Raw genomic sequence first — 144,179 nt, 5'->3', positions numbered from 1 at the left:
TCGCCTTTGGTAAGTGGCGGATCAGAGGACCTTTGAATGAGGCGCGTGCACGATTTGCTCCTGAGGAGAAATTTAATTCGGCTGTTTAGGCTCAATGCATATTCCCGGTCGGAATATTATCGCTTTTCTACGAGATAAATGGCATAAAAATTGGTTTTAAACAGCGGTTGACATGCTTCGAAGTACGGTAATGGAATATTTAGAAATTTTTTGTCACGCCAATGCGCCATGCGCAAGACCGTGATGTAGCATTCTGATAGTGTCTAGCCTGTTGAGGCCAGGGGGCAGGATCTTATCCCGGTATTGGGATTCATTGTCATGTGACCATGGCGGGGAATTCAAAACTGCAAGAGTAATCATTTCAAATAATCAAATAATCAACTATTTTCCTCCATTTGAAAGATATATCTCCTAAATCTAACCACGCTGTCCGATTTTCAGAGGCTTTACGGAGAATGCATAAAGTTAGGTTATGTGAGGAGAGTACATTGACAATAGCTGCGTGTAATGTTTAGCCAATTCAAAGAAGGGCATCAACAGACAGAAAACTAGCTAGAATTATGCACTTACCTTTGACAATCTGCATCAGATGACACTCATAGGACATTATGTTAGACAATACATGCATTTTTAGTTCCATCAAGTTCATATTTATATCCAAAAACAGCATTTACAGTCACGGTGAAATTCAGAATTTTTTTCGGCTCGAATGCTCCCAGTGAATCCAGCATTACAAATCACGGAATTACTATTCGAAAACATTGGTAAATTATAATATTGTCATTCAAAGAATAATATATTATCATCTCGTAATTGCTACCGAATGGCCAGATCTCAAAATAACTTTACTGGGAAATCACATTTTGCTATAAACTGGGTACTATGCTAACAACATAAGCTAAGCTATAAGCTAAGCTAAGCTATACCGTTAGCATTAGCATCATCTAATATCGATAATAACATTCTAAATATCCCCTTACCTTTGATTATCTCCATCAGAAGGCGCTGCCAGCGATCCCAGGTCCAGAACAAATGTGGTTTCTTTTGATAAAGTTCATAATTTATGTCCAAATAGTTAGCGTTCAGTAGGCTCCCACAAAATGAGGTGGGCAGTGTAAAGTCACGCCGAAAAGCTAAAAAAAACCTAGTAAATAATCTATTTATGTTTGTTCAAACATGTCAAACGTTGTTTAGCATTAATCTTTTGGTCCATTTTTAACGTGAAACATCAGTAAACATCAGTAATATTTTCACACAACCTATCAAGTGTCTAGAATAAACGATTATGACAAAGACACTCTTCTCAGATTCATGCGCAGGCGCAAAAAATGAAGTGATGACGTGTCAACTTGTAAGCATTCTAATTCGGTCTGTATTCATGACAGATGCTTCCAACAACTTTCTAAAGATCGTTGACATCTAGTGGAAGCAGTAGGAGTTGCGAACTGAATCCTTTCTCACTGTGGTATCTTTAAAACAATGACACTAAATAGTACAGTCACAAAATTCTCATTTTTTTTAAATCTATTTTTCACAGGTTTTTGCCTGCAATATGAGTTTTGTTATACTTACAGACACCATTCAAACTGTTTTAGAAAATTCAGAGTGTTTTCTATCCGAATGTGTTAATAATATGCATATCCTAGCTTCTGAGTTGGTGTAGGAGGCAGTTAAAAATGGGCACATATTTTTTTCAAAATTCTCAATACTGCCCCCGTGGCCCGTAGAGGCTAGAACTCACGAACAAAACGTCGCTGTTTGGATATAACGATGGATTATTTGGGACCAAACCAACATTTGTTATTGAAGTAGAAGTAGAAGTGTATTCTGACGAAGAACAAGCAAGGTAAGAACATTTTTCTTATAGGAAATGTGATTTTGGTGGAGGCTGACCTGGGTGGGTGTCTAAATAGCTAGCCCTGTGATGCCGGGCTATGTACTTAGATTATTGCAAAATGTGCTTCATCCGAAAAGCTATTTTAAAATCGGACATATCGAGTGCATAGAGGAGTAATGTATCTATAATTCTTAAAATAATTGTTATGCTTTTTGTGAACGTTTATCGTGAGTAATTTAGCAAACTGTTAGTAAATTCCCCGGAAGTTTGCGGTGGTTATGCTTTTTCTGAACGTCACATGCTAATGTAAAAAGCTGGTTTTTGAAATAAATATGAACTTGATTGAACAGACATGCATGTATTGTATAACACAATGTCCTAGGTGTGTCATCTGATGAAGATCATAAAAGGTTAGTGCTGCATTTAGCTGTGGTTTGGGTTTATGTGACATTATATGCTAGCTTGAAAAATGGGTGTCTGATTATTTCTGGCTGGGCACTCTGCTGACATAATCTAATGTTTTGCTTTCGTTGTAAAGCCTTTTTGAAATCGGACAGTGGGGTTAGATTAACGAGATTTTTGTCTTTAAATAGCTGTAAAATAGTCATATGTTTGAGAAATTGAAGTAATAGTATTTCTAACGATTCAAAAATCGCGCCACTGGATTTCAGTGGCTGTTACGTAGGTGGGACGAGTTCGTCCGACATGCGCCAGAGAGGTTAACAAACCTCCAAACAAGCTTCAATGCCATACAACACTTCTTCCAAGGCCTCCAACTGCTCTTAAATGCTAGTATGAAGAAATGCATGCTCTTCAACCGATTGCTGCCCACACCCGCCTTCCCGAATAGCATCAATACTCTGGACGGTTGTGACTTAGAATATGTCGACAACTGTTAATACCTAGGTGTCTGGTTAGACTGTAAACTCTCCTTCCAGACTCACATTAAGCATCTCCAATCCAAAAAGAAATCTAGAATCGGCTTCCTATTTCGCAACAAAGCCTCCTTTACTCATGCTGCCAAACATACCCTCATAAAACTGACTATCCTACCGATCCTTGACTTCGGTGAAGTCATTTAAAAAATAGCCTCCAACACTCTACTCAGCAAATTAGATGCAGTCTATCACAGTGCCATCCGTTTTGTCACCAAAGCCCCATATACAACCCACCACTGCGACCTGTACGCTCTCATTGACTGGTCCTTGCTACATATTCGTCGCCAAACCCACTGGCTCCAAGTCATTTATAAGTCTCTGCTAGGTAAAGCTCTGCCTTTTCTCAGCTCACTGGTCGCCAAAACAACACCCACCCAGAGTACGCGCTCCAGCAGGTATATTTCATTGGTCATCTCCAAAGCCAACACCTCTTTGGCCGCCTGTCCTTCAGTTCTATGCTGACTGTAATGAATTGCAAAAATCACTGAAGTTGGAGACTTCTCCCTCACTAACTTTAAGCGTCAGCTATCTGAGCATTTTTGTTTTTCTGCTCTTTTGCTCACCAGTATTTCTACTTGCACATCCTTATCTGCAAATATATCACTTCAGTGTTTTTTAATTTAATAATTTTGTAATCAGTAATTTGCTAAATTGTAATTACTTCACCACTATGGTCTATTTATTGGCTTACCTCCTTAATTTGCACACACTGTATATATACTTTTTTTCTATTGTGTTATTGACTGTATGTTTGTTTATTCCATGTGTAACTCTGTGTTGTTGTTTGTGTCGCACTGCTTTGCTGTATCTTGGCCAGGTCACAGTTGTAAATGAGAACTTGTTCTCAACTGGCCTACCTGGTTAAATAAAGGTGAAATAAATGCCTTGTATCTCAGCAGTACCTCGCGGTCATATCTGGATGGCTTGCAAGGTGCATAAATCAGTTAAAAAAGTGGGTCTACTGGGCCAAACCATGGTCAATATTCGCCAAAATAAAATAAAACTGAAAGTGTGTGCTCTCCTCCACACCTGGTCACCTCCACACCTGTCCACCTCCACACCTGCTCATCTCCACACCTCCACACCTGCTCATCTCCACACCTCCGCACCTGCTCACCTCCGCACCTGCTCTCCTCCGCACCTGCTCACCTCCGCACCTGCTCACCTCCGCATCTGCTCACCTCTGCACCTGCTCACCTCCCCTCACCTCCACTTCCAGGGATGGAAGGAAAGAAGGACAGAGAGGGAGAGAGAGAAGGAAGGAAGGAAGGAAGGAAGGAAGGAAGGAAGGAAGGAAGGAAGGAAGGAAGGAAGGAAGGAAGGAAGGAATGAAGGAAGGAGAGGGAGAGAAGGAAAGAGGGAGAGAAGGAAAGAGGGAGAGAGAGGGAGAGAAGGAAAGAGAGAGGGAGTGAGGGAGGGAAGGCAGGAAAGAGGGAGAGAGAGGGAGTGAGAGGGAGAGAGAGAGAGGGAGGGAAAGAGGGAGAGAAGGAAAGAGGGAGAGAGAGGGGGAAGGAAGGAAGGAAGGAAGGAAGGAAGGAAGGAAAGAGGGAGAGGGGAGAGAGAGGGAGAGAGAGGGAGAGAGAGAGAGAGAGATAGAGAGAGAGAGAGAGAGAGAGAGAGAGAGGGAACTATGAATAGTACAAGATCTCTCTCTCTGTGTGTGTGTGTGTGTGTGTGTGTGTGTGTGTGTGTGTGTGTGTGTGTGTGTGTGTGTGTGTGTGTGTGTGTGTGTGTGTGTGTGTGTGTGTGTGTGTGTGTGTGTGTGTGTCTGTCAGAGGACGTTAGGTCATATCCGTTTATGAAAATATATTGTTGTTATCTCATTGTTGACTGTAAATACACAGCGTTGTTTTCACTGATGCATCAGAAATAACCTCCCTGGATGCAAATAGACTGCAATGTGCCTCTGGGAGTGTATTCAGGTTTGTGTAAGACTCGCAGCCAAGCAGGCATGCACACACACACACATATTCACGCACACAAGCATGCAAACACAGTGGCAAAGTTAGACAATTATTCGTTATTATGGATATTAAAAAAAACATAGTTTCATCTTTCAACCACTTAACTGAAGCTGCTAGGAAATGTAGTCTCAGTGATAATTTCCTCTCTCTGTGTGTGTGTGTGTGTGTGTGTGTGTGTGTGTGTGTGTGTGTGTGTGTGTGTGTGTGTGTGTGTGTGTGTGTGTGTGTGTGTGTGCGTGCGTGCGTTAATCTCCCTCCCATGGTCACTTAAACAACGTCCCTGTGAGGACAGAACAGGACACTCCATCCATACTGATGAAGCTGCTTCCATGATGGTACACTCTCCTATCAAACCTGTCTTCTCTCTGTGATCCATCTAACCTGGTCTTCTCTCTGTGATCCATCTAACCTGGTCTTCTCTCTGTGATCCATCTAACCTAGTCTTCTCTGAGATCCATCATACCTGTCTTCTCTGTGTGATCCATTCCAAACTGAAATGGTCCACCCACACACACAGCGTGGTGAAGAAGGCGCAGCAGCGCCTCTTCAACCTCAGGAGGCTGAAGAAATTCAGCTTGTCACCAAAAACACTCACAAACTTTTACAGATGCACAATCGAGAGCATCCTGTCGGGCTGTATCACCGCCTGGTATGGCAACTGCTCCGCCCACAACCGTAAGGCTCTCCAGAGGGTAGTGTGGTCTGCCCAACACATCACCGGGGGCAAACTACCTGCCCTTCAGGACACCTACACCACCCGATGTCACAGAAAGGCCAAAAAGATCATCAAGGACAAAAAACAGCTTCTATCAAAAAACAGCTTCTATCTCAAGGCCATCAGACTGTTAAACAGCCATCACTAACATTGAGTGGCTGCTGCCAACATACTGACTTAAATCTCTAGCCACTTTACTAAATGGAAAAATTGATGTAATAAATGTATCACTCGTCACTTTAAACAATGCCACTTTATATAATGTTTACATACCCTACATTACTCATCTCATATGTATATACTGTACTATATAGCATCTACTGCATCTTGCCTATGCCGTTCGGCCATCACTCATCCTGTAACGGCTGTCGTCAGATTGAGACCAAGGTGCAGCGGAGGATGTGTTCATATTAAGGATTTTAATAAACGAATGAACACTATACAAAAGGAAAACACGACAAGGAATGAAACAAACAAACAGTCCTGTCAGGATTAACAAACCTAGACAGAAAACATTCACCCACAAACCCCACAGGAAAAACAGGCTGCCTATGTATGACTCTCAATCAGCAACAACGATATACACCTGTTCCTGATTGAGAGCCATACACGGCTGAAACAAAGAAAACCACCAACATAGAAAAAGAAACCTAGAACGCCCACCCATGTCACACCCTGGCCAAACCAAAAATAGAGAACAAAAAACCCTCTCTATGGCCAGGGCGTTACACATTCATATATTTTTATGTACATATTCTTATTCATTCCTTTACACGTGTGTCTGTAAGGTAGTTGTTGTGAAATTGTTAGGTTAGATTAATTGTTAGATATTACTGCGTTGTCGGAACTAGAAGCACAAGCATTTCGCTACACTCGCATTAACACCTGCTAACCATGTGCATGTCACCAATAAAATTTGATTTGATTTCTAACCTGTCTTCTCTGTGATCCATATATAAACTGTAATCTCTCTATGATCCTTCTAACCTGGTTCTTCACTTGATTGAAAACAATTATTTTGTTACTTTGTTGCAGTTGTACAGTTTTTTTGAGTCATAGGACATCATTTTCTACATACATTTTGTTTTAATTATATTCTTGTTTCCAATGAGCAGCCCATTGATATCATGTATGTATTAACAGAAGTGAAGCAGCCCATTGATATCAAGTATTAATAACAGAAGTGAAGCAGCCCATTGATATCATGTATGTATTAATAGAAGTGAAGCAGCCCATTGATATCATGTATTAATAACAGAAGTGAAGCAGCCCAGTGATATCATGTATGTATTAACAGAAGTGAAGCAGCCCAGTGATATCATGTATTAATAACAGAAGTGAAGCAGCCCAGTGATATCATGTATGTATTAACAGAAGTGAAGCAGCCCATTGACATCATGTATGTATTAATAGAAGTGAAGCAGCCCATTGATATCATGTATGTATTAACAGAAGTGAAGCAGCCCATTGATATCATGTATGTATTAATAGAAGTGAAGCAGCCCATTGATATCATGTATGTATTAACAGAAGTGAAGCAGCCCATTGATATCATGTATGTATTAACAGAAGTGAAGCAGCCCATTGATATCATGTATGTATTAACAGAAGTGAAGCAGCCCATTGATATCATGTATGTATTAACAGAAGTGAAGCAGCCTTCCCTATATTCTCTTTTCTTCTAAATTGTCCAACCTGATCTACAATCTGTATTTTATATTAGCAGACAAAGCCATAGCAGAGACTAGTTATTAAAAACCTTATCTTACTCTGGGCCCTTTCACCAGAGATACACAGAGACAGAGACACCCTAGTCATAGACCGAGACAGAGTTTAGGGAATACAACATGGCACAGACACCATCTGTCTAATCCAACCAAAATCTGATTAAAATTATTAAAATATGAAAACCATGGGATAGTGTATGAGCGAGAGCGAGAGAGCGAGAGAGAGCGAGAGAGAGAGCGAGAGAGAGAGAGCGAGAGAGAGAGCGAGAGAGAGAGAGAGAGAGAGAGCGAGAGAGAGAGCGAGAGAGAGAGGGGAGAGAGAGAGAGAGAGAGCGAGAGAGAGAGTGAGAGAGAGAGGGGAGAGAGAGAGAGAGAGAGAGACACTTTTACAGATGCACAATCGAGAGCATCCTGTCGGGTTGTATCACCACCTGGTACGGCAACTGCTCCGCCCAAAACCGGAAGGCTCTCCAGAGGGTAGTGAGGTCTGCACAACGCATCACCGGGGGCAAACTACCTGCCCTCCAGGACACCTACACCACCTGATGTCACAGGAAGGCCAAAAAGATCATCAAGGACAACAACCTCTCGAGCTACTGCCTGTTCACCCCGCTAACATCCAGAAGGCGAGGTCAGTACAGGTGCATCAAAGCTGTGACCAAGAGACTGAAAAACAGCTCCTATCTCAAGGCCATCAGACTGTTAAACAGCTTCTATCTCAAGGCCATCAGACTGTTAAACAGCCATCACTAACATTGAGTGGCTGCTGCCAACATACTGACTCAAATCTCTAGCCACTTTAATAATGGGAAAATTGATGTAATAAATGTATCACTCGTCACTTTAAACAATGCCACTTTATTTAATGTTTACATACCCTACATTACTCATCCCATATGTATATACTGTACTCTATACCATCTACTGCATCTTGCCTATGCCGTTCGACCATCACTCATTCATATATTTGTATGTACATATTCTTATTCATTCCTTTACACGTGTGTCTGTAAGGTAGTTGTTGTGAAATTGTTAGGTTACTCGTTAGATATTACTGCCAGGTCAGAACTAGAAGCTTTTGTTTTATTATATTCTCTCTTGTTCCAATGAGCAGCCCAGTGATATCATGTATTAATAACAGAAGTGAAGCATCCCATTGATATCATGTATTAATAACAGAAGTGAAGCATCCCATTGATATCATGTATTAATAACAGAAGTGAAGCAGCCCAGTGATATCATGTAGTAATAACAGAAGTGAAGCAGCCCAGTGATATCATGTATTAATAACAGAAGTGAAGCAGACCAGTGATATCATGTAGTAATAACAGAAGTGAAGCAGCCCATTGATATCATGTAGTAATAACAGAAGTGAAGCAGCCCAGTGATATCATGTAGTAATAACAGAAGTGAAGCAGCCCATTGGTATCATGTAGTAATAACAGAAGTGAAGCAGCCCATTGATATCATGTATTAATAACAGAAGTGAAGCAGCCCATTGATATCATGTATTAATAACAGAAGTGAAGCAGCCCATTGATATCATGTATGTATTAATAAAAGTGAAGCAGCCCAGTGATATCATGTATTAATAACAGAAGTGAAGCAGCCCAGTGATATCATGTATTAATAACAGAAGTGAAGCAGCCCATTGATATCATGTATGTATTAATAAAAGTGGAGCAGGCCAGTGATATCATGTATTAATAACAGAAGTGAAGCAGCCCAGTGATATCATGTATTAATAACAGAAGTGAAGCAGCCCAGTGATATCATGTATGTATTAACAGAAGTGAAGCAGCCCATTGATATCATGTATTAATAACAGAAGTGAAGCAGCCCATTGATATCATGTATTTATTAATAGAAGTGAAGCAGCCCAGTGATATCATGTATTAATAACAGAAGTGAAGCAGCCCAGTGATATCATGTATATATTAACAGAAGTGAAGCAGCCCAGTGATATCATGTATGTATTAACAGAAGTGAAGCAGCCCAGTGATATCATGTATTAATAACAGAAGTGAAGCAGCCCATTGATATCATGTATTAATAACAGAAGTGAAGCAGCCCATTGATATCATGTATTAATAACAGAAGTGAAGCAGCCCAGTGATATCATGTATGTATTAGCAGAAGTGAAGCAGCCCATTGATATCATGTATGTATTAATAGAAGTGAAGCAGCCCATTGATATCATGTATGTATTAACAGAAGTGAAGCAGCCTTCCCTATATTCTCTTTTCTTCTAAATTGTCCAACCTGATCTATAATCTGTCTTTTATATTAGCAGACAAAGCCATAGCAGAGACTAGTTATTACAGTTTTTCTCAATTGCTAAAACACTAAAACCCATTGGCTGAACAAAGTTTTCAGTTGCCTGGACTCATTTAGCTAATTATGCAGTCTGTTGTCAATACCTTAAACCATTTCACATGGTAAAACACAATTTGCGGATCTCACTTAGACTTCTCAGCAAAACTCCTAACACATTCTCATTCTTAAAACACATTCTGCACTCTAATGCACATGTCATCCATACTGGTAAACACAAGTGTCAACAATCAAATACAGATAGAGAACACATGTCATTGATTCAACACAACCACTCAAAATTGATTTAACCTGTTTTCAAATGATGCGACACAACCAATATAAGCCAGTTCAGAGAGCAAACAGGTTGTTGAAGGTGGGAAGGAGAAAGTCTGAGAATGGATAGAAGAAACAATGTGAGAGGACGAGGACGAGTGCGTATGCGAGGTGGGCGACGAGGAGGAGGAGGAGGAGGAGGGCAAGAAAGAGGAAGAGGAGGACGAAGAGGAAGAGGAAGACAAAGAGTGGAAATATCTGATGAAATTCGAGCAACAGTAATAGACCATGTTCTTGTCCATGGACGGACAATGAGGGAAGCAGGACTTAGAGTGCAACCCAATTTGAGCCGATTTTCTGTGTCCACCATAGTAAGGACATTCAGAGAAGAGAACAGGTACAGTATACTACTGTATTTTTGTAATTGCAAATTTACTGTACTACACTATATGCAGCTGTTTCAATAGACATTTGTAAAGTTAATCACTGTATGTATTGTACTGCATGAATATGTTTTGTAACTGCACAACTACTTTTTGTAGAATTGCAAGGCTGCCACATGCAGGTGGAAGGACAGCTATATTCACTCGGGAGCAAGAGGCCGTTATCGTTGACATGGTCCTTCAAGATAATGCAATACGACTCAGAGAAATCCAGGAACGAGTGATACAAGACAACACACACTTCCAGGGAATCGACAGTGTGAGCATTTCCACAATTGACCGTGTCCTCCATCGTAACAGGATGCGAATGAAACAAGTATTCAGAATACCTTTTGAGCGCAACTCACCAAGGGTGAAAGAACTGCGAGCTCAGTATGTGCAAGTAAGTGTACATTCAGAAACATTTACTGTAATCCAGATTGTCTACAGTACTAACACATACTATGTGAATGACATTACTCTTCAGTAAATACAATGTATGTGAATCAGAAGTGCATACAGTAGGCCTAATTGTACTCTACAGTATAGCACTGTCTCTGTACGACTTACAAAATCCTACATACAGTATATTGTATTTCTACACACAGACAATATTTGACTTGGAATCCTTGGACAGACCCCATGAGTTCATCTTTATCAATGAAGCAGGCTTCAATCTAACAAAGAGGAGAAGGAGAGGCCCGAAACATGATTGGACAGCGGGGCCATTGTTGAAGTCCCTGGTCAACGAGGTGGCAATGTCACAATCTGTGCTGCTATCAGCAACCATGGTGTTCTACATCACCATGTTACACTCGGGCCATATAACACCCAGCACCTTCTAACATTTATGGCCAATCTAAGAGATATTTTATTTGAGCAGCAGGTTCAAGAGCAGCAGGGTCAAGAGCTAAATGAGAATCCCATTCCCACCTATGTGATAGTGTGGGGCAATGTCAGTTTCCACCGAGCTGCTCAGGTAAGGGAATGGTTTAACATCAATGGGCAGTTTATGAACTTGTACCTCCCTCCATACTCGCCTTTCCTGAATCCGATTGAATCCGTTTTTTTCCTCTTGGAGATGGAAAGTGTGTGATAGACAACATTACACCAGAGTAAATAAATCTGCTGCAAGCCATGGATTTAGCCTGTGGTGATATAGGTGAGGAAATATGTCAGGGCTGGATAGGGCACACAAGAGGCTTCTTCCCCCGTTGCCTCAGGAGGGACAATATTGCTTGTGATGTCGATGAAGTGCTCTGGGCTGACCCAGCCCGAAGACAAGAAGAAGCACATTGATCACATGTTTACTCCTTTGATTTTTGTCCCTTTTAGTATTGTATACTGTAGTACAGTGCATTGTAGGCTGTATACTGTACAATGGACACATTGTATGGCCCTGAACATTGTGCTTTCCATTTATTAACAGTACTGACTGCTCAATATATTTTGACTGGTTGCAGGTTCATATCAACAAAGAACAAGAATTACAGTATCACAGAGACAAAGGACAAGTTTGTGAGATTGTAACGGGCGTCGTCGTAATGAGACCAAGGTGCAGCGGAGGATGTGTGTTCATCTTAGATATTTAATGAAAAAAGGAGAACACTATACAAAAATAAACCAAAGACGACAGCAAAACAGTCCTGTCAGGAAAAACTCTCAACAGAAAACACTAGACAGAACCAGTTCTGTCAGGAAAACACACTAACAGAATACAATCACCCACAAAAACCCAAAGGAAAACCAGGCTACTTATGTGTGACTCCCAATCAGCAACAACGAACTACAGCAAAACAGTCCTGTCAGGAAAAACTCTCAACAGAAAACAATCACCCACAAAAACCCAAAGGAAAAACAGGCTCCTTATGTGTGACTCCCAATCAGCAACAACGAACTACAGCAAAACAGTCCTGTCAGGAAAAACTCTCAACAGAAAGCACTAGACAGAAACAGTTCTGTCAGGAAAACACACTAACAGAATACAATCACCCACAAAAACCCAAAGGAAAAATAGGCTCCTTATGTGTGACTCCCAATCAGCAACAACGAAGTACTGTAAAAATAGGGGTACAAGGAGGAGGAAGAACAAAAAACAAAATTGCAAAGAGCAAAGCAGAGTAGTAATTTCTGATCAATTTTGAGCTACTATGATAGAACATGTTTTCGTTCATCAAAAGACAATGACGGAAAAATATGAATACTTTTTGTGTTTTCTATTTTTCGGTGTATTGTTTACTGACTGCTTGAGAGTGTATATCATTTTGAGCACTTTGTTTATGATTTGAGAGCAGTGTTTGATTTTGAACACAGGTAAAACTGTTTTGAGGCGAATGTTTCATTTTGCGAGAGGAGTCAGAGGTTATGTAAATAGTGCCTGAAGATAAGGAGAGGAGAGGAGAGGAGAGGAGAGGAGAGGAGAGGAGAGGAGAGGAGAGGAGAGGAGAGGAGAGGAGAGGAGAGGGGAGGAGTCAGAGGTTATGTAAATAGTGCTTGAAGATGAGGTTTTGTGTTTAATGTTTTCAGGAAATGGAGCAAAGTTTCAGAAATTGTGTTTTAGCAATTGAGAAAAACTGTAAAAACCTTATCTTAATCTGGGCCCTTTCACCAGAGATACACAGAGACAGAGACACCCTAGTCATAGACCGAGACAGAGTTTAGGGAATACAACATGGCACAGACACCATCTGTCTAATTCAACCAATATCTGATTAAAATTATAAAAAATATGAAAACCATGGGATAGTGTATGAGCGAGAGAGAGAGAGAGAGAGCGAGAGAGAGAGAGAGAGAGAGAGCAAGAGAGAGAGAGAGAGAGAGAGAGAGAGAAGGGTGGAGAGCAGTAGAGAAAGCATGGGGTGGTTTGAAAGAGAGACTGTGGGGTTACAGTCTCTCTTTCAGGGGAGAGAGAAGAAGGAGTGGGAGCTGTGAGCCCATCACTGATCTGATCATATCCGTCTCCTTCTCTCCTCATTCTCATGTGAAATGACACACTGCTACTGCCGCATCCACCTTCCTCTCTCTCTCTCCCTCTCTCCCCGTTAACTCTCCTCTGTCCTGATCTCTTTCTCCCCTTCTCCCTGTCCTTCAGTCCCTCCTCTAATTCTCTCTCTCCCCCTTTCCTTGTCTCCTACTCCCTCTGTCTTCTCCCTATATCCTTGTCTCCTATCCCCTCTGTCCTCTCCCCCTTAACTTGTCTCCTGTCCCCTCTGTCCTCTCCCCCTCCTCTCCTATCCTCTCTGTCCTCTCCTATCCCCTCCGTCCTCTCCCCCTCCTCTCCTATCCCCTCTGTCCTCTCCCCCTCGTCTCCTTCTTCACTCCCACTTCGCCTATGCACTCCTCTCTCTTTCAATCTCTCGCTCTCATCTCTTCTGACCTTTTTCTACCCACCGCCATCACTTTATCACCTCTCTCTTTTCCTGGGAGGGATGTCATGGGAGCAGAGCTGAGGCTAGGTAGGGTTAGATGACAAACAAAGAGAAAGGGTGATAGACAAAGAGACAAAGAGAAAGGGTGATAGTCTGACAGACAGACAGACAGACAGACAGACAGACAGACAGACAGACAGACAGACAGACAGACAGACAGACAGACAGACAGACAGACAGACAGACAGACAGATGGACATGCAGACGGGCAGACAGGTAGAGACTGACAGACAGACAGAGACAGACAGAGACAGACAGAGACAGACAGACAGACAGACAGACAGACAGACAGACAGACAGACAGACAGACAGACAGACAGACAGACAGACAGACAGACAGAGACAGACAGAGACTGATGGACAGGCAGACCAACAGACAGGCAGATGGGCAGACAGGTAGAGACTGACAGACAGGCAGACGGACAGACGGACAGACGGACAGACGGACAGACGGACAGGCAGCTGGGCAGACAGGCAGACAGGCAGAGACTGACAGACAGACAGGCAAACAGGCAAACAGACAGACAGGCAGACAGGCAGAGACTGACAGACAGACAGACAGGCAGACAGACAGACAGACAGACAGACAGACAGACAGACAGACAGACAGACAGACAGACAGACAGACAGACAGACAGACAGACAGACAGAGACTGATGGACAGGCAGACCAACAAACAGGCAGACAGGCAGACAGGTAGAGACTGACAGACAGACAGGCAGACAGGCAGACAGGCAGACAGGCAGACAGGCAGAGACTGACAGACAGACAGGCAGACAGACAGACAGACAGAGACTGATGGACAGGCAGACCAACAGACAGGCAGACAGGCAGAGACTGACAGACAGACAGGCAGACAGACAGGCAGACCAACAGACAGGCAGACAGGCAGACAGGCAGAGACTGACAGACAGACAGGCAGACAGAGACAGAGACTGATGGACAGGCAGACCAACAGACAGGCAGACGGGCAGACAGGCAGACAGGCAGACAGACAGACAGACAGACAGACAGAGACTGACGGACAGGCAGATTTTCCCAAAATATCACCAACATGTCTCCTGCCCCCTGGAGGATCCAGCGTGCTTGATCATATATACACAAAGATCCATGACACGTACAATGCCATCCCCCGCCCTCATTTTGGCCAATCAGATCACGTCTCTCTTTTCCTACTTCCTGCCTAAAAGCAATTCAAGAGGGAGACACCAACACAAGAGAATTGTGAGGCACTGGACAGAGGAGGCAGACTCAGTGCTGCAGGACTGTTTTGAAAATACTGATTGGAATATTTACAAAGATTCATCCACCCAGGACTCATCCATCCACATTGAAGACTATACATCGTCAGTCACAGGCTTCATCAGGAAATGTGTTGATGATATTTGTACCCACAATAACAATCCGGACATACCACAACCAAAAACATTGGATGAAAGGAGAAATCCGTACCATGCTGAGATCCCGTACTGCAGCATTCAATGTCAGCAGAACGAACCCTGATGACTCGGTGGCACGCAATACCTACAAGGCAAGCAGGTACGAGCTCCGCAAATCCATTAGCAAAAAGACAATACAGACTTAATTAAATCAAATCAAATTTTAATTTGTCACATGAGCCAAATACAACAGGTATTTGGCTCATGTGACCTTACAGTGAAATGACCTTACAGTGAAATGCTTACTTACAAGCCCTTAACCAACGATGCAGTTTTAAAAAAAATACCTAAAAAAATTATAATTTAAAGAGTAAGAGAAGATTAACAAATAATTAAAGAGCTAAAAGTAAATAACAATAGCAGGGCTACATAAAGGGGGTACCAGTACAGAGCCAATGTGTCAATGTGCGGGGGCACCGGTGTCGAGGTAATTGAGATAACTATGTACATGCAGGTACGGTTGTTAAAGTGGCTATGCACAGATAATAAGAGAGAGTAGCAGCAGCATAGAAGGTGGGGGGGGGGGGGGTGCAAATAGTCTGGGTAGCCATTTGATTAGCTGTTCAGGAGTCTTATGGCTTGGGGGTAGAAGCTGTTTAGAAACCTCTTGGACCTAGACTTGGCTTGCCTTGCAGTAGCAGGGAGAACAGTCTATGATTAGGGTGGCTGGAGTCTTGGACAATTTTTAGGGCCTTCCTCTGACACCACCTGGTATAGAGGTCCTGGATGGCAGGAAGCTTGGCCCCGGAGATGTACTGGGCCGTACGCACTACCCTCTGTAGTGCCTTGCGGTCGGAGGCCGAGCAGTTGCCATACCAGGTAGTGATGAAACCCGTCAGGATGCTCTCGATGGTGCAGCTGTAAAATCTTTTGAGGATATGAGGACCCATGCCAAACCTTTTCAGTCTCCTGAGGGGGAATATATTTTGTCGTGCCCTCTTCACGACTGCCTTGGTGTGCTTGGACCATGTTAGTTTGTTGTTGATGTGGATGCCAAGGAACTTGAAGCTCTCAACCTGCTCCACTACAGCCCCGTCAATGAGAATGGGGGCGTGCTCGGTCCTCTTTTTCCTGTAGTCTACAATCACCTCTCTTGAATTGATGTTCTACCACTCAGACTCCTGACGCATGTGGCAAGGACTAATGACTATAAAGGAAAATCCAGCTATGAGGTGCCCACTGAAGCGTCCCTCCCAGACGAGCTTAACACATTCTACGCTTCGAGGCAAACAATACCGAGCCATCCAGGAAGACTCTCTCTGCTCCGGATGACCACGTGGGTCGTTCCCCGAGGCTGACGTGAGGAAAACTCTCAAAAGAGATAAGACTCTCAAAGACGGCCACGTCCTCAGGGTATGTGCTGATAAGCAGGCTTCTTCTCAACCTGTCCGGGCTGTAGTCCCCACCTGCTTTAACCTGTTAGGGCTAGGGGCAGTATATACACGGCCGGATAAAAAACTTACCCGATTTAATCTGGTTACTACTCCTGCCCAGTAACTAGAATATGCATATAATTATTGGCTTTGGATAGAAAACACCCTAAAGTTTCTAAAACTGTTTGAATGGTGTCTGTGAGTATAACAGAACTCATATGGCAGGCAAAAACCTGAGAAGATTTCATGCAGGAAGTGGCCTGTCTGACAAGGTGTTGTTGTTCTTGCCTCTGTTTATTGAATATTTAGGATCTTAGCTGTAACGTGACACTTCCTACGGCTCCCATAGGCTCTCAGAGCCCGGGAAAAAGCTGAACGATGACAAGGCAGCCTCTGGCTGAAACACATTATCGCCGTTGCCAAGTGGCCGATCAGAGGACAAAGGAATTAGGCGCGTGCCCGAGTCGACCCCATGCTGTATTTTCTTTCGGCTGTTTACCTAATTGCAGATTCCCGGTCGGAATATTATCGCTTTTTTATGAGAAAAATGGCATAAAAATTGATTTTAAACAGCGGTTGACATGCTTCGAAGTACGGTAATGAAATATTTAGAAATCTTTTGTCACGAAATGCACCATGCGCATGACCCTTATTTACCATTCGGATAGTGTCTTGAACGCACGAACAAAACGCGCTGTTGGAACATAGCTATGGATTATTTGGGACCAAAGCAACATTTGTTATTGAAGTAGAAGTCCTGGGAGTGCATTCTGACGAAGAACAGGAAAGGTAATCAAACTTTTCTAATAGTAAATCGGAGTTTGGTGAAGGCTAAACTTGCTGGGTGTCTAAATAGCTAGCCCTGTGATGCCGGGCTATCTACTTAGAATATTGCAAAATGTGCTTTCACCGAAAAGCTATTTTAAAATCGGACATAGAGTGCATAGAGGAGTTCTGTATCTATAATTCTTAAAATAATTGTTATGCTTTTTGTGAACGTTTATCGTGAGTAATTTAGTAAATTGTTAGTAAATTCCCCGGAAGTTTGCGGGGGGTATGCTAGTTCTGAACGTCACATGCTAATGTAAAAAGCTGGTTTTTGATATAAATATGAACTTGATTGAACAAAACATGCATGTATTGTATAACATAATGTCCTAGGTGTGTCATCTGATGAAGATCATCAAAGGTTAGTGCTGCATTTAGCTGTCTTCTGGGTTTTTGTGACATTATATGCTAGCTTGAAAAATGGGTGTCTGATTATTTCTGGCTGGGTACTCTGCTGACATAATCTAATGTTTTGCTTTCGTTGTAAAGCCTTTTTGAAATCGGACAGTGTGGTTAGATTAACGAGAGTCTTGTCTTTAAATAGCTGTAAAATAGTAATATGTTTGAGAAATTGAAGTAATAGCATTTCTAAGGTATTTGAAAATCGCGCCACAGGATTCAACTGGCTGTTACGTAGGTGGGACGATTTGGTGCCACCTGCCCTAGAGAGGTTAAGGAGACCACCATCGTCCCAGTGCCAAAGAAAAACAATGTGACATGCCCAAATGACTACCGCCCCGTTGATCTCACCTCTTTCATCATGAAGTGCTTTGAGAGGCTGGTCAATGCCCACATCAAGGCCAGCATGCCAGGCACACTTGAATCACTCCAATTTGCCTACAACTTCAACAGATCCAAGGAAGAATACATTTCCATCGCTATTCACACAGCCGTAACACATCTGGACAAGAGGAACACCTATGTCAGAATGCTGTTCATTGACTACAGCTCAGCATTCAACACTATTGTTCCCACCACGCTCGACACCAAGCTCAGAGCCCTGGGTCTGGACACAACCCTCTGCAACTGGATCTTGGACTTCCTGACTGGCAGACCACAGGCTGTGAGGATTGGCAACAACACCTCTTCCACAGTGAATCTTAACACAGGAGCCCCCCAAGGGTGTGTCCTTTGTACGACACCAATTCTAGCATCAAGTTAGCTGACGATACTACGATTGTAGGCCTGAAATCAAATTAAATTACTATAAATATTTAACTTTCATGAAATCACAAGTGCAACACATCAAAATAAAGCTTAACTTGTTGTTAATCCAGCCGCCATGTCAGATTTCAAAAAGGCTTGACGGCGAAAGCAAACCATGCGATTATCTGAGGACAGCACAGAGCACACAAATGCATAACAAATCATTTTCAACCAGGGAGTTGCGACACGAAAGTCAGAAATAGCAATGTAATATATGCCTTACCTTTGAAGATCTTCTTCTGTTGGCACTCCAAAAGGTCCCAGTTACATTACAAATGGTCCTTTTGTTCCATAAAGTCCTTCTTTATATCCATAAAAACTCAGTTTAGCTGGCGCGCTTCAGTCAATAATCCACTCGGTTTCCCTCCTTCAAAATGCATACAAAATGAATCCCAAACGTTACCAATAAACTTATCCAAACAAGTCAATCAACGTTTTTAATCAAACCTTAGGTACCCTAATATGCAAATAAACGATTACCGGAGATAAACAAAAAGAACGCGCTCTCTTGGCCATGCGCTTGGAAACACTACAGCCAAAAAGGAAGCCACATAGAAAAACTACCACTTCTCCCTCATTTTTCCAAAAACCAGCCTGAAACTCTTTCTAAAGACTGTTGACATCTAGTGGAAGCCCTAGGAACTGCAATCAGGGACAATTTCGCCCTATTATAAAAGTGCCAGCCATTGAAATCAGTGGTATGCTGAATTTTTTTGTTGTTGTTGATGGTTTGTCCTAGGGGTTTCGCCTGCCATTTACATTCTGTTATACTCACAGACATTATTTTTACAGTTTTCGAAACTTTAGAATGTTTTCTATCCAAATCTACCAATTATATGCATGTCCTAGCTTCTGGGCCTGAGTAGCAGGCAGTTCACTTTGGTTGTGCTTTTCATCCGGACGTCAAAATACCGCCCCCTATCCCAAAGAAGTTAAGGAACACCCTCTGTGTTCTGTTAGACAGGTAACTCTTTATCTACAATATAGCAGGGGGTGTAAAGCCATAACACATGTTTTTCCAGCAGCAGACTATGATTGATAATGTCAAAAGCTGCACTGAAGTCTAACAAGACAGCCCCCACAATAATTGTATCATCAATTTCTCTCTGCCAATTATCAGTCATTTGTGTAAATTATGTGTTTGTTGAGTGTCCTTCCCTATAAGCATGCGGATATTCTGTTGTCAATTTGTTTACTGTGAAATAGCACTATATCTGGTCAAACACCATTTCTTTCTAGAAGTTTGCTAAGTGTTGGTAACAGGCTGATTAGTTGGCTATTTCAGCCAGTAAAGGGGGCTTTACTATTCTTGGGTAGCGGAATGACTTTAGCTTCCCTCCAGGCCTGAGGGCACATGCTCTCTAGTAGATTTAAATTGAAGATGTGGCAAATAGGAGTGGCAAAATCGTCTGCTATTATCCTCAGTAATTTTCCATCCAGATTGTCAGACCCCGGTGACTTTAGCAGAGGAGAAGACATAAAAGGGTGGATGTCAGGTGCAACCCCGGACAAATGAGAGGAGAGGAGAGGAGAGGAAAGGAGAGGAGAGGGCTTGAACATCAAAGCGACCTGTTCAGGTTCGTAAACATAAAAATATGCAGTTGAAGTCGCAAGTTTACATACACTTAGGTTGGAGTTCTTCAACCACTCCACAAAATACTTGTTAATTAACAAACTATAGTTTCGGCAAGTCGGTTAGGACATCTACTTTGTGCATGACACAAGTAATTTTTCCAACAATTGTTTACAGACAATTGTTTATAATTCACTGTATCACAATTCCAGTGGGTCAGAAGTTTACATACACTGAGTTGACTGTGCCTTTAAACAGATTGGAAAATTCAAGAGAATTATGTCATGGCTTTAGAAGCTTCTGATAGGCTAATTGACATTATTTGAGTCATTTGGAGGTGTACCTGTGGATATGTTTCAAGGCCTACCTTCAAACTCAGTGCCTCTTTGCTTGACATCATGGGAAAATCAAAAGAAATCAGCCAAGACTTCAGATAAAAAAATTGTAGACCTCCACAAGTCTGGTTCATCCTTGGGAGCAATTTCCAATCGCATGAAGGTACCACGTTCATCTGTACAAACAATAGTACGCAAGTATCAACACCATGGGACCATGCAGCCATCATACCGCTCAGGAATGAGATGTGTTCTGTCTCCTAGAGATGAACGTACTTTGGTGCGACAAGTGAAAATCAATCCCAGAACAACAGCAAAGGACCTTGTGAAGATGCTGGAGGAAACAGGTACAAAAGGATCTATACCCACTGTAAAACGAGTCCTATATCGACATAACCTGAAAGGCCGCTCAGCAAGGAAGAAGCCACTGCTCCAAATCCACCATAAAAAAGCCAGTCTACGGTTTGCAACTACACATGGGGACAAAGGTCGTACTTTTTGGAGAAATGTCCTCTGGTCTGATGAAACATAAATAGAACTGCTTGGCCATAATGACCATCGTTATGTTTGGAGGAAAATGGAGGAGGCTTGCAAGCCGAAGAACACCATCCCAACCGTGAAGCATGGGAGTGGCAGCATCATGTTGTGGGGATGCTTTGCTGCAGGAGGGACTGATGCACTTCACAAAATAGATGGCATCATGAGGTAGGAAAATGACATTGATATTTTGAAGCAACATCTCAAGACATCAGTCAGGAAGTTGCAAATGGGTCTTCCAAATGGACAATGACCCCAAGCATACTTCCAAAGTTGTGGCAAAATGGCTTAAGGACAACAAAGTCAAGGTATTGGAGTGGCCATCACAATGCCCTGACCTCAAATCCATAGAAAATTGGTGGGCAGAACTGAAAAAGCGTGTGCGAGCAAGGAGGCCTACAAATCTGACTCAGTTACACCAGCTCTGTCAGGAGGAATGGGCCAAAATTCACCCAACTTATTGTGGGAAGCTTGTGGAAGGCTACCCAAAATGTTTTACCCAAGTTAAACAATTTAAAGGCAATGCTACCAAATACTAATGTAGTGTATGTAAACTTCTGACCCACTGGGAATGTGATGAAAGAAATAAAAACGGAAATAAATAATTCTCTCTACTATTATTCTGACATTTCACATTCAGAAAATAAAGTGGTGATCCTAATTGACCTAAGAAAATGAATTTTACTGGGATTAAATGTCAGAAATTGTGAACAACTGAGTTTAAATGTATTTGGCTAAGGTGTATGTAAACTTCCGACTTCAACTATTATCTACTGGTTATACAGTACCTTATGAAAATGTCATAGTTTCTCTTCATAGTCGCTGATTTAGCTGAGACTATTCAGCTGCAATCAATGTAGGGGAGAGTGGGGTAAGTGGAGCCCCCCCAAAAAATAATAATTTACCAAATATTTTGGAAGAGGTCATCATTTCTTGGAGAGTTCGGTTCCGAAAAATTACTTTCACAAATTAATTTATTGTGTTAGAGGTTTCATGATGCTTTTATCTAAACCAAAGTATATAATATTCATCAGTTTGGGGGGTCTCTATTAATTTCAGTATGAGGTCCTAAACCTTGCATGAAAGTACATCGTTGTAGCTGTGTGGGATAATATAGTCCAAATGTTTGCCTTTGCCTGTAAGTTGAGCCAATGGTTGAGCCAATGGCAAGTGGAGCAAATTGAAGAGTTTTCTTCCCAGTCGTAATGCAAAGCATTATGGGATATGAGGTAACAACAGGAACTATGTTAAAAGTGTTAAAAGAAAGTACAACGTGTTTGTTAGGTGTTAAAGCCTGTTTTAAAAGTTGCTTCATATTTATTATAAGACATAAAAGCAATTGTGATTGTGTTGAATCATGTTTGAGAAATAGAGATAGACATGGTTTTAAAAAGGTAGTGGTAATATTTCATTCAGTACAGACATTTTGTAGGAGGCTTAACACACCTTGTCCTGCAGCTCAACTCACCCCATACCCGGGGTAAACTGTGCCATGAGACCACTAGTTCATGACAAGCTTTGTTTTCAAAACTGTAATGTTTACATGAATTCTGATTATTTCCAGGGATACACATACTATTTTTCCCTTGATGGGGTGATACTGAATGTTTAAAAAAAACAAATCTTACCCCACTCTTCCCTATGTTTTCAATCTTCAGTAAACAAAAGCTTGTATATATATATTCCACATGAAAATACTTTGATATCTTTCAGGAAGAGAGAATAGCCTACAGTAATGTATTTGTGCTGATAATGCTGCTGGCTGTGCTTTCAGATTTAAGTCCCTGACTCCCAATAAAAATCAGAAACAACTTCCTGCATTTACTCCACACTTAGACCAGAGCCTGAACAAGAGCATTTACCACAGCATGCTCCAATATGCACTCTCTTTTCCTTTGAACAGAATGTGTGTGTGTGTGTGTGTCTGTGTGTGTGTGTGTGTGTGTCTGTGTGTGTGTGTGTGTGTGTTTGTTTGTGTGTGTTTGCCTGCCCACTGGTTCAGCTGAAATCAATCATTTAGCAGCTCAACACAGAAGACAGATAGCTCTAATAAAAAGGAATTGAACATCACATATAATAACAGAGAGACCAAAACACAATACCTTAAGCTTCAGTGACAGACCAGTCATCATGATGTACTGGTGTTACTCATGAAACATATCTATTCTGTTAGACCAGAGGTGAGTTCAAGAAGTCTTCCATTTGCAGCAAATATTAAACCTTTATTTTTGACAGGAAAGTCATACTGAGACTAGGTTGTCTTTTTCAGATGAGCCCTACATAAATACATCAAACATACATACAACATTGCAAAACGTATTATGAATACCAGACACATTTATCAACACGGGGGTCTCCGATCCTCACTCTGAACTGACCAAGGGGGATCAGAAAATCTAATTTCAGAGAGCTGTGTACGTTGTTTCACATAAAGGACACACAAAAAAAAACGAAATGCAGTTTCACCCAACTCTGTGGAGACTGAATGAGCCTCCAGTGTTATCCAAGTCTGAAGCTGGGTTCGGTCATTTGTAAGTCTAAATTGAATTAATGATGATAGATACATAGGAAGTTTCTGCATGAGTCTTTTGTAGATAAACACAATAAAATGCTGCTCCTTACATCTCCTTACATATAAAAAGAGACCCAATCCACTTCTTCATACACAATACAATGGTGAGTTATATAACCATCCCCAGTAATAAACCTAAGGGCCCAATGGTGAGTTATATAACCATCACCAGTAATAAACCTAAGGGCCCAATGGTGAGTTATATAACCATCCCCAGTAATAAACCTAAGGGCCCAATGGTGAGTTCTAGAACTATCACCAGTGATAAACCTAAGGGAACAATGGTGAGTTCTAGAACCATCACCAGTGATAAACCTAAGGGAACAATGGTGAGTTCTAGAATCATCACCAGTAATAAACCTAAGGGAACAATGGTGAGTTCTAGAACCATCACCAGTAATAAACCTAAGGGAACAATAATGAGTTCTAGAACCATCACCAGTAATAAACCTAAGGGAACAATGGTGAGTTCTCGAACCATCACCAGTAATAAACCTAAGGGAACAATGGTAAGTTCTGGAACCATCACCAGTAATAAACCTAAGGGAACAATGGTGAGTTATATAACCATCACCAGTAATAAACCTAAGGGCCCAATGTTGAGTTCTAGAACCATCACCAGTAATAAACCTAAGGGAACAATGGTGAGTTCTAGAACCATCACCAGTAATAAACCTAAGGGCCCAATGGTGAGTTCTAGAACCACCACCAGTAATAAACCTAAGGGAACAACATTGAGTTCTAGAACCATCACCAGTAATAAACCTAAGGGAACAATGGTGAGTTCTGGAACCATCACCAGTAATAAACCTAAGGGAACAATGGTGAGTTCTAGAACCACCACCAGTAATAAACCTAAGGGAACAATGTTGAGTTCTAGAACCATCCCCAGTAATAAACCTAAGGGAACAATGTTGAGTTATATAACCATCACCAGTAATAAACCTAAGGGAACAATGGTGAGTTATATAACCATCACCAGTAATAAACCTAAGGGAACAATGTTGAGTTATATAACCATCACCAGTAATAAACCTAAGGGAACAATGGTGAGTTCTGGAACCATCACCAGTAATAAACCTATGGGAACAATGGTGAGTTCTAGAACCATCCCCAGTAACAAACCTAAGAACACATTGGTGTCATGATGTTGCCCTGTTGGGTGATGTTTATGACCCCCATAAATACCTTTCCCCCTTTTCTCTCCATTCTACAGAATGGACTCCTGGAAAGCCCTTTGTCAGCATAGAGAGAGTCTGGTAACATCAAAAGGTTGAGGAAAATAACAATATATCTTTAATGCAACCAGTTCAAAGTGTCCGTTGATACTTAACTGACCCTGTATATAGTATGGTATTAACCTGACCCTGTATATAGTATGGTATTAACTGTATATAGTATGGTATTAACTGACCCTGTATATAGTATGGTATTAACTGACCCTGTATATAGTATGGTATTAACTGACCCTGTATATAGTATGGTATTAACTGTATATAGTATGGTATTAACTGACCCTGTATATAGTATGGTATTAACTGACCCTGTATATAGTATGGTATTAACTGTATATAGTATGGTATTAACTGTATATAGTATGGTATTAACTGACCCTGTATATAGTATGTTATTAACTGATCCTGTATATAGTATGGTATTAACTGACCCTGTATATAGTATGGTATTAACTGACCCTATATATAGTATGGTATTAACTGACCCTGTATATAGTATGGTATTAACTGTATATAGTATGGTATTAACTGACCCTGTATATAGTATGGTATTAACTGACCCTGTATATAGTATGGTATTAACTGATCCTGTATATAGTATGGTATTAACTGATCCTGTATATAGTATGGTATTAAACTGACCCTGTATATAGTATGGTATTAACTGTATATAGTATGGTATTAACTGACCCTGTATATAGTATGGTATTAACTGACCCTGTATATAGTATGGTAATAACTGACCCTGTATATAGTATGGTATTAACTGGCCCTGTATATAGTATGGTATTAACTGACCCTGTATACAGTATGGTATTAACTGATCCTGTGTATAGTATGGTATTAACTGATCCTGTATATAGTATGGTATTAACTGATCCTGTATATAGTATGGTATTACCTGACCCTGTATATAGTATGGTATTAACTGTATATAGTATGGTATTAACTGTATATAGTATGGTATTAACTGACCCTGTATATAGTATGGTATTAACTGACCCTGTATATAGTATGGTATTAACTGACCCTGTATATAGTATGGTATTAACTGACATTTAACATTTAACATTTAAGTCATTTAGCAGACGCTCTTATCCAGAGCGACTTACTGACCCTGTATATAGTATGGTATTAACTGACCCTGTATATAGTATGGTATTAACTGACCCTGTATATAGTATGGTATTAACTGACCCTGTATATAGTATGGTATTAACTGACCCTGTATATAGTATGGTATTAACTGACCCTGTATATAGTATGGTATTAACTGACCCTGTATATAGTATGGTATTAACTGACCCTGTATATAGTATGGTATTAACCTGACCCTGTATATAGTATGGTATTAACTGTATATAGTATGGTATTAACTGTATATAGTATGGTATTAACTGTATATAGTATGGTATTAACTGACCCTGTATATAGTATGGTATTAACTGTATATAGTATGGTATTAACTGACCCTGTATATAGTATGGTATTAACTGTATATAGTATGGTATTAACTGACCCTGTATATAGTATGGTATTAACTGTATATAGTATGGTATTAACTGACCCTGTCTATAGTATGGTATTAACTGACCCTGTATATAGTATGGTATTAACTGACCCTGTATATAGTATGGTATTAACTGACCCTGTATATAGTATGGTATTAACTGTATATAGTATGGTATTAACTGACCCTGTATACAGTATGGTATTAACTGTATATAGTATGGTATTAACTGACCCTGCATATAGTATGGTATTAACTGGCCCTGTATATAGTATGGTATTAACTGGCCCTGTATATAGTATGGTATTAACTGACCCAGTATATAGTATGGTATTACCTGACCCTGTATATAGTATGGTATTAACTGACCCTGTATATAGTATGGTATTAACTGTATATAGTATGGTATTAACTGTATATAGTATGGTATTAACTGACCCTGTATATAGTATGGTATTAACTGACCCTGTATATAGTATGGTATTAACTGTATATAGTATGGTATTAACTGTATATAGTATGGTATTATCTGACCCTGTATATAGTATGGTATTAACTGTATATAGTATGGTATTAACTGTATATAGTATGGTATTAACTGATCCTGTATATAGTATGGTATTAACTGACCCTGTATATAGTATGGTATTAACTGACCCTGTATATAGTATGGTATTAACTGTATATAGTATGGTATTAACTGTATATAGTATGGTATTAACTGTATATAGTATGGTATTACCTGACCCTGTATATAGTATGGTATTAACTGACCCTGTATATAGTATGGTATTAACTGTATATAGTATGGTATTAACTGTATATAGTATGGTATTAACTGTATATAGTATGGTATTAACTGATCCTGTATATAGTATGGTATTAACTGACCCTGTATATAGTATGGTATTAACTGACCCTGTATATAGTATGGTATTAACTGACCCTGTATATAGTATGGTATTAACTGACCCTGTATATAGTATGGTATTAACTGTATATAGTATGGTATTATCTGACCCTGTATATAGTATGGTATTAACTGACCCTGTATATAGTATGGTAATAACTGACCCTGTATATAGTATGGTATTAACTGACCCTGTATATAGTATGGTATTAACTGACCCTGTATATAATATGGTATTAACTGACCCTGTATATAGTATGGTATTAACTGACCCTGTATATAGTATGGTATTAACTGATCCTGTATATAGTATGGTATTACCAGACCCTGTATATAGTATGGTATTAACTGACCCTGTATATAATATGGTATTAACTGACCCTGTATATAGTATGGTATTAACCTGACCCTGTATATAGTATGGTATTAACTGACCCTGTATATAGTATGGTATTAACTGACCCTGTCTATAGTATGGTATTAACTGACCCTGTATATAGTATGGTATTAACTGTATATAGTTTGGTATTAACTGACCCTGTATATAGTATGGTATTAACTGACCCTGTATATAGTATGGTATTAACTGACCCTGTATATAGTATGGTATTAACTGATCCTGTATATAGTATGGTATTAACTGACCCTGTATATAGTTTGGTATTAACTGGTCCTGTATATAGTATGGTATTAACTGACTCTGTATATAGTATGGTATTAACTGACCCTGTATATAATATGGTATTAACTGACCCTGTATATAGTATGGTATTAACTGTATATAGTATGGTATTAACTGACCCTGTGTATAGTATGGTATAAACTGACCCTGTATATAGTATGGTATTAACTGACCCTGTATATAGTATGGTATTAACTGACCCTGTATATAGTATGGTATTAACTGATCCTGTATATAGTATGGTATTAACTGACCCTGTATACAGTATGGTATTAACTGACCCTGTATATAGTATGGTATTAACTGTATATAGTATGGTATTAACTGACCCTGTATATAGTATGGTATTAACTGACCCTGTATACAGTATGGTATTAAACTGACCCTGTATATAGTATGGTATTAACTGACCCTGTATATAGTATGGTATTAACTGACCCTGTATATAGTATGGTATTAACTGATCCTGTATATAGTATGGTATTAACTGACCCTGTATATAGTATGGTATTAACTGATCCTGTATATAGTATGGTATTAACTGTATATAGTATGGTATTAACTGACCCTGTATATAGTATGGTATTAACTGACCCTGTGTATAGTATGGTATTAACTGACCCTGTATATAGTATGGTATTAACTGACCCTGTATATAGTATGGTATTAACTGTATATAGTATGGTATTAACTGATCCTGTATATAGTATGGTATTAACTGACCCTGTATATAGTATGGTATTAAACTGACCCTGTATATAGTATGGTATTAACTGTATATAGTATGGTATTAACTGTATATAGTATGGTATTAACTGACCCTGTATATAGTATGGTATTAACTGACCCTGTATATAGTATGGTATTAACTGTATATAGTGTGGTATTAACTGACCCTGTATATAGTATGGTATTAACTGACCCTGTATATAGTATGGTATTAACTGTATATAGTGTGGTATTAACTGACCCTGTATATAGTATGGTATTAACTGACCCTGTCTATAGTATGGTATTAACTGACCCTGTATATAGTATGGTATTAACTGTATATAGTATGGTATTATCTGTATATAGTATGGTATTAACTGACCCTGTATATAGTATGGTATTAACTGTATATAGTGTGGTATTAACTGACCCTGTATACAGTATGGTATTAACTGGCCCTGTATATAGTATGGTATTAACTGACCCTGTATATAGTATGGTATTAACTGACCCTGTCTATAGTATGGTATTAACTGACCCTGTATATAGTATGGTATTAACTGTATATAGTATGGTATTATCTGTATATAGTATGGTATTAACTGACCCTGTATATAGTATGGTATTAACTGACCCTGTATATAGTATGGTATTAACTGTATATAGTATGGTATTATCTGTATATAGTATGGTATTAACTGACCCTGTATATAGTATGGTATTAACTGACCCTGTATATAGTATGGTATTAACTGTATATAGTATGGTATTAACTGGCCCTGTATATAGTATGGTATTAACTGTATATAGTATGGTATTAACTGTATATAGTATGGTATTAACTGACCCTGTATATAGTATGGTATTAACTGACCCTGTATATAGTATGGTATTAACTGACCCTGTATATAGTATGGTATTAACTGTATATAGTATGGTATTAACTGACCCTGTATATAGTATGGTATTAACTGACCCTGTATATAGTATGGTATTAACTGACCCTGTATATAGTATGGTATTAACCTGACCCTGTATATAGTATGGTATTAACTGACCCTGTCTATAGTATGGTATTAACTGACCCTGTATATAGTATGGTATTAACTGACCCTGTATATAGTATGGTAATAACTGACCCTGTATATAGTATGGTATTAACTGTATATAGTATGGTATTAACTGACCCTGTATATAGTATGGTATTAACTGTATATAGTATGGTATTAACTGACCCTGTATATAGTATGGTATTAACTGTATATAGTATGGTATTAACTGACCCTGTATATAGTATGGTATTAACTGACCCTGTATATAGTATGGTATTAACCTGTATATAGTGTGGTATTAACTGACCCTGTATATAGTATGGTATTAACTGTATATAGTATGGTATTAACTGACCCTGTATATAGTATGGTATTAACCTGTATATAGTATGGTATTAACTGACCCTGTATATAGTATGGTATTAACTGTATATAGTATGGTATTAACTGACCCTGTATATAGTATGGTATTAACTGTATATAGTATGGTATTAACTGACCCTGTATATAGTATGGTATTAACTGTATATAGTATGGTATTAACTGACCCTGTATATAGTATGGTATTAACTGACCCTGTGTATAGTATGGTATTAACTGACCCTGTATATAGTATGGTAATAACTGACCCTGTATATAGTATGGTATTGACTGTATATAGTATGGTATTAACTGACCCTGTATATAGTATGGTATTAACTGTATATAGTATGGTATTAACTGACCCTGTATATAGTATGGTATTAACTGACCCTGTGTATAGTATGGTATTAACTGACCCTGTATATAGTATGGTATTAACTGACCCTGTATATAGTATGGTATTAACTGTATATAGTATGGTATTAACTGACCCTGTATATAGTATGGTATTAACTGTATATAGTATGGTATTAACTGACCCTGTATATAGTATGGTATTAACTGACCCTGTATATAGTATGGTATTAACTGATCCTGTATATAGTATGGTATTAACTGTATATAGTATGGTATTAACTGACCCTGTATATAGTATGGTATTAACTGACCCTGTATATAGTATGGTATTAACTGTCCCTGTATATAGTATGGTATTAACTGACCCTGTATATAGTTTGCTTACTTAGCTATTGTGTTCTTCATATTTCTCGTGTGTTTTTCTTCTAGTATTACATGTTTTTGATAATTTATTATTGCATTGTTGGGTTTTGAGTTTGCAAGAAAGGCATTTCACTGTACTTGTGCATGTGACATTACAACTTGAAACATGAAACTAATGACGCAGGAGTCTAAAACTACTTGCTTAGGGAATGTAGTAGAGGAATTTAACGATTTCCCAGAATTCAGAGGGATCACTAACAGAGTCTGCCATAGCACTAAGGAAGTAGTTTGATTTGGCCTGTTTAACCGAGGCAGTGCACTAATTCATTAATTGCCAACCAGCTAACGAGCCAGTTGTTTTAACCTTGGCCCAGGCTTGATTTCTTAGCAAGAGGAGGTCTGGGTGTAAAGGACAGTACCATGAATAAGTTCGATTTTCGACTCTGAGTTGCTTGTAACGAGCGAGTTTATCAGCCAGAGAGGTAAAAAAAATGGATGAGATAGCATTCAAGTGCCAAAACAGGGACTGGTATGCAGATAGTACAAACAAGATAGAGATAATGAAGGAATGCCTAGGGTGAGAATTTAAAAACATTTCTCTTCGCAATTATACGAGGTTCAGAGATTTTACATTTGTTAGCTTTTGCAACATTATCGCGTTTGACACCACGGTCAGTCAAACATGTTCCCTGGTAACAATTTCAGTTGGACGATGTCACGATCTTTGTAGTGAAGGGACCAGGGCGCAGCGGGTCGAGTGCTCATCTTAACTTTAATGAACACTTAAACAAAACAAGAAACGAACTAACTAACAGTCTTGCAGGCTAAATGCAGCAGTGCTAAGAACAACCTCCCACAATACCCAAAACAAACACACTCCTAAATATAGGACCTTCAATCAGAGGCAACGATAACCAGCTGCCTCCAATTGAAGGCCCCAATCCCAATTACCTTAACATAGATCTAAATACCCTAGAACAGCCATAGAACTATACAACATAGAACTAAACCAAAAACCCCAGAATACATAAATCAAACGCCCCTCTACATAAACACACACTCAAAACCATATAAAACAAATACCCCCTGCCACGTCCTGACCAACCTATAATAACAAATAACCCCTTTTACTGGTCAGGAAGTGACAGACGATTTGAATGAACATTCCAAAACGTTACGGTGAAATATCAAACAGCTAATTTTTTTGTGAGGATTACAGCGGCATTTTAGAGGTAAATGAGTTAGTTATTCTTACTGCATGTAAAGGAAGCCTACATGGTCACAATGTTATTTGTATTAGCAGTCTAGACCTGAAATAGACACTCACTTTAACCACACACTACCTTTCTCAGACTGTTAACTGAAGTTAGCTACGACGTTTGCGACTAACGAAATAATAATATTGGAATGTGTTAGCTAACATAAGCTATTGTTGGAAAACTATTTAACCTTATTGAACGCAGGCCAGTAATAGGGTCGAAAGGATTTATTCTCAATAGTATCAAGACAGGGTATCATAAAGTAGTACAATCAGACTACTGTGTAATGTGTTGGTGTTGCTATCACAGACTGGAAAATGTGTGGTTCATACTGGTCATGGTTCTCACTCACTGGTCATGGATTTCACACACACCCAAGAGTGTGTGAAATCGCTCTTTAACTCCCTGTGAAGGAATTCTTCACACTCTGAATCAATTACAAACACACACGTGCCCCCCCCCCCCTCCACACACACACACACACACACACACACACACACACAAACACACACACACACACACACACACACACACACCTGTCACAGAAAGAAAGGACAATGCCGTATGGACCAGTAGTATTACACCCACAAAGCAGAATGATTATTATTACCACTCTGAACCCACACCGCTCTGAACCCACACCACTCTGAACCCACACCACTCTGAACCCACACCGCTCTGAACCCACACCGCTCTGAACCCACACCACTCTGAACCCACACCACTCTGTACACACTCCACTCTGAACCCACACCGCTCTGAACCCACACCACTCTGTACACACTCCACTCTGAACCCACACCGCTCTGAACCCACACCGCTCTGAACCCACACCGCTCTGTACCCACACCGCTCTGAACCCACACCGCTCTGAACCCACACCGCTCTGTACCCACACCGCTCTGAACCCACACCGCTCTGTACCCACACCGCTCTGAACCCGCACCGCTCTGTACCCGCACCGCTCTGAACCCGCACCGCTCTGAACCCGCACCGCTCTGAACCCGCACCGCTCTGAACCCGCACCGCTCTGTACCCGCACCGCTCTGAACCCGCACCGCTCTGAACCCGCACCGCTCTGAACCCGCACCGCTCTGAACCCGCACCGCTCTGAACCCGCACCGCTCTGAACCCGCACCCCTCTGAACCCGCACAACTCTGTACACGCTCCACTCTGTACACGCTCCACTCTGTACCCGCTCCACTCTGTACCCGCTCCACTCTGTACCCGCTCCACTCTGAACCCAAAAGGAGTGATTAATGGACCTACTATGTGTTTCAAATGCACCCTTTTCCCATAGTAGTGCACTACTTTTGACCAGCGTGCAAAGGGCTCTGGTCAACAGTAGTACACTATATAGGGAATATGGTGGCACTTGGGAACTGCCCACTCTGCTCTGCATGTTTCTCACTGAAATAAAAAATGGAAGAGTTAATAATCGGTTCAGTCTGGTACACATGAAGAGCTGACCTGTGAACCCTGAGCTGCCCGATGGCTGAACAGCAAGCAGAGCATTAGATAATGGAAATGTAATGAATGATAGAACACTACAGGGACATTGGAATGGTAGAACACTAGGGGGTCATTGGAATGGTAGAACACTAGAGGGTCATTGGAATGATAGAACACTAGAGGGTCATTGGAATGACAGAACACTAGAGGGTCATTGGAATGATAGAACACTAGAGGGTCATTGGAATGATAGAACACTAGAGGGTCATTGGAATGATAGAACACTAGAGGGTCATTGGAATGATAGAACACTAGAGGGTCATTGGAATGGTGGAACACTAGAGGGTCATTGGAATGGTAGAACACTAGAGGGTCATTGGAATGGTAGAACACTAGAGGGTCATTGGAATATCAGTAAAATGTCACATTACAGGGCAGTGTACTGGGTCATTGGGTAGTAACAGGGCTGTGTGCTGGGTCATTATGGAGTAACAGGGCTGTTTACTGGGTCATTAGGTAGTAACAGGGCTGTGTGCTGGGCCATTGGGTAGTAACAGGGCTGTGTACTCGGTCATTGGGTAGTAACAGGGCTGTGTGCTGGGTCATTATGGAGTAACAGGGCTGTTTACTGGGTCATTAGGTAGTAACAGGGCTGTGTGCTGGGCCATTGGGTAGTAACAGGGCTGTGTACTCGGTCATTGGGTAGTAACAGGGCTGTGTGCTGGGTCATTATGGAGTAACAGGGCTGTATACTGGGTCATTAGGTAGTAACAGGGCTGTTTGCTGGGTCATTATGGAGTAACAGGGCTGTTTACTGGGTCATTAGGTAGTAACAGGGCTGTGTACTCGGTCATTGGGTAGTAACAGGGCTGTGTGCTGGGTCATTATGGAGTAACAGGGCTGTATACTGGGTCATTAGGTAGTAACAGGGCTGTGTTCCTTGTCATTATGTAGAAACAGGGCTGTGTACTGGGTCATTGGGTAGTAACAGGGCTGTGTGCTGGGTCATCAGGTAGTAACAGGGCTGTGTGCTGGGTCATTAGGTAGTAACAGGGCTGTGTGCTGGGTCATTATGTAGAAACAGGGCTGTGTGCTGGGTCATTAGGTAGTAACAGGGCTGTGTGCTGGGTCAATATTTAGTAACAGGGCTGTGTGCTGGGTCATTATGTAGAAACAGGGCTGTGTGCTGGGTCAATATGTAGTAACAGGGCTGTGTGCTGGGTCAATATTTAGTAACAGGGCTGTGTGCTGGGTCATTATGTAGAAACAGGGCTGTGTGCTGGGTCATTATGTAGTAACAGGGCTGTGTGCTGGGTCAAAATTTAGTAACAGGGCTGTGTGCTGGGTCATTATGTAGTAACAGGGCTGTGTGCTGGGTCATTGGGTAGTAACAGGGCTGTGTGCTGGGTCATTGGGTAGAAACAGGGCTGTGTGCTGGGTCATTGGGTAGTAACAGGGCTGTGTGCTGGGTCATTGGGTAGTAACAGGGCTGTGTACTGGGTCATTATGTAGTAACAGGGCTGTGTGCTGGGTCATTATGTAGTAACAGGGCTGTGTACTGGGTGATTAGGTATTAACAGGGCTGTGTGCTGGGTCATTGGGTAGTAACAGGGCTGTGTGCTGGGTCATTGGGTAGTAACAGGGCTGTGTGCTGGGTCATTATGTAGTAACAGGGCTGTGTGCTGGGTCATTATGGAGTAACAGGGCTGTGTGTTGGGTCAGTGGGTAGTAACAGGGCTGTGTGCTGGGTCATTATGTAGTAACAGGGCTGTGTGCTGGGTCATTATGTAGAAACAGGGCTGTGTGCTGGGTCATTGGGTAGTAACAGGGCTGTGTGCTGGGTCATTGGGTAGTAACAGGGCTGTGTGCTGGGTCATTATGTAGTAACAGGGCTGTGTACTGGGTCATTAGGTAGTAACAGGGCTGTGTGCTGGGTCATTGGGTAGTAACAGGGCTGTGTGCTGGGTCATTGTGTAGTAACAGGGCTGTGTGCTGGGTCATTATGTAGTAACAGGGCTGTGTGCTGGGTCATTATGGAGTAACAGGGCTGTGTGTTGGGTCAGTGGGTAGTAACAGGGCTGTGTGCTGGGTCATCATGTAGTAACAGGGCTGTGTGCTGGGTCATTATGTAGAAACAGGGCTGTGTGCTGGGTCATTGGGTAGTAACAGGGCTGTGTGCTGGGTCATTATGTAGTAACAGGGCTGTGTACTGGGTCATTAGGTAGTAACAGGGCTGTGTGCTGGGTCATTGGGTAGTAACAGGGCTGTGTGCTGGGTCATTGTGTAGTAACAGGGCTGTGTGCTGGGTCATTATGTAGTAACAGGGCTGTGTGCTGGGTCATTATGGAGTAACAGGGCTGTGTGTTGGGTCAGTGGGTAGTAACAGGGCTGTGTGCTGGGTCATCATGTAGTAACAGGGCTGTGTGCTGGGTCATTATGTAGAAACAGGGCTGTGTGCTGGGTCATTGGGTAGTAACAGGGCTGTGTGCCGGGTCATTGGGTAGTAACAGGGCTGTGTGCTGGGTCATTATGCAGAAACAGGGCTGTGTGCTGGGTCATTATGTAGAAACAGGGCTGTGTGCTGGGTCATTAGGTAGAAACAGGGCTGTGTGCTGGGTCAAGGTTCGGGAGAAGACCCAGATGCAGACAGTTTTGAAGTAACAAACGTTTATTACATAAACAGTGGGGCAGTCAAACGACAGGTCAAGGGCAGGCAGGTTTCAACCCACTCAAGTTTCTGGCTCCAGGTTCTGGTGTTGGCGGAGACCAAGCAGCTAAGAGTCGTGTCCAGGTCTTGATTGGCTCGCTCCGACTGGCCGTTGGACTGAGGGTGGAACCCGGAGGACAGGCTGACCGACAACCCAATCACTGTGTAGAACCCCTTCCAGAACCGGGACGAGAAGTGAGGACCCTGGTCGGAGACCATGTCCATCGGGAGTCCATGGATCTGGAATATGTGCTGTACATATGATATTTGTAATGTAGGATATTTTAACATTATTACAGTGGCATTATTTAAAGTGAGTTGTGATACCATTATTAAATCCATTTATTAAAGTGGCCAGTGATTTGTGTTTGTATGTTGGCAGCAGCCTCTCAATGTTAGCGATGGCTATTTAATAGTCTGATGGCCTTGAGATGGAAGCTGTTTTTCAGTCTCTCGGTCACAGGTGCGTCAATACAGGGACCGAGAAATTGAAAAACAGCTTCTATCTCAAGGCCATCAGGCTGTTAAACAGCCATAACTAACATAGATAGGCTGATGCCAACATACAAACACAAATCACTGGCCACTTTAATAAATGGATTTAATAATGGTATCACTAGTCAGTTTAAATAAGGCCACTCAAATAATGTTAACATATCCTACATTACTCATCTCATATGTAGAGTCGAAGTCGGAAGTTTACATACACCTTAGCTAAATACATTTTAACTCAGTTGTTCACAATTCCTGAAATTTAATCCTAGTAAAAACTCCCTGTCTTAGGTCAGTTAGGATCACCACTTTATTTTAATAAGAATGTGAAATGTCAGAATATGAGTAGAGAATGATTTATTTCAGGTTTTATTTCTTTAATCACATTCCCAGTGGGTCAGAAGTTTACATACACTCAATTAGGATTTGGTAGCATTGCCTTTAAATTGTTTAACATGGGTCAAACATTTCGGGTAGCCTTCCACAAGCTTCCCACAATAAGTTGGGTGAATTTTGGCCCATTTCTCCTGACATAGCTGGTGTAACTGAGTCAGGTTTGTAGGTCTCCTTGCTCGCACACACTTTTTTAGTTCCGACCACAAATGTTCTATGGGATTGAGGTCAGGGCTTTGTGATGGCCACTCCAACACCTTGACTTTGTTGTCCTTAAGCCATTTTGCCACAACTTTGATATTATGCTTGGGGTCATTGTCCATTTGGAAGACTTATTTGCGACCAAGCTATAACTTCCTGACTGATGTCTTGTGTGTTGCTTCAATATATCAATATAATTTTCCTCCCTCATGATGCCATCTATTTTGTGAAGTGCACCAGCCCCCCCTGCAGCAAAGCACCCCCACAACATGATGCTGCCACCCCCGTGCTTCACGGTTGGGATGGTGTTCTTGGCTTGCAAGCTTCCCCCTTTTTACTCCAAACATAACGATGGTCATTATGGCCAAACAGTTCTATTTGTGTTTCATCAGACCAGAGGACATTTCTACAAAAAGTACGATCTTTGTCCCCATGTGCAGTTGCAAACCATAGTCTGGCTTTTTTATGGCGGTTTTGGAGCAGTGGCTTCTTCCTTGCTAAGTGGCCTTTCAAGTTATGTCGATATAGGACTCATTTTACCGTGGATATAGATCCTTTTGTACCCGTTTCCTCCAGCATCTTCACACGGTCCTTTGCTGTTGTTCTGGGATTGATTTGCACTTTCACACCAAAGTACGTTCATCTCTAGGAGACAGAACACATCTCCTTTCTGAGCGGTATGACGGCTGCGTGGTCCCATGGTGTTTATACTTGCATACTATTGTTTGTACAGATGAACGTGGTACCTTCAGGCATTTGGAAATTGCTCCCAAGGATGAACCAGACTTGTGGTCTACAATTTTTTTTCTAAAGTCTTGGCTGATTTATTTTGATTTTCCCATGATGTCAAGCAAAGAGGCACTAAGTTTGAAGGTAGGCCTTGAAATACATCCACTTGAATTGTGATACAGTGAATTTTAAGTGAAATAATCTGTGTGTAAACAATTGTTGGAAAAATTACTTGTGTCATGCACAAAGTCTATGTCCTAACCGATTTGCCAAAACTATAGTTTGTCAACAAGAAATTTGTGGAGTGGTTGAAAAACGAGTTTTAATGACTCCAACCTAAGTGTATGTAAACTTCTGACTCCAACCTAAGTGTATGTAAACTTCTGACTCCAACCTAAGTGTATGTAAACTTCTGACTTCAACTGTATATTTCGCTACAGGTGGGCAGGTAAAAACGACAGGTCAAAGGGCACGCAGAGGTCAGTCATTCAGAGAAGAGTCCGAAAGGTACAGAACGGCAGGCAGGCTCAGGGTCAGGGCAGACAGAATGGTCAAAACTGGGTAAACTAGAAAACAGGAATTGGAGAAAGACAGAAGCACAGGAAAAACGCTGGTAGGATTGACAACAAAAAACGAACTGGCAACAGACAAACAGAGAACACAGGTATAAATACACGGGATAATGAGGAAGATGGGCGACACCTGGAAGGGGGTGGAGATAAGCATAAAGACAGGTGAAAGAGATCAGGGTGTGACAAATTGGGTGGTAACATGGCTGTGTGGTGGTGTCCTGGGTCATTATGTAGTAATAGGGCTGTGTGATGGTGTCCTGGGTCATTATGTAGTAACAGGGCTGTGTGCTGAGTCATTATGTGGTAATAGGGCTGTGTGCTGGGTCTTGGGTCGTAACAGGGCTGTGTGCTGAGTCAGTGGGTAGTAACAGGGCTGTGTGCTCAGTCAGTGGGTAGTAACAGGGCTGTGTGCTCAGTCAGTGGGTAGTAACAGGGCTGTGTGCTCAGTCAGTGGGTAGTAACAGGGCTGTGTGCTCAGTCAGTGGGTAGTAACAGGGCTGTGTGCTGGGTCATTGGGTAGTAACATGGCCGTATACTGGGTCATTGGGTAGTAACAGTGCAGTGTGCTGGGTCAGTGGGTAGTAACAGGGCTGTGTGGTAGCGTGCTGGGTCACTTGCGTATATTTTATTTATTTATTTATTTATTTCACCTTTATTTAACCAGGTAGGCAAGTTGAGAACAAGTTCTCATTTACAATTGCGACCTGGCCAAGATAAAGCAAAGCAGTTCGACAACATACAAAAACATAGAGTTACACATGGAGTAAAACAACATACAATCAATGATGCAGTAGAAAAAAATAAGACTATATACAATGTGAGCAAATGATGTGAGATAATGGAGGTAAAGGCAAAAAAATGCCATGGTGGCAGAGTAAATAAAGTATGGCAAGAAAAACACTGGAAAGGTAGATTTGTAGTTTGAAGAAAGTTAAAAGTTAAAATATAAATAATATGGTGCAAAGGAGCAAAAATAAATAAAATAAATAAATACAGTAGGGGAAAAGGTAGTAGTTTGGGATCAATTAAAGATGGGCTATGTACAGGTGCAGAGATCTGTGAGCTGCTCTGACAGCTGGTGCTTAAAGCTAGTGAGGGAGATAAGTGTTTCCAGTTTTAGAGATTTTTGTAGTTCGTTCCAGTCATTGGCAGCTGAGAACTGGAAGGAGAGACGACCAAAGGAGGAGTTGGCTTTAGGGGTGACCAGAGAGATATACCTGCTGGAGCGCGTGCTACAGGTGGGTGCTGCTATGGTGACCAGTGAGCGGAGATAAGGGGGGACTTTACCTAGCAGGGTCTTGTAGATGACCTGGAGCCAATGTGTTTGGCGACGATTATGAAGTGAAGGCCAGCCAACGAGAGCATACAGGTCGCAGTGGTGGGTTGTATATGGGGCTTTGGTGACAAAACGGATGGCACTGTGATAGACTGCATCCAGCTTGTTGAGTAGGGTATTGGAGGCTATTTTGTAAATGACATCGCCGAAGTCGAGGATTGGTAGGATGGTCAGTTTTACGAGGGTATGTTTGGCAGCATGAGTGAAGGATGCTTTGTTGCGAAATAGGAAGCCAATTCTAGATTTCACTTTGGATTGGAGATGATTGATGTGAGTCTGGAAGGAGAGTTTACAGTCTAACCAGACACCTAGGTATTTGTAGTTGTCCACAAATTCTAAGTTAGAACCGTCCAGAGAAGTTATGCTGGATGGGCGGGCAGGTGCAGGCAGCGATCGGTTGAAGAGCATGCATTTAGTTTTACTTGTGTTTAGGAGCAGTTGGAGGCCACGGAAGGAGAGTTGAATGGCATTGAAGCTCGTCTGGAGGGTTGTTAACACAGTGTCCAAAGAAGGGCCAGAAGTATACAGAATGGTGTCGTCTGCGTAGAGGTGGATCAGAGATTCACCAGCAGCAAGAGCGACATCATTTATGTATACAGAGAAAAGAGTTGGCCCAAGAATTGAACCCTGTGGTACCCCCATAGAGACTGCCAGAGGTCCAGACAGTAGGCCCTCCGATTTGACACACTGAACTCTGTCAGAGAAGTAGTTGGTGAACCAGGCGACGCAATCGTTTGAGAAACCAAGGCTACTAAGTCTGCCGATGAGGATGTGGTGATTAACAGAGTCAAAAGCTTTGGCCAGGTCAATGAATACGGCAGCACAGTAATGTTTCTTATCGATGGCGGTTACGATGTCGTTTAGGACCTTGAGCGTGGCTGAGGTGCACCCATGACCAGCTCTGAAACCAGATTGCATAGCGGAGAGGGTGCGGTGGGATTCAAAATAGTCGGTAATCTGTTTGTTGACTTGGCTTTCGAAGACCTTAGAAAGGCAGGGTAGGATGGATATAGGTCTGTAGCAATTTGGGTCAAGAGTGTCACCTCCTTTGAAGAGGGGGATGACAGCAGCTGCTTTCCAATCTGTGGGAATCTCAGACGACACGAAAGAGAGGTTGAACAGGCTAGTAATAGGGGTTGCAATAATTTCGGCAGATAATTTTAGAAAGAAAGGGTCCAGATTGTCAAGCCCAGCTGATTTGTAGGGGTCCAGATTTTGCAGCTCTTTCAGAACATCAGCTGAATGGATTTGGGAAAAGGAGAAATGGGGGAGGCTTGGGCGAGTAGCTGTGGGGGGTGCAGTGCTGTTGAATGCAGTAGGGGTAGTTAGGTGGAAAGCATGGCCAGCCGTAGAAAAATGCTTATTGAAATTCTCAATTATAGTGGGCTTATCGGTGGTGACAGAGTTTCCTATCCTCAGTGCGGTGGGCAGTTGGGAGGAGGTGTTCTTATTCTCCATGGACTTTACAATGTCCCAGAACTTTTTAGAGTTGGAGTTGCACGAAGCAAATTTCTGTTTGAAAAAGCTAGCCTTGGCGTTTCTAACTGCCTGTGTGTATTGGTTTCTAACAAGTTGATGGCTGTTGATTTATATCTGCTGTGGCTCAATTGGTATGCATGGCCCTTGCAGTGCCAGGGTTCTGGGTTAGATGTCCATGGGGGACAAATATGAAAAAGTATGAAAATGAATGCATGCACTACTGTACGGTAAGTCCCTATGGATAAGAGCATTTGATAAATGACTAAAATCTAACATGATGTGATGTTTCAATGGATTCTCTCTCTCTCTCTCTCTCTCTCTCTCTCTCTCTCCTGCATTCCAAATGGCATCCTCTGTAAACATTTCTCTGCCCTCTGGTTGCACTCAAAGTGATGGGAAGAGTCAGAAACATGATTTCTTTCACAGAGCAATTAAAGACTTTCAGTTTATAATTAAAATGCAAATGTATTATTTAATTGAGTACAGGACTTTGGTCATGGTGTGTGTGTGTGTGTGTTTCCAGAGATGGGAACCACTGAGTGACAGTTCACACCTACGTTTGGGTACAGGTGGGTGATGAATCCAAATGGCAATTTCAAAGCTTCAGACCTCAGAGTCCACCCAGCAGAGCTGGCTCTACGTGGTGGAAAAGCTGGGCATGGTGTCACGTCCTGACCATAATAAGATGTTATTTTCTATGGTAGAGTAGGTCAGGGTGTGACAGGGGGTGTTTTTCTGTGTTTTGTATTTCTATGTTCATGTTCTAGTTTTGTATTTCTATGTTGGTTTTGTTTGGGATGATCTCCAATTAGAGGCAGCTGGTCCTCGGTGTCTCTAATTGGAGATCATACTTAACCTGTTTAGGATAGGGGGCAGTATTTTCACGGCCGGTTAAAAAACGTACCCGATTTAATCTGGTTATTACTCCTGCACAGAAACTAGAATATGCATATATTTGTTTGATTTGGATAGAAAACACCCTAAAGTTTCTAAAACTGTTTGAATGGTGTCTGTGAGTATAACAGAACTCATATGGCAGGCCAAAACCTGAGAAGATTCTAAACAGGAAGTGCCCTGTCTGACAATTTCTTGGCCTTCTATAGCCTCTTTATCGAAAACAGAGGATCTCTGCTGTAACGTGACACATTTAGTAAATTCACCGGAATTTCGGTGGGTATGCTAGTTCTGAACGTCACATGCTAATGTAAAAAGCTGTTTTTTTATATAAATATGAACTTGATTGAACAAAAAATGCATGTATTGTATAACATAATGTCCTAGGAGTGTCATCTGATGAAGATCATCAAAGGTTAGTGCTGCATTTAGCTGTGGTTTTGGTTTTTGTGACATTATATGCTAGCTTGAAAAATGGGTGTCTGATTATTTCTGGCTGGGTCCTCTCCTGACATAATCTAATGTTTTGCTTTCGTTGTAAAGCCTTTTTGAAATCGGACAATGTGGTTAGATAAAGGAGAGTCTTGTCTTTAAAATGGTGTAAAATAGTCATATGTTTGAAAAATTGAAGTTTGGGGATTTTTGAGTAGTTTGGAATTCGCTCCACGCCCATCATTGGATATTGGAGCGGTGTTCTGCTAGCGGAACATCTAGATGTAAGAGGTAGGGGTTTTTCTACCTTGGTTTGTGGGAGATTATCTTTGAGTCAGTGTATGTTTCACCTCTGCGTCACGGTTTGTTGTTTTTTGTTATTCAAGTTTATTTATATGTATTGCATATTTTCACAGTGTAAATAAAATGTGGAACGACACACATGCTACACTTTGGTCCGCTCCTCCTTACGACAACCGTGACAGAATCACCCACCATCAATGGACCAACCCCTACAACTCATCCAGAACGCCGCAGCCCGTCTGGTGTTCAACCTTCCCAAGTTCTCTCACGTCACCCCGCTCCTCCGCTCTCTCCACTGGCTTCCAGTTGAAGCTCGCATCCGCTACAAGACCATGGTGCTTGCCTACGGAGCTGTGAGGGGAACGGCACCTCCGTACCTTCAGGCTCTGATCAGGCCCTACACCCAAACAAGGGCACTGCGTTCATCCACCTCTGGCCTGCTCACCTCCCTACCTCTGAGGATGCACAGTTCCCGCTCAGCCCAGTCAAAACTGTTCGCTGCTCTGGCACCCCAATGGTGGAACAAGCCCCCTTACGACCTCAGGACAGCGGAGTCAATCACCACCTTCCAGAGACACCTGAAACCCCACCTCTTTAAGTAATACCTAGGATAGGATAAAGTAATCCTTCTAACCCCCCCCCTAAAATATTTAGATGTACTATTGTAAAGTGGTTGTTCCACTGGATATCATAATGTGAATGCACCAATTTGTAAGTCGCTCTGGATAAGAGCGTCTGCTAAATTACTTAAATGTAAATGTAAATGTAAGCAGCGTGCCCAGGAGAAACAGGAATGGACCTGGGAGGAGATACTGGACGGGAAAGGACCCTGGAGTCAGGCTGGGGATTATCGCCGCCCTAAGGAGGAGATTGAGGCAGCAAAGGCGGAGCGGCGATATTATGAGGCACTATACCAACCACGAGGCAAGTGCGAGAGGCAGCCCCCCGGGGCACACGGGGAGATTGGCAGAGTCAGGGTGGAGACCTGAGCCAACTTCCCGTTCTTACCGTGGAGAGCCGAGGGGTGAACCAGAGCCAGTCAGGGAGTCGAGTGAGGAGCTCGACGCAAGATTCCGGAGAGAGGTGCTGGCGTGGAGAGCGCTGAAGAGCGGGCGTGCTGGGGAGCGTGACATCAGTCCGGTGCGTCCTGTGCTACCTCCCTGCACTCGCCCTGAGGTGCGCATCATCAACCCGGTTCCACCTGTACCGGTCCCACGCATCAGGCCTCCAGTGCGCCTCCACAGCCCAGTACGTCCTGTGCCTCCTCCTCGCACTGAGGTGCATGTTACCAGTCTGACGCCACCTGTGCCTGCCCCACGCATCAGGCCTCCAGTGCGCATTCCCAGTCCAGAGCTTCCTGAGATGGCCTGCAGCCAGGAACCTCCTGAGACGGCCTGCAGCTCGGAACCTCCTGAGACGGCCTGCAGCCCGGAACCTCCTGAGACGGCCTGCAGCATGGAACCTCCTGAGGCGGCCTGCAGCCCGGAACCTCCTGAGACGGCCTGCAGCCCGGAACCTCCTGAGACGGCCTGCAGCCCGGAGCCTCCAGCGGCGGCCTGCAGCCCGGAGCCTCCAGCGGCGGCCTGCAGCCCGGAACCTCCGGCGATTATCCACGGTCCGGTGGCACAGAAGCAGAGGGATCAGCGGGCGGAGCGGGGGTTACGCCCTGAACCAGAGCCGCCTCCTCTGTTGGAGGATCCGCGGGATAAGAAGGTTATGTGTACTGCACCAGAGCCGCCATAGACAGTAGTTACCCACCCTACCCTGCTTAATTAAATAGTACCCACAAAACACCAGTCTCAACGTCAACAGTGAAGAGGCGGCTCCGGGATACTGGCCTTCTAGGCAGAGTTGAAAAGAAAAAGCCATATCTCAGACTGGCCAATAAAAATCAAAGTTTAAGATGGGCAAAAGAACACAGACACTGGACAGGGGAACTCTGCCTAGAAGGCCAGCATCCCGGAGTTGCCGTCTCACTGTTGACGTTGAAACTGGTGTTTTGTGGGTACTTGCGAGGCGCCTGTAATCGAACCCACAAATGCTGATGCTCCAGATACTCAACTAGTCTAAAGAAGACCAGTTGTATTGCTTCTTTAATCAGAACAACAGTTTTCAGCAGCGCTAACATAATTGCAAAAGGGTTTTCTAATGATCAATTAGCCTTTTAATATGATAAACTTGGATTAGCTAACACAATGTGCCATTGGAACACAGGAGTGATGGTTGCTGATAATGGGCCTCTCTACATCTATTTAGTTATCCTATTAAAAAAAATCAGCCGTTTCCAGCTACAATAGTAATTTACAACATTAACAATGTCTACACTGTATTTCTGATCAATTTGATGTTATTTTAATGGACAAAAATGTGCTTTTCTTTCAAAAACAAGGACATTTCTAAGTGACCCCAAACTTTTGAATGGTAGTGTCTATATTGTATTTTATGCCATCTACTGCATCTTGCCTATGCCGCTCTGTCATTGCTCATCCATATACTTATATATTCTTATTCCATTCCTTTACTTAGATTTTTGTGTATTAGGTATTTGTTGTGGAATTGTTAGATATTACTTGTTAGATACTGCTGTACAGTCGGAACAAGAGCAACAAGCATTTCGCTACACTCGCAATAACATCTGCTAACCATGTGTACGTGACCAATAACATCTGCTAACCATGTGTACGTGACCAATAACATCTGCTAACCATGTGTACGTGACCAATAACATCTGCTAACCATGTGTACGTGACCAATAACATCTGCTAACCATGTGTACGTGACCAATAACATCTGCTAACCATGTGTACGTGACCAATAACATCTGCTAACCATGTGTACGTGACCAATAACATCTGCTAGAAGAAAAAGAAACGCACACCTATTAAATATATATCAAAGTCTATGTTGATAACATCTGCTAACCATGTGTATGTGACCAATAACATTTGATTTGATTTGATCAACCTGTCATGTGGTCCATATAGACTAACGTAATATGCCCTCTGTGCTGCACACCACATCAGGCCATTTCTGAACTGTATACTATACCGCATCAGGCCATCTCTGACTGTCCTCTAAATAACTGCACTATACTACATCAGGCCATCTCTGAACTGTACTCTAAATAACTGCACTATAATGCATCAGGCCATCTCTGAACTGTCCTCTAAATAACTGCACTATAATGCATCAGGCCATCTCTGAACTGTACTCTAAATAACTGCACTATAATGCATCAGGCCATCTCTGAACTGTCCTCTAAATAACTGCACTATAATGCATCAGGCCATCTCTGAACTGTACTCTAAATAACTGCACTATAATGCATCAGGCCATCTCTGAACTGTACTCTAAATAACTGCACTATAATGCATCAGGCCATCTCTGAACTGTCCTCTAAATAACTGCACTATAATGCATCAGGCCATCTCTGAACTGTCCTCTAAATAACTGCACTATAATGCATCAGGCCATCTCTGAACTGTACTCTAAAAAAAATTGCACTATACTGAATTTGCTCTCTGTTCATCTCTATGCATTTTAAATATATTCATACTGATACCGTAAAGTTGTACATCCACTATATATCAACTGTATATGTGTATATCAACTGTATATTTGTATATCCACTGCATATCAATTGTATATTTGTATATCCACTATATATCAATTGTATATTTGTATATCAACTGTATATCCACTGTATATCAACTGTATATTTGTATATCCACTGTATATCAATTGTATATTTGTATATCCACTGTATATTTGTACATCCACTGTATATCAACTGTATATTTGTATATCCACTGTATATTTGTATATCAACTGTATATTTGTACATCCACTGTATATCAACTGTATATTTGTATATCCACTGTATATTTGTATATCAACTGTATATCCACTGTATATCAACTGTATATTTGTACATCCACTGTATATTTTTATATCAACTGTATATTAGTATATCCACTATATATAAACTGTATATTTGTATATCCACTGTATATTTGTATATCCACTGTATATTTGTATATCCACTGTATATCAACTGTATATTTGTATATCCACTATATATCAACTGTATATTTGTATATCCACTATATATCAACTGTATATTTGTATATCCACTATATATTTGTACATCCACTGTATATTTGTATATCCACTATATATCAACTGTATATTTGTATATCCACTGTTCATTCTCTTATAGCTTTATGTTAACTCTACCTAGTTGTATATAATTTATGTAAACTTTGTTTAACCACTAAAAATCTAAGCCTTTGTGGGCGGGGTCTAATTGAGACACAGCCTAAATTTACAGATTTAGCTGAGGACTTTTTATTATGTTACTTATACTGAACAAAAATATTAGCACAACATATAAAGTGTTGGTCCCATGTTTCATGAGCTGAAATAAAATATCCCAGAAATATTCCATTATGCACCAAAAAAACGTATTTCTCTAAAACATTTTACACAAAATTGTTTACATCCCTCTTAGTTAGTGTTTTCTCCTTTGCCAAGATAATCCATTCCCCTGCCAGGTGTTGCATATCAAGAAGCTGATTAAACAGCATGATCATTACACAGGTGCACCTTGTGCAGGGGAGGATAAATGGCCACCCTAAAATGTGCAGTTTTGTCACACAACACAATGCCACAGATGTCTGAAGTTTTGAGGGAGTGTGCAACTGGCATGTGAACTGTCCAGCACAGCTGTTGCCAGAGAATTTAATGTTTATTACTCTACCATAAACCGTATCCAACGTCGTTTTAGAGAATTTGGCAGTACATCCATCCGACCTCACAACCGCAGATCACGTGTAACCACGTCAGCCAAGGACCTCCACATCCGGCTTCTTCACATGTGGGATCGTCTGAGACCAGCTACCCGGACAGCTGATGAAACTGTGGGTTTGCACATCCAAAGAATTTCTGCACAAACTGTCAGAAACCGTCTCAGGGAAGCTCATCTGCGTGCTCGTCATCCTCATCAGGGTCTTGACCTGACTGCAGTTCGGCGTCGTAACCAAGTTCAGTGGGCAAATGTTCACCCATTGTTGTGCCATTCATCCGCTACCATCACCTCATGTTTCAGCATGATAATGCACAGCCCCATGTCGCAAGGATCCGTAAACAGTTCCTGGAAGCTGAAAATGTCCCAGTTCTTCCTTGGCCTGCATACCCACCAGACATGTCACCCATTGAGCATGTTTGGGATGCTCTGGATCGACGTGTAAGACAGTGTGTTCCAGTTCCCGCCAATATCCAGCAACTTCGCACTGTCATTGAAGAGGAATTGGACAACATTCCACAGGCCATAATCAGCAGCCTGATCAACTCTATGCGAAGGAGATGTGTCGCGCTGCATGAGGCAAATTGATCCACACCCCTTCTTCTTTTTTTGAAGGTATCTGTGTTCCCAGTCATATGAAATCCATAGATTAGGGCCTGATGAATTTTTACATTTACGTCATTTAGCAGACGCTCTTATCCAGAGCGACATTTCAATTGACTGATTTCCTTATGTGACCTGTAACATGAAATTGTTGCAAGATGGCACCGACAGATAGGGCAGCTCTGCTTCTAGCTCCGAAGCAACTTTGCGGTATTTCGTTTTTTGGTGTGTTATTTCTTTCATTATTAGCCCAGGACATTTTTTTATGTTATTACATACAGCCGGAAATAAGTTTTGGATATCAGAGCAGTGGTAACTCACCAGCATTACGACCTGGACTACGACTTTGCTGAATTGGAATCTTTGTTCGTACCCCCCAGGGTACGAATAACATGTGATTTGATGTTGCGTTTATATTTTTATTCAGTGTAGATTAAAGCACGAGATTCTTAAGGATGTTAAACTCCACTGTCTGTATTCTGTCTCTAATTGTTGTCTATCACCAACAGCACCATATCACCAGGTAACATTCTGAGTATGGTGTCTATCACCAACAGTACCATATCACCAGGTAACATTATGAGTGTGTTGTCTATCACTAGCAGCACCATATCACCAGGTAACATTCTGAGTATGTTGTCTAGCACTAACAGCACCATATCACCAGGTAACATTCTGAGGATGTTGTCTAACAGCACCATATCACCAGGTAACATTCTGAGTGTGTTGTCTAACAGCACCATATCACCAGGCAACATTCTGAGTGTGTTGTCTATCACTAGCAGCACCATATCACCAGGTAACATTCTGAGTATGTTGTCTATCACCAACAGCACCATATCACCAGGTAACATTCTGAATGTGTTGTCTATCACTAGCAGCACCATATCACCAGGTAACATTCTGAGTGTGTTGTCTAGCAGCACCATATCACCAGGTAACATTCTGAGTATGTTGTCTATCACTAACAGCACCATATCACCAGGTAACATTCTGAGTGTGTTGTCTAGCAGCACCATATCACCAGGTAACATTCTGAGTATGTTGTCTATCACTAGCAGCACCATATCACCAGGTAACATTCTGAGTATGTTGTCTAGCAGCACCATATCACCAGGTAACATTCTGCGTGTGTTGTCTCGCTGCACCATATCACCAGGTAACATTCTGAGTATGTTGTCTAACAGCACCATATCACCAGGCAACATTCTGAGTATGTTGTCTAACAGCACCATATCACCAGGCAACATTCTGAGTATTATGTCTATCACTAGCAGCACCATATCACCAGGTACCATTCTGAGTATGTTGTCTAGCAGCACCATATCACCAGGTACCATTCTGAGTATGTTGTCTAGCAGCACCATATCACCAGGTAACATTCTGAGGATGTTGTCTAACAGCACCATATCACCAGGTAACATTCTGAGTGTGTTGTCTATCACTAACAGCACCATATCACCAGGTAACATTCTGAGTATGTTGTCTATCACTAACAGCACCATATCACCAGGTAACATTCTGAGTGTGTTGTCTAGCAGCACCATATCACCAGGTAACATTCTGAGTATGTTGTCTATCACTAGCAGCACCATATCACCAGGTAACATTCTGAGTATGTTGTCTATCACTAACAGCACCATATCACCAGGTAACATTCTGAGTGTGTTGTATATCACTAACAGCACCATATCACCAGGTAACATTCTGAGTATGTTGTCTATCACTAACAGCACCATATCACCAGGTAACATTCTGAGGATGTTGTCTAACAGCACCATATCACCAGGTAACATTCTGAGTATGTGTACATGTACTTAAAGGGGATTCTGATTCTGATGTAGTGCATTACTTTTGACTGGCCCATATGGTTCTGATCAGAATGACTATATACACACATGTAGATTTTAGTCATTTAGCAGACACTCTTATCCAGAGCGACTTACAGTTAGTGTATTCATCGTAGGATGGCTAGGTGACGCAACACATCACAATCGAATCAAGTAGATTTTTCCTCAATAAAGTATTTATCAGCAAAGTCAGTGCTAGTGAGAAAAATATCTATATTTAATTTTTTTGAAGATGATGCGAGCTTCAACTGGAAGCCAGTGTTGTGTGTGGAGGAACGGGGTGACATGGGAAAAATTAGGAAGTTTGAAAACCAGGCAGCCTGCGGAATTCTGGATAAGTTGCAGGAGTTTGATGGCACAAGTTGGGAGCCCAACCAACAGAGAGTTGCAGTAGTCTAGATGAGTCATGACAAGTGCCTGAATTAGGACCTGCGCTGCTTCCTGTGTGTGGAAAAGTTATACTCTACGGATGTTGTAGAGCATGAACCTGCAGGAGCGAATCACTGCTTTGATGTTTGCAGAGAAAAGAAAGGGTGTTGTCCAGGGTTCACACCAAAGTTCTTTGCACTCTGGCAGGGGGACACTGCCAGAGTGTTGTCATCGTGAGCGGGCAGGCCTTCCCTGGAAGGAAGAGCAGCTCTGTCTTGTCAAGGTTGAGCTTAATGTGGTGGGCTGTCATCCAAGCTGAGATATCTGCCAGGCACACAGAGGTGCATGTTAGGGACTAGCCTGTTAGGACAACAAGGTGGCGCAGACAGACGTAGCAACTCTGCTTCTAGCTCCTAAGAAACTTTGCAGTATTTAGATTTTTTGTTATTGCTTACACTAATAGCCGAAAATGTTATTTTTTTGTGTTATTACATACAGCCGGAAAAAACTTTTGGATATCAGAGCTGCGGTAACTCACCAGCACTACTACCAGGAATCTGATTTACCCGAATTGGATCCTTTGTTCGTACCCCCCAGGGCAATGTAACTTATCCCAGAGGCTGCTCCAAGATGCCGCCTTCAGAGAAGAGGTTTTCGGAGTGGACTTCTAATCCGACTCAGGAGGCGGGCACATCATCCACCGCTTCCGAGTATATTACTCGCTAATGTTCAGTCTCTCAACAATAAAGTAGACGAACTCAGGGCGAGGATCTTCTTCCAGACAGACATCGGGGACTGAAACATACTCTGTTTCACAGAATCATGGCTCTCTCCGGATATACTCTCCCCGTCCATCCAGCCAGCTGGGTTCTCAGTACATCACGCAGACAGGAATAAAGAACTCTCCGGGAAGAAGGGCAGTGGTGTATGTTTCTTGATTAACCACTAATAGTGTGATTGTGATAGCGTACAGAAACTCAAGTCATTTTGCCCTAGAATACCTCACAATCAAATGCAGACCGTATTACCTCCCAAGAGAATTCTGTTCAGTTATAGTCACAGCCGTGTATATTCACCCTCAAGCCGATACCACGACGGCCCTCAAGGATCTACACTGGACTTTATGCAAACTGGAAACCACATATCCTGAGGCCACATTTATTGTAGCTGGGAATTTAAACAAAGCAAATTTGAGGAAAAAGCATATACCCAAACCAAAAACTGTGGATGGATGGCAGCATTTGCGCTAAACTGAAAGCGCAAACCACCACATTTAACCACGGCAAGGTGACTGGTAATATGGCTGAATACAAACAGTGTAGTTATTCCCTCCGTAAGGCAATAAAACAGGCAAAACGTCAGTACACAGACAAAGTGCAGTCGCAATTCAACGGCTTAGACACGAGACGTATGCCGCAGGGTCTACAGACAATCACAGATTACAAAGGGGAAAACCAGCAACGTCGCGGACACTGACGTCCAGACAAGCTTCTTCGACGGCTTTGAGGATTAAACAGTGCCTTCAACCTGGCCCACTCCCAAGGACTGTGGACTCTTCTTCTCCGTGGCCAACGTGAGTACGACATTTAAGGATCTTTAACCTAGCAAGGCTGTCGGCCCAGACGGCATCCCAATCCGCATCCTCGGAGCATGCGTAGACCAGCTGGCTGGAGTGTTTACGGACATATTCAATCTCTCCCTATCCCAGTCTGCTGTCCCGACTTGCTACAAGATGCCCACCATATACCTGTACCCAAGAAAGCAAAGGTAACTGAACTAAATGACTATCTCCTCGTAGCACTCCTGTCATCATGAAGTGCTTTGAGAGGCTAGTTAAGGATCACATCACCTCTACCTTACCTGACACCCCAGACCAGGGGTGGGCAACTCCAGTCCTCAATGGCCTGATTGGTGTCACACTTCTTCTCTATCCCTAGCAAACAGCTGATTAATCAAATTGCATTCTAAACTGAAGATCATGATTAGGTGATTATTGGAGTCAGATGTGATAGCTGGGGCTGGGGGTAAAACTGTGACACCAATCAGGCCCACTAGGACTGGAATTGCCCACCCCTGCCCTAGACCCACTTCAATTTGCTCACCACCTGGGAGACATGATACAAAAAGTATCAAAATATACAAATACTACACAGGACTCTTAAAGAATTTCATATAAATATGAATTGTATTTTTTGGTCACAGAAACAATGAGAAAATATGGAAAAATAAATAATGAAATGTTAATTATATAAAGCAGCCGGTGTAATCATCTGCCAGAGAGTAGCCCCAATCGGCCCGAGCCCCAAGTAATACATTTGGGCCAGATAACTCACACCGGAATCGGCCCGAGCTCAATCCCAGCATCCTAGCCATAAGTAATACTGCCGAAGGCGGCCCAGACTCAGGCTACATGACGTCGACCGAGTGACTCTCAGCCGAGTTCCCCTGACTCTCAGCCGGAATCGGCCCAGATCCACTGTGCTAGCTGGGGACTCTCCACCAATAATTACATTTAGAGGATTGGAGGATTCTAAATTAATATCTAAGGGGTATTTTTCATTAGGGCAAATCTGATCGGTGAGAATATCTAAAGGGCTTTTATATCATTCTAAATTAATGAATAATAATTCTGCACCGCCCTATGGGACTCCCAATCACAGTCGGATGTGACACAGCCTGGATTTCAACCACGGACCACCTTGCTACTCAGGAGACATTATCAACATGACCAATATATATTGTCCTGCTAATAGCCCATCCTAGAAACATTGTTTGCGGAATTCACAGTCTGCTACGCTTGTGGAAAACAGGGTTAATAATAATAATAATATGTTTCCCCCCTTCCACTTGTTAAAGGTTCCAATTGATAAAGTATTTTTTTAATCAATTAGTATATTTGAGTTTAACCACAATATTTATTGTATTATTTGTATTTTACTGGTGGATTAAACTTAAATTGCAAACAACTTTCTATGGCTTGTTTAAAAAATAACAATATTATGGAGATTATTTAATAATAACCTAAAGTGAGACAGAAAAAGGCAATTCTTGAACTTAGGGTGAGACTAATTTACTAATTTGTAAATTAAGCCAGTTTGTTTTTTAAAATTAGTTATTTCTGTTTTTAGAGGGAGAGAAATCAAAAGCCCACCATCACCTCATCGGTCGGCAGGGGTATTGAACCAGCATCTGTAGCTATACTGCAATGTAGTGTCTTAGACCTCTACGCCACTCAGGCGCTGAACAACTTGACTGATCGGGAGTAGGCTACAGTACTACAGTATGAGGAAAATAATCCTAACATTTCCACACCCTAATTGTAGTCTAAGTTTCTCTTGGAATTAAAAACCTTAGTGTAACAGTTTTAGTAAGTAATACTGTCGAGAAGTAACAACAACAACAAAAAAGTGTATTTTTCCTGGGTGTGCGTGTGCAGGACAGATGATTCGCAATTCTTAGATTATTGTTCTGAAATTCCGATCACCTTCGTCATCCTCATCATTCAGTTCATTGAAATTAAATTTTGAAGTTGTGCACAATTAACAGTTTATATTTAGGTTTATGTCGCCCATTTATTGTCAGTTAGAGACATATTAGCGCCTTGGGACACAAAAGCATAATCAGTGCTCTAACTCCCCCTTGTGGTGGTCTGGAGCAATGAAGTAGTGACGCAGGGTATTGTACTAAACCACAAATTACCTTTAAATCCCGCAGCGTAATCGCAAACCTTTTAGTTGAGCAACCACTGTAGAGCACTCATCCTTGAACGTATCAGTCTGAAACTTTGCACACACAACGCTGCCATATTGTGGACAACATCTAAATTACGCCCAGAGTCCTAGTTTACTCTGTGGCCTTTCTTTTGCATTTCAAAGACGATGCAACAAAAAAATAGAAAACACATGTTTTTTTTGTTTGTTTTATCTTTTACCAGATCTAATGTGTTATATTCTCCCACATTAATGTCACAGTTTCATCACCTTCAAAGTGTTTCCTTCCAAATGGGATCAATAATATGCATATCCTTGCTTCAGGTCTTGAGCTACAGACAGTTAGATTTGGGTATGTCATTTTAGGCAAATATTTAAAAAAAAGGGGGCTATCCCATAAGTCATTTGAGGAGGAAATTGAAAACAAGAGTCCGATCCTTCAGGATAAGACTGTAACATAATAAAATGTGGGAAAAAGTGAAGGGGTCTGAATGCACTATAAATATGACAAAATGTGTATTTTCTTCAACATTTTTAAAACTACATTATAATAAATCAAATGATGATTAATCGTTATTTAGAGTACTTGGATTGTACTTTGTGAGAAAAAAAAATATGCAATGCAAATTATGAAAATTAAGTGTAATTATCAAAAAAATAGCAGTCTGTTTTGGTATTACCATGGAGAGAATAGGAACCCATCTTGATTATTACAACCTCTTATTCTCTCCAAATGTCGGTGTAATTATTAATATTAATTAATAATCAGCTAGTGTCATGTTCGTCGTGGACCAAAACGCAGCGGGAATGTAACTGCTCATCTTCTTCTTTAATTATAAAGAAACGTGATACAAAACACTTAAACAAAACAACGACGAAAAAACAGTCTCGTAAGGACAAAATGACTATACAGAGAAACAACTACCCACAAATCCCAATGACAAAAACACCTCTATAAATAAGACCTTCAATTAGAGGCAACGAGGAACAGCTGCCTCCAATTGAAGGTCAACCCAATAAACTACATAGAAATACATTACATTTCCATTTAAGTAATTTAGCAGACGCTCTTATCCAGAGCGACTTACAAATTGGTGCATTCACCTTATGATATCCAGTGGAACAACCACTTTACAATAGTGCATCTAAATCTTTTAAGGGGGGGGGGTTAGAAGGATTACTTTATCCTGTCCCAGGTATTCCTTAAAGAGGTGGGGTTTCAGGTGTCTCCGGAAGGTGGTGATTGACTCCGCTGTCCTGGCGTCGTGAGGGAGCTTGTTCCACCATTGGGGTGCCAGAGCAGCGAACAGTTTTGACTGGGCTGAGCGGGAACTGTGCATCCTCAGAGGTAGGGAGGCGAGCAGGCCAGAGGTGGATGAACGCAGTGCCCTTGTTTGGGTGTAGGGCCTGATCAGAGCCTGAAGGTACGGAGGTGCCCTTCCCCTCACAGCTCCATAGGCAAGCACCATGATCTTGTAGCGGATGCGAGCTTCAACTGGAAGCCAGTGGAGAGAGCAGAGGAGCGGGGTGACGTGAGAGAACTTGGGAAGGTTGAACACCAGACGGGCTGCGGCGTTCTGGATGAGTTGTAGGGGTTTAATGGCACAGGCAGGGAGCCCAGCCAACAGCGAGTTGCAGTAATCCAGACGGGAGATGACAAGTGCCTGGATTAGGACCTACGCCGCTTCCTGTGTGAGGCAGGGTCGTACTCTGCGAATGTTGTAGAGCATGAACCTACAGGATCGGGTCACCGCCTTGATGTTAGTGGAGAATGACAGGGTGTTGTCCAGGGTCACGCCAAGGTTCTTAGCACTCTGGGAGGAGGACACAGGGGAGTTGTCAACCGTGATGGCGAGATCATGGAACGGGCAGTCCTTCCCCGGGAGGAAGAGCAGCTCCATCTTGCTGAGGTTCAGCTTGAGGTGGTGATCCGTCATCCACACTGATATGTCTGCCAGACATGCAGAGATGCGATTCGCCACCTGGTTATCTGAAGGGGGAAAGGAGAAGATTAATTGTGTGTCGTCTGCATAGCAATGATAGGAGAGACCATGTGAGGATATGACAGAGCCAAGTGACTTGGTGTATAGTGAGAATAGGAGAGGGCCTAGAACAGAGCCCTGGGGGACACCAGTGGTGAGAGCACGTGGTGCGGAGACAGATTCTCACCACGCCACCTGGTAGGAGCGACCTGTCAGGTAGGACGCAATCCAAGCGTGGGCCGCGCCGGAGATGCCCAGCTCGGAGAGGGTGGAGAGGAGGATCTGATGGTTCACAGTATCAAAGGCAGCAGATAGGTCTAGAAGGATGAGAGCAGAGGAGAGAGAGTTAGCTTTAGCAGTGCGGAGAGCCTCCGTGACACAGAGAAGAGCAGTCTCAGTTGAATGCTCAGTCTTGAAATTAGGATCAAGAAGGTCATTCTGAGAGAGATAGCAGGAGAGCTGGCCAAGGACGGCACGTTCAAGAGTTTTGGAGAGAAAAGAAAGAAGGGATACTGGTCTGTAGTTGTTGACATCGGAGGGATCGAGTGTAGGTTTTTTCAGAAGGGGTGCAACTCTCGCTCTCTTGAAGACGGAAGGGACGTAGCCAGTGGTCAAGAATGAGTTGATGAGCGAGGTGAGGTAGGGGAGAAGGTCTCTGGAAATGGTCTGGGGAAGAGAGGAGGGGATAGGGTCAAGTGGGCAGGTTGTTGGGCGGCCGGCCGTCACAAGACGCGAGATTTCACCTGGAGAGAGAGGGGAGAAAGAGTTCAAGCACAGGGTAGGGCAGTGTGAGCAGGACCAGCGGTGTCGTTTGACTTAGCAAACGAGGATCGGATGTCGTCAACCTTCTTTTCAAAATGGTTGACGAAGTCATCCACAGAGAGGGAGGAGGGGGGGGGAGGGGGAGGAGGATTCAGGAGGGAGGAGAAGGTAGCAAAGAGCTTCCTAGGGTTAGAGGCAGATGCTTGGAATTTAGAGTGGTAGAAAGTGGCTTTAGCAGCAGAGACAGAAGAGGAAAATGTAGAGAGGAGGGAGTGAAAGGATGCCAGGTCCGCAGGGAGGCGAGTTTTCCTCCATAAACTAGAACAAACATAGAAATAGACTAACATAGAACATTGCCCAACAAACCCCCAAACACTCTAAACAAACACCCCCTGCCACGCCCTGACCAAACTACAATAACAAACACCACATTTTACTGGTCAGGACGTGACAGCGTAATATTAATATCTATGTGAAAATAATGGAATGTCACCGGAATGTCATCGTCTGAAAGATGGATGAAACAAAAGATGGATGAAACAAAAGATGGATAAAACAACGTTTTGAAGGGTTTTCCAACAGGTGAACGTCAGTGTTCCTTCTGTCTGATTTAATATAGTTTACTATCACACATAAACAACATGCCACAACAACCCAGTGAAAAGAACCCAAGAAACATCATATTGTTTATTTAACCAGGCAAGCCAGTTAAGAACAAATACTTATTTATAATGACAGCCTAGGAACAGTGGGTTAACTGCCTTGTTTAGGGGCAGAACGACAGATTTGTAACCTTGTCAACTCGGAGATTCGATCCACCAACCCTTCAGTTACCGGACCAACGGTCTAAACACTAGGCTACCTGCCGCCCCATATACACACACTGTACCCCACAAACACACCCCATAACCTGTACACAGACTGTACCCCATATACACATCCCATAACCTGTACACACACTGTACCCCATATACACATCCCATAACCTGTACACACACTGTACCCCATATACACACCCTCATGGCCTGTACACACACTGTACCCCATATACACACCCTCACGGCCTGTACACACACTGTACCCCATATACTCACCCCATAACCTGTACACACACTGTACCCCACATACACACCTCACGGCCTGTACACACACTGTACCCCGTATACACACCCCATAACCTGTACACACACTATTGCAACAGGGCACATAAACTGCAATAAAAAATGTATGAAATGTATGCATTCACTACTGTAAGTCGCTCTGGATAAGAGCTTCTGCTAAAATGTAATGGAACTGCAAGCTACATTCCGCATCAATACAACAAATGAAACAGTATGGACATATCAAATCCATGTTTTGTGGAGCCTTTGTTCTGTGAGAATTCAAATTTAATCAAATGTCGTTTTGTCACCGAATACAACAGGTGTAGACTTTACAGTGAAATGCACAATTACATTGTGTTGTTAAAATAAAACGCACAGCGACAATCAAAGAAACAAACAAACCGTGGCCTTAAAAGCAATTACAGCGAGTCTCTCCTCAAACAGAGCACCATCAAACGCTCGTGTGTTTGTGTGTGTGTGTGTGTCGTCGGGTCGACACAACAAATTGAATTGGCAGGCGAGTGGCGGGCGAGTGGCAGCAAAAACAAGTTGTTTATATCTCCCTGCGGAGGGGGAGAGTGAAGATCCACACACACAGCATCTAACATCCCCTGTCCCCATCCCCCATGCCGCCACTCAGAGTGTGTAAACAAGCTGGTGTCTCAGTATTGTATTATATTACCAGGATGCTCTCTCTCTCTCTCTCTCTCTCTCTCTCTCTCTCTCTCTCTCTCTCTCTCTCTCTCTCTCTACTCTCCCACTACATTCTGAGTCGGTAATAGTGTAGTGTAGAGTTCACTAATAGAGTAGTCTGTGGTACAAGGGTACTGGAGTCCACTAGACTGATAAAAGACAAACTCTTTGCTTGCAGCCTGTCTGTGTCATGCGTGGACCCTTATGTAACTGATCTAACCAACGAGCCGGGGGTCCACCACTCCCAGTGGAGTATTTACATGGTTGGACAGAGAAGAACGAACACTTGAGGTATTATTTGGGGACTTAGAGATGAGTTAAATTAATACAGCTGGACTGGTGTACTGTAGGTGTAACACAGTCCATAAAGGGACCTAATTATGTGAAGAAGGTCATTTGGTATTGGAGTGCTCTCTCATATGGACATGAAAAGTGTGTGTGTGTGTGTGTGTGTGGAGATGTAAACAGAGCTGACTGGTGCCTCTAGTACTACAGGGGCCCTTGGGTCACACAAAGTGTGTGTGTGTGTGTGTGTGTGTGTGTGTGTGTGTGTGTGTGTGTGTGTGTGTGTGTGTGTGTGTGTGTGTGTGTGTGTGTGTGTGTGTGTGTGTGTGTGTGTGTGTGTGTGTGTGTGTGGAGATGTAAACAGAGCTGACTGGTGTCTCTAGTACTACAGGGGTCTTGGGTCACACAAAGTTCAAATGCTGCCAGACATGCTTATGGACCCCCTTGAGTCACACAGATAAGCAATAAATCAAAACACACACACACACACACACACACACACACACACACACACACACACACACACACACACACACACACACACACACACACACACACACACACACACACACACACACACATACACATACACATAGCTGGACAAGTCCCTAAAACCCTGTTAGGAACAGAGACAACAGCTTCAAGTCCTCTAGTACTTAGAATTTTTCCCAAATGGCACCCTATCCTTTGTACAGTGAAGTATGTTTGACCAGAGCCCCTATTGGCCCACAGGGAATAGAGTACTGTTTTTGGGACGAAGGCTCAGTGTTGTCCTCTGATTGAGTGAGCTAGCTAATGATCGACAGCTATTTTGATCATCTGTCATTTTGGACACATCTCCAATCTGTGTCCTTGGTCATGTCCTTATTCCCTATACGTATAGTGTTTCACTCTTGTCAAAAGTAGTGCCGTTTGGGACGTACCTCTTCGGAACAGGATCCGGCACCTCTCAGATTTGACCTTGTTTTTTTTTATCCAGCTTCGGCACTATGTATACATTTTGTTCACTGTTTACACTTTAAACATATATGTAATCACGTCAAGTAGTCTAGGCTAAATCGGCTGAATTTGAAACTGAGAGAAAGCCAAATCAGATATTAGGTCTACTTGCGAGTCAGACTCGGCGGGAGGGGGGGGGGGGGGTCGCGTTACAAACACTGATGAAGTGCCCGGAACAGGTACAATTTTGACGGAGGCTCAGTTCAACACCAAGCAAACTTATAACCCCTGGCTTTTCAAGCTAATTTCAAAGCTGGGCTGTACAACATGCAAAAAAGGTAGGAAGTTTGTGCCCAGAAAAAGACTGGAGGGATGAAACTAGCAAAAAGAGTTGGTGGAATAACATCCTCTGCCTCCAATATAAAAAAAAAAGCAACAAAGAGCCTTCAGGAAAGAAAAAGGTTTTTGAACCAAACCAAGGACAATTTTAGCAGAAGGGAGCATTGTAGACAAAGCTAGAGAGGACAACTCTGTGTTAAGGTTGTAGTTAACGCCTCTAAATTAAAACATAGACACTACAGCAAGTCTTCCGAAACAGCTTACAAGAAGGCTAAATGTCACAGATCCGCTCACGGTTTTGTCAGGAGTTACATGGACTTGACATGATGAGAATTCTCCGTTCCAATGTTGCTTGCTCCAACATAGAGCAACATATTTAATCTGAAATGATGTGAATACCATTGGAACGAGTAGTACAGCGCTCTCCCAAAATCAGCCGAGGCTAATTAATGTTTTTATTTTTTATTTAACCTTTATTTAACCAGGAAGAGCTCATTGAGATTTGAAATCTATTTTTCAAGAGCGTCCTGGATAAGATAGGCAGCACCAAGTCATTACACAATTACAGACAGACAACATGGAAAAACTACAACATGAAAAACTAGTAAAAACAAAGAATAACAAAATCATAAAACAGCTAATTAAAAAACCTTGACAGGTCAGGGAATCAGTCTCAAAATCCTTCATCAGTGATTTAAAAACACCAATCGGGACAAGTTCTTCTAGTTAAAAAGTATTTTGTAAGGCGTTCCAAGACGATGGTGCGGAGTACATAAAAGCCCTTTTACCAAATTCAGTTCGGACATTTGGAACAGTTAGCAGGATAAAGTCCTGCGAACGAAGAGAGTACCCACCACATTTCTGAACAATTAAAAATGCCCAAATAAAATGGTAATTGATTGTATACATCAGACTTCATCTGGCAGATATGTACCAGCAAACATTTTTGTTGATCTTGTGGAACTTGAATCTGCTGGGAACTGTAGGATTTCTTCGTAATCTGTTATCTACAATAGAGGATATAAAGGACTTTCTCTCCAAAACCCTCATTGGAATTATGTGTGATGATGCGCGTCTGTCATGCTGGGACGCAAGAGCGGAGTAGCAACAAGGCTCCACGGCCCTCTTTCCTTAATATACCTCTCTGGCCTCTCTGTTCGAGCACACAGGCTTGAGCTCACAGTAGACCATGTGGTTAAAAGAGATGGGAGCTATCAATCATTTAACAAAAAATACTGATGGACAAGCTATATACGCTTTATAATGTATCCAACAACATATAAAAAGCAAATGGAGCTGAGAGAACAGACAGTTTAGACGTTCAGCTGTGTCAAATCGTTTGGGATTTTGGACACTAGATGTGGCATCCAGTTTAAGAACTGTAGTGGGGGGGGGGGAAAAATTGACCTGGTTTTTCACAAGTATTTCACCACATCAGCTGAGGATGCCTCCCGCGACGACATGACCATTCAGAACTATAGTGACCTCGCCATGAGCATATCCTCGCATGCGTTTGTTAACGCTCTAGGCCTCATGTTTGATGCACATCAAGAACTATCTGAATTGTCACTCGAACTCCAAAAGAGAGTTGCACAGTTATTACTGCAAACAGGTTTGTCACCAGGGAAGCGAGGGTGTTCAGTGCAATGGCAGAAGTGGACAGGCCGACACACACAACTCAACCAGAGAGGGATTCAAGAGAACTCTTTCCAGGGGGTTCAAACTGAATGGTGGAAGACCCAGCAACAGAGTCCTTAATCAGAGGGAGTTTTTCGAGAGCTTGGCGAGGAACATGGAGGCTAGAATGTTCTCTCAAGGAGGACGGGCGGTGGACAATACAGGATACAGCCAGTTCATAGAGGAGCTCAAGGTGCTATAGGCGCAATGCTGTCAGGAGGACGCAGGAGCACTGTATGGAGAAACAGAGAGAGAATCTCTCTGCCAGCGATTTGGCATGGACAGTCCAGGTACAGTCATACAGACCTACAGGCAGTACAGGAACACTGTATGGTAATGATAAAGGAGACATTCTAGATGGACTTAAAGAGCTGGTCATGGCGGTCAGCACCGTCCCCATCTCCAGTGCAGAATGAAAATGGAGATTTTCTCAAAATGAATCTGATTTGCACCTCAACCCGTACTTCAAATCAAATCAAATCAAATTTATTTTATTTATTTATGACAGTCCCATTAAGTGCAAACCAGATAAGATGGTGTATCGCTGCAGAATGCTGTGATAGCCATGCTGGTTAAGTGTGACTTGAAATCTAAATAAATCACAGGCAGTTTTACCAGCAAAGCACCCCCCACACCATCACACCTCCTCCTCCATGCTTCACGGTGGGAACCACACATGCAGAGATCATCTGTTCACCTACTCTACGTCTCACAAAGACATGGTCGATTGGAACCAAAAATCTCAAATTTGGACTCATCAGACCAAAGAAAAGACGTCAATTGATCGTGTTTCTTGGCCCAAGCAAGTCTCATCTTCTTATTGGTGTCCTTTAGTAGTGCTTCTTTGCAGCAATTCAACCATGAAGGTCTGATTCACGCAGTCTCCTCTGAACATTTGATGTTGAGATGTGTCTCTTACTTAAACTCTGTGAAGCATTTATTTGGGCTGCAATCTGAAACTGGTAACTGAAACTTGTCCTCTGCAGCAGAGGTAACTCCAGGTCTTCCTTTCCTGTGGTGGTCCTCATGAGAGCCAGTTTCATCATAGCACTTGATGGTTTTTGTGACTGCACTTGAAGAAACCTTCAAAGTTCTTGAAATTTTCCAGATTGACTGACCTTCACGTCTTAACGTAATGATGGACTGTCATTGCTCTTTGCTTATTTGAGTTGTTCTTTCCATAATATGGACTTGGTCTTTTACCAAATAGGGCTATCTTCTGTATACTACCCCTAACTTGTCACAACATAACTGATTGGCTCAAACACATTAAGAAGGAAAGAAATTCCACAAAACCTTTAACAAGGCACACCTGTTAATTGAAATGCATTCCAGGTGAATACCTCATGAAGCTGGTTGAGAGAATACCAAGCGTGTGCAAAGCTGTCATCAAGGCAATGGGTGGCTATTTGAAGAAACTCAAATATAAAACATATTTGGATTTGTTTAACACTTTTTTGGTTACTACATGATTCCATATGTGTTATTTTATAGTGTTGACGTCTTCACCATTATTCTACAATGTAGAAAATAGTAAATATTAAGAAAAACCCTTGAATGGCAGGTGTTCTGCAGTGACTCCTAAAAATGTTGCTGTACACTGTCTTGAAAATTTGGCTTTAAGAAATTCAGACGCGTAAGCCCCACAGCTATACTAGAGTATGTGGGCATAGTATATGTTTGATACCAAAGCGTTCGCCGACGCGTGACGGTGGCTGTGTGAGAAGCTTATCTGGCTTATCTTATCTCTCACATAACTAGAATGAGATTCCCTTTCTATGCTCTCTCTCTCCCTCTCTGCTCCGATAGACATAAGTCTTAAATCTCATCTCTCAAGTGTTGCACTTAATCATTTATTTCAGCCTCTGCTGAAGGCCTCCAAAATATTCGATCAACTTTCAAAAATTGTTTTAAAACAGAGAAAGATAGGCTTTTAGCACAAGCGCATTGGCCATCACCAGCTAGTGAGCTGTGCATCATTGGGTGAGTCAGTGAAACTGTAAAAGCTTTTTTTAGGTCTATAATTTCCTAAATATTGTAGCCTACAATATGTGTCTCCACACACCTCGGACTAGACTATTGATGGATTCGAGAACAAGGCCGTTTATACTGATGTCTGATTCTCAGTTTGTCAGCGTCAAAGTAGCCATTTCGATCATTTGTGTGGTATTATAAACAAAGATTCTGCCAAAGTCTCCAGTCATGTGAAATGACGTCGAAATTCATGAAATTAGTTTTTAAAAAGGGCTCCGACTGATGCAGTGGTCTAAGGCACTGCATCTCAGTGCAAGAGGTGTCATTACAGTCCCTGGTTCAAATCCAGTCTGTATCACATCTGGCCGTGATTGGGAGTCCCATAGTGCAGCGCACAATTGGCCCAGCGTCATCTGGGTTTGGCTGGGGTAGGCTGTCATTGTAAATAAGAATTTGTTCTTAACTGACTTGCCTAGTTAAATTAAAATAAACTTCTGTGAGGGCCTCTGCTCTATGCCACTATTCGAATGCGATGTGTTATTATTTTTTTATGCATTCCGGTACCTCATTTGTGTGGTACCTCAGAACCCAGGTCCGCAACCTCAGAACTCAGGTCCGCAACCTCAGAACTCAGGTCACCCCCCTCTCGTGCTCACTGTTTGTTCCGGCACCTCCCGATTTACAAATTAAGCACTGCCAAGGAGACAGGGAAGGGAGGGATAAAACGTTGACGTGATCCTGTATTTACCATGCAAGCATTAGATTTTAGTGTCAACATCGTGTAAGCCGAGAAAGATCCTTGAATGTACATTAGCACAGGTGAAGACTGGTGGTAAACGACGAGACGTTCTGTTCTGAGAAATGTATCCAGGGCAAGGTTTAGAGCTGAAGTTGAGCCTGTTGTGGAAATCATAACATTAGCTCCTTTTTTCTGCTGATAACAGTAATTATACATAGCTGTTCTATTAATAGAATGGCATAAATCCTGAGCTTCTTCAGACAAAGGAAGTCTCTGGCTTGTATTATACTGAGTGTTGTTCCATTGCCTTTAACCACACAACAATAATATTTATCTCCAGGTTCTATCAGGATTATAATCAGAAGCTCAAATAGCCCCTCCCCTCCCCTCTCTCATACATGGTCAGCCAAGCATACATAAGGCTGCGGTTCCCTTGGTAACTAACACATCGTGTTGCTGTCGTGACCTCTGCTGGGTGGATGGGGTGTGGGGTGTGGGGTGGGGGGGTGTCTGTCTTCCTCTAGTGGGGTGGGGGGTGGGGGGTGGGGGGGTGTCTGTCTTCCTCTAGTGGGGTGGGGGGTGTGGGGTGGGGGGTGGGGGGGTGGGGGGGTGTGGGGGTGTGGGGTGTCTGTCTTCCTCTAGTGGGGTGGGGGGGGTGGGGGGGTGTGGGGTGTCTGTCTTCCTCTAGTGGGGTGGGGGTGTGGGGTGTCTGTCTTCCTCTAGTGGGGTGGGGTGGGTGTCTGTCTCCTCTAGTGGGTGGGGGGGGTGTGGGGTGTCTGTCTTCCTCTAGTGGGGTGGGGGGGGTGGGGTGTCTGTCTTCCTCTAGTGGGGGGGGGGGGTGGGGTGTCTGTTTCCTCTAGTGGGGTGGGGGGGTGGGTGTCTGTATTCCTCTAGTGGGTGGGGGGGTGGTGGGGTGTCTGTCTTCCTCTAGTGGGGTGGGGGGGTGTGGGGTGTCTGTCTTCCTCTAGTGGGGTGGGGGGGTGGGGTGTCTGTCTTCCTCTAGTGGGGTGGGGGGGTGGGGTGTCTGTCTTCCTCTAGTGGGGTGTGGGGGTGTGGGGTTGTCGTCTTCCTCTAGTGGGGGTGGGTGTGGGTTGTCTGTCTTCCTATAGTGTGGTGGGGGGGGGAGGGGGGGGGGGGGGGGGGGGGGGGGGGGGGGGGGGGGGGGTGTCTGTCTTCCTCTAGTGGGTGGGGGGGTGTCTGTCTTCCTCTAGTGGGGTGGGGGGGGTGGGGTGTCTTCCTCTAGTGGGGTGGGGGGGATCTGTCTTCCTCTAGTGGGGGTGTGGGGTGTCTGTCTTCCTCTAGTGGGGGGGGGGTGGGGTGTCTGTCTTCCTCTAGTGGGGTGGGGGGGTGTGGGGTGTCTGCCTTCCTCTAGTGGGGTGGGGGGGTGTCTGTCTTCCTCTAGTGGGGGTGGGGGGGTGTCTGTCTTCCTCTAGTGGGGTGGGGGGGTGTCTGTCTTCCTCTAGTGGGGTGTGGGGTGTCTGTCTTCCTCTAGTGGGGTGGGGGGGGTGTCTGTCTTCCTCTAGTGGGGTGGGGGGGGTGGGGGGGGGGGTGTGGGGTGTCTGTCTTCCTCTAGTGGGGTGGGGGGGGTGTCTGTCTTCCTCTAGTGGGGTGGGGGGGTGGGGTGTCTTCCTCTAGTGGGGGGGGGGGGTGGGGGTGTGGGGTGTCTGTCTTCCTCTAGTGGGGGGGGGGGGTCTGTCTTCCTCTAGTGGGGGGGGTGGGATTGGTCTGTCTTCCTCTAGTGGGGGGGTGGGGTGTCTTCATCTAGTGGGGTTGGGGGGGGTGGGGGGTGGGGGGGGGTGGGGTTGTCTGTCTTCTCTAGTGGGGGGGGTGGGGTGTCTGTCTTCCTCTAGTGGGGTGGGGGGGGGGGGGGGGGTGTGGGGTGTCTGTCTTCCTCTAGTGGGGTGGGGGGTGTGTCTGTCTTCCTCTAGTGGGGTGGGGGGGGTGTCTGTCTTCCTCTAGTGGGGTGGGGGGGTTGTTCTGTCTTTCCTCTAGTGGGGTGTGGGGTGTCTGTCTTCCTCTAGTGGGGTGGGGGGGGTGGGGGGGTGGGGGTTGTGGGGTGTCTGTCTTCCTCTAGTGGGGTGGGGGGGTGGGGTGTCTTCCTCTAGTGGGGTGGGGGGGTGGGGGTGTGGGGTGTCTGTCTTCCTCTAGTGGGGGGGGGGGGTCTGTCTTCCTCTAGTGGGGGGGTGGGGTGTCTGTCTTCCTCTAGTGGGGGGGTGGGGTGTCTTCCTCTAGTGGGGGGGGGGTGTCTTCCTTTAGTGGGGGGGTGTCTTCCTCTAGTTGGGTGGGGGGGTGGGGTGTCTTCCTCTAGTGGGGTGGGGGGGTGGGGTGTCTTCCTCTAGTGGGGGGGGGGGGTGTCTTCCTCTAGTGGGGGGGTGGGGTGTCTTCCTCTAGTGGGGTGGGGGGGTGGGGTGTCTGTCTTCCTCTAGTGGGGGGGGGGGGTGTCTGTCTTCCTCTAGTGGGGGGGGGGTGGGGTGTCTTCCTCTAGTGGGGGGGGGGTGTCTTCCTCTAGTGTGGGGGGGGTGTCTTCCTCTAGTGGGGGGGTGGGGTGTCTTCCTCTAGTGGGGTGGGGTGTCTGTCTTCCTCTAGTGGGGGGGGGGGGGGTGTCTTCTTCTAGTGGGGGGGTTGGGGTGGGGTGGGGTGGGGTGTCTGTCTTCCTCTAGTGGGGTGGGGGGGGGTCTTCTGGTGTTAATGTATTAGAAGTGACCAGATCTAGAAAAGGCACATCAAACCCCCCCCTCATGAATAACAAAGAGATCAGAAGGACAGTGACTTCAAAGCAAGAATCAATATCAGTCCTTTGTTTGTATCCCTGGTCAAATGTAGTGCACGAAGTAGGGTGCTATGCACTAAGTAGGGTGCTATGCACTAAGTAGGGTGCTATGCACTAAGTAGGGTGCTATGCACGAAGTAGGGTGCCATGCACGAAGTAGGGTGCTATGCACTAAGTAGGGTGCCATGCACTAAGTAGGGTGCTATGCACTAAGTAGAGTGCTATGCACTAAGTAGGGTGCTATGCACTAAGTAGGGTGCCATGCACTAAGTAGGGTGCTATGCACTAAGTAGAGTGCTATGCACTAAGTAGGGTGCTATGCACTAAGTAGGGTGCCATGCACTAAGTAGGGTGCTATGCACTAAGTAGAGTGCTATGCACTAAGTAGGGTACTATGCACGAAGTAGGGTGCTATGCACTAAGTAGGGTGCTCTGGACTAAGTAGGGTGCTATGAACTAAGTAGGGTGCTATGAACTAAGTAGAGTGCTATGCACTAAGTAGGGTGCTATGAACTAAGTAGGGTGCTATGAACTAAGTAGGGTGCTATGCACTAAGTAGGGTGCTATGAACTGGTCCCGTGTGGCTCAGTTGGTAGAGCATGGTGTTTGCAACACCCGGTTTGTGGGTTTGATTCCCACGGGGGACCAGTACGGGGGAAAAAAATTATGAAATGTATGCATTCACTACTGTAAGTCGCTCTGGATAAGAGCGTCTACTAAAATGTAATGAACTAAGTAGAGTGCTTGTCACGCCCTGACCATAGAGAGCCCTCAGGGTTCTGTGTGGTGTAATAGGTCAGAGTGTGACTAGGGGGGTTTTCTAGTTATTATAGTTCTATGTTGGTGTGTGAGTATGGTTCCCAATTGGAGACAGCTGAATATTGTTGCCTCTAATTGGGGATCATACTTAGTGTGTCCCTTTTCCCACCTGCGTTGTGGGATATTGTTTTGTGTGAGTGCCTTTGTGCTCTACGTTTTGCAAGATTGTTATATCTTCTTTTTTTTTGTGGAACTCTACTCACGCTGCACCTTGGTCCAGTTATTGAAATGACGGTCGTGACAGAATGTCCCACCATTACAGGACCAAGCAGCGTGCCCAGGAGGTAAAGGAGAGTTGGACATGGGAAGAAATACTGGGTGGATGCGAGACCCTTCCTTGGCTGGAGTCGCCGAGGAGTATAGGAGGACAGCGACGACGCCGGGGTCCGCGGCCACAAACAGCCCAAGGGCAACCTTAAGATTGTTTTGGGGGAAGGGTCACTAGGGGCGGTCGGGCGAGGAGAGAGCCAGAGACCGTCTGGGAGTCGATGGAGCAGTTGGAGGAGGGATATTGGAGAGAGATGTTGGTTAGGTGTATACTGCAGCACAGGCGCCCTGAAGAGCGTGTCATCAGTCCAGTGCAACCTGTGCCGGCTCCACGCACCAGACCTCCAGTGCATCTTCCCAGCCCTGTATGTCCTGTGCCATCTCCCCGCACTCGTCCACCAGTGCGTGTGTACAGTCCGGAACCTCCAGCGACGGTTCACAGTCCAGAGCTTCCAGCGACGGTTCACAGTCCAGAGCTTCCAGCGACGGTTCACAGTTCAGAGCCTCCAGTGACGGTCCACAGCCCGGAGCATCCTGCGCCGGTCCACAGCCCGGAGCCTTCCTCTGTGCCGGTGCCCAGTCCAGGCACGGCGTCCAGTCCCGCTCCATGGCCCGGAGCCTTCCTCTGCGCCGGTGCCCAGTCCAGGCACGGCGTCCAGTCCTGCTCCATGGCCGGAGCATTCCTCTGCCACCACCGACGCTAGTTGCCCACCCTAACCCTCCCCATCTAGGTTCAGGTTTTGCGGTCGGAGTCCGCACCTTTAGGGGGGGGGTACTGTCACGCCCTGACCATAGAGAGCCCTCGGGGTCAGCGCATGACTAGGGGGGTTTTCTAGTTATTATAGTTCTATGTTGGTGTGTGAGTATGGTTCCCAATTGGAGGCACCTGAATATCGTTGCCTCTAATTGGGGATCATACTTAGTGTGTCCCTTTTCCCACCTGCGTTGTGGGATATTGTTTTGTGTTGCTTGAGATACAGGGGTTACCGGTACCGAGTCAATGTGCAGGGGTACAGGTTAGTCAAGGTCATTTGTACATGTAGGTAGTGGTGAAGTGACTATGTGTAGATAATAAAAAGCAAGTAGCAACAATGTACAAAACAAATGGAGAGAGGGGTGCCAATGTAAATAGTCCGGGTGGCCATTTGATTAATTTAGCAGCAGTATTATGACTTGGGGGGAGAAGCTGTTAAGGACCCTTTTGGTCCTAGATTTGGCGCTCCGGTGCCACTTGCCGTGCGGTAGCAGAGAAAACAGTCTATGACACATTTTTGGCCTTTCCTCTGACACCGCCTTTTACATACAGTTGAAGTCGGAAGTTTACATACACTTAGGTTTGAGTCATTAAAACTCATTTTTCAACCACTACACACATTTCTTGTTAACAAACTATAGTTTGGGCAAGTCGGTTAGGACAACTACTTTGTGCATAACACAAGTCATTTTTTCCAACAATTGTTTACAGACAGATTATTTCACTTATAATTCACTGTATCACAATTCCAGTGGGTCAGAAGTTTACATACACTAAGTTGACTGTGCCTTTAAACAGCTTGGAAAATTCCAGAAAATGATGTCATGGCTTTAAAAGCTTCTGATACGCTATTTGACATAATTTGAGTCAATTGGAGGTGTACCTGTGGATGTATTTTAAGGCCTACCTTCAAACTCAGTGCCTCTTTGCTTGGCATCATGGGAAAATCAAAAGAAATCAGCCATGACCACAGAAAAAAAGTTGTAGACCTCCACAAGTCTGGTTCATCCTTGGGAGCAATTTTCAAACGCCTGAAGGTACCACGTTCATCTGTACAAACAATAGTACGCAAGTATAAACACCATAGGATCACGCAGCCGCCAAACCACTCATGAAGGAGTCGCGTTCTGTCTCCTAGAGATGAACGTACTTCGGTGTGAAAAGTGCAAATCAATCCCAGAATAACAGCAAAGGTCCTTGTGAAGATGCTGTAGGAAACAGGTACAAAAGTATCTATATCCACAGTAAAACGAGTCCTATATCAACACAACCTAAAAGGCCGCTCAGCAAGGAAAAAGCCACCGCTCCAAAACCGCCATAAAAAAAACAGACTATGGTTTGCAACTGCACATGGGGACAAAGATCGTACTTTTTGGAGAAATGTCCTCTGGTCTGATGAAACAAAAATAGAACTGTTTGGCCATAATGACCATCGTTATGTTTGGAGGAAAAAGGGGGAGGCTTGCAAGCCGAAGAACACCATCCCAACTGTGAAGCACGGGGGTGGCAGCATTATGTTGTGGGGGTGCTTTGCTGCAGGAGGGACTGGTGCACTTCACAAAATACATGGCATCATAAGGAGGAACATTATGTGGATATATTGAAGCAACATCTCAAGACATCAGTCAGGAAGTTAAAGCTTGGTTGCAAATGGGTCTTCCAAATGGATAACGACCCGAAGCATACTTCCAAAGTTGTGGGAAAATGGCTTAAGGACAAACAAGTCAAGGTATTGGAGTGGCCATCACAAAGCCCTGACCTCAATCCTATAGAAAATGTGTGGGTAGAACTGAAAAAGCGTGTGCGAGCAAGGAGGCCTGCAAACCTGACTCTACACCAGCTCTGTCAGGAGGAATGGGCCAAAATTCACCTAACTTATTGTGGGAAGCTTGTGGAAGGCTACCCGAAACGTTTGACCCAAGTGAAACAATTTAAAGGCAATGCTACCAAATACTAATTGAGTGTACGTAAACTTCTGACCCACTGGGAATGTGATGAAAGAAATAAAAGCTGAAATAAATAATTCTTTCTACTATTATTCTGACATTTCACATTCTTAAAATAAAGTGGTGATCCTAACTGACCTTAGACAGGGAATTTTTACCAGGTTTAAATGTCAGGAATTGTGAAAAACTGAGTTGAAATGTATTTGGCTAAGGTGTATGTAAACTTCCGTCTTCAACTGTTGGTCCTTGATGGCAGGAAGCTTGGCCCAATTTGATTGTAACGATCGTCTGACAGAGGGGACCAAGATGCAGCGTGGTAAGTGCTCATATTAACTTTAATAACACTTTAAAGAAAACAAGAAAACGAAAGTCAACAGTTCTGCCAGGTGAACACACAAGACAGAAAACAACTACCCACAAAACCCCAAAGGAAAACAGGCTGCCTAAGTATGGCTCCCAATCAGCGACAACGATGTACAGCTGTCCCTGATTGAGAGCCATACCAGGCCAAAACAAAGAAATAAAAAGCATAGAAAAAAGGACATAGAATGCCCACCCTAGTCACACCCTGGCCTAACCAAAATAGAGAATAAAACCCTCTCTATGGCCAGGGCGTGGCAGTGATAGACTGGGCCGTACGCACTACCCTCTGTAGCGCCTTACAGTCAGATGCCGAGCAGTTGCCATACCAGGCGGTGATGCAACCGGTCAGGATGCTCTCGATGGTGCAGCTATTGAACCTTTTGAGGATCTGGGGACCCATGCCGAACCTTTTCAGTCTCCTGAGGGGGAAAAGGTGTTGTCGCACCCTCTTCAGATCAGACCTCAGATCAGGATGAATCCTTGTTTGATGGATGCAGACAGCGCTAGCAGAGAGAGAAAGGGCAAAGTAAAAAGGAAGAAGAAAATCACACAGTGAGACCCAGTCGATATTCACATAATAATATGGAATTCCTCTTGACCACACCCACAAATTGGGGGAAACAAACAGTTGACCCCCATTTTAAAGACACAACTTTGTTGTTGATTTCTTGTTATACAGAAATAACAAAACATGCCGAAAAGCTTCTGTGTTGTTCAATGTACATGTAACCAGGTACAAAAATCCCGACCTAGTGTTTCCAATGCTCCCACGTAGGGAAATAGAGCCTGTAAGAAGAGCCCGGTTGCTTCAGGGTATTCAGCGTGGATATTGTAGCGACCCGGTGTCCCAGTAGGCTACACCTATCTATGTGTGTGGAAAAAATGTAATCACAGGTAAGACATGTAACTTGTTTAGTATAGTCCGTTTGTAACTTCACTCACTACTTGTAGCTTTACAGTCAGTTTGTTTGTGTTGCTGGTCTTGGCTAGCTTTAATGTTCTGGTTGGTAGGTAGCTAACACTCACTACTTGTAGCTTTTAGTTTGTTTGTGTTGTTGATCTTGGCAAGCTTTAATGTACTGGTTAGTAGATAGGTAACAGTCATTCAATCACTTGGCTGTTAACACTGTTATTAAAAGCGGCATGAGGGAAGCCCTATAATATTAAGTAGTGAGAACTCTCCGGAGCAGACAATGTTGAAAAGTCATCTTTTGACATGTTGTGCTTTTTCACAAATGTAATTTTGTAATTGACTAAAACAAGGAGACAACAAAAAAATTGCACTTTAAAAAGTTTTTTGGGCTGTGAGCCAATGGTGGTAACCACGAAGTTCCATCTAATACCGACTGGGACTATAAACCACGGGACTATAAACCACGGAACATTGTAGAGGAGCCGGTTGCCATGGAGACAGATGGTGCACTCTAGAACACCCGGTAGTCATAAAACTTGTTTTCTTCCGTCTGGCTGTCGGCACTTAGACACCAGACAGAAAAGGTCATAAGAGCGTCTGTTTGGTTGCCACCCTCCCCCCAGCTTGCCGTGTGATCGCCTAACGACCCAGAGAGGAGGGGATGTTGTCAGCTTCAGAGCGGTGACAGTCAGTGGCTCTGGTGTAGAGTTGTTGGAGCAGTGAGGGAGAACGTATTGAAATGTCTGATGGAAAAGGGGTCTCAACACCAGTGGAAACAAAAACAGCCCCATTACATCAAAGATCCACAACCGTATTCTATCACAATGTACTGGTCAATCTTTAAGACATTCCTAGTCGATCACAATGGACTGGTCAATTTTCAAGACATTCCTAGTCGATCACAATGGACTGGTCAATTTTCAAGGCATTCTTAGTCGATCACAATGGACTGGTCAATCCTCAAGGCATTCCTAGTCGATCACAATGGACTGGTCAATCCTCAAGGCATTCCTAGTCGATCACCAAACTCTTCTGTAGAAAATAAATAAAGGCTTGCGCTCCTTTTTAAAAATGTGTGTTGCCTGTTGACGGTAGGTGCACTTGATTCAGAAGCCCTGTTGGCGGTAGGTGCACTTGATTCAGAAGCCCTGTTGGTGATAGGTGCCCTTGATTCAGAAGCCCTGTTGGCGATAGGTGCACTTGATTCAGAAGCCCTGTTGACGGTAGGTGCATTTGATTCAGAAGCCCTGTTGGCGGTAAGTGCATTTGATTCAGAAGCCCTGTTGGCGGTAGGTCCACTTGATTCAGAAGCCCTGTTGGCGATAGGTCCACTTGATTCAGAAGCCCTGTTGGCGATAGGTCCACTTGATTCAGAAGCCCTGCGCACCAGGTAGACAAAGGGTTCCCATTTTGAACCCTTTCATTTGTCTGAAAAGACAGATTCTCCCTACCTGGCGGAATGGGAGATGTGTGGCTAAATCGAGTGTCGGATACCTCCAAATCACCGTGCCTACAGCTTCCACATTCCCAGCCACAGTTTGATACTATCCTACTTGAGATACAGTAAAACCATGAGCAAAGAGAGACTGTCAAAGAACACAGCAAAGAGCTGCTGTTTTTATGAGTGACTTCATGTTTAAGTTTTTATTCAGCACTGTCAACAATGTTTTTATTCAACACCGTTACAAAAGCTAAAATGCGCTTCTCCCTGCTTCCGCTCACGCTGCAACTGCAATGAATGCGTAGCCAAGTGTATCGATAGCCCTGCGTTTTTATTATTATTAGCAGCTTGTCGAGCGTATTTTAACATGGAGGAATATTTTACTTTCCCTGGTCATAGGAACAAAATGAATTTGTGCATGAGGCAGATGCAGATGTGGTGCGACTCGAGTTTTGCCATCAGGTGGAAGATGGTGTCGCCTCTCTCTGGTCTGAAGGATAGAGCAGGCATCGTGAGAGGCTGACCCTCTGCTGCTCCCTCCCTCCCACCCTCCCTCCCTCCGTTGAGACTAATGCCATGTTCAAAACTACTGGGAACTCGGAATAGGGAAATCTCTGACTTCAGTGCGTTTAAGACAACTGGGAACTTTGAAAAGAACGAGATCCGACTGGGAAAAATAGTTTTGAACAGTCAGCCAACTCGGACTTCCAAGTCGGAAACCTAGGTTGTATTTAATTTTTTATTTATTTTTGATTTTAAAAAAAATTGGGGGGGGGGGGTCCCAGTTTTCTTGAAAGCACCATGACAAGTACCCTCCAGTTCAGTAAAATAAAAAATGTAATTATTTACAAATTATTTCAATTTATGCTCAGCTGTGCCTCTCAAGTTGTTTCTCAGCTCACTGGTTGTATCTGTATCTCAGTTCACTGGTCACCATAGCAACACCCACCCGTAGCACCGCTCCAGCAGGTATATCTCACTGGTCATCCCCAAAGCCAACACCCCCTTTAGCCGCCTTTCCTTCCAGTTCTCTGCTACCAATGACTGGAACGACTTGCAAAAATCGCTGAAGCTGGAAACTTATATCTGTCCGGGGGTATCATCGGATGGGGCCACAGTGTCTTCTGATCCCTCCTGTCTCAGCCTCCAGTATTTATGCTGCAGTAGTTTATGTGTCGGGGGGCTAGGGTCAGTCTGTTACATCTGGAGTATTTCTCTTGTCTTATCCGGTGTCCTGTGTGAATTTAAATATGCTCTCTCTAATTCTCCCTTTCTCTCTTTCTTTCTTTCTCTCGGAGGACCTGAGCCCTAGGACCATGCCTCAGGACTACCTGGCATGATGACTCCTTGCTGTCCCCAGTCCACCTGGCCGTGCTGCTGCTCCAGTTTCAACTGTTCTGCCTGCGGCTATGGAACCCTGACCTGTTCACCGGACGTGCTTGTTGCACCCTCAACAACTACTATGATTATTATTATTTGACCATGCTAGTCATTTATGAACATTTTAACATCTTGACCATGTTCTGTTATAATATCCACCCGGCACAGCCAGAAGAGGACTGGCCACCCCTCATAGCCTGGTTCCTCTCTAGGTTTCTTCCTAGGTTTTTGGCCTTTCTAGGGAGTTTTTCCTAGCCACCGTGCTTCTACACCTGCATTGCTTGCTGTTTGGGGTTTTAGGCTGGGTTTCTGTACAGCACTTTGAGATATCAGCTGATGTACGAAGGGCTATATAAAAAATTTGATATCTCCCTCACTAACTTTAAGCGTCAGCTATCTGAGCAGCTAACCGATCGCTGCAGCTGTACATAGTCCATCTGTAAATAGCCCACCCAATCTACCTACCTCATCCCCATACTGTTTTTATTTACTTTTCTGCTCTTTTGCACACCAGTATCTCTACTTGCACATCATCATCTGATCATTCGTGTAAATTGCTAAATTGTAATTACTTCGCTACCATGGCCTATTTATTGCCTTACCTCCTTACTCCATTTGCACACACTGTATATACATTTTACATTTACATTTTAGTCATTTAGCAGACGCTCTTATCCAGAGTGACTTACAGTAGTGAATGCATACATTTCAATTCATTTCATAATTTTTTTTTTCTCATACTGGCCCCCCGTGGGAATCGAACCCACAACCCTGGTGTTGCAAACACCATTGCAAACACCATGCTCTACCAACTGAGCCACTTTTGTTTATTCCATGTGTAACTCTGTGTTGTTGTATGTATCGAACTGCTTTGCTTTATCTTGGCCAGGTCGCAGTTGTAAATGAGAACTAGTTCTCAACTGGCCTGGTTAAATAAAGGTGAAACAAAACAATTTAAAAAATGAAAAAGTGCCACACCAACTGATCTATTTCATAATCAAAGCTCGAGTTTTGAAATATAATATGGTCTGAGAAGAACAATATTGGCAGACCAGGCATATAGTCAATATGCTGTGATAATGTATTAGACGTACTGAACAAACCTCATTCCTACAGAACAGTTTTTATTAGGTTAATGTTACATTGTAACCCTCCTGTTGTGTTCATGTTAATTCATTCTGTGTTCCCGGTCCAAAATGACCGCCCCATTACAGCTGATTATAAATCCATAATAGTACATATATTATCACCTAATGTTGTGTTAGATCTTATTTATCAACTTAAGTTCTTGTAAACATTACAAGTTTTGAACTTCTATGTGCTATTTATGGCCTGTAGGCCTCATTGACCTGAGCTCATACAACTCGTTTTTTGAGTAAAAAAAAGCATAACGTATTAATTATTTTGACTATTTCAAATACTCAGATAAAAAATATTGTGCTATTTATCACAGACTACTTTGTGTCAAAGTTTAACAAGGACATTTGTTTTGAAACCATTTCAATTTTTTTTAAATAGTGTCACAAAATAACATCTGTTGTGTTCCTGGTCCAAACTGACCGGTATGATTTGATTAGTAAAGAAAGGACATCGGCCCAAAACTACACATGAAAACTTTACCATATTACAAATTTAATGTCTGAACACATTAAAGAACAACAGTAACAATAACAGTATTACCAACAATGTCAAAAACAACAAAATGTTCACAATCTGTCAATCAAATGGTGGTTACATTTTGTGTGTTCTCATGCACATGTTGGACAAAATGGGGGTTGTTGCATGAGCCTTGCAAATATATGGTGAGTAAGGCAGGAGGCAACTCAGGCTTGTTCCTTCCTTGTGGTCATTTTTTTGGCGGGGGGGGAGCAGCTGCCGACCAAGAGCATATGAGGTGAAGAAATTGTCACGTTATGTTGTGTCCCTGGAGACCTGCAGTCATTTCCAGAACCACTCTCATCCCCTGGTTCCTTTCAGGAACACCGTCAGCAGGTTTCCCTGGTTCCTTTACGGGAACACCGTCAGCAGGTTCCCCTGGTTCCTTTCGGGAACACCATCAGCAGGTTTCCCTGGTTCCTTTCGGGAACACCGCCAGCAGGTTTCCCTGGTTCCTTTTGGGAACACCGTCAGCAGGTTCCCCTGGTTCCTTTACGGGAACACCATCAGCAGGTTCCCCTGGTTCCTTTCATGAACACAGTCAGCAGGTTTCCCTGGTTCCTTTCGGGAACACCGTCAGCAGGTTCCCCTGGTTCCTTTACGGGAACACCGTCAGCAGGTTCCCCTGGTTCCTTTCGGGAACACCATCAGCAGGTTTCCCTGGTTCCTTTACGGGAACACCGTCAGCAGGTTCCCCTGGTTCCTTTACGGGAACACCGTCAGCAGGTTCCCCTGGTTCCTTTACGGGAACAATGTCAGCAGGTTTCCCTGGTTCCTTTATGGGAACACCGTCAGCAGGTTTCCCTGGTTCCTTTCTTGAACACCGTCAGCAGGTTTCCCTGGTTCCTTTCGGGAACACCGTCAGCAGGTTCCCCTGGTTCCTTTCGGGAACACCGTCAGCAGGTTCCCCTGGTTCCTTTATGGGAACACCGTCAGCAGGTTTCCCTGGTTCCTTTCTTGAACACCGTCAGCAGGTTTCCCTGGTTCCTTTCGGGAACACCGTCAGCAGGTTCCCCTGGTTCCTTTCGGGAACACCGTCAGCAGGTTCCCCTGGTTCCTTTCGGGAACACCGTCAGCAGGTTCCCCTGGTTCCTTTCGGGAACACCATCAGCAGGTTTACCTGGTTCCTTTCGGGAACACCGCCAGCAGGTTTCCCTGGTTCCTTTCAGGAACACCGTCAGCAGGTTTCCCTGGTTCCTTTCGGGAACACCGTCAGCAGGTTTCCCTGGTTCCTTTCGGGAACACCGCCAGCAGGTTTCCCTGGTTCCTTTCAGGAACACCGTCAGCAGGTTTCCCTGGTTCCTTTCGGGAACACCGTCAGCAGGTTTCCCTGGTTCCTTTCGGGAACACCGTCAGCAGGTTTCCCTGGTTCCTTTCGGGAATGCCCTCAGCAGGTTTCCCTGGTTCCTTTCAGGAACACCGTCAGCAGGTTTACCTGGTTCCTTTCGGGAACACCGCCAGCAGGTTTCCCTGGTTCCTTTCAGGAACACCGTCAGCAGGTTTCCCTGGTTCCTTTATGGGAACGTCATCAGCAGGTTCCCCTGGTTCCTTTCAGGAACACCGTCAGCAGGTTTCCCTGGTTCCTTTCAGGAACACCGTCAGCAGGTTTCCCTGGTTCCTTTCGGGAACACCGCCAGCAGGTTTCCCTGGTTCCTTTCGGGAACACCGTCAGCAGGTTTCCCTGGTTCCTTTACGGGAACACCGCCAGCAGGTTTCCCTGGTTCCTTTCGGGAACACCGTCCTGCAGGTTTCCTGGTGTAAACCTGCATGTTACAGCCATAACTTGTCCTGGCATCACATGCTGCCCTTATCTTTATTCCATATTTAGACAGTTTGCTTGGCATGAACTGTTTGAATGGGCAGCATCCTCTAAAAGCGACCAGATGCTCATGCACTGTGATGTCTGGACTTGGGTTATAGATGAGTGTCAAGTGCTCTACCCACTTGTGCCAAGCCTCTCTGATCGCTGCCAGCTTGTCTTGTTAACGGCGGCCTGGTCTTGTATCACGGTTGTCGAAGCAAATCACCCGTGACAACACCTGAAATGTCTGGAGTGACATAGTGGCACGAAGAATTGCAGGACCAGACTCTGCATCCCATAAACTGGTGGTAGACTATTTTCTGGATCTGTACACACCAGCCAAAATCAAGAGACCCACGTATATGCTTGGACGTGTGTCCGGTCCACCTCCTTCCAGTTGTCTTTATAAACGCGTCTCCCCTCCAAGTTGGTCATGTTTATCACTATAGTCTCCATTGACTGTCAGGAACAGTTTGAAACAGGATGTTATGTCATCAACCCGGGACATGGCTCATCTCGTTGACCCTGGGGTCATCCTGATAACATTTTCAGCCGACAGCCGACCTCTCCTCTCAGGTGGGGATGAAGACCAGGATAAATTCCCATTCTTTGACCCGGAATGTAACAACAACCTCAGCAGGACCCTCTTCCTCATCGCTGGATTGTTCCATCGGTTGTCTCTTGGTATGGATTATATTCTGTGTTGTTTTCAACTTCTGACACTTCCTCCTCTAATGTATCTTCACTGCCAGTTTCCTGGCCTCTCTCTCCTCTTCACCAGTGTCATGATCAAAGCTATGATCAAGAACCTCACATACAGTGTATCGTTTGGTCATTGTGCTGCCACAGAATGAATTGTGAGCAAGGTCTCAAAAAAGCTTTATATACCTGAGCTGCTATATATTATTGAAACAATGCTGCGATTGTTTGGGAGAAGGCCAACAGGTGTGGTTCCCATGGGGGAAAGATTCTATTGGGGAAAGGTTCCCGTGGGGGTTGCCATGAATTCCAAGAAGGGGAGTGAGATGTGTGTGTGTGTGTGTGTGTGTGTGTGTGTGTGTGTGTGTGTGTGTGTGCATGCTCAAACACACATGCATGCAGGGGTCTGGGAGAGGCAGTGTGTCCATCTGATGAATGGGCATGTGCCTGAACTCAATTTTATACACCAGTCGTAGTCTCACCCATTCATTTCTAATGACCGGTCATTTTTGACCAGGAACACCACAGGTGTACAAAAGTGAATTAAAACAACCCAAATGTAATGAAAATCATCAAAATGTATTTTGTGTGTTCAGATGCCCTGTGTGGACACAGTCATGGAACCTTATGACAATCAGATTAAAGGAACTATATTTTTCAGCGAGAAAACTTGTAAATCAGTCCAATTCGACCGGAACACAACAGAAGGGTTTTAAGTCATTTTTTGAAAGGTGGGGGACAACTGGTCCAGACTAATAGGACTCTCTGTTTTCTCAGTGTGTCACTATAGGATCTTTTATCGTTCTTTAAAGCACATGAGGGAGTGAAGGACTTCGGTCGAGCTTCGTATTGGTATTGATGCTTTTGTTCATCTCCTGTGAACAGAGTAGGAATCTAGCTGAGGTAAAACTCCATAGGTTCAAGGTCATTTGGGGCGAAGCTAATGTGCTGCTACAGGAGAGGGACTGTGCATATCAATGTCAGCGTGGTCTCTTTCTGTAAAACACATGACTCTCCCAGTGTCTGCTTGTGCAAAGTTGAGGGTCACTATACTCGATTGTTCATAGTATTGACGTCAGACGGATATTGTGTGATTCCCCTTGTGTGACTTCCTGATGTTGTGAGATTCTCTCCGGTGTTAACAGAACATTGGTGCCGTGTGATTAGGATAAGGGCCTGCTTAGAGAAAGCAATTGTAACAGTAAAAGGATTACAATGTATGAGATGAAAGGAGTGGCTGCAGTATTAATGCCAACATTGGTGATCATTGTAACGCCCTGGCCATAGAGAGGGGTTTTTGTTCTTTATTTTGGTTAGGCCAGGGTGTTACATTGGGTGGGCGTTCTATGTTCCTTTTTCTATGTTTTTGTATTTCTTTGTTTTGGGCCGTGTGTGTGTGGCTCCCAATCAGGCACAGCTGTAGTTCGTTGTTGCTGATTGGGAGTCACACATAAGGAGTCTGTTTTTCCTTTGGGTTTTGTGGCGGATTGTTTCTGTTACGTATTGCAACTGACAGTACTGTTTGGCTGTCAGTTTTCTCATTTTTGTGTATAGTGTTCTTTCGTCCATTAAAATCATGATGAACACTAACCCCGCTGCGCCTTGGTCTACTCTCTCTCCCGACAGCTGTTACAATCATTTTCAGTATATGATGCATGGAATGTGAAAGGTGCAGATATCGCTTCTCCATTTCCTTTGCTAAAATTCTAATAGTTTGCCTAATTTCAGTTTATGTGACTAAACAAAGCAAACTGTCATCTTAACTGCTGTGAAATATCCTTTCAATAACCAAAACTATAGTATTTCAGCTGTTTGAAGCTGGTGAACAAAACCAAAAGTACAAGACGGAAAAACTAAACTTAAGAATGTGAAGCATAGAAATAGTGCACATAGATAATATCTCCCGCTTAGAAAAACTTGCTTTCAATGAGAATGACAGATCTATAACTCACATTTCCATGTGAATTTGGTCAGGTCGACAAAAACTGACATATTGCAACCTGTATTTTTATTTTAAATCTATGTAGTTCTGTCTTTGAGTTCTTATTGTCTATTCATGTTCTGATTTATGTCATGTTTTATGTAAATCAAATCAAATTTTATTGGTCACATACACATGGTTAGCAGATGTTAATGCGAGTGTAGCGAAATGCTTGTGCTTCTAGTTCCGACCGTGCAGTAAAATCTAACAAGTAATCTAACAATTTCACAACAACTACCTTATACACACAAGTGTAAAGGAATGATTAAGAATATGTACATATAAATATATGGATGAGCGATGGTCGAACGGCATAGGCAAGATGCAATAGATGGTATAGAGTACAGTATATACAGTACATATGAGATGAGTAATGTAGGGTATGTAAACATTATATAAAGTGCCATTGTTTAAGTGACTAGTGATACATTTATTACATCCAATTATTAATTATTAAAGTGGCTAGAGATTTGAGTCAGTATGTTGGCAGCAGCCACTCAATGTTAGTGATGGCTGTTTAACAGTCTGATGGCCTTGAGATAGAAGCTGTTTTTCAGTCTCTCAGTCCCAGCTTTGATGCCCCTGTACTGACCTCGCTTTCTGGATGATAGCGGGGTGAAAAGGCAATGGCTCGGGTGGTTGTTGTCCTTGATGATCTTTTTGGCCTTCCTGTGACATCGGGTGGTGTAGGTGTCCTGGAGGGCAGGTAGTTTGCCTCCGGTGATGCGTTGTGCAGACCTCACTACCCCCTGGAGAGCCTTACGGTTGTGGGCGGAGTAGTTGCCGTACCAGGTGGTGATACAGCCCGACAGGATGCTCTCGATTGTGCATCTGTAAAAGTTTGTGAGGGTTTTAGGTGACAAGACAAATTTCTTCAGCCTTCTGAGGTTAAAGAGGCGCTGTTGCGCAAACTTGATTATTGAGTTGTAGGCGTGCATGGCCACGCAGTCATAGGTGAACAGGGAGTACAGGAGACGGCTGAGAACGCACCCTTGTGGGGCCCCAGTGTTGAGGATCAGCGGGGTGGAGATGTTGTTCACTACCCTCACCACCTGGGGGCAGCCCATCAGAAAGTCCAGGACCCAGTTGCACAGGGTGGGGTCGAGACCCAGGGTCTCGAGCTTAATGACGAGTTTGGAGGGTACTATGGTGTTAAATGCTGAGCTGTAATCGATGGACAGCATTCTTACATAGGTATTCCTCTTGTCCAGATGGGTTAGGGCAGTGTGCAGTGTGATTGCGATTGCATCGTCTGTGGACCTATTGGGGCGGTAAGCAAATTGGAGTGGGTCTAGGGTGTCAGGTAGGGTGGAGCTGATATGGTCCTTGACTAGTCTCTCAAAGCACTTCATGATGACAAAAGTGAGTGCTACAGGGCGGTAGTCATTTAGCTCAGTTACCTTAGCTTTCTTGGGAACAGGAACAATGGTGGCCCTCTTGAAGCATGTGGGAACAGCAGACTGGGATAAGGATGAATTGAATATGTCCGTAAACACACCAGCCAGCTGGTCTGCGCATGCTCTGAGGACGCGGCTAAGGATGTCGTCTGGGCCCGCAGCCTTGCAGTGTTAACACGTTTAAATGTTTTCCTCACGTTGGCTGCGGTGAAGGAGAGCCCGCAGGTTTTGGTAGAGGGCCGTGTCAGTGGCACTGTATTGTCCTCAAAGCGAGCAAAGAAGTTGTTTAGTTTATCTGGGAGCAAGACATCGGTATCCGCGGCGGGGCTGGTTTTCTTTTTGTGATCAGTGATTGACTGTAGACCCTGCCACATTTGTCTCGTGTGTGAGCAGTTGAATTGTGACTCTACTTTGTCTCTATACTGACGCTTAGCTTGTTTGATTGCCTTGCGGAGGGAATAGCTACACGGTTTGTACTCGGCCATGTTTTTGGTCGCCTTGCCATGATTAAAAGCAGTGGTTCATGCTTTCAGTTTTGCGCGAATGCTGCCATCAATCCACGGTTTCTGGTTGGGAAAGGTTTTAATGGTCACCGTGGGTACCACATCACCGATACACTTGCTATTAAACTCGCTCACCGAATCAACGTATACATCAATGTTGTTGTCCGATGCTATCCGGAACATATCCCAGTCCACGTGATTGAAGCAATCTTGAAACGTGGAATCAGATTGGTCGGACCAGCGTTGTGTGGACCCCAGGAAGAGTAGCTGCTGCTTCAGCAGGAGATAACGGAGATCCTTAATAAACCCCAGGAAGAGTAGCTGCTGCTTCAGCAGGAGATAACGGAGATCCTTAATAAACCCCAGGAAGAGTAGCTGCTGCTTCAGCAGGAGATAATGGAGATCCTTAATAAACCCCAGGAAGAGTAGCTGCTGCTTCAGCAGGAGATAATGGGAATCCTTAATAAACCCCAGGAAGAGTAGCTGCTGCTTCAGCAGGAGATAATGGAGATCCATAATAAACCCCAGGAAGAGTAGCTGCTGCTTCAGCAGGAGATAATGGAGATCCTTAATAAACCCCAGGAAGAGTTGCTGCTGCTTCAGCAGGAGATAATGGGAATCCTTAATAAACCCCAGGAAGAGTAGCTGCTGCTTCAGCAGGAGATAATGGGGATCCTAATAAAATCCAACAATAACATTCTTGAAATGTCAAGAATGAGAGTGTACAAGTTGTTGCTTGTGTGATTTTGTTACTATCATAAGTACTTGGCTGCCAAAACACTTCAACGTCTGCATCTCTCTCTCTCTCTCCTCTTTGTCTCTCTCCCCTCTATCTCCCCATCCCCCTAGCTCCCCCTACTGCCTAGTGGTTGGAGCGTTGGGACAGTTACCAAAAGATTGATGGTTCGAATCCCAAACCCAACAAGGTGAAATATCTGTGGATGTGCCCTAAAGCAAGGCACTTAACCCTAATTGCTTCTGTAAGTCACTCTGGATAAGAGCCTGTTAAATACACATGTATCCCTCTGTCTCCCAGCATCCCTTTATTCTGATTCAGAACGGATTAAATGTGGAAGGCACATTTCAGTTGAATGTTTCTCTCTCTCCCTTTAACCTCCCTCTCTCCCCCTCCCCCTCTCACTCTCTCTCTCCCCTTCCCACTCCCCCCCTCTCTCACACTCTCTCTCCCTTTTCACCTCTCTCTCCCCTCCCTCACTTTCACCTCCCTCTCACTCTCTCTCTCCCTTTTCACCTCTCTCTCCCCTCCCTCCCTTTCACCTCCCTCTCTCTCTCATTCCCCTTCCTCCCTTTCACCTCCCTCTCTCTCTCGCTCTCTCTCCCCTCCCTCCCAATCCCCTCCTCCCCCTCCCCCTCCCCCTCTCACTCTCTCTCTCCCCTTCCCACTCCCCCCCTCTCACTCTCTCTCTCCTCCCTCCCTTTCACCTCCCTCCCTCTCTCTCTCATTCCCCTTCCTCCCTTTCACCTCCCTCTCTCTCCCTCCCCTCCCTCCCAATCCCCTCCTCCCTCTCCCTCCCTCCCGTTTCTCTATCTCTCTCACTCACCCTCCCCCGTACCTCCCTCTCTCCCTGGGAGTGAGTGATGAGGATGTTTACAGAGGCTTCACTCTCTCAGCAGGATTTTAATCCCGTAGATATAACCTCTCATTATCTCCGCACGGTAAACACCATAGATCTGCACAACAACAACAACACATGCAGAGGTACAGTATACGTTTGGCATAATGTTTCTGGTAATTATGATGCTTAATATAGAGAGAGGACAGGTAGAGAACAGTGAATCAATAGAATGCCGTTTAGCAGCAGCATCAGCAGAAGAGGGAAGGAAGTCTGTTTTAAAAAGGCAGTAGTTACCTCATGTCTCTTTCTCATTTGCCTAACATTAAACCCTCTCTCACACACTCACGACGCAAGCATGCATGCAAGCACACGCACATATTGTATCTTACACACGCACACACGCGAACACACACACACACACACACACACACAGACGTCTCTCTGCTGTCAACATAACCATAGTGGAAGGCCAGGACATAGAGATATTATCTATAATGCACTGCTCTGCCCTTGTCCTGATCCTGCCTGCTGCTTCCACTCAACGACCTAAGATAATGAAATATGAAAGAAAAAAATGAAACGTAAAATCAATTGTAGGACATTTTTTTAGTAGGAGAGAGAGCGAGAGAGAGACAGAAATGTCTCAATTCAATCTGTAGCGCTTAAGATTCGCTTCGTAGACAGGTTGGTTGTTTAGCATCAAAACGGATGCGTGCGTAACTATGGGGAAAAACAAATGGTGTTGGCAAATATATAACATTTGCATAATGACCACTTGCTGTCTCTCAAATACATTGTTACAGTTGTTGGTTAGTTAGCTAGTGAATTTTAGCCACATTAGCATAGACATGACATCAGTCACAACACCTCAAAACAAGACGTGGTATCAAGAACAAGATGAAATTAGATTCTTGTCATTCCTGCTAGCAGTCTGGCCATCCAGAATCACAACAACACATTGACTTCAGCAGTCTGGCCATCCGGAATATTGTTTTTGTGACGTTAGCTAACCCATTTATAGCGTGATTGACAATTAAAGGCAATGTTCCCGCGGCCACGGGATACTGCGTTCACGGTAAATGCTGCACATGTCGGCTCATTCGGAAATTCCCTTTAAATGTGATCTGTGCTACAAATCACATCGTATCACATTATATTGGTCACATACACATATTTAGCAGATGTTATTGGTCACCTACACATATTTAGCAGATGTTATTGGTCACATACACATATTTAGCAGATGTTATTGGTCACATACACATATTTAGCAGATGTTATTGGTCACATACACATATTTAGCAGATGTTATTGGTCACATACACATATTTAGCAGATGTTATTACAGGGTGTAGCATAATGCTTGTGTTCCTAGCACCAACAGTTACATCTAACAATTCACAACAATACACACAAATCTAAAAGTAAAAGAATGGAATTAAGAAATATATAAATATTAGGACGAGCAATGTCGGAGTGGCATTGACTAAAATACAGATATTCTGCGTTACGGATTGAATGAGAGATTGTTTGAGTGTTTTTAATAGGAGGTAGATGAAGAGGGGGATGAAGAGGTAGATGAAGGGGTAGATGAAGAGGGGGATGAAGAGAGGGATGAAGAGGTACATGAAGAGGGGGACAAAGAGAGGGATAGAGAGGTAGATGAAGGGGTAGATGAAGAAGGGGATAGAGAGGTAGATGAAGGGGTAGATGAAGAGGGGGACAAAGAGAGGGATGAAGAGGTAGATGAAGAGGGGGATGAAGAGAGGGATAGAGAGGTAGATGAAGGGGTAGATGAAGAAGGGGATAGAGAGGTAGATGAAGGGGTAGATGAAGAGGGGGACAAAGAGGGGAATGGAAGAAAGTGGGAGGGAGTTTCAATGTGCGCAATTTCTATGCTTCCCATTATTAAGTTTAAGTTTTTTACATTCGGTTTTGTACACCAGCTTCAAACAGCTGAAAATACAATATTTTTAGTTATGGAGAATATATTTCACAGCGGTTTAGATGGTACAATGATTCTCTACACTATACTTGCTTGGTTTGTCACAGAATGAAAATTCGGCAAACTATTAATATTTTATCAACCAGGAAATAGCAGAGGCGAACTATTAATATTTTATCAACCAGGAAATAGCAGAGGCGAACTATTAATATTTTATCAACCAGGAAGTAGCAGAGGCGAACTATTAATATTTTATCAACCAGGAAATCGCAGAGGCGAACTATTAATATTTTATCAACCAGGAAATCGCAGAGGCGAACTATTAATATTTTATCAACCAGGAAATAGCAGAGGCGAACTATTAATATTTTATCAACCAGGAAATAGCAGAGGCGAACTATTAATATTTTATCAACCAGGAAATAGCAGAGGCGAACTATTAATATTTTATCAACCAGGAAGTAGCAGAGTGATTTCTACATAGTGCATCTCTAAAAAAATGTATTTATTTTTTCAGAAATCAACTAACCCAAGATAGACCACAGCTGTTTCCAATGGGAGCAAATCAATCATAGTGGGTAGAACAAGCAAGGAGGTGGGCAGAGCCAAGGACGAGCTAGTGAGATCCTATTGGCGCGTTCTAGCGTATCTTAGCATATTTATGTGAGCGAACTCGGTGAAGTGTGCATGTTCAATAACTCAATTCGCCCTTGCACTCCTTTTTTTTGCATTTTACACCCTTTTTCAATCTTGTCTCATCGCTGCAACTCCCCAACAGGCTTGGTAGGCGAAGGTCGATTCATGCGTCCTCCGAAACATGACCCGCCAAAGCGCGCTCCTTAACACCCGCCCTCTTAACCAGGAAGCCAGATGCACCAATATGTCAGAGGAAACACCGTTCAACTGACGACCAGGGTCAGCCTGCAGGCGCTCGGCCCGCCACAAGGAGTCGCTAGAGCGCAATGGGCCAAGTAAAGCCCCCCCGGACAAACCCTCCCGTAACCCAGACGACCCTGGGTCAATTGTGCACCGCCCTATGGGACTCCAGATCACAGCCGGTTGTGATACAGCCCAGGATCGAACCCGGGTCTGCAGAGATGCCTCTAGCAGTGCCATAGAACGACTGTGCCACTAGTGAGGCCCGCACTCCTTCAAAACAATGCAGTTTTTAGAAACATTGGCAAAGGGTCAAGTCTAGAAAACGTAGTCCACTCTGTTTGTTACAGATTGTAGTTTTTGGAAATAGAAAACTGTATGGAAAACCAATGTTTTATCGATGAGTAAATGTGCAGAATGTTGGCCAAAATCCATCTCGCACCATCTTCTCCCCACCGCCGGCCACCGGGCTTCCTCTCAACACCATATTTGGTAGTGAGTGGAAACGCCAACCGGATGACTCACATTTTATACATCCTGTGAAATATCTGGCTCATTGTTCTTATCTGTGGCTATATTGTACATGTCTCTACCTACCTACCATTTTCAAGGATCAATCTGCAGTTCAAACAATAACAAAGCTGTCACTCCACCACTGTTTCAATACACAGCTGGAGGATGGGGATGGATTAACGTAACCACTTTCACATTCCTAGACAGAGCTATGGATGCAATGACTGACAATCCATGATATCAACATGATAGTTTTAACCGTGTTTAGAAGCTATACAGTATTTTGATTACAATTGCATTCTTTACAAACAATGGAGTAAAACACGCTCCTCTTGTGGGTTCTGATGGGTTTACGACAGATGAACTAAGCTCATGAGGCATTTATATGTTATATTCTTCAACAATCAATGATGTGATACAAACGCAGCATGTAACAAATACAATGATTTTACTGAGTTACAGTTTATATAAGGAAATGAGTCAATTGAAATGAATTCATAAGGCCCTTATCTATGGATTTCACATGACTGGGAATACAGATACGCAGCTGTTGGTCACAGATACATTTTAAAAAGAAGGTAGGGGGCGTGGATCAGAAAACCAGTCAGTATCTGATGTGACCACCATTTTCCTCATGCAGCGCGACTGTCTCTTCTTCTTATTGGTGTCCTTTAGTAGTGGTTTCTTTGCAGCAAATTGACCATGAAGGCCTGATTCACGTAGTCTCCTCTGAACAGTTGATTTTGAAATATGTCTCTTACTTGAACTCTGTGAAGCATTTATTTGGGCTGCAATTTCTGAGGCTGGTAACTCTAATGAACTTATCCTCTGCAGCAGAGGTAACTCTGGGTCTTCCTTTCCTGTGGCGGTCCTCATGAGAGCCAGTTTCATCATAGTGCTTGATGGTTTTTGCAACTGCACTTGAAGAAACTTTCAAAGTTCTTGACATTTTCCGGATTGACTGACCTTCATGTCTTAAAGTAATGATGGACTGTCATTTCTCTTTGCTTATTTGAGCTGTTCTTTCCATAATATGGACTTGGTCTTTTACCAAATAGGGCTATCTTCTGTATACCACACCTAACTTGTCACAACATAACTGATTGGCTCAAACGCATTAAGAAGGATAGAAATTCCACAAATTAACATTTAACAAGACACACCTGTTATTTGAAATGCATTCCAGGTGACTACCTCATGAAACTGGTTGAGAGAATGCCAAGAGTGTGCAAACCTGTCATCAAGGCCAAGAGTGGCTACTTTGTAGAATCTAAAATCTAAAATATACTTGTTTAACACTTTCTGGGTTACTACATGATTCCAATATGTGTTATTTCATAGTTGTAATGTCTTCACTATTATTCTACAATGTAGAAAATAGTCAAAATAAAGAAAAACCCTTGAATGAGTAGGTGTTCTAAAACGTTTGACCGGTAGTGTATATAAATAAGGTCTTTCTGTTTTTAAGTTTTATACATTTGAAAAAATGTATAGAAACCTGTTTTCACTTTGTCATTATGGGGTATTGTGTGTAGATTGATGTGTAAAAATAGTAATTTAATCAATTTTAGAATAAGGCTGTAACGTAACAAAATGAGGAACAATTCTTGGGGAATCTGAATACTTTCTGAACGCCACTGTAAACTATTATCATGAGATTCAACGTGATCACAACTTTACATTTTTGCCAGTTTCCCAGCAATGGAGATTCTCCATTGAGATTCTTTCTTAATGTCTTAAGGTGTGGGAAACTGGCCCTCTGAGTCTCAATTTTACCACAATCCTAATGTCTCCTTCTTTCTTGCCAAAGACCAGGGACAATATCCTCAGAGCTGCAGTACTACAACCAGAAACCTGTAGAGTTGCAGTACTACAATAGAAACCTGTAGAGTTGCAGTACTACAACCAGAAACCTGTAGAGCTGCAGTACTACAACCAGAAACCTGTAGAGCTGCAGTACTACAACCAGAAACCTGTAGAGTTGCAGTACTACAATAGAAACCTGTAGAGTTGCAGTACTACAACCAGAAACCTGTAGAGTTGCAGTACTACAATAGAAACCTGTAGAGTTGCAGTACTACAACCAGAAACCTGTAGAGTTGCAGTACTATAACTAGAAACCTGTAGAGTTGCAGTACTACAATAGAAACCTGTAGAACTGCAGTACTACAACCAGAAACCTGTAGAGTTGCAGTACTACAATAGAAACCTGTAGAGTTGCAGTACTACAACCAGAAACCTGTAGAGTTGCAGTACTATAACTAGAAACCTGTAGAGTTGCAGTACTACAATAGAAACCTGTAGAGTTGCAGTACTACAATAGAAACCTGTAGAGTTGCAGTACTATAACTAGAAACCTGTAGAGTTGCAGTACTACAATAGAAACCTGTAGAGTTGCAGTACTACAATAGAAACCTGTAGAGTTGCAGTACTACAATAGAAACCTGTAGAGTTGCAGTACTATAACTAGAAACCTGTAGAGTTGCAGTACTATAACTAGAAACCTGTAGAGTTGCAGTACTATAACCAGAAACCTGTAGAGTTGCAGTACTATAACTAGAAACCTGTAGAGTTGCAGTACTACAATAGAAACCTGTAGAACTGCAGTACTATAACTAGAAACCTGTAGAGTTGCAGTACTACAACCAGAAACCTGTAGAGTTGCAGTACTACAACCAGAAACCTGTAGAGTTGCAGTACTATAACTAGAAACCTGTAGAGTTGCAGTACTACAATAGAAACCTGTAGAACTGCAGTACTATAACTAGAAACCTGTAGAGTTGCAGTACTACAATAGAAACCTGTAGAGTTGCAGTACTACAACCAGAAACCTGTAGAGTTGCAGTACTATAACTAGAAACCTGTAGAGTTGCAGTACTACAACCAGAAACCTGTAGAGTTGCAGTACTACAACCAGAAACCTGTAGAGTTGCAGTACTTTAACTAGAAACCTGTAGAGTTGCAGTACTATAACTAGAAACCTGTAGAGTTGCAGTACTACAATAGAAACCTGTAGAACTGCAGTACTACAATATAAACCTGTAGAACTGCAGTACTATAACTAGAAACCTGTAGAGTTGCAGTACTACAATAGAAACCTGTAGAGTTGCAGTACTACAATAGAAACCTGTAGAACTGCAGTACTATAACTAGAAACCTGTAGAGTTGCAGTACTACAATAGAAACCTGTAGAGTTGCAGTACTACAATAGAAACCTGTAGAGTTGCAGTACTACAATAGAAACCTGTAGAGTTGCAGTACTACAACTAGAAACCTGTAGAACTGCAGTACTACAACAGAAACCTGTAGAACTGCAGTACTACAATAGAAACCTGTAGAGTTGCAGTACTACAACCAGAAACCTCTAGAACTGCAGTACTACAATAGAAACCTCTAGAACTGCAGTACTATAACTAGAAACCTGTAGAGTCGCAGTACTACAGTTAGAAACCAGATACCCCTCCTATCTCTCCTCAAGCATGATAACTTTGTTGTGAGAGAATGAGGACTGGTTTGTTACTATCCTGTGAAGGTTGTGGAGCATGTCTTCTGAACTAAAGGACCTGTCTATATATGAACTCTGTGCTCACCCTCCAGGACTAATCTCAGGAACATTAAAGTCTTGATAGACCTGGCAAGAACCACGTAAAGACGACTGAGAGGAAACACAGGCATGGGTAGCGTCCTGAACGGCACCCATAGGGCTCTGGTCTAAAGTAGTGCACTATATAGGGAATAGGGTGCCATAGGGCTCTGGTCTAAAGTAGTGCACTATATAGGGAATAGGGTGTCATAGGGCTCTGGTCTACAGTAGTGCACTATATAGGGAATAGGGTGCCATAGGGCTCTGGTCTAAAGTAGTGCACTATATATAGGGAATAGGGTGCCATAGGGCTCTGGTCTACAGTAGTGCACTATATATAGGGAATAGGGTGCCATAGGGCTCTGGTCTACAGTAGTGCACTATATAGGGAATAGGGTGCCATAGGGCTCTGGTCTAAAGTAGTGCACTATATAGGGAATAGGGTGCCATAGGGCTCTGGTCTACAGTAGTGCACTATATAGGGAATAGGGTGCCATAGGGCTCTGGTCTAAAGTAGTGCACTATATATAGGGAATAGGGTGCCATAGGGCTCTGGTCTAAAGTAGTGCACTATGTAGGGAATAGAGTGCCCATTTGGGACGCACATTTCAGAAAGACACAGAGAATAGAAGGCCGGTGAATCTTACGGTCAGCCGGTTGGAACGGAAAGACCTTTGTGTGATTCTGAGAAACTTCCAAGGGTTTCCAAGAGGACCCTGAAAGGAGGTACACGTGTACAACTGAAAGAGCCCACTACTGAGTTGATTGGAATGTGAAAACAGAACAATCAGACATTGAAACATACTAACCAAATCATGTATGTTTTTACCTCTCTGAAGGTAACTTTGAACTACTGGAGGATCAGAAGGTTACTTTGGAGTGTGTAAAATGGCCAGTTTCGACAAATTCCACATTTGTGTGTGTGTGTGCGTGTGTGTCCTAAACATCTACACGTTGCTTAGCAGCTACAGGCTGGATTTTAAAGCCTCATTCAGACACTTTCAGAGAAGACTGTGTGATTTGCTGCAAAGAAACCACTACTAAAGAACACAAATAAGAAGAATTGACTTGCTTGGGCCAAGAAACACAAGCAATGGACATTAGACCGGTGGAAATCTGTCCTTTTGGTCTGACACTTTTTTGGTTACTACATGATTCCATATGTGTTATTTCATAGTTTTGATGTCTTCACTATTATTCTACAATGTAGAAAATAGTAAAAATAAAGAAAAACCTTTGAATGAGTAGGTGTGTCTACATTTTTGACTGGTCCTGTGTACTCCGGTCTCCAACATTGCTCGTCCTAATATTTCTTTATTTCTTAATTCCATTCTTTTACTTTTTAGATTTTGTGTATATTCTTGTGTATTGGTAGATATTACTGCAGTGTTGGCTCCAGGAACACAAGCATTTCACTACACCAGGAAAAACATCTGCTAAATATGTGTGTGCGACCAATAACTTTTGATTTGATTTGCCTTGGCAGCTAATGAGGATCCTAATTAAATACTAATACACACACACACACACACACACACACACACACACACACACACACACACACACACACACACACACACACACACACACACACACACACACACACACACACACACACACGCACACACACACACACGGTCCCTATTCCCTAATTAGTCATTTCATCAAAGAGTGGCTACTTTGAAGAATCTGAAATACAAAATATATTTTGATTTGTTTAACACTTTTTTTTTAACTACATGATTCTATATGTGTTATTTCATAGTTTTGATGTCTTCAGTATTATTCTACAATGTAGAAAATTGTAAAAAAAATAAGAAAAAATAAGAAAAACCCTGGAATGATTAGATGTGTCCAAACTTTTGACTAGTGCTGCAGGTAGTCGGATGAGGTGATACATAAACATCTGCTCTGAACGCAGTCTAGGCTATGGGAAATTCGACACTGATATTAGATGAGATACCTGCTATGTTGAAAAATGTAAAAGAAGCTAAATCGCTTCCATCTTACAATGTTTTCCAAACAGGTGATGTGATGCATTGGTTATCCATCTCATTTTTTATATTAAAGTAAAAGTGTTTATGCTGTTAGCCAGAATGTTAGCAATGTAAGCTACACGGTTTAAACATTATAGCTAGCTATCTAATGTTTGCTACTGGCCTTACCTTTAATGTTTCTGCCTGGTAAAAGATTGGATTTCAATTTGATTATAGCCAGCAAGCTAAAGTGGTAGTTATATGAGCTAGCTATCACACATGTGGGGAAAAAAAGGTAAGTAAAACAATGGATTTTGAATATTCAAAGCGTTGCATTCACAGAAAATAGTTTACCTTTGGCTTGCCTGGTAACATTGTTACGTTTTTCAAACAAACCTTGTTTTGTGAACTATTTGATAGTGTATGTGCATGATTTAGAGTGCCCAGTGCAGTAAAAACAAACAAAGCTAGATTATTTGATGCAATATACCCTAATATAACCAAATGGCTACCCGGACTATTTGCATTGTGTGCCCCCCCCCCTGCTACTCTCTGTTTATCATATATGCATAGTCACTTTAACTATACATTCATGTACATACTACCTCAATCAGCCTGATTAACCGGTGTCTGTATGTAGCCTCGCTACTTTTATAACCTCTCTACTGTATATAACCTCTCTACTGTATATAACCTCTCTACTGTATATAACCTCTCTACTGTATATAGCCTCTCTACTGTATATAGCCTCTACTGTATATAGCCTCTCTACTGTATATAGCCTCTACTGTATATAGCCTCGCTACTTTTATAACCTCTCTACTGTATATAACCTCTCTACTGTATATAACCTCTCTACTGTATATAGCCTCTCTACTGTATATAACCTCTCTACTGTATATAACCTCTCTACTGTATATAGCCTCTACTGTATATAGCCTCTCTACTGTATATAACCTCTCTACTGTATATAGCCTCTCTACTGTATATAGCCTCTCTACTGTATATAGCCTCTCTACTGTATATAGCCTCTCTACTGTATATAGCCTCTCTACTGTTGTAGCCTCTCTACTGTATATAGCCTCTCTACTGTATATAGCCTCTCTACTGTTGTAGCCTCTCTACTGTATATAGCCTCTCTACTGTATATAGCCTCTCTACTGTATATAACCTCTCTACTGTTATAGCCTCTCTACTGTATATAGCCTCTCTACTGTATATAGCCTCTCTACTGTTGTAGCCTCTCTACTGTATATAGCCTCTCTACTGTATATAGCCTCTCTACTGTTGTAGCCTCTCTACTGTATATAGCCTGTCTTTTTACTGTTGTTTTATTTCTTTACCTATTGTTCACCTTTTTTTTGCACTACTGGTTAGAGCCTGTAAGTAAGTCATTTTTTTATTTCTTTACTTATCTATTGTTTACCTACTTTTTACTTAAAAATTGCACTGTTGGTTAGGGCTTGTAAGTAAGCATTTCACTGTGAGGTCTACTACACCTGTTGTATTCAGCATTTCACTGTGAGGTCTACTACACCTGTTGTATTCAGCATTTCACTGTGAGGTCTACTACACCTGTTGTATTCAGCATTTCACTGTGAGGTCTACACCTGTTGTATTCAGCATTTCACTGTGAGGTCTACTACACCTGTTGTATTCAGCATTTCACTGTAAGGTCTACTACACCTGTTGTATTCAGCATTTCACTGTAAGGTCTACTACACCTGTTGTATTCAGCATTTCACTGTAAGGTATGTTGTATTCAGCATTTCACTGTAAGGTATGTTGTATTCAGCATTTCACTGTAAGGTATGTTGTATTCAGCATTTCACTGTAAGGTATGTTGTATTCAGCATTTCACTGTAAGGTCTACTACACCTGTTGTATTCAGCATTTCACTGTGCGGTCTACTACACCTGTTGTATTCAGCATTTCACTGTAAGGTCTACACCTGTTGTATTCAGCATTTCACTGTAAGGTCTACTACACCTGTTGTATTCAGCATTTCACTGTAAGGTCGTCTACACCTGTTGTATTCAGCATTTCACTGTAAGGTTTACACCTGTTGTATTCAGCATTTCACTGTAAGGTCTACACCTGTTGTATTCAGCATTTCACTGTGAGGTCTACTACACCTGTTGTATTCAGCATTTCACTGTAAGGTATGTTGTATTCAGCATTTCACTGTAAGGTATGTTGTATTCAGCATTTCACTGTAAGGTATGTTGTATTCAGCATTTCACTGTAAGGTATGTTGTATTCAGCATTTCACTGTAAGGTCTACTACACCTGTTGTATTCAGCATTTCACTGTGCGGTCTACTACACCTGTTGTATTCAGCATTTCACTGTAAGGTCTACACCTGTTGTATTCAGCATTTCACTGTAAGGTCTACTACACCTGTTGTATTCAGCATTTCACTGTAAGGTCGTCTACACCTGTTGTATTCAGCATTTCACTGTAAGGTTTACACCTGTTGTATTCAGCATTTCACTGTAAGGTCTACACCTGTTGTATTCAGCATTTCACTGTAAGGTCTACTACACCTGTTGTATTCAGCATTTCACTGTGCGGTCTACTACACCTGTTGTATTCAGCATTTCACTGTAAGGTCTACACCTGTTGTATTCAGCATTTCACTGTAAGGTCTACTACACCTGTTGTATTCAGCATTTCACTGTAAGGTCTACTACACCTGTTGTATTCAGCATTTCACTGTAAGGTCTACTACACCTGTTGTATTCAGCATTTCACTGTAAGGTCTACCTACACCTGTTGTATTCAGCATTTCATTGTAAGGTCTACTACACCTGTTGTATTCAGCATTTCACTGTGCGGTCTACTACACCTGTTGTATTCAGCATTTCACTGTGCGGTCTACTACACCTGTTGTATTCAGCATTTCACTGTAAGGTCTACACCTGTTGTATTCAGCATTTCACTGTAAGGTCTACACCTGTTGTATTCAGCATTTCACTGTAAGGTCTACTACACCTGTTGTATTCAGCATTTCACTGTAAGGTCTACTACACCTGTTGTATTCAGCATTTCACTCTAAGGTCTACTACACCTGTTGTATTCAGCATTTCACTGTGAGGTCTACCTACACCTGTTGTATTCAGCATTTCACTGTAAGGTCTACTACACCTGTTGTATTCAGCATTTCACTGTAAGGTCTACTACACCTGTTGTATTCAGCATTTCACTGTAAGGTCTACTACACCTGTTGTATTCAGCATTTCACTGTAAGGTCTACCTACACCTGTTGTATTCAGCATTTCATTGTAAGGTCTACTACACCTGTTGTATTCAGCATTTCACTGTGCGGTCTACTACACCTGTTGTATTCAGCATTTCACTGTGCGGTCTACTACACCTGTTGTATTCAGCATTTCACTGTAAGGTCTACACCTGTTGTATTCAGCATTTCACTGTAAGGTCTACACCTGTTGTATTCAGCATTTCACTGTAAGGTCTACTACACCTGTTGTATTCAGCATTTCACTGTAAGGTCTACTACACCTGTTGTATTCAGCATTTCACTCTAAGGTCTACTACACCTGTTGTATTCAGCATTTCACTGTGAGGTCTACCTACACCTGTTGTATTCAGCATTTCACTGTGAGGTCTACCTACACCTGTTGTATTCAGCATTTCACTGTGAGGTCTACAACACCTGTTGTATTCAGCATTTCATTGTAAGGTCTACACCTGTTGTATTCGGTGCACGTGACAAAAATATACTTTGATTTTGATTTGATAATGTGAACAAGACAAGTGGTGCTAAATCTGCACCAAATGAAATGTATTTTTTTTTTTACTATGAGTTTATTAGATTTATATTTCTCTAGTTATAGACAACCCATTCAATTTCATTATTTTTTGTTATCAAGAACAACTACTGCATTTAATTATCTATACAAGTGGTTATTTTATGATCTACATTAGTTATCAACATGTTGTGTAGCCTATTGACTTTTTAAGTGTGCGAGACCTTCTGCATTACAATCCTTATAAATTATCGGCTACATAAAATAACATGTACTGAAAACAATACATTTCCTAACAATGTTGTTTACATGTTTTTGTTCTGTTTGTTTCCAGTTTTTAACAGCAGCAGTCCCCATTTGACTTGGGCAGAGGAGTTGGAAATAGGGGAGAGGAAGAGGTAGTGCTGCAGGAAAAACTTGGAGAGGAAGAGGTAGTGCTGCAGGAAAAACTTGGAGAGGAAGAGGCAGTGCTGCAGAAAGTCAAGGAGAGGAAGAGACCGTGGCTACCCGACTGACAGAAGAGGCAGTGCTGCAGAAAGTCAAGGAGAGGAAGAGACCGTGGCTACCCGACTGACAGAAGAGGCAGTGCTGCAGAAAGTCAAGGAGAGGAAGAGACCGTGGCTACCCGACTGACAGAAGAGGCAGTGCTGCAGAAAGTCAAGGAGTGGAAGAGACCGTGGCTACCCGACTGACAGAAGAGGCCCAGATGAACGTTGGGGAAAATCTTTCATTTTCTGCATTTCTGTTTACCCGTTTCACAACATTCAAATATAATTACACAATATTTAACTTGATTCCGTTTTTTTATTTACTATCTATACAGGTTAAGTTTAGAGAGCTGCCCTTTGAGGAAAAGAGAGAGGTGCTGGACAAGGCGCTACTCGTCTACCTGGAGTGATGTTTGACCTAATGGATTTATGGAGGCCTGATCTCCAGACATCCCAGACACACAGCCCTGCTGTCACACCCTGCCAGTACCCGAAAAGTTGCTGGTTGAAATACCAGAGACTGCGATTTAGAAAAATATGTTGTGGCACTTCAATCCCAATTGCTCCAGGGTTGCCTACGCAAGCTCTCTGTGGATTGGGATATGCAAAACAAAATCACATTTCCAATGCACTTGTGTGTTTATAGACCAATATCAACAATTGTTATTATCATTAGAACACATCATTTGTCGTTACATTCACCGCATGTCATTTCTTGCCCAGATTTCTGGCACCGTGCCACATGTCAAGGAAATTAAGAATACTACAGTCCTCATATTTTCCTTTCTCTGGATTTGTAATGGATGTAAGACAATACAGATTAAAATATCACACGTTCAAACTCACAAACACACCGAGAATAGGGAACATGTCAACATGTAGGTAAAGATAATAAAACGTTGCGTAATCATAGGTCATAAATATACCATAGACGGGTGGTACTTAACTCGTTACGGTCGAAATCTGCATATATGTGTCAGTGCAGATCTTCCTGAACTTTGACCTCCAAGAATAGCTGGTCAATTGTCCTAATTAAGGTCTACTTTTCCATCACGACAGAGCTCCTTCCACAACTCCCGCTTATTCACCGGGACAATGTAGGATGATGTCCTTCCACTCATTCTCAATGGTGGTATACGTGCAAAACTGTGCACAATGACCTATGAAAGGTGTTGACAGATAACAAACAGTAACGAATTGTGTGTCGGTACGGTTATGGAAAGTAGTGGAACATCCTATCAGTGCTCTTCTCATTTACCCGCCATCAGTTAGAATAGACACACACACATAAACAAAAAAAACACACGTTTAGTAATCAGAGAATGAAACATCAAGAACAGTAAGTCAGAACAAAATACATTACGAATGTAATACTATGTTGATGACAGAAGATATAGTACCACTTCGTATACGGAAAGACAGATCCGAATCTCACCTAGGACCACAATACGATCCTTTGTTTCGCAGGCGGCCAATGACATCAGCCCTCTTCTCCTGCCAATGACATCAGACCTCTTCTCCTTCCAATGACATCAGACCTCTTCTCCTTCCAATGACTTCAAACCTCTTCTCCTTCCAATGACTTCAGCCTTCTTCTCCTTCTTCTCCTGTCAATGACTTCAGCCTTCTTCTCCGGCCAATAACATCAGACCTCTTCTCCTGTCAATGACTTCAGCCTTCTTCTCCTGCCAATGTCATCAGCCCTCTTCTCCTGCCAATGTCATCAGCCCTCTTCTCTGGTCAATGACATCAGCCCTCTTCTCCTGCCAATGACTTCAGACCTCTTCTCCTGCCAATGACATCAGACCTCTTCTCCTGCCAATGACATCAGACCTCTTCTCCTGTCAATGACATCAGCCCCTTCTTCTGCCAATGACTTCAAACCTCTTCTCCTGCCAATGACATCAGCCCTCTTCTCCTGCCAATGACTTCAGACCTCTTCTCCTGCCAATGACTTCAAACCTCTTCTCCTGCCAATGACTTCAAACCTCTTCTCCTACTTATTGAATGTTGGTTGCCAACATGAAGTCACCTGCCTGCATACTGTACTTGAAGGTGGGCTGTGAGTTCCACCTCCAAAGGCTGTGATCATGCGGGCATATCTGAGCAGGGGAGATAGGGTTCAAGTCCGGGCTCTGGTTGGGCCACTCAAGGACATTCAGAGACTTGTCTCAAAGCCACTCTTGCGTTCTCTTGGCTGTGTGCTTAGGGTCATTGTCCTGTTGGAAGGTGAACCTTCACCCCCAGGCTGAGGTCCTGAGCACTCTGGAGTAGGTTTTTATCAAGGATCTCTCTGTACTTTGCTCCTGATTGGTGGAGCACTGCATAGATGGTTGTCCTTCTGGAAGGTTCTCCCATCTCCACAGAGGAACTCTAGAGCTCTGTCAGAGTGACCAAAGCCCTTCTCCCCCGATTGCTCAGTTTGGCCGGCCTGCAGCTCCAGGAAGAATCTTGGTGGTTCCAAACTTCTTCCATTTAAGAATGATGGAGGCTACTGTGTCTTGGGGGATCTTCAATGCTGCAGAAAATGTTTGGTACCCTTCCTCGGGTCTATGGTTCTACACAATCCTGTGTCGGAGCTCTACTGAAAATTCCTTCGACCTCGTGGCTTGGTTTTTGCACTGACCTATAAAGACAGGTGTATGCCTTTTCAAATCATGTCCAATCAATCAAGTTGTAGAAACATATCAAGGATGATCAATGGAAACAGGATGCACCTGATCTCAAATTCAGGTCTCAAAGCAAAGGGTCTGAATACTTATGTAAATAAGGTGTTTCTGTTTTAAATTGTTTTATACATTTGCAAAAATTCTTAAAACTTGTTTATGCTTTGTCATTATGGGGTATTGTGATGTCATTATGGGGTATTGTGATGTCATTATGGGGTATTGTGTGTAGATTGATGAGGGGGAAAAAATTATTTAATAATTTTAGAATAAGGCTGTAACGTAACAAAATGTAGAAAAACTCAAGGGGTCTGAATACTTTCCGAAGGCACTGTATATACCTTCCACACCTTGGTCATAAAAAAATGGCCACCAAACTCACAAAGGAAAAATATTTGCCTGTTTTATAGACTTTCAAAAAGTAATTGATGCAATATGGCATGAAGGATGTTCTTAAAACTCCTTCAAAGTTGTGTAAGAGGTAAGGTCTATGATATTATTAATGTGATCTATAATGAAAACAAATGTTCTGTAAAAATTTAATACAAAACAACGCAATTCTTTTGTCAGGACAGAGCAGTGAGACAAGGTTTCAGTATTTGTACAACCTTATTCAATATTTATATAAATGAACTGGCTACCATATTAGAATGATCTACATCTCTGGGACTCACCCAAGAAGACAAAGAAATAAAGTTTATTTTATATGCCGATAACTTAGTAATCTTGACACCAAAAGAACAGGGGCTACAACAAAGCCTGTCCTTATTAAAGCTGTATTGTATAGACTGGGCACTATCCATTAATATGATGAAAAAATATATATTATTATAATGATCTTTCAGGAAAAGTCCAGATCTCAGGAAATTAGATACCATTTCAACCTAGGAGAAACAACCCTGAAACCCTTACCTTGGTCCGACAAGAAGTTTATCTGGGCGGTTTTAACACGGCCATAAAGTCTCTAAAGCACACAGAGCAGATTCTGCATTTAGAAAGTCGCTGTATAAATGTAACCAACCAATTAGAATTTGGCTTACATGATTTGACTCTGTCATAACTCCTATATGGTACCAACATTTGGTGAACTCTTTACAATTTAAAACATTTGGGATAAAATATGGGGAAAAAGTATGGGATAAAAGTCCCACCAAAATAGTGTACCTGAAATGTAGAAGAAATTGTATAGTTGTGTATGCAGAAATGTCCCAAACCTAGCCTGTAGGCAACAAATGTCCCAAACCTAGCCTGTAGACAAGAAATGCCCCAAACCTAGCATTCAGGCAAGAAATGCCCCAAACCTAGCCTAGATACAGACCAATATACAGACTCAGTGACCATAGCCTGGCAATAGATACAGACCAATATACAGACTCAGTGACCATAGCCTGGCAATAGATACAGACCAATGTACAGACTCAGTGATCATAGCCTGGCAATAGATACAGACCAATGTACAGACTCAGTGACCATAGCCTGGCAATAGATACAGACCAATGTACAGACTCAGTGACCATAGCCTGGCAATAGATACAGACTCAGTGACCTCAACTGCCTGTATAGGAGAAAATCTGCATTTTGTTAGGAGAAAATATAGACATAGAGAGAGAGAGCGAGGGGGAGAGAGGCAGCTGAGACTGTGTGTGTGTGTGTGTGTGTGTGTGTGTGTGTGTGCTTGCGTGCGTGTGTGTGTGCGCGTGCGTGCGTGCCTGTGTGTGCATGTGACAGTCAAGTTGGATGTATAACCTTGAGCGACTCTGGTTTCTGTTGTTCAGATGTGACAGACAAACAGCCATGCAGCCAACAGGGATACCTTATCTCATCACTCAGACGACTTTAACTGTCTTTAAACTCCACTGTGTCCTGCTTGTTGTTTTACTTCAGGGCTGTGGTGGGCTGGTGTCGAAGAACTTTATTTTTCCTCCCCAGTCTGCAGACAGTTTTACAGACAACAGCTGCTTCAGTAGACAATCAGCTGTACCAGACAAACGTTAGTGAAGCGATAAGCAAGAGACACACTGCGTTTGTTGTTGATAAGGATATAAAGCACATTATAAAGCACATTGTGAAATTGATCATTTGGATCCTGATGCCGATCGGTAATAGTTATTCACGATAATCCACTGGTAATGCCTGTTTGACCGTTCTATTTGAATAATCACTCACTGTTACCGCAGCCGCTCCTCTATGTGTCTATGAACAGATGTTAGCTGTGTGTCATTCAAGATAATCCACAAGTTCTCATGACTTTATTGCATAATGAAACTCATTAAACGGAGGGTATACAGTAGTGTCTGCAGGTTTTCACTCCTTCCTTGTACTTGACTGATCAGGTCATTGATTAGTAAGGAACTCCCCTCGCCTGTTATTTAAAAAAAAAAACTTTTTTAGGATTACCATTAGCTGTTATTAAAGCAGCAGCTACTCTTCCTGGTTGTCAAGGTCTTAATTGGACACTAATTGAAATGACACAACAACAACTAGTAGACCCTCTGATATAAAGGACACAACAACCAGTAGACCCTCTGATATAAAGGACACAACAACCAGTAGACCCTCTGATATAAAGGACACAACAACAACCAGTAGACCCTCTGATATAAAGGACACAACAACCAGTAGACCCTCTGATATAAAGGACACAACAACAACCAGTAGACCCTCTGATATAAAGGACACAACAACCAGTAGATCCTCTGATATAAAGGACACAACAACAACCAGTAGACCCTCTGATATAAAGGACACAACAACCAGTAGACCCTCTGATATAAAGGACACAACAACCAGTAGACCCTCTGATATAAAGGACACAACAACCAGTAGATCCTCTGATATAAAGGACACAACAACAACCAGTAGACCCTCCGATATAAAGGACACAACAACCAGTAGATCCTCTGATATAAAGGACACAACAACCAGTAGACCCTCTGATATAAAGGACACAACAACCAGTAGACCCTCTGATATAAAGGACACAACAACAACCAGTAGACCCTCTGATATAAAGGACACAACAACCAGTAGACCCTCTGATATAAAGGACACAACAACCAGTAGACCCTCTGATATAAAGGACACAACAACAACCAGTAGACCCTCTGAAATGGTCCACCTACACAGACAGCGTGGTGAAGAAGGCGCAGCAGTGCCTCTTCAACCACAGGTGGCTGAAGAAATTCGTCTTGTCACCAAAAACTCTCACTAACTTTTACAGGTGCACAGTAGAGAGCATCCTGTCGGGCTGTATCACCGCCTGGTACGGCACCTGCTCCGCCCACAACCGTAAGGCTCTCCAGAGGGTAGTGAGGTCTGCACAACGCATCACCGGGGGCAAACTACCTTCCCTCCAGGACACCTACACCACCCGATGTCACAGGAAGGCCAAAAAGATCATCAAGGACAACAACCACCCGAGCCACTGCCTGTTCACCCCGCTATCATCCAGAAGGCGAGGTCAGTACAGGTGCATCAATCCTGGGACCGAGAGACTGAAAAACAGCTTCTATCTCAAGGCCATCAGACTGTTAAACAGCCATCACTAACATTGAGTGGCTGCTGCCAAGATACTGACTCAACTCTAGCCACTTTAATAATGGAAAAATTGATGTAATAAATATATCACTAGCCACATTAAACAATGCCACTTCATATAATGTTTACATACCCTACATTACTCATCTCATCTTAGATTTGTGTGATTTAGGTAGTTGTTGTGAAATTGTTAGGTAAGATTACTTGTTAGATATTACTGCATGGTCAGAACTAGAAGCATAAGCACTTCGCTACACTCGCATTAACATCGGCTAACCATGTGTAAGTGACAAATACAATTTGATTTGATTTGAGAATACCTCAGTGGTATTAATCAATAGCATCCCAGTGGTATTAATCAATAGAATCCCAGTGGTATTAATCAATTGGATCCCAGTGGTATTAATCAATAGGACCCCAGTGGTATTAATCAATAGGACCCCAGTGGTATTAATCAATAGGACCCCAGTAGCATTAATCAATAGGTGTCACGTCCTGACCAGCAGAGGGTGTAGTTGTGTAGTATTTTGGTCAGGACGTGGCAGAAGATGTCTGTGTATGTTTGTTCTGGGTTGTATGTTTATATGTTGGTCTGTGTGGCTCCCGATCAGGGACAGCTGGTTATCGTTGTTCCTGATTGGGAGTCATATTTTAGGTGTGTGTTTTTCACTTGGGTTTGTGGGTTGTTGCGCTAGCACTGCTATTATTTTTGTATGTATAGCCTGTTAGCCTGTCGTGAGTCGTTATTGTTTATTGTTTTTCCGTGTTTGCGTTATTCTTTACATTAAAAAGATGAGTATCCACATCCCGCTTGCATTTTGGTCTCATTACGACGACAGCCATTACAATCAATAGGACAATCAATAGGACTCCAGTGGTATTAATCAATAGGATCCCAGTGGTATTAATCAATAGGACCCCAGTGGTATTAATCAATAGGATCCCAGTAGTATTAATCAATAGGACCCAGTGGTATTAATCAAGAGGACCCCAGTGATATTAATCAATAGGATCCCAGTGGTATTAATCAATAGGATCCCAGTGGTATTAATCAAGAGGACCCCAGTGGTATTAATCAATAGGACCCAGTGGTATTAATCAATAGGATCCCAGTGGTATTAATCAATAGGATCCCAGTGGTATTAATCAATAGGATCCCAGTGGTATTAATCAATAGGATCCCAGTGGTATTAATCAAGAGAACCCCAGTGATATTAATCTAGATGACCCCAGTGGTATTAATCAAAAGAGTAGTGGTAATTGACGAGTGTGTGTGTGTGTGTGTGTGTGTGTGTGTGTGTGTGTGTGTGTGTGTGTGTGTGTGTGTGTGTGAGGCGTCTCAGCTCTCCCACTCATATTAACAACAGCTTAACTGGTCCTGGTGGGAATCGGCCTGATACAGACTCTCCATGACATGACGTTAACACAGCCGTGGCATATCTCACTTCACTGATTAAACCGTACGGTGTTGTTCTGTTTAATCAAGTCATCTCAGCTGTAAGACACAGTCTTCAATAGAGCGGTGATCTCGGCAAGGTATATTTGCTGGGAATTATCATCAAATACAAGGAGGGATGAGGTATAAGGTTGAGGATGTCGTAAAATAGACACTGCAGTAGTGACAGACATTTAGAAGTGACTAGTCACTCACTACGATGAGCAATACCAGGGGCCACATTTATAACCAATAGCAATACCAGGGGCCACATTTATAACTAATAGCAATACCAGGGGCCTCATTTATAATCAATAGCAATACCAGGGGCCTCATTTATAACCAATAGCAATACCAGGGGCCTGTGTCAGTTCCTGAAAGAGAAGACAGTGCATAATAGTTGTGGACTTGTCAGCAGAACATTTGAATTCAACATGTTTTGCATCGACTTTCCCCCCCAAACTTAAATATGATTGACTGCCTGAAGAATTCTGTAACATTGTCTTGGGTACTCAACAAAATAAATAATTAGAGCAGCCTACTTACGGTAGCAGCGTACATACTTCAATGTAAAAGATAAACTGTGTGTTCACCTTTCAACTGTGTAGGACACAATGGCTTGCGAAAGTATTCACCCCCTTGGCATTTTTCCTATTTTGTTGCCTGACATCCTAGAATTAAAATAGATTTTTGTGGGGTTTTTATCATTTGATTTACACAACATGCAAAATATTTTGAAGATGCTAAATATTCTTTATTGTGAAACAAACAATAAATAAGGCAAAAAAACCCTGAAAACTTGATTGTGCATACTGTAACTATTCACCCGCCCAAAAGTCAACACTTTGTAGAGCCACCTTTTGCAGCAATTACAGCTGCAAATCTCTTGGGGTATGTCTCTGTAAGCGTGGCACATCTAGCCACTGGGATATTTTCCATTCTTCAAGGCAAAACTGCTCCAGCTGCTTCAAGTTGGATGGCTTCCGCTGGTGTACAGCAATATTTAAGTCATACCACAGATTCTCAATAGGCTTGATGTCTGGGCTTTGACTAGGCCATTCCAAGACATTTAAACGTTTCCCCTTAAACCACTCGAGTGTTTCTTTAGCAGTATGCTTAGGGTCATTGTCCTGCTGGAAGGTGAATCTCCGTCCCAGTCTCAAATCTCTGGAAGACTGAAACAGATTTCCCTCAAGAATTTCCCTGTATTAAGCACCATCCATCATTCCTTCAATTCTGATCAGTTTCCCAGTCCCTGCTGATGAAAAACATCCCCACAGCATGATGCTGCCACCACCGTGCTTCACTGTGGGGATGGTGTTCTCGGGGTGATGGGAGGTGTTGGGTTTGCGCCAGACATAGCATTTTCCTTGATGACCAAAAAGCTACATTTTAGTCTCATCTGACCAGAGTACCTTCTTCCATATGTTTGGGGAGTCTCCCACATGCCTTTTAACGAACACCAAATGTGTTTGCTTATTTTTTTCTTAAGCAATGGCTTGTTTCTGGTCACTCTTCCGTAAAGCCTAGCTCTGTGGAGTGTACGGCTTAAAGTGGTCCTGTGGACAGATACTCCAATCTCCGCTGTGGAGCTTTGCAGCTCCTTCAGGGTTATCTTTGGTCTCTTTGTTGCCTCTCTGATTAATGCCCTCCTTGCCTGGTCCGTGAGTTTTGGTGGGCGGCCCTCTCTTGACAGGTTTGTTGTGGTGCCATATTCTTTCCATTTTTTAATAATGGATTTAATGGTGCTCCGTGGGATGTTCAAAGTTTCTGATATTTTTTTAGAACCCAACCCTGATCTGTACTTCACCACAACTTTGTCCTTGACCTGTTTGGAGAGCTCCTTGGTCTTCATATTGCCGCTTGCTCGGTGGTGCCCCTTGCTTAGTGGTGTTGCAGACTCTGGGGCCTTTCAGAACAGGTTTATATATACTGAGATCATGTGACACTTAGATTGCACACAGGTGGACTTTATTTAACTAATTATGTGACGGCTGAAGGTAAATTGGTTGCACCAGATCTTATTTAGAGGCTTCATAGCAAAGGGGGTGAATACATATGCACGCACCACTTTTCTGTTTTAAATTTTTTTGAAATATGTATTTTTTTTCATTTCACTTCACCAATTTGGACTATTTTGTGTATGTTCATTACATGGAATCCAAATAAAAATCAATTTAAATTACAGGTTGTAATGCAACAAAATAGGAGCAATGCCAAGGGGGATGAATACATTTGCAAGGCACTGTATTATAAACCACACTTCCTATGGGATTGCATATCCAACAGCAAAATATATACTTACTAGGCCCAATGAAATGAGAGATGTACATGGTCATATTACATTTTAGTCATTTAGCAGACGCTCTTATCCAGAGCGACTTACAGTGGTGAATGCATACATTTCATAATTTTTTTTCTTCCCATACTGGTCCCCCATGGGAATTCGAACCCACAACCCTGGCGTTGCAAACACCATGCTCTACCAACTGAGCCACACGGGACCTGTACGGCTACTTCGGCAATATGAACCCATCATGGCCAGAAAAGATGAGGATTTTAATTGTTATAATAATTAAAGAAAATCGTAAAAAAAAAAAAAAACATTATTTAATCTTTATTTAACTAGGAAAGTAAATTAAGAACTAAATTATTATTTACAATGACTGATTTACACAACATGGCCAAACCCGGACGATGCTGGGCCAATTGTGCGCCACGTTACAGGACTCCCAATAACGGGAGGATGTGATTCAGCCTGGATTCAAACCAGGGACTGTAGTAGCGATGCCTCATGCATTGAAATGCAATGCCTTAGACCACTGCGCCACTCGGGAATGGTGCACTATGTGTAATTATTATACATTCCTAAAAATAAAACATAAACAAGGAAGAAAAAAGGTGCTATCTAGAACCTAAATGGTTCTTCGCCTGTCGCCATAGGAGAACCCTTTGAAGAACCCTTTGGTGCCATGCATTGATTGACATTAAACACGTGTGCGTTGGGTTTTAACGTCCCTGTGTTTTTGAAGCCAGAATAAAGTGTTCCTGTTTCTGGATAACACAGTCACAGAGTTGAGTTTCACCATCTTTTTTTTCTTTCTGAACTGCTGCCAACACATCACCGGATTGGACAGGGAGGCGGAAACACACGTTACACTTTAGATGCTCCAAATTCGATGAACTGGACAGCGACAGATAAAATTGACCTTTTGGGGAAGGAAGATACATTAGTGAAGGAACGATGTGCGTCCAAAACGGAACCCTTTTTCACTATATAGTGCACTACTTTAGACCAGAGACAGTGCCCTCTATAGAAAATAGGGTGCCATTTGGGGCGGCCTCTAAATATGGACGTTTTGTGAAAGGAAGATACATTAGCGAGGAAGACCATCAATCAATATCTGTGCTTTTCTTGTGTGTGTGTGTGTGTGTGTGTGTGTGTGTGTGTGTGTGTGTGTGTGTGTGTGTGTGTGTGTGTGTGTGTGTGTGTGTGTGTGTGTGTGTGGCATTCTCATGAATTATTGCTTTGCTGCAGCAAGCAGGCTGAGGCTTCAGTATGGCTTGGCCAATCAATGGAGCCCAACCACACTGTAATTGGTAGTTATTGGATTTAATTTGGACCAATTGAGAGCTTGTTAAACTCTGGATCAACAGACAGACAGTCGGTAACGATCCAACAGACCGTAGTCTAATACAGGGACCTGGTGAACACAACACAGCCAAAAGCAGAAACGGACTCGCTATAGGGTACTTTGGGCAAATGCCAAATGGGTCGGTCCATCTTCAGCCCAGTAGGCCGGGTTTGCGCAGAATTATCATTATTTGGAATGGGGGCCTTGATTTAAAATGTGGGCGGGTTTAGGGGCCTCAATGAAAAATATGGGCTGGTATTTTAATAATGATTTCTGGTCTCAATCCCTCCCTGGCTGGAAGAGTGAAGGACAAACAGGCACTCTGGTCGGTCCCCCTTTGTCCTAAACAGACTTCACATCGCTGTGCTGTGCTTCCCTGCTTCCTAGTGCAACTTGAAGAACCTTTTGCATGACTGCAGGATCATTGTGCTGCCCTATTCCCGAGTGCCAGCCAGATCCAGAACTGCAGGTCCAGTGGTGCCCTTCTCCCTAATGCCATCACTTGAAACAGATGTATTCTCTTACACAGCATTAGTATAGTACAGAAATAGCATCAGTACTATAGTAATAACATTAGTATAGTGCAGTAATAACATTAGTATAGTACAGTAATAACATTGGTATAGTACAGTAATAACATTAGTATAGTACAGTAATAACATTAGTATAGTGCAGTAATAACATTAGTATAGTACAGTAATAACATTAGTATAGTACAGTAATAACATTAGTATAGTACAGTAATAACATTAGTAGTACAGTAATAACATTAGTATAGTACAGTAATAACAATAGTAGTACAGTAATAACATTAGTATAGTACAGTAATAACATTAGTAGTACAGTAATAACATTAGTATAGTACAGTAATAACATTAGTATAGTACAGTAATAACATTAGTATAGTACAGTAATAACATTAGTATAGTACAGTAATAACATTAATATAGTACAGTAATAACACTAGTACAGTAATAACATGTGTAGTACAGTAATAGCATTAGTATGGTACAGTAATAACATTAGTATAGTACAGTAATAATATAAGTATTACAGTAATAACATTAGTATAGTACAGTAATAATATAAGTATTACAGTAATAACATTAGTACTACAGTAATAGCATTAGTTAGACATTAGAAACTCTTTTCATTAGTAATAACATCAGTATTACAGTAATAACATTAGTATAGTATAGTATAGTAATAACATTAGTATAGTATAGTATAGTATAGTAATAACATTAGTATAGTATAGTATAGTAATAACATCAGTATTACAGTAATAACATAAGTATTATAGTAATAACATTAGTATAGTATAGTAATAACCGCAAAGCCACAAAGACATGATTTACCACAATTTTCTTGGAAGACAGAAAGATGGATAGTAACGAGGAGTGGAGATGAGGGGTGTTGTGTAACATGTTGTGTATGGAGACAGAAAGGAAGAGGCGTATGTGTGTGTGTGTGTGTGTGTGTGTGTGTGTGTGTGTGTGTGTGTGTGTGTAGGCAGGCAGAGGAAACAGGCTGGCTGCCGGGGGAGGAAACGGGGGTGTTTAAATATGAATGCTCACTTCAGAGGGCCCAGCAGTAGAGCGAAACTGAGGAGTTGAGACTGGCCACATTGTTGCTATGAGTTAGCACTTCTGCTGCTCATGCTAATGATGAAACAGTACTGTAGAGATTCTTCCATCCTCCCAGCTTTACACCTCTCCCAGTCTCCCATGCCTCCTCCCATCCTCCTCCCAGCCTCCTCTCAGCCTCCTCCCTGCACCCTTCCTGCCTCCTCCCAGCCTCTTCCCAGTCTCCTTTCTGCCTCCTCCCTGCCTCCTCCCTGTCTCCTCCCAGCCTCCTGTCAGGTTCCTTCCTGCCTCCTTCCACCCTCCTCCCTGCCTCCTTCCCAGCCTCTTCCCAGTCTCCTTTCTGCTTCCTCCCTGCCTCCTCCCTGCCTCCTCTCAGCCTCCTTCCTGACTCCTTCCACCCTCCTCCCTGCCTCCTTCCTACCTCATCCCTGCCTCCTGTCAGCCTCCTCTCAGCCTCCTGCCAGCCTCCCTGCACCCTTCCTGCCTCTTCCCTGCCTCCTCCCTGCCTCCTCCCTGCCTCCTCCCTGCCAGCCTCCCTGCCCCCTTCCTGCCTCCTCCCAGCCTCTTCCCTGTCTCCTCCCTGCCTCCTCCCTGCCAGCCTTCCTGCCTCCTTCCTGCCTCCTCCCAGCCTCTTCCCTGCCTCCTCCCTGCCTCCTCCCTGCCAGCCTCCCTGCCTCCTTCCTGCCTCCTCCCTGCCTCCTCCCTGCCAGCCTCCCTGCCTCCATCCTGCCTCCTCCCTGCCTCGTAGTCTCCTCAGCTCTAAGGCCCTTGGATCCTACCACAACCAGGTGTTCTCATGTGTGTGTGTGTGTGTGTGTGTGTGTGTGTGTGTGTGTGTGTGTGTGTGTGTGTGTGTGTGTGTGTGTGTGTGTGTGTGTGCGAGTGTGTGTGTGTGTGTGTGTGCGTGCTTGCGTGTGCGTGTGTGTGTTAGTGCATGCTTGCAAGTGTGTGTGTGTGTGTGTGTGTGTGTGTGTGTGTGTGTGTGTGTGTGTGTGCGAGTGTGTGTGTGTGTGTGTGCGAGTGTGTGTGTGTGTGTGTGCGTGCTTGCGTGTGCGTGTGTGTGTTAGTGCATGCTTGCAAGTGTGTGTGTGTGTGTATGTGCAAGTGTGTGTGTGCGCGTGTGTGTGCGTGTGTGTGTGTGCGTGCTTGGGTGTGTGTGCTTGCGAGTGTGTGTGTGTGTGTGCATGTGTGTGTATGTGTGTATTTGTGTGCGAGTGTGTGTGTGTGTGTGTCTAAGGTCTTGGATCCTACCACAGGCAGGTCATCTGTTAGTAGTGGTTTATCTCTGACAGAACAATGGAATGTAACTACTCTGTTACACTGACAGACAGCACAATGGAATGTAACTACTCTGTTGCACTGACAGTCAGCACAATGGAATGAAACTACTCTGTTACCCTGACAGACAGCACAATGGAATGTAACTACTCTGTTACCCTGACAGACAGCACAATGGAATGTAACTACTCTGTTACACTGACAGACAGCACCATGGAATGTAACTACTCTGTTGCCCTGACAGACAGCACAATGGAATGTAACTACTCTGTTACCCTGACAGACAGCACAATGGAATGTAACTACTCTGTTACCCTGACAGACAGCACAATGGAATGTAACTACTCTGTTACCCTGACAGACAGCACAATGGAATGTAACTACTCTGTTACACTGACAGACAGCACAATGGAATGTAACTACTCTGTTACACTGACAGACAGCACAATGGAATGTAACTACTCTGTTACCCTGACAGACAGCACAATGGAATGTAACTACTCTGTTACACTGACAGACAGCACAATGGAATGTAACTACTCTGTTACCCTGAACAGACAGCACAATGGAATGTAACTACTCTGTTACCCTGACAGACAGCACAATGGAATGTAACTACTCTGTTACCCTGACAGACAGCACAATGGAATGTAACTACTCTGTTACCCTGACAGACAGCACCATGGAATGTAACTACTCTGTTGCACTGACAGTCAGCACAATGGAATGTAACTACTCTGTTACCCTGACAGACAGCACAATGGAATGTAACTACTCTGTTACCCTGACAGACAGCACAATGGAATGTAACTACTCTGTTACCCTGACAGACAGCACAATGGAATGTAACTACTCTGTTACCCTGACAGACAGCACAATGGAATGTAACTACTCTGTTACCCTGACAGACAGCACCATGGAATGTAACTACTCTGTTACCCTGAACAGACAGCACAATGGAATGTAACTACTCTGTTACCCTGACAGACAGCACAATGGAATGTAACTACTCTGTTACCCTGACAGACAGCACAGTGGAATGTAACTACTCTGTTACCCTGACAGACAGCACAGTGGAATGTAACTACTCTGTTACCCTGACAGACAGCACAGTGGAATGTAACTACTCTGTTACCCTGACAGACAGCACAATGGAATGTAACTACTCTGTTGCACTGACAGTCAAATAAAAAGAAAGAGAGAGAGAGACAGAGCTGATTGATGCTTGTGCTTCTACACCTGCATTGCTTGCTGTTTGGGGTTTCAGGCTGGGTTTCTGTACAGCACTTTGAGATATCAGCTTATGTAAGAAGGGCTATATAAATAAAATGTGATTGATGCAATATGGTCAGGCAAATACCACCACCTCACCAACCATCCCACATCAGCAGAACAGGCATAACAATCATGTATTTTCTATCACAGTTGTTATAGTATCGATATCCATCAGTTATGATAACCTAGCATTCTCTGGGTGAATTTATTTGGGTGAAAATTAACAACACAGGCTAGAAGCACCCCTGGAGCAATTAGTGGCAAGGCTCCTTGCCCAGTTAGTGGTAACGCTCCTTGCCCAATTAGTGTCAACGCTCCTTGCCCTATTAGTGGCAAGGCTCCTTGCCCAATTAGTGGCAAGGCTCCTTGCCCAATTAGTGGTAACGCTCCTTGCCCAATTAGTGTCAACGCTCCTTGCCCTATTAGTGGCAACGCTCCTTGCCCAATTAGTGGTAACGCTCCTTGCCCAATTAGTGGCAACGCTCCTTGCCCAATTAGTGGCAACGCTCCTTGCCCAATTAGTGGCAACGCTCCTTGCCCAATTAGTGGCAAGGCTTCTTGCCCAATTAGTGGCAAGGCTCCTTGCCCAATTAGTGGCAAGGCTCCTTGCCCAATTAGTGGCAACGCTCCTTGCCCAGTTAGTGGTAACGCTCCCTGCCCAATTAGTGGTAACGCTCCCTGCCCAATTAGTGGCAACGCTCCTTGCCCAGTTAGTGGTAACGCTCCCTGCCCAATTAGTGGCAACGCTCCTTGCCCAATTAGTGGTAACGCTCCCTGCCCTATTAGTGGCAACGCTCCTTGCCCAATTAGTGGTAACGCTCCTTGCCCAATTAGTGGCAACGCTCCTTGCCCAATTAGTGGCAACGCTCCTTGCCCAATTAGTGGCAAGGCTCCTTGCCCAATTAGTGGCAAGGCTCCTTGCCCAATTAGTGGCAACGCTCCTTGCCCAGTTAGTGGCAACGCTCCTTGCCCAATTAGTGGCAACGCTCCTTGCCCAATTAGTGGTAACGCTCCTTGCCCAATTAGTGGCAACGCTCCTTGCCCAATTAGTGGCAACGCTCCTTGCCCAATTAGTGGCAACGCTCCTTGCCCAATTAGTGGCAACGCTCCCTGCCCAATTAGTGGTAACGCTCCTTGCCCAATTAGTGGCAACGCTCCTTGCCCAATTAGTGGTAACGCTACTTGCCCCCTCCAGCTACGGGTCCTCCTCTCTAACCGCCGTCCCCCTTTGGTACTAATCAAATCAAATCAAATGGTATTGGTCACGTGTTTATCAGATGTTACTGCGGGTGTAGCGAAATGCTTGTGTTTCTAGCGCCAACATTGAATACAGTAAATAATCCTCCTTTACACACACACACACACACACAGGCACACACACACATACACACACACACACATACACACACACACACACTGACACACACACACACAGACACACACACACACACAGACACACACATACACACACACATACAGACACACACACACACACACACACTGACACACACATACACACATACACACACACAGACACACACACACACACTGACACACACATACACACACATATACACACACACACACACACATACAGACACACACACACACACTGACACAAACATACACACACATACACACATACACACACATACACACATACACACACACATACACACACTGACACACACACACACAGAGACACACACACATATACACACTGACACACACATACACACATACACACATACACACATACACACACACAGACACACACAGACACACTGACACACACATACACACACATATACACACACACACACACTGACACAAACATACACACACATACACACACATACACACATACACACACATACACACATACACACACTGACACACACACACAGAGACACACACACATATACACACATACACACAGCCACACACACATACACATTGCCACACACACACACACACACACACACTGCCACACACACACACACACACACACACACACACACACACACACACACACACACACATACACATACACACACAGTAAGTCCTGAAATTGCATCATGAGCGAATTGAGGTGAATTGATTAACCCTGGGACTGTTTACCTGGTTACCCTGACGTGTGTATCTACCTGTCACCTGTCTCTGACACAGTGACATACTGGCTGGAGTGTGTGTGTGTATTTGTGTGTGTGGGGGGGGGGGGGTAAGCATGATTGTGTGTTTGTGTGTATTTGTGTGTGTGTGTGTGTGTGGGGGGGGGGGTATGTGTGTTTGTGTGTATTTGTGTGTGTGTGTGTGGGGGGTATGTGTGTTTGCGTGTGTTTGCGTGTGTGTGTGTGTGTCTGTTCGGTTATCTCTGATGGTTACAAATGGGGGGAGCTGAGAATCAACAGGAAGTCAGTGGCATTGATCTCTGGGCGGATGGATGGTGGGGGGGAGTACACGGGGTGATGAAAGGTTCTGATTGGATCGCTCCACGTGTGTATGTTTGTGTGTGCATGTGAGGTGTGTGTGTGTGTGTGTTTGTGTGTTTGTGTGTGTGTGTGTGTGTGTGTGAGGTGTATGTGTTTGTGTGTGTGCGTGCATGTGCATGCGTGCGTGCATGCGTGTGAGGTGTATATGTGTGTGCATGCGTGCGTGTGTGTGTGTGTGAGGTGTATGTGTGTGGTCAGTGATTATTAAAGTGGTCAGTGTTCCATGTCTATGTATACAGGGCAGCAGCCTCTAAGGTGCAGGGTTGAGTAACCGGGTGGTAGCCGGCTAGTGACAGTGATTAAGTTCAGGGCAGGGTACTGGGTGGAGGCTGGCTAGTGATGGCTATTTAACAGTCTGATGGCCTTGGCTATTTCTCAGTCTCTCGGTCCCAACTTTGATGCACCTGTACTGACCTCGCCTCCTGGATGATAGTGGGGTGAACAGGCCGCGGGTGGCTGAGGTCCTTGATGATCTTCTTGGCCTTCCTGTGACACCGGGTGCTGTAAGTCTGTCCTGGAGGGCAGGCAATGTTTCCCCGGTGATGCGTTGGGCAGCCGCACCACCCTCTGAAGAGCCCTGAAGTTGCGGGCGGTGCAGTTGCTATACCAGGCGGTGATACATTCTGTCTAAATCTGTACGACAGGATGCTCTCAATGGTGTATCTCCAGGAGTTTGTGAGGGTTTTAGGTACCAAGCCAAATTTCTTCAGCCTACTGAGATTGAAGAGGTGCTGTTTGTGTGAATGGACCATTTCAGCTGTTGACCATCTCCACTTTGGCCCCGTCGATGTGGATGGGGGCATTCTCTCTCTGCTGTCTCCTGTAGTTCACGATCAGCTCATTTGTTTTGTTGACATTGACAGAGAGCTTATTTTTCCTGGCACCACTCCACCAGGGCTCTCACCTCCTCCCTGCAGGCTGTCTCATCGTTGTTGGTAATCAGGCCAACCTCTATGGGGTCTTCAGCCAACTTGAAGATTGAGTTGGAGACATGTGTGGCCACGCAGTCATGGGTGAACAGGAAATACAGAAGGGGACTAAGCACGCACCCCTGAGGGGCCCCCGTGTTGAAGATCAGTGAGGCGTAGGTGTTGCTGCCTACCATCACCACATGAAGTCCACTGTGATGAGCTTGGGCACTATGGTGTTGAAGGCTGTGCTGTAGTCAATGAATAGCATTTTTACATAGGTATGTCTCTGGGATAGTGCAATTGCGTCATCCATGGATCTGTTGGGGCGATATACGAATTGGGTCAAGGTAGAGGTTACATGATCCTTAACTAAACTCTCAAAGCACTTCATAGTCATTTAGTTTAGTGTTTTTTACCTAATAACTTGAAATAAAATAATAATGTGTTGGTGTGTCAAATCAAAATCAACATTGTATTTGTCACATGCGCCGAATACAACAGGTATACCGTGAAATGCTTACTTACAAGCCCTTAACCAACAATGCAGTTTTAAGAAAAATAAGAGTTGAGAAAAATATTTACAAAAAATAAACTAAAGTTTAAAAAAGTAACACAAAATAACAATAATGTGTATATATTTGGAAAGTATTCAGACCCATTGACTTCCTCCACATGTTGTTACATTACAGCCTTATTCTAAAAATATTTTTTTTTTTAAATGTCCTCATCAATCTACACACAATACCACATAATGACAGAGCAAAAACACATTATTAGAAATGTTAGTATCAGGAATCAAGGCAAGATCCAGATGCAGACTGTCAAAGTAACAACGTTTATTGTAGAAACAGGGGCAGGCAAGACAGGTCAAGGCAGGCAGGGGTCGAAGAACCAGGGTAAGGCAAAGGTACCAAACGGCAGGCGGACTCAGGGTCAGGGACGGGCAGAGTTCAGTTATCCAGAGGTGGAGCAAAGGTACCAAACGGCAGGCAGGCTCAGGGTCAGGGACGGGCAGAGTTCAGTTATCCAGAGGTGGAGCGATGTCACAGTTGACTTGGACTGGTGTAAGGCGGAATCAGATGCAGGAGACAGGTGCTGGAGTTGAGTGTCCTTTTAATAATTTGACACACAAAAAACAAAACCCCGAGGCACAGGGCGCTACCGACAGACTGCCTGGGAAAAACGCATTCCCGATATGGCGAACAAACTATAAATATTAGCGGCACAAAAAAGGCACGGGGCGCAGCCCGGTAAATTCTCTCCTCCTTAAACTGTCAGATAACAAACCCGTAATAAAAACACGGACCACCGTCCTGAGTGGACAATCAACAATCCCGCACAAAATCCCAACTGAAAACACACCTTAAATAAATCCCCACTAATGACAACACAAAACAGGTGCGGAACAGACAGACAAAACTAAACGACAGAAACAACGATCGATGGCAGCTAATAGGCCGGCGACGACGACCGCCGAGCGCCGCCCGACCGAGGAGGGGCGCCACTTTCGTTGGATCCTGTGACAAGCGAAGGTACAGGACGGCAGGCAGGCTCAGGGTCAGGCAGAGAGGTCCAGAGGGCGGGTACAGGGTCAGGACATGCAAAGGTCAAGAATCAGGAGAACGAGGAAAGAGAGGCTGGGAAACGATAGGAGCTGACAGGAAAAACGCTGGTTAGCTTGAACGAACAAGACGAACTGGCAACAGACAGAGAGCACCGGTATAAATACACAGGGGATAATGGGAAGATAGGCGACACCTGGAGGGGGGTGGAGACAAGCACAAGGACAGGTGAAACAGATCAGGACGTGACAGTTAGCAAATGTGTAAAATAATAATACAACTGAGATATCACAATTACATAAATATTCAGACCCATTACTCAGTACTTTGAAGCACCTTTGGCAGCGATTACAGCCTCGAGTCTTCTTGGGTATGATGATACAAGCTTTGCACACATGTATTTGGGTTGTTTCTCCTCTTCTTCTCTGCAGATCCTCTCAAGCTCTTTCAGGTTGGATGGGGAGTGTCACGGAACAGATATTTTCTGGTCTCTCCAGAGATGTTCGATCGGGTTCAAGTCCGGGCTCTGGCTGGGCCACTCAAGGACATTCAGAGACTTGTCCCGAAGCCACTTCTGCGTTGTCTTGCCTGTGTGCTTAGGGTCACTGTCAAGTTGGAAGGTGCACCTTCGCCCCAGTCTGAGGTCCTGAGATCTCTCTGTACTTTGCTCTGTTTATCTTTCCCTCAATCCTGACTAACCTCCCAATCCCTGCCGCTGAAAAACATCCCCACAGCATGATGCTGCCACCACCATGATGCTTAGCTTTCTCGCCAAAGAGTTCAATCGTGTCAGAGTCTTTTAGGTTCCTTTTGACAAATTCCAAGCGGCTGTCATATGCCTTTTACAAAGGAGCGGCTTCCGTCTGGCCACTCTACCATAAAGGCCTGATTGGTGGAACTCTGGAGCTCTGTCAGAGAGACCAATCGGGTTCATGGACACCTCCCTGACCAAGGCCCTTCTCCCCCGATTGCTCAGTTTGGCCGGACGGCCAACTGTAGGTAGAGGCTTGTTGGTTCCAAACTTGGTGGTTCTTGGGGGACCTTCAATGCAGCAGACATTTTTTGGTACCCTTCCCCAGAACTGCGCCTCTACACAATTTTCCTCGGAGCTCTACGGACAATTCCTTTGACCTCATGGCTTGGTTTTTGCTCTGACAGGCACTGTCAACTCTGGAACCTTAGAAAGACAAGTGTGTGCCTTTCTAAATCATGTCGAATCAATTGAATTTACCACAGGTGGACTCCAGTCAAATTGTAGAATCAGGATGCACCTGAGCTCAATTTCGAGTCTCATAACAAAGGGTCTGAATACTTATGTAAATATGGTATTTCTGTTTTTTTATTTTAAATACATTTGCAAAAATGTCTAAAAACCTGTTTTCACTTTGTCATCATGGGGTATTGTGTGCAGATTGATTGGGAAAAATGCAATTTGATAAATTTTAGAATAAGGCTGTAACGTAACAAAATGTGGAAAAAGGTAAAGGATCTCGATACTTTCCAAATGCACTGTATGAAAAGAAGGTACCTAGACAATGTGAAGGGGTACATGTTAGTTGAGGAAATTGAGGTAATATGTACATGTAGGTAGGGGTAAAGTGACTATGTATAGATAATAACAGACAGTAACAGCAGTGTACATGTAGGTAGGGATAAAGTGACTATGTATAGATAATAAACAGACAGTAACAGCAGTGTACATGTAGGTAGGGGTAAAGTGACTATACATAGATAATAAACAGACAGTAACAGCAGTGTACATGTAGGTAGGGGTAAAGTGACTATGTATAGATAATAAACAGACAGTAACAGCAGTGTACATGTAGGTAGGGGTAAAGTGACTATATATAGATAATAAACAGATAGTAACAGCAGTGTACATGTAGGTAGGGGTAAAGTGACTATGCATAGATAATAAACAGACAGTAGCAGTAGTGTACATGTAGGTAGGGGTAAAGTGACTATATATAGATAATAAACAGATAGTAACAGCAGTGTACATGTAGGTAGGGGTAAAGTGACTATGCATAGATAATAAACAGACAGTAGCAGTAGTGTACATGTAGGTAGGGGTAAAGTGACTATGTATAGATAATAAACAGACAGTAGCAGTAGTGTACATGTAGGTAGGGGTAAAGTGACTATGTATAGATAATAAACAGACAGTAGCAGCAGTGTACATGTAGGTAGGGGTAAAGTGACTGTGTATAGATAATAAACAGATAGTAACAGCAGTGTACATGTAGGTAGGGGTAAAGTGACTATGCATAGATAATAAACAGATAGTAACAGCAGTGTACATGTAGGTAGGGGTAAAGTGACTATGTATAGATAATAAACAGACAGTAACAGCAGTGTACATGTAGGTAGGGGTAAAGTGACTATACATAGATAATAAACAGATAGTAACAGCAGTGTACATGTAGGTAGGGGTAAAGTGACTATGTATAGATAATAAACAGCGAGTAGCAGCAGTGTACATGTAGGTAGGGGTAAAGTGACTATGTATAGATAATAAACAGATAGTAACAGCAGTGTACATGTAGGTAGGGGTAAAGTGACTATACATAGATAATAAACAGACAGTAACAGCAGTGTACATGTAGGTAGGGGTAAAGTGACTATGCATAGATAATAAACAGACAGTAACAGCAGTGTACATGTAGGTAGGGGTAAAGTGACTATGCATAGATAATAAACAGACAGTAACAGCAGTGTACATGTAGGTAGGGGTAAAGTGACTATGTATAGATAATAAACAGACAGTAGCAGCAGTGTACATGTAGGTAGGGGTAAAGTGACTATGCATAGATAATAAACAGACAGTAACAGCAGTGTACATGTAGGTAGGGGTAAAGTGACTATACATAGATAATAAACAGACAGTAGCAGCAGTGTACATGTAGGTAGGGGTAAAGTGACTATGTATAGATAATAAACAGACAGTAACAGCAGTGTACATGTAGGTAGGGGTAAAGTGACTATGTATAGATAATAAACAGACAGTAACAGCAGTGTACATGTAGGTAGGGGTAAAGTGACTATACATAGATAATAAACAGACAGTAACAGCAGTGTACATGTAGGTAGGGGTAAAGTGACTATATATAGATAATAAACAGACAGTAGCAGCAGTGTACATGTAGGTAGGGGTAAAGTGACTATGTATAGATAATAAACAGACAGTAACAGCAGTGTACATGTAGGTAGGGGTAAAGTGACTATGTATAGATAATAAACAGACAGTAACAGCAGTGTACATGTAGGTAGGGGTAAAGTGACTATACATAGATAATAAACAGACAGTAACAGCAGTGTACATGTAGGTAGGGGTAAAGTGACTATGCATAGATAATAAACAGATAGTAACAGCAGTGTACATGTAGGTAGGGGTAAAGTGACTATGCATAGATAATAAACAGATAGTAACAGCAGCAGTGTACATGTAGGTAGGGGTAAAGTGACTATATATAGATAATAAACAGACAGTAACAGCAGTGTACATGTAGGTAGGGGTAAAGTGACTATACATAGATAATAAACAGATAGTAACAGCAGTGTAAAAAGAAAAGGGGAGGTGTCAATGTAAATTGTCCCGGTGGCCATTTTATTAATTGTTCAGGAGTCTTATGGCTTTGGGGGTAGAAGCTGTTAAGGAGCCTTTTGGACCTAGACTTGGCGCTCCGGTACCGCTTGCCGTGAGGTAGGAGAGAGAACAGTCTATGACTAGGGTGGCTGGAGTCTTTGGACATGTTTAGGGCCTTCCTCTGATGCCGCCTGGTCTTGAGGTCCTGGATGAATTGCAGAACTTTTTGAGGATCTGAGGACCCATACCAAATCTTTTCAGTCTCTTGATGGGGAATAGGCGTTGTCGTGCCCTCTTCATGACTGTCTTGGTGTGTTTGGACACATGATGGGAATGTGGACACCAAGGAACTTGAAGCTCTCGACCTGCTCCACTACAGCTCCGTCGAAGAGAATGAGGAAGTGCTCGGCCCTCCTTTTCCTGTACTCCACGATCATCTCCTTAGACTTGATCATGTTGAGGGAGAGGTTGTTGTCCTGGCACCAAACGACCAGGTCTCAGCGTGGAATATGTGTTGTTCCCTACCCTCACCACCTGGGGGCGACCCGTCAGGAAGTTCAGGATCCAGTTACAGAGGGAGGTGTTTAGTCCCAGGTTCCTTAGCTTAGTGATGAGCTTTGTGGGCACTATGGTGTTGAACGCTAAACTGTAGTAAATGAACAGCATTCTTACGTAGGCATTCCTTTTGTCCAGGTGGGAAAGGGCAGGGTGGAGTGCAATAGAGATTAGCGTCATCTGTGGTTCCAGGGGTAAAGCGGTATGCGAAATTGAGTGGTTCCAGGGTTTCTGGGATGATGGTGTTGATATGAGCCATGACCAGCCGTTCAAAGCACTTCATGGCTACAGACATGAGCGCTACGGTTGGTAGTCATTTAGGCAGGTTATCTTGGTGTTCTTGCGTACAGGGACAATGGTGGCCTGCTTGAAACATGTAGCTATTACAGACTAACAGGCTGACTACACAGCTCGCGTCGCGTGCATGAGCATTGCAAAATAAATTTTGAAATCTATATTATTTCATTATTGCACCCACACTGCTCTCGTGCAACAACGAGCGTCTGCATTGCCAAGGGCTAAAATATAAGTCAGCTCTATTTGTGACGCAGATCGCGCTGCAAGTCCTGCCTCTCCCATCTCCTCATTGGTTTATAGAAGCATGTGCCCACGTGCCATCTCCTCATTGGTTATACCCACGTGGGTGACTGAAAGACGAACGAGGTCAGTGGCGGTAATGCACCTAATTTATGAAAGTTGCCAATCGCAATATAAAGTCAAGAGAAGAAATAGCCGAGAAGGAGGAGAGATGACTAGAAACGATTCGGTTGACCGTTTTATGTGTGGATTAATTGTCGGAGTAGAGGACCTTGTGCATTTCAGGTAAAATAACAACTCAATGTTTATATCCCAGGACAAAATAGCTAGCAACAACAGCAAGCTAGCTAAATAGGACAAATTAGCTAGCAAGTGCAAGCTAGCTAGCTAAATTGCCATAAATGTTAAAAGCTTTTCAACCTGTCCCCAAATTAATAAAAATGGTTCAGAGATTGTTTTGATATTTTAAACTGCGTATCGTGATCGCGATGTGTGTGGGGGGGACAAAATAAATGTGTGCACGATGGCGCACGTGCGCAGCCGGTTTGGGTCAGTCAGGCACAGGTTGAAAATGTCATTGAAGACACTTGCCAGATGGTCAGCGAATTCTCTGAGTACACATCCTGGTAATCCTCCTGGCCCTGCTGGCCCCTTGTGAATGTTGACCTGTTTAAAGACCTTACTCACATCTGCTTCGGAGAGCGTGCGTAGAAGTCATTTAGCTCGTCTGGTAGGTTTGTGTTACCGGGCAGCTCACGGCTGTAATAGTTTGCAAGCCCTGCCACATCTGACGAGCGTTGGAGCCGGTGTAGTAGGTTTCAATCTTAGTCCTGTATTGATGGTTCGTCGGGGGGCATAGTAGGATTTCTTATAAGTGTCCGGGTTAGAGCCCGCACCTTGAAACCGACAGCTCTAACTATTCGCTCAGTGCGGATGTTGCCTGTAATCTATGGCTTCTGGTTGCGGTATGTACGTACGGCCACTGTGGGGACAACATCATTGATGCACTAATTGATGAAGCCGGTGACTGATGTAGTAAACTCCTCAATGCCATCGGATGAATCCCGGAACATATTCCAGTCTATGCAGCAAAACAGTCCTGTAGTTTAGCATCTGTGTCATCTGACCACTTCCTTATTGAGTGAGTCACTGGTACTTCCTGCTTTAGTTTTTGATTGTATGCAGGAATCAGGAGGATAGAATTATGGTCAGATTTGCCAAATGGAGGGTGAGGGAGAGCTTTGTACGCGTCTCTGTGTGTGGAGTAAAGGTGGTCTAGAGATTTTTTCCCCTCTGGTTGCACATGTGACATGCTGGTAGAAATTTAACGGATTTAAGTTTTCCTGCATTAAAGTCCCCGGCCACTAGGAGACACCACCTCCGGTGTGGTCTACAGCTTATCATGAGATACTCTACCTCAGGTGAGCAAAACCTTGAGACTTCTTTAATATTAGATTTCACGCACCAGCTGTTATTGACAAATAGACACACACCCCCACCCCTCGTCTTACCAGACGTAGCTGCTCTGTCCTGCCGATGCACGGAAAACCCAGTCAACTGTATATTATCTATGTCGTCGTTCAGCCACGACTCGGTGAAACATAAGATATTACGATTGTTTTATGTTCCGTTGGTAGGATAGTCTCGAACGGGGCATATCCGGTTTATTATCCAATGATTGCACGTTGGCAAATAGGACAGATGGTAAAAAAAAGAAAATAGCACAATTGGTTAGAAGCCCGTAAAACATCAGGCATCCTCTACTGTGTGTGTGTGTGTGTGTGTGCGTGCGTGCGTGCGTTTGTGTGCGTCCGTGCGTCCATGCATGTGTGTGCACGGCTGTGTCTGAACTCAGTCAGAAATAAAAAAAGAAATATGTATTTTTCCCTTGCCATTCCGTAAGAACTTTAGATTCGTTTCGGTCAGATAAATTGCAACATATGTTATCCCAACATGTTCCAATCCTTTCAAACACCACATAATAGGTTACATAACAGCCTACAAGACAGGACGTTGAAATAAGCGTTATGGAATGAGGTTGTCACTTTTGAGTTCTCTATGGATTCATCAGAGGATGCCCATGTAGGGAGTGGTATTTGGTTGCAGCATGAATGAGCAAGCAGTGGTTAGGTGACACTTCCCATCTCAGAGAGCTTTACTGACACCATGTGGACAAACAGCAGATCTCACGATATAAAAACGTGACTGATATTTATTTTTTTTAAAAGAGGAAACGTTCGTATTGAATTTGACTAGTATTCGAATCCCAGCAACTATTTAGCATCATTCAGTGCGCCAAATCCGGATCAATAAATAAATTAATCTATTTTCTAATTACACATGCCCATTGGTCTAGTGTTTAGGCCACCTAGTCTGAAAATGATCAAGATATTGTTCCAAGATCATTTTTTTTGTAGATTATTTACATTTTATTGGTATGCAATTGTTCTGCGACAAACCAGACCAAATAGAATAGGCATAAAGAGATATTTTGACTCGCCAGCGGTCGTAACCATGTCTTCATTAGACTATTGGTTGGTGTCTGGCGCCGCTTGCTGGACAGAACCACGGCAGTAACACAGGCAGATAGACAGCACGGCACAGCGTGGTATGTTCCTTACGTAATTTAACGTTTATCAGCAGTGACCCGGCGGAAGGAGCCTACCACGATTGGAAGTATGGAACAGGAAGTGACTTATATGAATTGTGTTGTGGTGGAAGTAGCCTACCACGATTGGAAGTATTGTACAGGAAGTGACTTTTATGAATTGTGTTGTGTGAGGAGAGATAACTTTTCGTCAAAGTTGTGTGAGTGTGAAACAACAGTTTCTTTGAATTAAGTAGTTAAAACATTTTTTTTTCATCAATGAGGTTGATAGGGCTCATTAGGAATAAATAATCAAATCATAGCAGGTCATTTAAAAACTAAAATGGCAAAGCTACCGTCACTGTCATAGTCTCTAGGCTATAAGAGCTATTCCTGGGGTTACCTTATGTAAACAAACAATATGATTATGATTATTATTAGTAGTAGTAGTAGTAGTATTATAATGTCATTACAATGTTATTTTTGTTGCAATTTTAGTTTACCTGTTGATGAAGATGGGGAGGAAAAAGAGGATGATGAGGATGAGGACGTTGAGGAAGATGATTATGTACTTAATCAATATGTTAGTTGACCTTAGTCATTAACTTCCTGTATGCTTTAATTGTTATGACTTACAAGTGGCACATAAAGAAGTTAGGTTTTATAACAAACGCCAGTTATACTGAGGAAGACCCGTTCCTTGGTGATCCGCTCTGTCTGCCTGTGGAAGGAGTACGTCCGGCTACACGCATGCGCCCTGCAGCCTCCGTTCGCGTCGGTAAGGGTGTCGAGCCCAGCTCGCGCTGGAACACGGCAACAGCGAATATATACACTATTTTTTTTACATATAAATAAAAAAAAACATTAAAAGGAACGGATGTGCCTCCGAAAACGAAACGGATACCGTCCACCTGATCATTTTAATGCAAAAAATTGTAAGTATTATTAAATAATAGCCATGTCAAGTAAATTGGTTTTTTAGTTTGCCAGTCAATGGTGGGTTTTTCCCATTTTGAAAATGGTCCGTGATTCCTAGGCTACTGCTGAAGAGAAAAGGTTTGTCTTGAAGATACAAACCCTGTAACGGTTTCCCCCCCCTTACAAAAAAAACCTGTAAAACAACATTTAGTATTTGGATCATGTTTTCGACAACACTGCATATCGTTATACACAGAATACAGCTTTCCTGGAAATAGAGTAAAGATATGTCTTTCGATAGAATAACCACTGTGCTTCTCATTGGAAACTGAGTGAGGAAGGGAGCTAGGCAGGGAAATACTGCTGCTGCCGCTTATTTTTGTCGCTTGTTTCACTGCTTCATTTCTATTAGTAGAATGGTCTGCTCTGGGTCCGTATTAGTACAATATGGAGATGTCAGTCTGTTCAATTTTACTCGGCTAGGATTTCTCTCTCTGTCTCTCTCTCTCTCTCGGTACCAATGGTATGATTTATTTGTCATCATTATGACTAGCGTAAACATATGCACAGCCTGCTAACTGTAATATTGAAAGCAAATCATTTGAGCACCCAAGTTAGATGTTTCCTTGGCTGCTGGTTCGCTATATGTAAACCCCCACAGGAGCGGAAGGAAGAAGGAATCCGACGGGGTTATATAGTGCAAACGTTTTTTTTTGTATTTGTCACATTTTGTACAATTCGTACATTTTGTTGCGTGACATCTTGTCAGTTCTCCTTGCAATATTAATAGTTTATGAGAGAGTGAGTTTTGTGATTTTTCTACGCCAAATCGTGATGCTCTTCTCAGCCAACCTAAACAAGTTATTCCTATGGGTTAGTGTCCTTTAGTGTTTGATATGTAGCCTACCGGTAGTGGGGGGGAAGGAAGTCAATACATGGATTTTTCTCAAGTCGATCATCTTTGTTTTAGGAAGTGCAAATTGAAAAGATGATAATTGGCCGTTGGGAAGTTTGTTTTGTCAGATATCCTATTGATAGGCCTAGATATCATCTGTGTTGCAGGTGAACGACATTAAATAATGGTCTTTTAACCCTCGTATTGTTGGTTTAGCCGCGTGTGAATCATTTATGAGGAGGATATGTGACTGTCTGCCTACACCTTTCCTCCCAAACTCGTCGTGTAGTAAAGCGCGTTCGTGACTCATGCACGAGTCGTTCGATTGAATGAATTTTTGGTCGTGAGCGGCGCCGGTAAGCGCGTCCCCGTGGAGCGGAGGAAGGGGTGGGGGGCGGGGCACCGGTTGTCGCGTGGCGGAGAAGCGCTTTGAAACATGTTCGTGCGTACCGATCTCCTGAGGACGCGCTTCTGAATATGAGGGGAGGGAAGCAAAGCTTGCGAACTGCATTTTGGGCACACAGATCAGACCAAACACAAGGATTGCAATGAAAACATCTTTAAGTCAGTCAAAATCAATCAACATGTTCTACTTTGTTTTAATGACTGAAATGTCTGATATGCATCCTGGAGTTTGCCACACATTCTTAATAACAGAAATCAAGAGTTACCTCAAAGCCTTTTCTGTTAATTTGACAAATTGCTCTCACACCGTGAGAGGATTCTATTGTAGGTTGGGAGAAAAGAGCAACATAGAGAGAGAGAGAGAGAGAGAGAGAGAGCAGTGCAGCAGAAATGTATGGCATGAGAGGACATGCACTGAGGAGCCCAAACAGACATTATGTTAACATATGACATGAGCATGGAGGTGTTTTCGGGAAATTTATAGTCTCAGATACGCACAAAAAGCTTATTTCTGTAAAATTGTATGAACACATTTAATTACATCCCTGTTAGTGAGTATTTCTCCTTTGCCAAGATAATCCATCCAATTGCCAGGTGTGGCATATCAAGAAGCTGATTAAACAGCATGAACATTACACAGGTGCACCTTGTGCTGGGTACAATAAAAGGCCACTCTAAATTGTGCAGTTTTATCACACAACACAATGCCACAGATGTCTCAAGTTTTGAGGGAGTGTGGAATTGGCATGCTGATGGCAGGAATGTCCACCAGAACTGTTACCAGAGAATTTAATGTTAATTTCTCTACCATAAGCCGTCAGTACGGCCAACCCGGCCTCACACCTGCAGACCATGTGTAACCACACCATCCCAGGTAATCCACATCCAGCTTCTTCACCTGCAGGATCGTCTGAGACCAGCTGATGAAACTGTCAGAAACCGTCTCAGGGAAGCTAATCTGCGTGTTCTTCATCCTCGCCAGGGTCTTGACTTGACTGCAGTTCAGCGTCGTAACCCACTTCAGTGAGCAACATGCTCACCTTCGAAGCTATTCGCGGATGAATCCTGGTTTCAACTGTACCGGGCAGATGGCAGACAGGGTGTATAGTATTGTGTGGGTGAGCGGTTTGCTGATGTCACCGTTGTGAACAGAGTGCCCCATGGTGGTGGTGGTGGTGTTATGGTATGGGTATAAGCTACGGACAACGAACACAATAGCATTTTATCGATGGCAATTTGAATGCACAGAGATACCGTGATGACATCCTGAGGCCCATTGCCGTGCCATTCATCCACCGCCATCACCTCGATGTTTCAGCATGATAATGCACAGCCCCATGTCGCAAAAATCTGTGCACAATTCCTGGATGCTGAAAATGTCACAGTTTTTCCATGGCCATGCATACTCACCAGACATGTCACCCATTGAGCATGTTTGGGATGCTCTGGATCGACGTGTAAGACAGCGTGTTCCAGTTCCCGCCAATATCCAGCAACTTCTTACAGCCATTGAAGAGGAGTGGGACAACATTCCACAGGCCACAATCAACAGCCTGATCAAGTCGAAGGAGTTGGAGATACTGACTGGTTTTCTAATCCAAGTCCCAACCTTTTTAAAGGTATCTGTGACCAACAGATGCATATCTGTATTCCCAGTCATGTGAAATCCATAGATTAGGGCCTAATGAATGTATTTCAATTGACTGATTTCCTCACATGATATGTTCAGTTTCTAGTGTAGATAAAGGCCCAAATGGAACACTATTTCCTATATAGTGCACTACTACCCATAAGGCTCTGGTTAATAGTAGTGCACTTTGTAGGGAATAAGGTGCCATTTAGGATGCGACAAAAGTATTTATCTGATACTAAGTGGTGTCGAAAGTATCTTCCACTTACAAAAGTGGATCCCTGGGCAGTGAGAGAAGTGAAAGGCTTAACTATAGACTACTATTACTGCAACAAGATAAATCCGGTGGATAGTTTCCTCAGTCCAAGAGAATAGAAGGAGAAAGGAAGTCTAGATCCTCTAGAGAATAGAAGGACCGATAAACACCAAGGCTAGATCCACTAGAGAATAGAAGGAGAAAGGATAAACACCAAGGCTAGATCCACTAGAGAATAGAAGGATAAACACCAAGGCTAGATCCACTAGAGAATAGAAGGAGGAAGGATAAACACCAAGGCTAGATCCACTAGAGAATAGAAGGATAAACACCAAGGCTAGATCCACTAGAGAATAGAAGGAGGAGGAAGGATAAACACCAAGGCTAGATCCTCTAGAGAATAGAAGGAGGAAGGATAAACACCAAGGCTAGATCCACTAGAGAATAGAAGGACGGATAAACACCAAGGCTGGATCCACTAGAGAATAGAAGGAGGAGGAAGGATAAACACCAAGGCTAGATCCACTAGAGAATAGAAGGAGGAGGAAGGATAAACACCAAGGCTAGATCCACTAGAGAATAGAAGGACGGATAAACACCAAGGCTGGATCCACTAGAGAATAGAAGGAGGAGGAAGGATATACACCAAGGCTAGATCCACTAGAGAATAGAAGGAGGAAGGATAAACACCAAGGCTAGATCCACTAGAGAATAGAAGGAGGAAGGATAAACACCAAGGCTAGATCCACTAGAGAATAGAAGGAGGAGGAAGGATAAACACCAAGGCTAGATCCACTAGAGAATAGAAGGAGGAAGGATAAACACCAATGCTAGATCCACTAGAGAATAGAAGGAGGAAGGATAAACACCAAGGCTGGATCCACTAGAGAATAGAAGGAGGAAGGATAAACACCAAGGCTAGATCCACTAGAGAATAGAAGGAGGAGGAAGGATAAACACCAAGGCTAGATCCACTAGAGAATAGAAGGAGGAAGGATAAACACCAAGGCTAGATCCACTAGAGAATAGAAGGAGGAAGGATAAACACCAAGGCTAGATCCACTAGAGAATAGAAGGAGGAAGGATGAACACCAAGGCTAGATCCACTAGAGAATAGAAGGATAAACACCAAGGCTAGATCCACTAGAGAATAGAAGGAGGAAGGATAAACACCAAGGCTAGATCTACTAGAGAATAGAAGGAGGAGGCAGGATAAACACCAAGGCTAGATCCACTAGAGAATAGAAGGAGGAGGAAGGATAAACACCAAGGCTAGATCCACTAGAGAATAGAAGGAGAAACACCAAGGCTAGATCCACTAGAGAATAGAAGGAGGAAGGATGAACACCAAGGCTAGATCCACTAGAGAATAGAAGGAGGAAGGATAAACACCAAGGCTAGATCCACTAGAGAATAGAAGGAGGAAGGATAAACACCAAGGCTAGATCCACTAGAGAATAGAAGGAGGAGGAAGGATAAACACCAAGCCTAGATCCACTAGATAATAGAAGGATAAACACCAAGGCTAGATCCACTAGAGAATAGAAGGATAAACACCAAGGCTAGATCCACTAGAGAATGGAAGGAGGAGGAAGGATAAACACCAAGGCTAGATCCACTAGAGAATAGAAGGAGGAAGGATAAACACCAAGGCTAGATCCACTAGAGAATAGAAGGAGGAGGAAGGATAAACACCAAGGCTAGATCCACTAGAGAATAGAAGGAGGAGGAAGGATAAACACCAAGGCTAGATCCACTAGAGAATAGAAGGAGGAAGGATAAACACCAAGGCTAGATCCACTAGAGAATAGAAGGAGGAAGGATAAACACCAAGGCTAGATCCACTAGAGAATAGAAGGAGGAAGGATAAACACCAAGGCTAGATCCACTAGAGAATAGAAGGAGGAAGGATAAACACCAAGGCTGGATCCACTAGAGAATAGAAGGAGGAGGAAGGATAAACACCAAGGCTAGATCCACTAGAGAATAGAAGGAGGAGGAAGGATAAACACCAAGGCTAGATCCACTAGAGAATAGAAGGAGGAGGAAGGATAAACACCAAGGCTAGATCCACTAGAGAATAGAAGGAGGAGGAAGGATAAACACCAAGGCTAGATCCACTAGAGAATAGAAGGAGGAGGAAGGATAAACACCAAGGCTAGATCCACTAGAGAATAGAAGGACGGATAAACACCAAGGCTAGATCCACTAGAGAATAGAAGGACGGATAAACACCAAGGCTAGATCCACTAGAGAATAGAAGGAGGAAGGATAAACACCAAGGCTAGATCCACTAGAGAATAGAAGGACGGATAAACACCAAGGCTAGATCCACTAGAGAATAGAAGGACGGATAAACACCAAGGCTAGATCCACTAGAGAATAGAAGGAGGAAGGATAACACCAAGGCTAGATCCACTAGAGAATAGAAGGAGGAGGAAGGATAAACACCAAGGCTAGATCCACTAGAGAATAGAAGGAGGAAGGATAAACACCAAGGCTAGATCCACTAGAGAATAGAAGGAGGAGGAAGGATAAACACCAAGGCTAGATCCACTAGAGAATAGAAGGAGAAAGGATGAACACCAAGGCTAGATCCACTAGAGAATAGAAGGAGGAAGGATAAACACCAAGGCTAGATCCACTAGAGAATAGAAGGAGGAAGGATAAACACCAAGGCTAGATCCTCTAGAGAATAGAAGGAGGAGGAAGGATAAACACCAAGGCTAGATCCTCTAGAGAATAGAAGGAGGAGGAAGGATAAACACCAAGGCTAGATCCACTAGAGAATAGAAGGAGGAGGAAGGATAAACACCAAGGCTAGATCCACTAGAGAATAGAAGGAGGAAGGATAAACACCAAGGCTATATCCACTAGAGAATAACCCATTACTCTGTTCTGACCTTGTCAGTCAGCCTCAGGGCAGGTCAAGTCAGTTTTGGTAAAGGGTTTGGGGCAGAGCGGAGTTCGCCAAAAAATAAGATTCATATTTTTTCCGCCTCGGCTGAGTGTCTTTCGAGTGCACGAGCATTGACGATCACTACGCCTGGATAGAATTACACCCCCCATTGAAAATGAATGGGAAACTCTGCCCCCCATTGAAATTGAATGGGAAACTCTGCCCCCCATTGAAAATGATTGGGCAACTCTGCCCACCATTGAAAATCAATGGGCAACTCTGCCCCCCATTGAAAATGATTGGGAAACTCTGCCCCCCATTGAAAATGATTGGGCAACTCTGCCCACCATTGAAAATCAATGGGCAACTCTGCCCACCATTGAAAATGATTGGGAAACTCTGCCCCCCATTGTAAATGATTGGGCAACTCTGCCCACCATTGAAAATCAATGGGCAACTCTGCCCACCATTGAAAATCAATGGGCAACTCTGCCCACCATTGAAAATCAATGGGCAACTCTGCCCCCCATTGAAAATGATTGGGAAACTCTGCCCCCCATTGAAAATGATTGGGCAACTCTGCCCACCATTGAAAATCAATGGGCAACTCTGCCCCCCATTGAAAATGAATGGGCAACTCTGCCCACCATTGAAAATCAATGGGCAACTCTGCCCCCCATTGAAAATGAATGGGCAACTCTGCCCACCATTGAAAATCAATGGGCAACTCTGCCCACCATTGAAAATCAATGGGCAACTCTGCCCCCCATTGAAAATGATTGGGAAACTCTGCCCCCCATTGAAAATGATTGGGCAACTCTGCCCACCATTGAAAATCAATGGGCAACTCTGCCCCCCATTGAAAATGAATGGGCAACTCTGCCCACCATTGAAAATCAATGGGCAACTCTGCCCCCCATTGAAAATGAATGGGCAACTCTGCCCCCCATTGAAAATGATTGGGCAACTCTGCCCACCATTGAAAATCAATGGGCAACTCTGCCCCCCATTGAAAATGAATGGGAAACTCTGCCCACCATTGAAAATCAATGGGCAACTCTGCCCCCCATTGAAAATGATTGGGAAACTCTGCCCCCCATTGAAAATGATTGGGCAACTCTGCCCACCATTGAAAATCAATGGTCAACTCTGCCCCCCATTGAAAATGAATGGGCAACTCTGCCCACCATTGAAAATCAATGGGCAACTCTTCCCCCCCATTGAAAATGATTGGGAAACTCTGCCCCCCATTGAAAATCAATGGGCAACTCTGCCCCCCATTGAAAATGAATGGGCAACTCTGCCCACCATTGAAAATCAATGGGCAACTCTGCCCACCATTGAAAATCAATGGGCAACTCTGCCCACCATTGAAAATCAATGGGCAACTCTGCCCCCCATTGAAAATGAATGGGCAACTCTGCCCCCCATTGAAAATCAATGGGCAACTCTGCCCCCCATTGAAAATGAATGGGCAACTCTGCCCCCCATTGAAAATGAATGGGCAACTCTGCCCACCATTGAAAATCAATGGGCAACTCTGCCCCCCATTGAAAATGAATGGGCAACTCTGCCCACCATTGAAAATCAATGGGCAACTCTGCCCCCCATTGAAAATCAATGGGCAACTCTGCCCCCCATTGAAAATCAATGGGCAACTCTGCCCACCATTGAAAATGAATGGGCAACTCTGCCCCCCATTGAAAATGAATGGGCAACTCTGCCCCCCATTGAAAATCAATGGGCAACTCTGCCCACCATTGAAAATGAATGGGAAACTCTGCCCCCCATTGAAAATCAATGGGCAACTCTGCCCACTACTTAGTGTCAGGAAAGCCCTTAAGCCCATTGGAGGAGGAGTGGCCTAGCCTGGAATCCACACTGAATATTGATCCAATTTAACTAATGTTTCACTTCAGTGAAGGTGTATTTACTTCGTTACTTATAGGCTTAAAGACTTAATATTTAAAGGAGGGGTGAAAGTAAGCTGGAACAGTCCAGTACGGCTTCCCCAACAAAACAAATAGTGAAACATAAGCCTATCACCATAATTAAAACATAGATTACAAGAAAACTGTAGGCTATTACACTATCTATCATTACCGAATGCCTGTCGCATTAAAAATGAGCAACTGGACAAAAGGTTCAATGATAACACTGACATTATGCCAAGGCAGAGTCGCCGAGACCGAAACGCGTGCGGACAGCAGTGTACGCATCAATTCAGGTTACAAGACTTGTGTAGGCCGAATGAACGACAATCACAATCATTCCGGGTGTTTTGTAAGTGACGTCTCTTGGATGTTGGAATTATTTCAAAGTGGAGTAGTTTAATAGTTGGATTAGTAGCTGAAGTCTGGACACCGACTGTAGGCCTCACACCTAGCCTACTGTAATACCAACCCCTCGCAGTAAAATTATAGACCAAAATGTTAATGACGTCTCTGGAACAGGATTGAAGAAATATTATTTATTTAATTCAGCATCTTGATAGAATGTGAATGTGTGTTAATGCCAGGAGAACGCTACCTGCCCAAATGCGTAGTGCCAACTGTAAAGTTTGGTGGAAGAGGAATAATGGTCTGGGGCTGTTTTTCATGGTTCAGGCCCCTTAGTTCCAGTGAAGGGAAATCTTAACGCTACAGCATACAATGACATTCTGTACAACTCTGTGCTTCCAACTTTGTGGCAACAATTTGGGGATGGCCTTTTCCTGTTTCAAAATGACAATGCCCCCGTGCACAAAGCGAGGTCCATACAGAATTGGTTTGTCGAGATAGTTGTGGAAGAACTTGACTGGCCTGTACAGAGCCCTAACCTCAACCCCATCGAACACCTTTGGGATAAATTGGAACGCAGACTGCGAGCCAGGTCTAATTGCCCAGCATCAGTACCCGACCTCACTAATGCTCTTGTGGCTAAATGGAAGCAAGTCCCCGCAGCAATGTTCCAACATCTAGTGGAAAGCCTTCCCAGAAGAGCGTAGGTTATTATAGCAGCAAAGGGGAACCCTGTCAGGATCTTATACCCCTGTCAGTACACTATACCTCTGTCAGTACAGTGTACATCAGAGAGAAATAGGATATCAGTGTAAATCAGAGCGAAGCAGGGTATCAGTGTGACTCAGAGAGAAGCAGGATATCACTGTGACAGGGCGTCCTCCTCCAGAGGAAGTATGTGACTCATTCATGTCACTCTGCAGAAAGATATCTTGCTCTGTTCTCCTATTGTCAGGCCACATCCTCAGCCTCTGTCTCAACCTTTTACTATAGTCTAGATTTGGTGCCTGTCTGTCTCAGTCTGACTGTTGGGTAGATTTGGTGCCTGTCTGTCTCAGTCTGACTGTTGGGTAGATTTGGTGCCTGTCTGTCTCAGTCTGACTGTTGGGTAGATATGGTGCCTGTCTGTCTCAGTCTGACTGTTGGGTAGATATGGTGCCGGTCTGTCTCAGTCTGACTGTTGGGTAGATATGGTGCCTGTCTGTCTCAGTCGGTAAGAGTGTAGCGCTAACAACGTCAGTCGTGGGTTCAATTCCCACAGGGATCACGTAGACATACTAAAAAGTGTCGGAGCTTAATTTGTGGATGGTGACTAGAGTGGTCATGCAGATCTACATACTGGATCTCATCATCACACCTGAGGTTTTACACTTTTCTTGTTTCCAAAATGAACAATAAGTTAGAATAACCACTACAGACCCTGTTACATCAGAGTACCGTTAGCTCCTTCTGCCTCAAGTCCTGATACTGTTTTTCCATGGACAGTTTGATCCCATTGCACTCTATTCCTCTGTTCTCTCTTTCTCCATCTGTCTGCCACTCTATTCCTCTGTTCTCTCTTTCTACATCTGTCTGCCAACTCTATTCCTCTGTTCTCTCTTTCTACATCTGTCTGCCAACTCTATTCCTCTTTTCTCTCTTTCTCCATCTGTCTGCCACTGTATTCCTCTGTTCTCTCTTTCTCCATCTGTCTGCCACTGTATTCCTCTGTTCTCTCTTTCTACATCTGTCTGCCAACTATATTCCTCTGTTCTCTCTTTCTCCATCTGTCTGCCAACTCTATTCCTCTGTTCTCTCCTTCTCCATCTGTCTGCCACTCCATTCCTCTGTTCTCTCTTTCTACATCTGTCTGCCACTGTATTCCTCTGTTCTCTCTTTCTACATCTGTCTGCCAACTCTATTCCTCTGTTCTCTCTTTCTACATCTGTCTGCCAACTCTATTCCTCTGTTCTCTCTTTCTCCATCTGTCTGCCAACTCTATTCCTCTGTTCTCTCTTTCACCATCTGTCTGCCACTCTATTCCTCTGTTCTCTCTTTCTCCATCTGTCTGCCACTCTATTCCTCTGTTCTCTCTTTCTCCATCTGTCTGCCACTGTATTCCTCTGTTCTCTCTTTCTCCATCTGTCTGCCAACTATTCCTCTGTTCTCTCCTTCTACATATGTCTGCCACTCCATTCCTCTGTTCTCTCTTTCTACATCTGTCTGCCACTGTATTCCTCTGTTCTCTCGTTCTACATCTGTCTGCCAACTCTATTCCTCTGTTCTCTCTTTCTACATCTGTCTGCCACTCTATTCCTCTGTTCTCTCTTTCTACATCTGTCTGCCAACTCTATTCCTCTGTTCTCTCTTTCTACATCTGTCTGCCAACTCTATTCCTCTGTTATCTCTTTCTCCATCTGTCTGCCAACTCTATTCCTCTGTTCTCTCTTTCTCCATCTGTCTGCCAACTCTATTCCACTGTTCTCTCTTTCTCCATCTGTCTGCCACTCTATTCCTCTGTTCTCTCTTTCTCCATCTGTCTGCCAACTCTATTCCTCTGTTCTCTCTTTCTCCATCTGTCTGCCACTGTATTCCTCTGTTCTCTCTTTCTACATCTGTCTGCCAACTCTATTCCTCTGTTCTCTCTTTCTCCATCTGTCTGCCAACTCTATTCCTCTGTTCTCTCCTTCTACATCTGTCTGCCACTCCATTCCTCTGTTCTCTCTTTCTACATCTGTCTGCCACTGTATTCCTCTGTTCTCTCTTTCTACATCTGTCTGCCAACTCTATTCCTCTGTTCTCTCTTTCTACATCTGTCTGCCAACTCTATTCCTCTGTTCTCTCTTTCTCCATCTGTCTGCCACTCTATTCTTCTGTTCTCTCTTTCTCCATCTGTCTGCCAACTCTATTCCTCTGTTCTCTCTTTCTCCATCTGTCTGCCACTCTATTCCTCTGTTCTCTCTTTCTCCATCTGTCTGCCACTCTATTCCTCTGTTCTCTCTTTCTCCATCTGTCTGCCACTGTATTCCTCTGTTCTCTCTTTCTCCATCTGTCTGCCAACTCTATTCCTCTGTTCTCTCCTTCTACATATGTATGCCACTCCATTCCTCTGTTCTCTCTTTCTACATCTGTCTGCCACTGTATTCCTCTGTTCTCTCTTTCTACATCTGTCTGCCAACTCTATTCCTCTGTTCTCTCTTTCTACATCTGTCTGCCAACTCTATTCCTCTGTTCTCTCTTTCTCCATCTGTCTTCCACTGTATTCCTCTGTTCTCTCGTTCTACATCTGTCTGCCAACTCTATTCCTCTGTTCTCTCTTTCTACATCTGTCTGCCACTCTATTCCTCTGTTCTCTCTTTCTACATCTGTCTGCCAACTCTATTCCTCTGTTCTCTCTTTCTACATCTGTCTGCCAACTCTATTCCTCTGTTCTCTCTTTCTCCATCTGTCTGCCAACTCTATTCCTCTGTTCTCTCTTTCTCCATCTGTCTGCCAACTCTATTCCTCTGTTCTCTCTTTCTCCATCTGTCTGCCAACTCTATTCCTCTGTTCTCTCTTTCTCCATCTGTCTGCCACTCTATTCCTCTGTTCTCTCTTTCTCCATCTGTCTGCCAACTCTATTCCTCTGTTCTCTCTTTCTCCATCTGTCTGCCACTGTATTCCTCTGTTCTCTCTTTCTACATCTGTCTGCCAACTCTATTCCTCTGTTCTCTCTTTCTCCATCTGTCTGCCAACTCTATTCCTCTGTTCTCTCCTTCTACATCTGTCTGCCACTCCATTCCTCTGTTCTCTCTTTCTACATCTGTCTGCCACTGTATTCCTCTGTTCTCTCTTTCTACATCTGTCTGCCAACTCTATTCCTCTGTTCTCTCTTTCTACATCTGTCTGCCAACTCTATTCCTCTGTTCTCTCTTTCTCCATCTGTCTGCCACTCTATTCTTCTGTTCTCTCTTTCTCCATCTGTCTGCCAACTCTATTCCTCTGTTCTCTCTTTCTCCATCTGTCTGCCACTCTATTCCTCTGTTCTCTCTTTCTCCATCTGTCTGCCACTCTATTCCTCTGTTCTCTCTTTCTCCATCTGTCTGCCACTCTATTCCTCTGTTCTCTCTTTCTCCATCTGTCTGCCAACTCTATTCCTCTGTTCTCTCTTTCTCCATCTGTCTTCCACTGTATTCCTCTGTTCTCTCTTTCTACATCTGTCTGCCACTGTATTCCTCTGTTCTCTCTTTCTCCATCTGTCTGCCAACTCTATTCCTCTGTTCTCTCTTTCTCCATCTGTCTTCCACTGTATTCCTCTGTTCTCTCTTTCTACATCTGTCTGCCACTGTATTCCTCTGTTCTCTCTTTCTCCATCATTCTGCCACTCTATTCCTCTGTTCTCTCTTTCTCCCTCTGTCTGCCACTCTATTCCTCTGTTCTCTCTTTCTCCATCTGTCTGCCACTCTATTCCTCTGTTCTCTCTTTCTCCATCTGTCTGCCAACTCTATTCCTCTGTTCTCTCCTTCTACATCTGTCTGCCACTCCATTCCTCTGTTCTCTCTTTCTACATCTGTCTGCCACTGTATTCCTTTGTTCTCTCGTTCTACATCTGTCTGCCAACTCTATTCCTCTGTTCTCTCTTTCTACATCTGTCTGCCACTCTATTCCTCTGTTCTCTCTTTCTACATCTGTCTGCCAACTCTATTCCTCTGTTCTCTCTTTCTACATCTGTCTGCCAACTCTATTCCTCTGTTCTCTCTTTCTCCATCTGTCTGCCAACTCTGTCCTCTGTTCTCTCTTTCTACATCTGTCTGCCACTCTATTCCTCTGTTCTCTCTTTCTCCATCTGTCTGCCACTCTATTCCTCTGTTCTCTCTTTCTACATCTGTCTGCCACTGTATTCCTCTGTTCTCTCTTTCTACATCTGTCTGCCAACTCTATTCCTCTGTTCTCTCTTTCTCCATCTGTCTGCCACTCTATTCCTCTGTTCTCTCTTTCTACATCTGTCTGCCACCTCTATTCCTCTGTTCTCTCCTTCTACATCTGTCTGCCACTCCATTCCTCTGTTCTCTCTTTCTCCATCTGTCTGCCACTCTATTCCTCTGTTCTCTCTTTCTCCATCTGTCTGCCAACTCTATTCCTCTGTTCTCTCTTTCTCCATCTGTCTGCCACTCTATTCCTCTGTTCTCTCTTTCTCCATCTGTCTGCCACTCTATTCCTCTGTTCTCTCTTTCTCCATCTGTCTGCCACTCTATTCCTCTGTTCTCTCTTTCTCCATCTGTCTGCCACTCTATTCCTCTGTTCTCTCTTTCTACATCTGTCTGCCACTATTCCTCTTTTTGGGGTTCCCCCTTTCCCTCTCTCCTTCCTCCCTCCCTCCGTCTCCTGTTCTTCGGTTTCTTAAAAGGGGAAGAAGGGACATAGAACAGAGTCCTGCACGGGTCCTTTTTCTTTAGCCGCACCCGCCACATCAAGTCTGAGCCCTACCCGATATCCGACATCAGGACAGATGGACAGTTGGGTTGTTGGGATTACCCAAACATGGGTTAATTTAACCATCATTTGGTTATTTTTTACTCTCATGCTGGGTTGACCTAGCAGCTGGGTCTTTTTTAATGTAATCCTTAGGTTATTTCCAGGAGGCGTGGCTTATTAGGGGAATGGCTTTCAGCTAGCTCTTAGTGGTCACCCGTGAGAGTAAATGTCATTCCTGTTAATTACGTACTGCAAATTCAAATGTTTTTCTTTTACACATTCTGTAATATTATTTATTACATGCGGTAGTATAATAAGGTATACCACCTAATTGTATCCCAACAATGGAATTTACATTGGCTTTTATGTGTTTCATATGTGTTTTGCCCTGTCCCCAAGTTAATATAGTTGGTTTGGAGTTCATTTTGATATTTCAACCTGCGCGTCCTGATCGTCTCTGGTGTGGATGGACAAATTCAACATGCGCGCGATGGAGCACGCAGACACACCTGCGTTTCCCGGTGTAGTTAGCATGTGATAACTACACAACAGAATAGATGAACAGGAATGACGATTTCACAATAACCCAGCACCCAGCTTCAATAACCCAGCACCCAGCTTCAATAACCCAGCACCTAGCTTCAATAACCCAGCACCCAGATTCAATAACCCAGCAACCAGCTTCAATAACCCAGCACCTAGCTTCAATAAACCAGCTTCAATAACCCAGCTTCAATAACCCAGCACCCAGCTTCAATAACCCCGACCCAGCTTCAATAACCCAGCACCTAGCTTCAATAACCCAGCACCCAGCTTCAAAACCCAGCACCCAGCTTCAATAACCCAGCACCTAGCTTCAATAACCCAGCACCCAGCTTCAATACCCCAGACCCCAGCTTCAATAACCCAGCACCCAGCTTCAATAACCCAGCACCCAGCTTCAATAACCCAGCACCCAGCTTCAATAACCCAGCACCCAGCTTCAATAACCCAGGACCCAGCTTCAATACCCCAGGACCCAGCTTTAATAACCCATAACCCAGCTTCAATAATCCAGCACCATCTTCAATAACCCAGCACCAAGCTTCAATAACCCAGCACCCAGCTTCAATACCCCAGCACCTAGCTTCAATAACCCAGCTTCAATAACCCAGCACCCAGCTTCAATAACCCAGTACCCAGCTTCAATAACCCAGCTTCAATACCCCAGGACCCAGCTTCAATACCCCAGCACCCAGCTTCAATACCCCAGGACCCAGCTTCAATACCCCAGCACCCAGCTTCAATACCCCAACACCTAGCTTCAATAACCCAGCTTCAATAACCCATAACCCAGCTTTAATAACCCATATCCCAGCTTCAATAACCCAGCACCAAGCTTCAATAACCCAGCCCCCAGCTTCAATACCCCAGTACCTAGCTTCAATAACCCAGCTTCAATAACTCAGCACCCAGCTTCAATAACCCAGCTTCAATAACTCAGCACCCAGCTTCAATAACTCAGCACCCAATGTATATATTTATTTATGTAACTCAGCACCCAGCTTCAATACCCCAGCACCCAGCTTCAACAACCCAGCACCCAGCTTCAATAACCCAGCACCCAGCTTCAATAACCCAGCACCCAGCTTCAATAACCCAGCACCCAGCTTCAATAACCCAATACCCAGCTTCAATACCCCAGTACCCAGCTTCAATTCCCACTCACCCAGCTTCAATAACCCATCACCCAGCTTCAATAACCCAGCATTTTTTTAAGTGAATTGATTTGTCTGCATGTCTATGTTGGATCAAAGTAAGTCATGCCATGGATTGGTCGGCAAGTAGCCTAGCGGGTTAAGAGGGTTGGGCCAATATATAAAATCACATAAAATGTTATTGGTCACATACACATGGTTAGCAGATGTTATTGCAAGAGTAGCGAAATTCTTGTGTTTCTAGTTCCGACAGTGCAGCAATATCTAACAGGTAATCTAACAATTTCACCTTGAGATAGAAGCTTATTTTTAGTCTCTCAACCCCAGCTTCGATGCACCTGTTCTGACCTTGCCTTCTGGATGGTAACAGGGTGAACAGGCAGTGGCTCGGGTGGTTGTTGTCCTTGATGGTCTTTTTGGCCTTCCTGTGACATTACATTTACATTTTAGTCATTTAGCAGACGCTCTTATCCATAGCGACTTACAGTAGTGAGTGCATACATTTTCATACATTTTTTTCTTCCTTCCGTACTGGTCCCTCGTGGGAATCGAACCCACAACCCTGGCGTTGCAAACACCATGCTCTACCAACTGAGCCACACGGGACTACCACTACATCGGGTGGTGTAGGTGTCCTGGAGGGCAGGTAGTTTGCAACAGGTGATGCGTTGTGCAGACCTCACCACCCTCTGGAGAGCGCTGCGGTTGTGGCCAGTGCAGTTGCCGTACCAGGCGGTGATACAGCCCAACAGGATGCTCTCAATTGTGCATATGTAAATATTTGTGAGGGTTTTAGGTGACAAGCCACATTTCTTCAGCCTCCTGAGGTTAAAGAGGCACTGTTGCGCCTTCTTCACCACACTGTCTGTGTGGGTGGACCATTTCACTAACTGAAAGGTTCCTGGTTAAAATCCCTGAACTGACTAAGTAAAAAAAGATGTCAATGTGCCCTTGAGCCAGGCACTGAACCCTAATTGCTACTGTAAGTAACTCTGGATAATAATGTCTGCTAAATGGTCAAATGGAATGAAGAACTATAGGCTTATTTTCACAATGCAACACGGTACATTGACAACTCAAATCCAGCCGCACAGATTCAAACTTGATATGGCCTGCGTATGGTTTAAATGAACGAAAGCCTGAATTAATGCAACAATTAACGGAATTATTGTAAACAGATACCTGCTTGCACTTTTGCAGGCTGTGTATCCATTCTACCGGGATGTTGTTTTTCCTTGTCCACAAGGACTCCAAAATCCTTCCAAACTGGGGATTTCCCCCTACGCAACACCTGTGTTCCCCGTGTCATAACCGTTCTTTGTATTTCTCCTGTTACGTTAGCCATTTTCGCGTGAGCTAGGAGTCAGGGAAAATAAACTTGGCGATGTATTGTCACGTGGCGGAAGAGACCAAATTAGGAATGTTTCAGCACGACACAAATACTAATGGAAAGTTCTGGGGGCGGCAGGTAGCCTAGTGGTTAGAGTGTTGGGCCAATAACCGAAAGGTTGCTAGATCGAATCCCCGAGCTGATGAGGTAAAAATCTGTCGTTCTGCCCCTGAACAAGGCAGTTAACCCACTCTGTTCCAAGGCCGTCATTATAAATAAGAATTTGTTTTTAACTTGCCTAGTTTAAATAAAGGTTACATTTTTAAAAAAATCCCTGGTCCACTCTCTCGCTGCGTGGCTGGTAGCCTAGGCTATGTCTGCCTCAGCTCTCCCATAGCCAGTGTACATGAAGTAGCCAGCCAGGCTCACCCGGGCCGGGCCAGCGACTATCGGGAAATAACAACTTATTAACATTTTTAGTCAGCTGTTGTACAAGATAATATCAATAATTTTGACTGCACCGGGACCTTTTAAAAGAATCCTGTCTGCTGACTTCCACAGGCTTCAAGTTTCCTTTTAAGGGGTATTTTCTCAGCTATCTGTAATACAGGGTTGATTGAAGACTGAAGCAG

Source organism: Salmo trutta, chromosome 30, assembly GCF_901001165.1.
Source record: "Salmo trutta chromosome 30, fSalTru1.1, whole genome shotgun sequence".
Lineage (NCBI taxonomy): Eukaryota > Metazoa > Chordata > Actinopteri > Salmoniformes > Salmonidae > Salmo > Salmo trutta.
The sequence above is the reverse complement of the archived record's forward strand: the minus strand, read 5'-3'. Positions refer to the sequence as shown.